Source organism: Lotus japonicus, chromosome 6 (genome assembly GCF_012489685.1).
Source record: "Lotus japonicus ecotype B-129 chromosome 6, LjGifu_v1.2".
Lineage (NCBI taxonomy): Eukaryota > Viridiplantae > Streptophyta > Magnoliopsida > Fabales > Fabaceae > Lotus > Lotus japonicus.
Window position 1 is genome coordinate 2287775 of NC_080046.1, and position 121896 is coordinate 2409670.

At 36.2% G+C, this 121896-nt stretch overlaps 14 protein-coding genes across 21 annotated transcripts in view; 7 read left to right on the forward strand and 7 right to left on the reverse strand.

Annotated features, from left to right (window-relative positions):
• Positions 1–879, forward strand: part of LOC130726735 (uncharacterized) — a 7004-nt gene extending 6125 nt beyond the window's left edge. The window contains exons 11-13 of one of the 2 annotated variants that reach the window (XM_057578039.1): positions 1–28; positions 137–210; positions 373–879. The exon at positions 1–28 is cut by the window's left edge and continues 106 nt beyond it. In XM_057578039.1, the coding sequence (XP_057434022.1) occupies positions 1–28; positions 137–210; positions 373–464 (194 nt within the window). In that variant the 3' untranslated portion in view covers positions 465–879. The remainder of the gene's footprint in view (positions 29–136; positions 211–372) is intronic. The other variant, XM_057578038.1, reaches the window with a different exon arrangement.
• A 2937-nt stretch (positions 880–3816) lies between these two features.
• On the forward strand, positions 3817–6688 carry LOC130726036 (zinc finger CCCH domain-containing protein 17-like). Of its 2 annotated transcripts, XM_057577246.1 has the most exons (7): positions 3817–3963; positions 4212–4748; positions 5000–5185; positions 5280–5531; positions 5806–5985; positions 6117–6214; positions 6307–6688. In XM_057577246.1, the coding sequence occupies exons 2-7, from the start codon at positions 4260–4262 to the stop codon at positions 6452–6454; spliced, it is 1353 nt and encodes a 450-aa protein (XP_057433229.1). In that variant the 5' UTR covers positions 3817–3963; positions 4212–4259; the 3' UTR covers positions 6455–6688. The 2 variants fall into 2 exon arrangements, with proteins under 2 accessions (XP_057433229.1, XP_057433228.1); XM_057577245.1 differs by having other exon boundaries at positions 3828–4748.
• Positions 6689–7266: 578 nt separating this feature from the next.
• On the forward strand, positions 7267–8273 carry LOC130726916 (dirigent protein 16-like). The gene has a single exon (XM_057578238.1). The coding sequence runs from the start codon at positions 7327–7329 to the stop codon at positions 8065–8067; it is 741 nt and encodes a 246-aa protein (XP_057434221.1). The 5' UTR covers positions 7267–7326; the 3' UTR covers positions 8068–8273.
• Positions 8274–8979: 706 nt separating this feature from the next.
• Positions 8980–11298, forward strand: LOC130722889 (dirigent protein 16-like). The gene is made up of 2 exons (XM_057573760.1): positions 8980–8994; positions 10294–11298. The coding sequence occupies exons 1-2, from the start codon at positions 8980–8982 to the stop codon at positions 11113–11115; spliced, it is 837 nt and encodes a 278-aa protein (XP_057429743.1). The 3' UTR covers positions 11116–11298.
• On the reverse strand, positions 10810–13561 carry LOC130723710 (hydroxyethylthiazole kinase). Of its 2 annotated transcripts, XM_057574837.1 has the most exons (3): positions 13027–13561; positions 11930–12356; positions 10810–10947 (listed from the first exon to the last, which is right to left on the reverse strand). In XM_057574837.1, exons 1-2 carry the CDS (start codon positions 13471–13473, stop codon positions 11964–11966), a joined length of 840 nt encoding a protein of 279 aa, XP_057430820.1. In that variant the 5' UTR covers positions 13474–13561; the 3' UTR covers positions 10810–10947; positions 11930–11963. The 2 variants fall into 2 exon arrangements, with proteins under 2 accessions (XP_057430820.1, XP_057430819.1); XM_057574836.1 differs by lacking the exon at positions 10810–10947 and having other exon boundaries at positions 11645–12356; positions 13027–13560.
• A 6434-nt stretch (positions 13562–19995) lies between these two features.
• Positions 19996–22129, forward strand: LOC130722298 (probable pectinesterase/pectinesterase inhibitor 60). The gene is made up of 2 exons (XM_057572986.1): positions 19996–20895; positions 21068–22129. Exons 1-2 carry the CDS (start codon positions 20181–20183, stop codon positions 21130–21132), a joined length of 780 nt encoding a protein of 259 aa, XP_057428969.1. The 5' UTR covers positions 19996–20180; the 3' UTR covers positions 21133–22129.
• A 1616-nt stretch (positions 22130–23745) lies between these two features.
• LOC130722300 (uncharacterized) lies at positions 23746–24658 on the reverse strand. Its single transcript, XM_057572990.1, has 2 exons — positions 24483–24658; positions 23746–24262 (listed from the first exon to the last, which is right to left on the reverse strand). The coding sequence occupies exons 1-2, from the start codon at positions 24582–24584 to the stop codon at positions 23900–23902; spliced, it is 465 nt and encodes a 154-aa protein (XP_057428973.1). The 5' UTR covers positions 24585–24658; the 3' UTR covers positions 23746–23899.
• A 70-nt stretch (positions 24659–24728) lies between these two features.
• On the reverse strand, positions 24729–27418 carry LOC130722299 (protein IQ-DOMAIN 28-like). 3 transcript variants are annotated; one of them, XM_057572989.1, is made up of 5 exons: positions 27117–27417; positions 26266–26416; positions 25846–26127; positions 25246–25434; positions 24733–24873 (listed from the first exon to the last, which is right to left on the reverse strand). In XM_057572989.1, exons 2-5 carry the CDS (start codon positions 26365–26367, stop codon positions 24865–24867), a joined length of 582 nt encoding a protein of 193 aa, XP_057428972.1. In that variant the 5' UTR covers positions 26368–26416; positions 27117–27417; the 3' UTR covers positions 24733–24864. The 3 variants fall into 3 exon arrangements, with proteins under 3 accessions (XP_057428970.1, XP_057428972.1, XP_057428971.1); XM_057572987.1 differs by having other exon boundaries at positions 24729–25434; positions 27117–27418; XM_057572988.1 differs by lacking the exon at positions 27117–27417 and adding an exon at positions 26907–27050 and having other exon boundaries at positions 24733–25434.
• Positions 27419–62360: 34942 nt separating this feature from the next.
• Positions 62361–66244, reverse strand: LOC130722301 (uncharacterized). 2 transcript variants are annotated; one of them, XR_009013869.1, is made up of 3 exons: positions 64208–66244; positions 62807–63298; positions 62361–62718 (listed from the first exon to the last, which is right to left on the reverse strand). XR_009013869.1 is itself a non-coding variant. In XM_057572991.1 (3 exons), the coding sequence occupies exons 1-3, from the start codon at positions 63285–63287 to the stop codon at positions 62644–62646; spliced, it is 303 nt and encodes a 100-aa protein (XP_057428974.1). In that variant the 5' UTR covers positions 63288–64185; the 3' UTR covers positions 62361–62643. The 2 variants fall into 2 exon arrangements, 1 of the variants encoding a protein (XP_057428974.1); XM_057572991.1 differs by lacking the exon at positions 64208–66244 and having other exon boundaries at positions 62807–62937; positions 63191–64185.
• A 333-nt stretch (positions 66245–66577) lies between these two features.
• Positions 66578–71606, reverse strand: LOC130724674 (uncharacterized). Its single transcript, XM_057575953.1, has 5 exons — positions 71345–71606; positions 69122–69260; positions 68927–69008; positions 68721–68837; positions 66578–66928 (listed from the first exon to the last, which is right to left on the reverse strand). Exons 2-5 carry the CDS (start codon positions 69238–69240, stop codon positions 66878–66880), a joined length of 369 nt encoding a protein of 122 aa, XP_057431936.1. The 5' UTR covers positions 69241–69260; positions 71345–71606; the 3' UTR covers positions 66578–66877.
• A 2591-nt stretch (positions 71607–74197) lies between these two features.
• LOC130723859 (beta-glucuronosyltransferase GlcAT14A) lies at positions 74198–78468 on the forward strand. The gene is made up of 4 exons (XM_057575003.1): positions 74198–74893; positions 75003–75078; positions 75203–75318; positions 77504–78468. The coding sequence occupies exons 1-4, from the start codon at positions 74290–74292 to the stop codon at positions 78013–78015; spliced, it is 1308 nt and encodes a 435-aa protein (XP_057430986.1). The 5' UTR covers positions 74198–74289; the 3' UTR covers positions 78016–78468.
• A 3373-nt stretch (positions 78469–81841) lies between these two features.
• Positions 81842–102088, forward strand: LOC130722018 (wax ester synthase/diacylglycerol acyltransferase 11-like). The gene is made up of 7 exons (XM_057572604.1): positions 81842–82258; positions 99321–99890; positions 100004–100070; positions 100254–100360; positions 100887–101096; positions 101393–101530; positions 101830–102088. Exons 1-7 carry the CDS (start codon positions 82076–82078, stop codon positions 101989–101991), a joined length of 1437 nt encoding a protein of 478 aa, XP_057428587.1. The 5' UTR covers positions 81842–82075; the 3' UTR covers positions 101992–102088.
• Positions 102089–103544: 1456 nt separating this feature from the next.
• Positions 103545–106345, reverse strand: LOC130726340 (zinc finger CCCH domain-containing protein 48-like). 2 transcript variants are annotated; one of them, XM_057577594.1, is made up of 7 exons: positions 106197–106345; positions 105403–105948; positions 104964–105149; positions 104618–104869; positions 104163–104342; positions 103934–104031; positions 103545–103841 (listed from the first exon to the last, which is right to left on the reverse strand). In XM_057577594.1, the coding sequence occupies exons 2-7, from the start codon at positions 105901–105903 to the stop codon at positions 103694–103696; spliced, it is 1365 nt and encodes a 454-aa protein (XP_057433577.1). In that variant the 5' UTR covers positions 105904–105948; positions 106197–106345; the 3' UTR covers positions 103545–103693. The 2 variants fall into 2 exon arrangements, with proteins under 2 accessions (XP_057433577.1, XP_057433576.1); XM_057577593.1 differs by having other exon boundaries at positions 105403–106322.
• A 4173-nt stretch (positions 106346–110518) lies between these two features.
• LOC130722892 (putative F-box protein At3g29830) lies at positions 110519–116431 on the reverse strand. The gene is made up of 2 exons (XM_057573764.1): positions 115514–116431; positions 110519–110821 (listed from the first exon to the last, which is right to left on the reverse strand). The coding sequence occupies exons 1-2, from the start codon at positions 116429–116431 to the stop codon at positions 110519–110521; spliced, it is 1221 nt and encodes a 406-aa protein (XP_057429747.1).
• Positions 116432–121896: the final 5465 nt, after the last annotated feature.

Genomic DNA, 121896 nt, shown 5'->3' on the forward strand with positions numbered 1-121896 from the left:
GTTGGGATCTGAATAACTCAGCCAGGAAGTAAGGAACATAATGCATCATAGTGTATTTAAGTGCTTTAGACATTATGATTTTTTATGCCTTATATTGTCTTCCTTTGTATAAATCATGCACATTTCAAACCCCTAGGTGGAGCATTGATGTTGGTTGGCTAAGTACATGGGTGAAAGTTATCAATGAGTGGTTTGCAGCAACAATTTACAGTAAGTGAATGATTATTTGTTCCAGAAAAATATTTTTTTGTAGATAAATAACTTTGTTACTAATCTTGTTTGTATACTAATAATGCAATTGTTATTGCACCCATTTTTAACATATTTCCATTGCTTTGATTGTTTTTCCTTTTTTTTTATTGCTGTAAACAGTTTGGATTCTGATTTCCCCAGTTGTGAGACAGAATAAAGTTATAGGTGATGATAGAACTGTGCAGGAGATGACTGACTCAGTGATGGCATGACTGAAATTATCAATATTCTTTCCTTTTTTAATTTTTTATATTCCTTATATTCTTCAATTCAGTTAATCTCCAATGATTGAAACTTGAAAGGCAAAACCCACGAATGAATCAAAATAATAAAAGATTTTGCTTTGGGTTAAATAGAAGACTGAAATATGTTTTCCACGCTAGAAGCACCGGTTTTCATTTCTCATTTTATCCTTGTGACTAATGCACAAGCACTGACTTAATCTTGTATTATTATTGTTTTTATTTCAGCACTAACTTTGTCTTGTTTTTTTTATTAGCAACTTTGTCTTGTATTATTATCCTCTTGTAAAAATACTATAAAACAAAAGGCCCGCACACTTTCCTGCCTTTTATAGGCAATTGTAGTATTTAAGGCGTCTTTGAATGGTAGTCCTCTTTTATGTTGGACCCATATCTTAGTTTTGTTTTGTAAACAAACTTTTTTTTAGATGAAACGAAACATATATTAAGAATTCAAAGAACTCAATACATCCGTCTGAAGGAAGGAAACTAAATCCGGGGAACATTCTTCACCCAGTTTGCTACAAAATCAGCCGCCTGATTCCCCGTTCTCCTAATGAAACTTAATAGACATTTAATTTAGCTATTGCGATGTTCATAAGAGTGTTGGGTATTTGTTCTAACTTTCGAGCAAGATAAAAATCACATCAATATCAATTTGATGACGTAAAATGCACCTAAAATAATGAAACTATACACATTTCTCTTTTAAAAAAAAAAGGGAAAACTTACATACAGTACCATACCTACTGTTTGTACTGTTCTCAAATTAAAAAGTGACATATGGCTTATTTTTCCACATCATCACCCCTGCCATTTCCCCCTTAAACTTTCACACATTTAACTCTCCCTGTTCTCACTACCTCCGCTGCAAAACCTCATCTCTGTAAAATCTGTTTCATCGATCTCACGACATCGTTCAACCTCCAACACCACCCTTGTCACCACTGCTTACATTTTACCTGTTTGCGAAGGCGGTGAACACTGATTCGCTGGCTTTGGCATTTGGGGTACTACAATCCGATGGGTAATATAAATGAGGATGATCTTGACCCTGTATCTCTATTGTTGGCTTTGTGGGTGATGGCACCGTTGCATACCATCCCCTTTAAGGGAGATGTGAAAAACACAATGAATATATGAAGTGAGAAACTATGGTAATCGAGAGTTGATCGTGTGAAAGGTTAAGGGGAAAATGGCAGGAGTGAGGATGTGGAAAAAATAAGCCATATGTCACTTTTTAATTTGAGAACAGTACAATCAGTAGGTATGGTACTGTATGTAAGTTTTACCAAAAAAAAATTGTGCAACTCATCCAAATTTAATTCCCTTGAGAGGAATTTAAAAATAGAGAACAAAACTCACTCAAATAAGCTTATAATACACTTGAAGTCATTTCACACTTTCCATTTTTATTTCTTCTTTTTTTCCTTTTTTACATTTATGCTTATTTTCATTTTTTTATTTCATTAAAAAAAGGAAATTAAGAGACAAAATAAAAAATAAGAGTTAAAGTATGTTAGAACAGCAACACAAATTGTCTACCTTTGCGACTATAGAGCAGCTATAGTTCCGTTTATTGATTGTCTTCTAAATACAATAATTATGGTTACGATGTTACAAGCTTATATAGGGATACTAACGATCCAGTTTACAATAATACAATAATTATGGTCTGCTACGCAGACCCGAGCCCATTGCCCCAATGACACTGTCTTCCTTGGGGGAGACAGGGGAGCCCCTAGGCCGAGGAGCAAGACACCAAGAGATATCGACGCCACATCTTAACCCAAAACCTTAAGGCATTAGGTTTATGGGTCACATCTCTTATAAAGTCTTCTCATCACCCAAACTTAACCAATGTGGGACTCCAACTTCGCACTTGAATTCTCAACAAAGTAAATTTAAAATGAAGCTGAATAAAAATAAAAGAAGCTGAATAATTATTTTTTTGTAAATAGGAAAATTAAACAACAAAACTAAAGCACGCCTAAATCCCTAGCCAACAACAGCAGCACCAAGGAAGGGGGATCCTCAAGGTAAGTAACAACACACTGCAACTGAGCTCTCACTCCTGCTAGACAACCCGCATGCTCATTGGCCTCTCGAGGTATGTGGCGATTGCGAACTTTCCAATCCCTTGCAAGGAGAAGGTGAACATCCATAATAGCACTCCCATACTTGTGGAAGCTGGATCTATTCTTACCCAGAGCAGTAACAAGATCCTTATAATCAACTTCACAAACACTTTAAAAATAATGTCATTTTAAATGAATCTTATATTTTGGGTTAAGTAAAACTTAGGGTGAAGAGATGATGTCTCAGTCCAAGGCAGGAAGATATGTCAGACTTAAAGAGCACTTACATAAGACTTACATTTACATAATCTCAATTAGACTTATGAGAGATCAAACATGTGACCTATCAAGTATGAGGCTCTGTCATGCTCTACTAAACCAATCGTTTGAGGTCGATGAATCCTTATGCATGAAAGAGTTCATAAGATAAAAATATAACTCGTAATTTTTTAATTGAAATTTTCAACATCATATTTTAATGTTTTTAGTACTTCGGAAAACAATAAAAAGTAAAAACACTAAACAAAACTAGGGCACATATAAAAAAGTCTCTCAAAATGAGAGTCTCAAACTCGGATTAGGAACATATATAAGCCCAAACACCAAACGCAAGCAAATTTGCTCCCAAACAAGCTAGGTAGTTTGCAAGCTAGGAAGCTAGGGGCTTGGAGTGTTGTCATCCTGTAATAGATCACTAGTAGTTTATAGGGCGTAACACTCTCTATGAACATGTTTGAGAATTACCTTCCATTATTTCCTAAGGAGGTGGTTTATTTCTGTCAGCATATAGGAGGAACTTCCGGCTCTCAGAATCGTTTAAGTAGTCAATAAGTCCACAATCCACATCGCATATCACCTTTTTATAGCCATGGTTCCAGACCATAGATAGACCACTGCGTAAGCAAAGACCTTCAATATAACTACCCCAACCTTATACGCGTAACTTTTTTTATTGATATTTATTATTTCTTGTATTAAATGAGAAATTAATATTTAAATTTTTTTGACATCAATATTTAAAATCATAATATTAAATAAATAAATTTATTTTTAAGTGAAGTGAAAATTATCCAGTTTATTGACAGTTTTAGTTAGTGTGTAAAAAAATGAAAAATGTTAAAGATATTATTTGGAAATAGTAGAAAGAAGATAATATAATATCTGAAACGGGAAGATTTAATTTGATTTGATTTGATTTGATTTACCTAAATCGTGAAAGCGCGTTTCCGAGGGAACTTACGGAGTATAAATTGATTTGATACACAAGAAACAAACAAACAAACAGTAACACATTCAACATCACAAACATTCTCTGAGATTTCTTCTTCGGATCGTTTCTTGTTTTGTTTCTCTCTGATCGCGAGTTCCAGTTCCAATTCAAACTCATAAAGGTTTGCGAAAATCTCAGAATGAATCTCCATTTTAGTCTATCTTTTTCTCAATGGCGGGTCAATTGCCGATTTAGGGTTCCGATTTTATTATTAGGGTTTCTTTTATTAGGGTTTCTTTTGCCCGATTCATTTATGGGTTTTGCCCTCGATCATGTACTTCAACTTCTGCCCTAGTTTTCGTGGAATGTTATGGTCATGGATGGTGAAGTGGCTGATTTGGCTGCTATTGGGATGTTTCTGTTTTTTAGACTATCATCATCATCATCATCATCATCATCATCATCATCATCATCATCATGGATATAATGAGGGTGCCAAAGAGAAGATTGAGTGAGAGAACTCAACAACCACTGGCTCAGATATGCAAATTCTGGCTTCAGGGGAGATGCAACAGAAACCCTTGCACTTTCTGGCATGGACAAACACCGCCGCCGCCGCCACAATCTACTGGTTATCATCATACAAAGACGAACGCCCCTTACTGTAACTCCAAGGAAGTCTTGATTAGTAAGACCACAGCTGGATCCCGTATTGCCAAACCTCTAAGTAGATGCAATGCTAGGACTCCCCCTGAGAACACCCTCAAGCATAACTCCAAGTCCGTGTTGATTACAAAAACTGGAGAAGGGACATGTATTCCTCAAGCTTCTCAGAAGCCGTCACTCAGTATATGCAAATATTGGGTCACTGGCAATTGCACATATGGTGATCAGTGCCGGCATTTACATTCGTGGCACAATGGTGATGGGATATCTACATTAGCAAAGCTTCATGAACACAAGAAGGTACTTGGTTCTCTTGACAACTTTTAGTATTCAATTCGATAAAATGTAGTATAATCCGATTCTGTGTTTTAATTGATGTCATCTTTATTGAATACTCTACTAGTTGAATTAAATATGATGATCTATGACTGAAATTATTTTTGCCTGATATCTTACATATTTAGGAATTAGAATCTATATTTTGCTAGATTTTGTATTTCCCCCTTGTATGTTAAAGTTTTGGAGTAGTTAATTGAAACTTTTGACAACAGACTGTCACTGGGATTGCACTTCCAGCTGGATCAGACAAACTTTATTCTGGCAGCACAGATGGGACAGTTCGGACATGGGACTGCAATACTGGTCAATGTGCTAATGTAACAAACCTTGGAGCTGAAGTTACATCTTTAATCTGTGAGGGCCCATGGATTTTTGTTGGCCTGCTGAATGCGGTCAAGGTAAGCTCTTCTTATGTGGATCTTTGTCTTGCTTCATTTTGTGCTCATATGTATACATGTTAGCTGATTATATATGGTGTTGGCTGTTGTGAAGGCTTGGCATATTCCTACTGCTTCAGAGTTTACTCTTGTTGGACCTAAGGGGAGAGTCCTTGCCATGATTGTTGGCAATGACACACTTTTTGCTGCAGCAGAGGATGGTGTAATCTCTGCATGGAAAGGAAGCTCTGATGCCAACTCCCCTTTTCAACTGGTTGCATCACTAAGTGGCCACACTAAAGCTGTGTCTTGCCTGACTGTTGGTCTCAATAGGCTTTACTCAGGGTCGATGGACCAAAGCATAAAGGTATGTCTAATGTCTGTCTGTGAAAGTTTCTGCTCTTACTTTTTTTTAAATGTGTGTATTGCTGCACGTGGAGTTCTTCAAAGGCAGGATTTTATAGGATTAAAGATAGATTTCAAATTCTGATTGTTAGTTCTTCATAGTTCATACTGATGTAGACTTCATTAAATTCTTCCTTGTCTTTTTGTTGAGTTAACATTAAAATTGTTTTATGTTCTTTTGTCATTATAAAATTTGGGTGATTTATCGTTTTCCTATTTGTTACTGTGTTATTCAGGTTTGGGACCTTGATACTTTAGAGTGTTTAATGACACTCAATGGTCATACTGGGGAAGTTACATCACTTATATGTTGGAGCGATTTTCTGTTATCTGGCGCATCTGACTGCACTATTAAGATCTGGGTTGCCACAGAAGAGGGACCTTTGAAGGTGACATATACGCACACTCTAGAAAATGTAAGCTACTTAACCACTATAAACAACATCTGTGCTTAGTCTTTAATTTTTTTACAAGTATATTTGCTTTTTATAATGGTTGTGGAGTTAGTTGATTCAACCAATTGATTTTATTTTAACTTTTGATGCAGGGTGTTGTTGCACTTAATGGGATGACTGATGCAGAAGGCAAGCATGTATTGTGTTGCTCGTCCAGAGACAATTCTGTTCGCTTGTATGAATTGCCATCGTATGTAAAACTTAAAACTTGCTCTGCATCCATGTTTTTTCTGTAACTTGAGTTATAAATTGTTCACTAACCTTGTGTTCTTTTATCTACAGATTTTCAGAGAGGGGTCGATTATTTTCAAGAAAAGAAATTCGATCAATTGAGGTTGGTCCTGGTGGGCTCTTCTTCACTGGTGATGGAACTGGTTTAGTGACAGTGTGGAAATGGTTGGAAGATACCAAGGTGGCAGCATGTTCTTGAGAAATGCCCCTTTTTTCCATGTTTGTCAAAAGAAGTGTATATATTAATTGAGAAATCCAATTCCATGTTTTTCTTTCTTTGTCAGTTCTAGTCCATTCTTACTGACAGATGTATTTCTTACCAACTCTGATAAATTTTGTGTTGATACTTATAACGTATCTAGCAAGAATTGTAACCACACTTTAGCATTGATGTAACTCTTCTTCTCAATGGAATAAGAAATTCATTCTTTTATGTTCCAATTTTATCCTGAGTTTATCTAGATACTAGTTAATTTACACCGTATTGTATGTGATTGTTGTATATACGCGAACATATGTAAATTGAAGAATTTAATCTGAATTCATATATTAGATGCAATAATTTTTTTCTGTGCCCTTCAAACCAAACAACACCATTGAAGGTAATCAGTAAATTAACCAGAAGAAGAATTTTTATTTTTGAAATTTGGAACACGTTATTTTTAATCTTTTGTTATCTGAATCAATTTTGTAACTAATAGAATCTATAAGATTATTAGATTAATTGGGTAATCAAATGTATTCACTAGGGTGGTTTTGATACATTGAAGAACAAAACTAGCTTGGGTGGCTTTGATACAATACTACGAACATAGTAGTAATAAAAAGCCTCAGTGCAAGGTTCCTTTCCACCTAAAAAAAGTCACCAAAAATAGAATTGGCTCATCTAAGGAACAACTAATCTACTACTCCATTTCCTTTAATTTGAACAACTTCATTCGCACTCATGTCTCTCCCAACCACTCCAGCACTCACTGCAATTTTATTGATCTATATATGACCAAGACTTGAAAATTCTATTTCACTCATCCAAACAAACTATTCTCTTCTCAATCACCAAGCAAAAGAAACATGTCTCTTGCAGTGTTGCTTGCTTTTGCAATGATAGCAATGCCATTGAGGATATCAGCAATTGACCCTCTTGCAGCCACTGGAAAAGAACCCATCATTGAGCTATACATGCATGACATTCTTGGAGGGAGTAACCCAACAGCTAGACCAGTAACAGGTTTGCTAGGAAACATATACAGTGGTCAAGTCCCCTTTGCAATGCCAGTAGGATTCAATATCCCAAGTGGTGGGATTCCAATCCCCAATTCCAATGGTGCTGTTCCCACTGTCAATGGTGTTACTGGTATCCCTCTTGGAACTGGTTTGGCTGGTACTACCTTTGCACCAAACTCAGGCAACAACAACCAAAATAATGTTCAGTTGCAGTTAGGACCTGATGGATTGGGACTAGGGTTTGGTACAATCACTTGTATTGATGATATACTGACATCTCAACCTGAATTGGGTTCCCAAATAGTTGGGAGGGCTCAGGGGGTTTATGTGGCGAGTTCCGCCGATGGGAGTAGGCAGATGATGGTATTCACAGCTTTGTTTGAAGGAGGGGAATATGGGGATAGTTTGAACTTCTATGGTTTGTTCAAGATAGGAAGCACCATGTCACAGTTATCTGTGGTAGGGGGAACAGGGAAGTTCAAGAATGCAAAGGGGTTTGCTGAAGTGAGACCTCTTATCCCAGCAGGACAGATTGCCACTGATGGTGCTGAGACATTGCTGAGGATCATTGTAAATTTGAAATACTGAAAGAAAAAAAACTCTTGTTTATGTGTAGATGATGTGTGAAAGCAAGGGTATATTGTTGGATTGCTGATGATTCATGAGATTGGTCTTGTATTTTGTCAGTTTGATTGCAGATTGTGTTTGAAATCATAGTTGTAATCCAGTGAATTGTTCTTTTTTAAGTTTGGAGTTGTGGTCTAGGTTAATGATGGATTGTTCTTTCTGTTTCACTGCTATAGAATGCTTTCATCAACGCACATTTCATTTCTTGTAAACCATCAAACTTAAGAGCTCACGAAAGAGGTTTTGAACCAAGTCTCAAATTGTTCTTTAAATGCATTTGTTGCATGTGTAAAAATCACAAACAGAAAACAAAATCATTCTATACAAATTGAAATGCTAATCAAGTAATAGAAAGTGCAGAGATGATCTTGGGAGACTGCAGCTAAATTTATGTTTGTTAACAGCTAGGATACCTATTAAGTATTAGGTTAAGTTTGATATAAGTAACTGAATTTTTTTTTTTTTTTTTTTTTTGAAAGTTGATATAAGTAACTGATAAATTCGTTGAAAGTTAATACGGTAAGTTAGAAGCTGAAAAATTATTTTTTAGGTGAAAGTTGTTAAACTAATTAATTAAATTAGAAGTGTATAGTAAAAAACTTGAAAAGATTGCAGGCACTGAATGACCATTATAGCACGTTAGCGTGTAAGAGATATCACATCATATTGAGATTAAAATTTCATAGTTTGAAGGGAAAAAAAGGTTGGGAAGAAGAAGAACTTTAATTTTTAGAAGGACATAAATCAAAACTAGCATATATTAAACATGTAATTTAGCCAAAAAAATTAAATAACTTAGGGTGTGTTTGGAAACACAACCCTACCAGCGTTAACGTGAATTGAACAAAGAGATGCGGCTTCCCAAAAGTTAAAATGTCAAAGGAGAGTGTGAGTTTTGTTAACTTTCAACTGAAGCTAATTTGCCAATTTGAAGACACAAATATTGGGAAAAATTTATTTTCGGATTTCGTAAGAAAAATTATTATGCAATATTGGGATTTAACTTTTTAAATTTGAACTTTCAGTACTCTTCCCTTCCGCAAGCAATTTTTTTTTTCAGTTCTTGGAGTTCCGAATTGTAATCATATGTTAAAAAATCTCATCCTCGATAACAAGTGTAAATCAAAACAAAAACAAATGAATGACTAGATATGAACAATATCATATTTGGATAACAAACAAGTCATAACCAAGGGAATGCTCTCACATGCGATGGAGAAAATAGGTAGATTATTTTTTTCTCTTTAACAGATATAAATTTGTTCGGGAAACTGTAGAAATCCATATCTAAGCTCTAATAGAGGGTTTTCCAGGTTCAAACTTGTATCATTATCATTAAAGGATCTAGTTTATCTTTTTTTTGGGGGTACATAGTTTATCAACTATTAAACCAACACCACCTTGTTGATTTTTAAAAAAAAAAAACCAACACCTTGTTGGTAAATGACTATCTTTAAAATAAGTTTTAAACAAAAATATGATGCATTTTAAAGTATAGAACAATTAAGAAATGAACAAGGCCAATTAACGTTAACTGTTTTATGTGATCAGACTTCACCGGATGATTTAAGAATGGCTTGTATTATTGTGTTTATGTATATATATATATATATATATATATATATATATATATATACACACACATTATCATAGTGTAATTTGTCCAAGTTGAAATATAAGGAGGAAAATTCTAAACTGAATAAAATTGAAACTTGGTTGAAACTTGAAACCCTTGAATTTGATTAACAGAAGATAATGATGACCTGGAACAAATAAAGAATATTTGAAAATACTACCCCAATTCTCGCACTTTGAAATCTACTCTCCCCTTATTAGAGGGTCAACTAGCAATTGACTTTAGATTTTGGTTTAGTTGTACTTGTACCCACATCATGCTTCTGACTTATAACAGGTCTGCCACAACCAAAGCATAGAGAAAAGAAAGGATTTCTACATAGAACCTAGTGCGGTTACTTTCTACCATTACATCACAACAATGCCACTAAACAGAAATGTTAGCTCATTTATTAGGGTATAGGTTAAGGCACAACTAATCAACTTTCTTGTTACTTTCAACACCTTCAGCATCATCCATGTCTAGCAAGTCACAACCACTCCAACACACTCAGCATTCCTCCTCCTATATAATACCAATACTTGCATGCCATTACACTCATCCAAACAAAGATTCATTACCAAATAGAAGAAGCAGCATCCACATTTGAAACACTTGGGAACAAGATGGTTAAGGGATCATTAGCTCTAGCTGCTTTTTACAATTTTGCGATGTTGGTGGCCTTCACACATTTGGCAACAACTATAGCAGCAATTGACCCTCTTGCAGCCACAGGGAAAGAACCTATCATTGAGCTTTACATGCATGACATTCTTGGCGGAAGTAACCCAACAGCTCGACCGGTAACTGGGTTGCTTGGGAACATATACAGTGGCCAAGTACCCTTTGCAACCCCAGTAGGATTCAACCTACCACAAGGTGGCATTCCCATCCCCAATGCCAATGGTGCTGTTCCCACTGTCAATGGGGTTACTGGTATCCCACTAGGAACTGGTTTGGCTGGTACTACCTTTGCACCAAACTCAGGCAACAACAACCAAAACAATGCTCAGCTGCAGTTAGGACCTGATGGACTGGGCCTAGGTTTCGGGACAATCACAGTAATCGATGATATACTTACCTCTCAACCTGAGTTGGGTTCCCAAATAGTTGGTAAGGCTCAAGGAGTGTATGTGGCGAGTTCCGCAGATGGGACCAGACAGATGATGGCGTTCACAGCCCTGTTCGAAGGAGGGGAATATGGGGATAGCTTGAACTTCTATGGCCTGTACAAGATAGGAAGCACCATGTCACAATTATCAGTAATAGGGGGAACAGGAAAGTTCAAGAATGCAAGAGGGTTTGCAGAACTGAGATCTCTTATCCCACCAGGACAGATTGCTACAGATGGTGCTGAGACATTGCTGAGGATGACTATCCATTTGAAGTACTAAAACTGTTATGTGGAAATGTAAAAAAAACCAGGTACTGTTTCATTACTGATGATTTATGAGATTGATATTGTTTGTTTTCATGTTTGATTGCAAAGTGTATTTCGAATTTTAGTTGTAATCCCATGAAACCATATGGTGATTTGTAATTTTTGTGATAATTTTGGAACTTAAGTATTGGTGGTATTCTACTGCTTATGTAGTGACATGAGTCAATGTTAAGAGGGATTTTAAACACAAGCAGAAGCTACAAATGCATCAGATTATGACGGGTTACATGTGAAAAAAGAAAAAGCAAATCATTCACAGGCCATTATAAGTGCTGAAACATTAGCTATGGTGTTGACATGAACAAGAACGAAAAAATAGAGGATGAAAAATAATCAAGAAAAAAATTAAAAGGAAAAAAGCAAACTAATTAAGGAAGTTACTGCATATGAAGCATGACATGTGAGAAAATGTTATTCTTTCGCTCATATATACTCAACTCTATATATCATCCGATTCCGAATGATTATCGATGCCTCAGCAGTTCATGAACAACTTTCACCAAACCAATTCATATAAATCAACAGAAATTATGAAGAGTTAACTCTCAAAAAACAAAACTACAAGGGAAAGGTGGAACCATGAGATATTTGGAACTATACGAACATCCTGCAATTACTAGAGATAGCTTCTAGTGATTATAGACAAAAGTTGTAGAAGGATCTCTACTGCGACTGTGTCAATCAAACTAGTAATCCATCTTCATGTTCAATTGATGGATCATCATTAGATAGACAACTACAATAGGTATACATATAAATATTATTACCAGTTTGCATGTGGCACATGTGGATCTTCACATTTCAACACAAACTAGTGATATTAACATGAGATTTCAAAGCAGCTTCATCAAGCCCATAGAGTGCATCTATCAAGTGCATTCGCAATGATGCAGGACCTTTAGCTTCCTTCATTCCTAGCTCGCCGGCAACACCAAATACAGCTAATGCTGATACTGTTGCATCTAAAGCATGGCTCTTATCAACGGCAACAAAGGCAGCAATCAGTGCAGTAACAGAACACCCGGTTGCTGTTATTTTCTGCATCAACGCCACCCCATTGCGAGCACCAACGACTTGATTTCCATCCGTGACAATGTCTGTGGCTCCTGTAACTGCAACTATGGCACCAGTTCGTTGAGCCAGCAACTTCGCAGCTTCAACTGCATCCGTTGACTCGTGAGTACTGTCCGCACCCTTTACAATAGAGCTAAATTACAAAGTGCAATGACAAAAGTTCTCAGATTAAATCATACAAATTAATTTTAGTAAAACTTTCGATGAGTGCCCAATTCTCATCTTTTCTTCTTTACTTCTTGAGGGTCAGCAATCACAAATCACAATACATCACCAAGCAAATCCACATCTTCTCCACTTTATTTTTCTCCTACTATATCTTTCCCTTCTCTATGTTTTCTTCCTATTTGGGGTGTATACAACCATCGAATGTCGTCAACAAATATATAATTTTATTAACTTAATCCTAAAATCCCTCAATAAAAAGATTCAATCATCCCAGAATCCATTCTCATCTCAAAAAAGCCATTTCTAGTAGCTTCTCCCAGAATCACTTTTACATCAAACGTGTGAGTTTTTCTCCTAGCAACTCCACAATCTTCTCCACTTCATTTTTCTCCTACTATATCATTTAAAGTTTTATTAATTATTTATGCCAGTATGGGATGCCACGTCAATTAATGAGTCCAAATCAGCAACTTCCGTTTAGATTGACGGAAGGATCAAAATCATTCACCCAAAAACAAGTAGGATCAAAAGCGCTCGTTTTAAATGAAGGACCAGTTTTGTACTATCATACTAGACTAGGGACCAAAAGTGAAAATAAATTATAATCTAAAAAGAAAATGACCTTGGTGGAATCGGTGGTGGAGTGTTGAGGCATGGAGAGGGCAATGATCTCGGAGGCATTTCCCCTAATAACGGCGGGTTTGAAGCGAAGCAGTTCGAGGCAAGCGTTGAATCGGAAAGGCGAGGCGGAAACAGCGACGGGGTCGAGGACCCAGGGCGTGCCGAGCGAGTGGCAGAGCTCAGCGGCGGAGTTGAAGGAGGGGAGCCAGGAGGGGGAGAGCGTGCCGAGGTTGATGAGAAGTGCGTCGGCGCGTGGAGTGAAGTGGGGGATTTCAGGGAGGGAATGGAGCATGGCGGGGGAGGCTCCGGCGGATAAGAGGGTGTTGGCCATGAGGTCCATGGAGACGAAGTTGGTTATGCATTGAATCAATGGTGATTGGGTTCGAACTTGGGTTAGGAATTCCCATGCGGTTTTCCCCCATTCTTCTTCGTTGTTCTTCGGCTCCATGGGTTTCAGAATGGGAACTGGGAAGGAATATGTGTCTTGTTCACTTCAGTTCACGAGAGAGAAGTGGCAACACTACACAACAACAACACACAACGTGGAAACAATTTGTTAGAAAAGGTCAAAACATTTCTTTCACAGTTTCACTTATTAGAAAAGTTTATTAATTTTCTAAAAACTAGTTTTTTTTTTTTCCGTGCAACATGTTTATCGTTTTTGAGACGTCAATTAATACCTTTATTAAAATATATTAAATAACAGATGAAATAGAAAAGTCTGAAATGTTAAGCAAAGTTGATCAAAATATTTCTCTTTTAAGTCTGATTTACTTGTAAGTAACCAAAATGCACAAATCATAGGTATAAAGAATTACCAACATATTAAATAACATGAGAAATATAAGTGTCTGAAATGTTAAGCAAAGTGGTCTAAAAGTATAAAATTGAAACCCTTGTTACATAGATTGAAATTCGTGCAATTGATTAACTAATAAAAAGATTGGTTAACGAAATCTCAAATTCTACAAAACATATAAGGGGGTGGTTTAATGGTGGCTAATAAACAATAGCTAAGTTAACCTACAATGAACGCGATTATGCGCGTTCGTTTACACTCATACGTTCTCAAAAACTTCTTGGTAGACAACATTGTGCGTGGAGTTTCAAACTACCCCTTGTTCATCCACAATAAGCACCTCAAACCTTTTTCTAGATTTCACCCTTGAGAGAGCGACATACAGCTGTCCATGAGTAAACACAGGCCTCGGAAGGTACAAACCCACATGAGAAAGGGGCTGACCCTGACTCTTGTTTATCGTCATCGCGAAGCATAAAGTCACCAGGAATTGCCTTCGAGATAATTTGAAGGGAAGACCAGAGTCAGAAGGCGTTAAGGTTATCCTCGGAATGTACTCTGTTTTACCCAGCCCGATTCCTCATAAAACAGTTGCAACAATTATATATTGAGTAAGATGAGTGACTCTCAACCTGGTTCCATCACACAAACCAGCCGCTTGGTCTATGTTTTGAATAAGCATGATCAGAACTCCGACTTTCAATATCAGTCTGTGGTTTGGAATTCTCGAGCACTGAACGTCGTTTAAAAACTCAAAGGTGAACCACTCTGCGCCAACCTCAGAATCTTCATCCGATCTACACGGGGTATCATAGCTCAAGTACTCTCTCTCAACACCAGGAAGCTTTGACAACATGTAGTTGTTGACTTGCTCGACACTCTCGAGGGTCGAGGCGAGAATCGCTCTTTCTTGGAAGTACGAACATTTTCCAAGTTCGCGACTAAGTCCGGATAAGCAAATTTAACCAATTCAAGAAGAGGATCGGGACATTGTCCAATCAACAAATCTGACGGAATCTCAACTGTGGTTTCAGCCTCGTCGATGGTGTCAACTGTTTCGTCGCCGACCTTAAGAATTCACTCCGCAAACTCTCTTATTTCTGCAGCAGACGCTGAGGATGAGACACTCTGTAATCTCATGTTCACTGTCACTTTCATTACCTTGCAATATTTTCATAAGTAGGACGAAGTGACGATCGACCCCACAGTATCAGCTCAACTTCCTTTTGAAATAACCGGAATGATTTGCCTGAAGTCCATTGATATACTCCCGATCATCTTCCATTGACCCCAGAGCTTCACATGCATCGTAGAATGTGGGATAGACAATTCCTTTAACGGTCCTTATGCTTTCAAAGCTATCACAACCTCTTTAAAGCGTCAACAGAACCCTCATGTAATACACCTCTCCCATGCCAGGAGCAATATATTGCACTCGTCCAAGCGAGAGACTTTTTTTCTAGGAACCCATTCATGTCGCCTTCCCTATATACAAATTTAGATGGAAACTCTCCTTAAGTTAGATTCCTCCCCGCCTGGTATCGCTTATTGGCTTTCATCCATGCCAAAAATTTGGTTGCCTTCCTTGAGCATTTGTCAACAACATCTTCATCCGTGTAAATAAGTATCAATGTAACTAATGAAAAATTAAATTTTAATACATGTCAGTACTTCTGAATAATTATGTAAATAATTTTATGAGCGAATATATTTATGAAATTTGATAATTATTTATCTTAATTTCTAACAACCTCATAATGAGTAGAATTTAATATTTTTCAATAGTTAGATAAATATTAAGTGTTTTAAAACTTTTCATCAAATTTATTTTCAACTAACACATTTTAATATGAATATGAAATTTATTTTCACCATTAGAATCTCATGACTCATGATGTAATTTTGTTTTTCTTTATTATAGAGGAATTGCCAATATGAAATGAAGTATCTAAACATCTAAAAGAGGTTAAGAGCCAACTACTTTCGTGTAGTAACACTGACAAAAAGAAAAGACTAATACAGTAATACCAAAGACACGTAATCTACAAATATAATTTTTTTTATAACATTTAGAATAAACCCTACAAAATTTCATTTGTTATTTTATTTTTGATTTATTTTTAAAGTATTAATTAAATTTTATGGTATTTTTATTGAATTTTCGGATTTTTATTCAATTCAGGATTTTATGAGTTTTTATTGTGATTTGCTAGATTTTGGTAGTTTTTATCTATCTTTAATTAGTACCTTTTTTAAATTTTAGATTTGATTATGACTTAGGTTTTTTATTTCTTGATTTTATCTTGGGGCTTTATTTTTTTATTTTTTTGAAAGTATTAATTAATTTTTATGGTATTTTTATTGAATTTTCGGATTTTTATATAATTCATGATTTTATGAGTTTTTATTGAGATTTGCTAGATTTTTGTAGTTTTTATCTATTTTTAATTAATACATTTTTAAATTTTAGATTTGATTAGGATTTAGGTTGTTTATTTCTTGATTTTATCTTGGGTCTTTTATTTTATTTTTTATTTATTTTGTGAGTATTAATTAATTTTTATGGAATTTTTATTAAATTTTTGGATTTTTATTTAATTCATGATTTTTTGAGTTTTTATTGTGATTTGCTAGATTTTGGTAGTTTTTATCTATCATTAATTAGTACATTTTTAAATTTTAGATTTGATTACTATTTAGGTTGTTTAATTCTTGATTTTATCTTGGGTCTTTTATTTTATTTTATATTTATTTTGAGAGTATTAATTAATTTTTAAGATGTTTTTATTGAATTTTCGGATTTTTATTCAATTCATGATTTTTTGAATTTTTATTGTGATTTGTTAGATTTTGGTAGTTTTTATCTATCATTAATTAGTACATTTTTTAATTTTAGATTTGATTAGGATTTAGGTTGTTTAATTCTTGATTTTTCCTTAAAAATAAAAGGTGTAATATTGATATTAATTGATGATGTGGAAATTTTTTAATGAGAATAAACCTACAAATTGACACGTGGAATTTTCTTTCTGACAAATTGACACGTGGAATAGATTTTTATTTAGTTCAAGATTTTATGAATTATTATTGTGATTTGCTAGATTTTGGTAGTTTTCATCTATCTTTAATTAGTACCTTTTTTTAATTATAGATTTGATTATGACTTAGGTTTTTTATTTCTTGATTTTATCTTTGGGCTTTATTTTTTTTGAAAGTATTAATTAATTTTTATGGTATTTTTATTGAATTTTTGGATTTTTATTTACTTCATGATTTTATGAGTTTTTATTGTGATTTGCTAGATTTTTGTAGTTTTTATCTATTTTTAATTAGTACATTTTTTGATTTTAGATTTGATTTGTATTTAAGTTGTTTATTTATTGATTTTATCTTGGGTCTTTTATTTTATTTTGTATTTATTTTGAGAGTATTAATTAATTTTTATGGTATTTTTATTGAATTTTTGGATTTTTATTTAATTCATGATTTTTTGAGTTTTTATTGTGATTTGCTAGATTTCGGTAGTTTTTATCTATCATTAATTAATACATTTTTAAATTTTAGATTTGATTAGTATTTAGGTTGTTTATTTATTAATTTTATCTTGGGTCTTTTATTTTATTTTATATATATTTTGAGAGTATTAATTAATTTTTATGGTATTTTTATTGAATTTTCGGATTTTTATTTAATTCATGATTTTTTTAGTTTTTATTGTGATTTGCTAGATTTTGGTAGTTTTTATCTATCATTAATTAGTACATTTTTAAATTTAGATTTGATTAGGATTTAGGTTGTTTAATTCTTGATTTTTTCTTAAGAATAAAAGGAGAAATATTGATATTAATTGATGATGTGGAAATTTCTTAATGAGAATAAACCTACAAATTGACACGTGGAATTTGCTTTCTGACAAATTGACACGTGGAATAGAATTAATCTAGTGCTGACACGTCATGCTAGAAGTTCTTCTTTTCTAATATATATTTATATTTATATTGATGATGATTGATATTGATATTGATATTTATGATATTGATATTGATTCAATCAGTCACATTCAAAAATTTTGTTTCATTAAACTCAAACAAAAAAAAATACACACACCAATTTGGAGAATTATTATTCAGGTCCTCTCACATGTATTCTTACCTCATAAAATAAGTGCGATGTAAAAAAGGGTTGTCTAAATCACCCATGTGAAAGTTTGGATTAAATAACCCATCATCCAATCACATTAGAGATAAATGAGTTGGAAATAAATTAATAAATAAAATATAGAAATTCCAACTCATCTATCTTCAATGTGATTGGATGATGAGTTATTTAACCCAAACTTCACAAGGGTCATTTAAACAACCCCTGTAAAAAATGACCTTAATGAAGAAAATTGTTAAAACCACCTATCCATCTTACATTCTCTCACCTCTTTCCTCTTCAACATCCTTCACCACACATCACTCATACCCGTACTCATTTCCATAACCATCTTCATTCACCTTCACCACCCACACTTCCCATTTGCTATCCTCTCTCCTCCTTCTCCAGCCACCGGCACCGCCGCAATCACCGTAGCAGTCACCCCTCTTTCCCCAGCAACTGTTAACGTCGAAGGTATTGTACCATCTTGTCGATATTTTCTGCAGTTTCACGCACTCTAAAAGTGTGTTTCTCACGCAGTCTAAAGTGCGTCACTTCTACACTTTAAAGCGCGTTAATGTCGCACTTTCAGTGTGCGTCACTATCGCACTTTAAGAGTGCACAACTATCGCACTTTAAGGTGCGTTAGCGTCGCACTTTAAGAGTGCCAGATGCAGCTTTCAAAACAGTTTGTTTTTTCCATTGTAGAAGCGATTACAATGAGTCCAGTTAAGTCATATGAGGTTGACATGCCTAGACAATTAGTCAAAGTAGATGATGTGTTAAATGTGCCAATTTCGGTGGCTACACACAGAACTTCACCACATATAAGGTATCTTTTTGTTTGTTTACCACGACTCTTAAGAATTTCTGAACTTGTAATGACCAACATATGTGACTGTGTAGGTTTTTGCAACTCGGGATAAGGGTATTTATAGGATGAGTTTTTTTTTAACCAATAAAAAAAAAACTTTTATGGGACCCCACAATGCTCATGGTCATAGAACTTGTATATTCATACTAACTTTCTCATTTAACACAATTTTGCCTCATTTTTTTTATACATCTCTTATTTTTCTATCACATCACATAGCATATCTTTTAATTTTGTGATGTAAGTGAAAGGTGGAGTGGATAGTACACTTATGGTTTTTTAAAGTAGGAATAATTTGTGGCTTTTAAGAGTTTTATTTCTCTTTTTATTTTGTCTCACTACTAATGAAATAATAACGAAAAATATACTTAAATCCGGTAATATTTGGTAATAGTTGCGACACATTTATTATTTATTTTCGTTGCGCTATTTTGTCCTCACAAAAGTGAAAGGTAAAAAATAAGTTTTACTTTCTACATTGGGGCGGTAAAAAAAATACCATAAAAGTGGATGTCTAATGTATCTCGATGTTACAAGGACATAATAATGACTTAATTTTGACTTTTTGCTCTTTTACAATGATAATTATATTAGAGTCCACCATCCTGATATGCTTGGACAAGACTCATACGCGTATAAGCTTACCAGGTGATGAAAATGGATGCTACATTCAGAGGAACCGTTCCTTCCCCTATCATTGAAGAAGTCAGCTAAAAGGAAGGACAATATAAACAATTTTCTTTTGCAGCAATATTCATGCATGTGAAACAAAGCACACAACTTCGGGAAAACTCAACCTTTTTCCTCAAAATCTTTGTTCAGTTGTATGTTCAATTTTATAGTTAGCCATCACAAGTGCATTGATAATCAAGGAAGCTTCAGATAATGTTGCTCTATGATGACCACAAACACTTGTTGTTCTTGCAATTAAGATTAATTAGACTTTCACAGCCACTATCTGAGCTAGTAAGCAAAAACAAATTCAAGCAATCAATAAGTAATATTATTTTTTCTACCTGATAAGATTTTATTCCTCTTTTATTATTTCTTCCAACTGCATTCATGTCTTATATCTTTGTTGTTCTTCATTATCATTTTATATATATAGCTGCTCAGTCAGCACACAAAACCAGTTAACAAAAAAAATCAAACATTGGTGGTCCAACTCAACTCTTATTATTGTTTCTTAATATAGCAATCATGGGCAAGATGTTCCTCACACTCTTATTGTTATCTTCAGTTTTCTCAATAGCCTCATCAAGAACAGGACCTTCCTCCTGAGCCATGCAAACACTACATTAGTCACCATTCCAAAATCAAACACAAAACTGAATTCCGGGGAATGCTTATTCAATTGGCCTTAAAACAAGCACTTTTGCTGCAAAGAGATCATGCACATGATTCTCAACAAAACTTTGTGACAGAGAAATACAGAACCGTACATGGCGATTGTTTGAAGCTGTACGAAAACACTGTCTTTCATCTCAATCGTACCCTTGAAAGCCTTGATCTGAAAAAGGGATTCTCAGCGGTTGATACACAAACTTGGCTCACAACAGCTCTCACAAATATCAGAACATGTAGAACCGGGGCTATAGAACTCAATGCTCATGATATCATGGTGCCAACAGAGAGCAGCAACAATATCACTGAGATGATGATAAGGAACAGTTTAGCCATCAATGTGGATTTCCTGAAACAAAACTCTTCTAACAATAATCAAACATCAGAAACAGAAGAAGGTGCGTTTCCAAGCTGGTTTTCTTGGCATGAGAGGAAACTGGTGCAGTCTTCTTTGGTAAAGGCAAATTTTGTGGTAGCGAAAGATGGTTCAGGAAACTTCAGGACAGTCCAAGATGCTCTGAGTGCAGCGGCAAAGAGAAGATATAAAACGAGGTTTGTGATACATGTGAAGAAAGGAGTGTATAGAGAGAATGTTGAGGTTGCTGTGAAGAATGATAACATTATGCTGGTTGGTGATGGGATGAAAAACACCATAATCACAAGTGGCAGAAGTGTTCATGCAGGTTTTACCACCTATAGCTCTGCAACAGCAGGTGAGTGATGATCATGTTCCAACTCCTTTCTCTTTCATTTTCCATAAGAGTTTAATCATGATGCAATTTTTTTGATTTGGCGGAAATCAATTGGATCCTTTATGCCTTACAAGAAATATATACTTGCATAACGCACTAAATGATTAACTCTTGAATGATTCAAAAATTGCAGGCATAGATGGCATGCATTCACTTCATTGCACGCGATATTACCTTCCAAAATACCGCAGGTCCTAACAAGGGCCAAGCCGTGGCGCTCCGATCAGCCTCAGATCTCTCGGTCTTCTATCAATGCGCCATATTAGGTTACCAAGACACCCTCATAATAGTGCTTATAAAAAAAAAAATACAATCTCATAATAGATGCCTTGAAAATGGATCACTATTTTTATGGTAAGTTCATTAAAGTTTAGCCTTCAAAGAAGGTAGTTGAAACAGTTGCTGGAAAGCTAAAACTGATAAATCTTTAGTTATTAATCTTAGACAGCACAGTTAAATAACTAAAAGAAAAGGCTATGCCATAACTTCTAAATGGACCCATAAAACTAAGTTTTTAAGCAATGCAGAAGTTTTTAATTCATCATTTTCTCCCATGAAGAACAACCCAACCTTCCAAACTTTTAAAGCCTGTAAGGAAGTCAATTGTTCACTTCAACTTCACTCTACAAAAGCGTTACTCAGTGCAGGTGAATATTTTCCAAATCCATCGTTTCAGGGGAGAGTGGGGTGTTCTAATGGGCTTTTTTAAAAAGGGAAAAACTTTGGGCTTAACAGAGAATATATAAGCGTGTGGTCGTTCGTTTATGTTGATTATTCTGCCATAATTCCATTCTTCCGAACCGCCACAACAGCCCCTGATGGCGATGCTTCCCGTCTCCGATTCCAGTCCCCTCGCGCTCCGCAAAGACCACGATTCAGGTACAAACCATCGTAAACCAGTGCACGATACGCAGCACAACCTCTAATTTTTTACAAAATTAATTAATTATTGCAATGTTTGTTTTCTTTTGATTAGTTGAGAATAAGAAGGATTTTGCAAAATTGAAAGTTGACAAGGATTTAGTAGGAGAAGAAGAACACAACACTGATTCCGGTACAAATGTCCCTAAATCATACTCCCTCCGTTCCTATATATAAGTCACAAATGACTAATTCTCTTAGATTAAGAAAAGTAGTTACTAGTAATAAATTTGTAAAAAAAATGATTTACTTTCTTAGATTACCCATATTTACTTTCCTATGATTTTCTCTCTCCATGTTAATACTTTTAAAGTTTATCATCTCTTTCATATTAAATATGAGGGTGAACTTGGAAAAAATTATTTAATGCTTCCTAGATATTATAAAGTGACTTATATTTTGTAACAATTTTTTTTCAAAAAATGTGACTTATAATAGGGAACGGAGGGAGTATCATATATTTTTAATTAATTTCATGTTTTCTTTCTTTCTTATATGTCTTGGCTGGTTTGTTTCATTCTTGTTTGTTACCGTTCCAACAAGATTCCGATCCTAAGGGCCTGTTTGGTGACCAGGACAGGATAGGATAAGACAGGATAATAACCATATCCTGTTGTTATCTGTTGTTTGTTGCGCCAGCAAGATATGATAACACTATCCTGTCTCCTATCCTATCCTGTCAGTTATGTGTAAAAGTTATCCTGATGGGGGAGCTAGGATAGAGCAGGATAGGATACCAGTTATATATTTTCTTTCAGTATCCTAACTCCAAATTAATTTATTTTATTATTATATAATTTATAATTTATAATAATATTAATTATTAAATATAAAAATATTAATTTAACTAAAATAAAAAATAAATAAAATTATTATTCATAAATAGTAAAATAGACTACTCACTTACAAATATTGATTTATTAATAATAATAGACTAATTTAATATTTTCATCTCCTATTATTTAAAAATTATTTATCTACTTATATAAAAATTTAAATATAAAGTATTTTTAAAATAATAATATTTTTAATTTAGTTAATTTTTATTGTTTATCACGTGTCACAACTAAGTGAAAAACATTGATTATAAATATTGATTTTTTTAATAGTAAAAGATTAATTTTTTATTTTCATCTCCTATTATTTAAAACTACTTATCTACTTATATAATAATTTATAATTCAAATATAAAGTACTTTTGAAATAATAATATTCTTAATTAAGTTAACTTTTATTGTTAATTATCACGTCTCACAACTAAGTGAAAACCAATCGGTTAACTGCATAATTTTATTTGAAATATAGGGTATCTTCAAAACAATAAAATAGGCTAATTATTAAAATTTAAATTAATTTAATTTATAATAAAATATACTCATTCATGAAAATGTAAAGAAATTAAATTTAATAGAATGATCAATTTTAAATGTATTTTTTATTCAAATATAAATCTGATACCACTACCAGAAAACAGTCAATTAGCGACGGACCAAATCGGTCGCTAAATGGGCTAAATCGGTCGCTAAAACCGTTAGCGACCGATTTTGCGACTGATTTTTGCTGGTTGGTATTTCACTTGTTGCTAAATGTTGCGACCGATTTAGCGACCGATTTAGCGACGGACTTGTAGCAACCGATGTAGTGACGGAATTTAGCGACGGAATTAGCGACAGAATTTAGCGACTGCATTAGCGACGGAATTTAGCAATTTAGCGACGGAATTAGCGACGGTTTCAGCTATAATATAGCGACGGAATTAGCGACAGATTTAAAAAGTTAGCGATGAGTTCAGTGACGGTAATAAATATAAAATTAACAAAAATAATCAGTTTTGTGACAGATTTTTTTAGTGTTAAAAATATGAATATAACCATAATCAACATTGAATCATCACAAAACACACAATCTTAACATATCCACCTAAATTCATCACTGAATCATCACAAAAAGTATACCATGAACTACTTAAACTAGTCTAGTAGATTACTATTACATTAAACATAGTCTATTACATTAAATATAGAAACAAAGCTTGACAAAGTTTTCATGGAAAAGCACCAAGATCCTCCTCATTCTCTGACTCATCAGTTTCTAACTCCTCTTGATTTGGGGTTGGCATTGGTGGTTGTTGCATCCTTTCTTCCATCATTTGTTTTACCATTCTTTGAGTCTCCTCCATAATAGTGTTTCTCAATTGATCAAATTCTGATCTTCTTACCCATTCAGATGATGAAGAACATGAGCCATGATATTGTTTATTGATAACAGTGGACTCCAATCCCAACCCATATATTCTACCCTTTTTCATGCCAGCCACATCACGCCACACATCTAGCTCATTTGGCGGAGGAAGATTTTGCTCAGATGCTCTTTGCGTCCTATCTTCCATTTCACGCACATATGCACCCTGTTAGCAAGAATTAATTACAATAAAATCAACCATGAATTCTCTTTTACAATACCTAACCTACATTTACCATAATTTCAAGCACAACCTTGTATGAGAAACAAAGACAAAAACACTAAAAATGTCACAAGAGCCCAACCAATCCATAAATATTTGTCCTATAGACCAGTCCAATGCAATTCATGTATACTAAATTAAAGAAGAGTTTAGCATATCATACATCTACATGCTCTGATTTCTTGTCCACAAATGTACCATCCTTGCGTTGATGTGTAGAGCGAAACAAGTCTAGTGGAGAAGGGTTGAATCCATTTTTCTTCATCTAAAACAAGTACCAAAAAATTAGGACAATATCATTTATATCTAAATTAAGAGAATACACTACAAGAGAAGAATCTTAACCAAATTGTCTCTATGTTGAGATGTTGTGATAGAGCCACCAATGTGAAGGGTCCCTCTAAATCCTTCACGATCAGATGCCCGATTTGCCTTTGCTTTGACACTTTTCTCCTTGAACTTCGGAGTTTCCCAATGCTCACATAGCCCATTCCATACATGATCTCCAAGCCACCTTGGCTTCTTCTTATCTCTATGAGCCTTACTCAATCAAGCTAAGAAGAAAAATATTACCATAGTTATAAGACAAGTGAAGTGATGGTTTACCAGATCGAATATTGGGCAGCAAACAACCAACAAGAAGTAAAATTAATGCTAAAAAGATGAGAGTGTTGTCATGGATATGTGCGCACACAAGATAAGATTGGATTAACAATAAATTTATTAAAGCTGAGTTGGGGTAGCAACTATTGTAGAAAAGATGATAGAATATGGAGCATAGTTTTCCTATAGGGCCAAAACATTAAGAAGGCCAAAACATGATTTATTATAGGGTACTTTATTTTATCCAGATCATTAAGAAGGCCAAAACATTAAGAATAATGCCCAGATCATTGTACTTGCTGAATTAATCTAATTACTTTTACCTTTCGAATTTTCAGGACTGCAAGCCCAACATCAGAACGCCTAACATTGTAACCGCGAGCCAATGCTTGAAATTTAACAATTCCTTTCACACAATATAATGCAGAAACAGCTTGCCTTCTAACCAGGTGGCCACGGATAAGAGCTTGCAGTTGTGTGATAGCTCTGAGTGTTTGAAATGCTCGACGAGCCTTCAATGAAAAACAGCAAGAATCACTTTAAGCGTTTATTAATTATATATAGAGAAACTTCCTCATAAATAACCAATGCTTAGGAAGTTTGCATGTGATAGCTTACACACTGAGAATCAATGGGTACAGCAATTCTTGATCAAATAAATAATGATACAATATGATTTCAAACAAAAATGCATAAACTGGACAGATTAAAGCTATAACAGTAAACGAAATACCCACATTTTCATTCTATTCTATTACTGAATATTTAAAACATTGAAAGTAAGATAACTGTGGTTGTATAACACATCGGTATCTATTAACATTTCCAGTGCATTGATATATGGAATGCCAATGATGTCTTCCAAATAATTATAACCAAGTTATATCAGCTGGTATAGCAGAATTGTATCAGGGAGTAATTACCTGATAGCCTCTGCAGGCAGCCTGAAGTTTTATAGCTGCTTCTGTAAGCTGGAGTTTCTCGATAGTTTCCACATTAGCAATAGGCTGAGCATGAGCCTCTTTATCTCCATTTGAAAGAACATCCCTGTCATTCGATGGCCTGCTAACTATTTCCTTTTCTGAAACCACTCCTTGAGTAGCATTAGTTCCAGATAGAGGTGCGGATATGATCAAAGAATCCACAGTTTGAGCCGACACAGACACCTCAGAAGACCCCAGCACATCCTTGTTACTTGAAGGTTTCTATGTACATCAATAAATTAAAACAAAAAAAGTTACAACTTGTCTAAGTGCTCACAACCTAAAGGCAACAGCATTGATATTATCTCAGCCTTTAACAAATCATTAACACAAATAGGTACTAAACATGAAAAAACTTACAAAAATATCATCATTCTTTGATGAATTAGACTTTGATGATGATTTCTTCTTCCCCAAAAGTAAGTTCTTGAACCATTTCCCAGGACTTCGTCCTTTCCCCATAACAGCAAAGATCAATGTTTTGGAAAGCACAAAACTCAAGCATCAAAATCTGCAAAAAAAAGAATATACAATTGACCCTCAAATTACAAGCTAATTAGAAGTTAAACTAAATTAAACAACCGAACATAAAACTTAATTTAAGAAAACCCATAAAGTAACAGCCCAACATATATTCATTCTCAAGTAAAATAATGGACATCATGTGGGCAAGTCATGCAGAGAAAAATACCATAAAAGAGTTGAAGACTCAAAAACCAAAACCATACCCCACTACTCACTACCTAATTTCCAATAGGGACAGACAAGAACAAGAACAAAAACTAGAAGTCAAAAGAGTGAACAGGAAGCCCTAGAATTCCAAAGGGAAGTGTCCCCGTACTGCATTAACCCAATAGGAATCAAACCCAATACTGTCAGTTTGAAGCTAAAAAACCAAAAACAAAACAAAAAATAGATTAGTTAATCTAGCAACAAACTGTCTATTTGAAGTTAAATCTAAAAGAAATTATGGTAAAATCCAATAAAACTTATGGCCTTACAAACTTTGGAACGCCCATAAAAACGTGACCAAACCATCCTGTAACAACACCAGCAATGGAACAAAACCAGAATTCCTCCTCCACATACCATTCATAAAAAGAGAAAATTGCAGTGTTCAGAAAAAATCAGAGGCTTCCATAGCAATTAAAAGAAAAAACATAGCACAGAAGATGGAAAATTGCAGGAAAAATATCGGTTACAAACCAAACCTTGATAATGGCAGCGGAAGGTGCGGCGCGCCGTGGGATGCAGTCGCGCTGGAGCGGACGGGCTCGGTGAAGAAGAAGCAGAACCCACACGAGCTTGAGTGATGGAAGCGATGGTGAAGACGAAGCAGCAGAAGGAAGGTGTGGTTTGATTGATTGAAGCACGGTGAGGTGAAAACGAAGCAGAGCAGAAGGAAGGTGTGGTTTGATGATGGAAGCACGGTGGTGAGGAACCCTAACGATGGAGGTGCGCGCCGTCGAGAAGAGAGTGAGCGAGAGAGAGTAGAGAAGCAGAGGGTATGATTTGGTAGATTGACACTTAGTTTTGATAACATTAGGGTTACGTTTTATTAATTAATATATATATTAAACGCAAACAAAACTAAGGAAGTTCAATAGCTCAACTGGCAAGTCAGTAACTATGATTGCTGTGGATCCGGTTCGAATCCCAATATATAACATTTTTTCAAAAGGATACTTTGTGAATTATATTTATTATACTTTTTAGCGACGGAAAATCCGGTCGCTAATTCGACCGTCGCTAAATCAGTCGCTAATAGCGACGGATATATCAGTCGCTAAATAATCAGTTGCTAATACCGTCGCTACTTTATTTATTATTTTTGCTATACTTTTTAGCGACAGTAAAGTCGGTTGCTAATACAACTGTCGCTAAATCGGTCGCTAATAGCGACGGATAGTTCGGTCGCTAACACAATCTGTCGCTAGTTCAGTCGCAACATCGCTTTATTATTTTTATTCTACAAATTTAGCGACAGAAATGTCGGTCGCTAAATATTCCGTCGCTAATTCAGTCGCTAATAAGTCAAACTTGAATTTTGACCAAAATATCATGGATTCCGTCGCAAACTCGGTCGCTATTTGTGACTGAAATATTTCGGTCGCTAAATCCGTCGCTAAACAACGATTTTCTGGTACATTTTTCCTTATCATATCCTGTCCTTATCATGTGCACCTCAAACACAGGATATGATAAGAGTCTATCCTGCTCTTATCCTATCCTGTTGATATCATGTTCACATATCATATCCTATCCTGACCACCAAACGGGCCCTAAATCATATTATTAGTTAAATTGATTAATTAATGTTTTTTTTCTTTCTTTCTTATATATTTTGGCTATTTTTGTTTCTTCTATGCTTAATTCTTGTTTATTTGTTGTAGTTGCTGCTGCAATTGATTTAGGAGGAGACAAGAGATACCACAAAATAACCCTCAGAGAAGGTTTCAATCTCTGGTGCAACATGTTTATGATGACATACTCTTCCCCAGGTTCAGTGTCTTCAAGGAAACTCTTGCACGGTCCGAGGACGTCCCTGCCTTAAGTCTGACGCAGACCGTCAATTGTCATGGTTTGGCTGATCAAACCCTAGAAGAATTGGAACTGACTCGCAGCAGCATGTGTTGAGACTATCTATGTTGGTTAGAACCCTCCTGTTGGTAGAATTGGAAAACAATCATGTTAATGAGATATGGTCGATGCTTTAGCTACAAGTAGACCCTTCTTGCATGCCTTGCTGAGCCTTTATGACAAATTAACAATAAGGTGGCTAATGCTTTTGAACTCTTTTTTGGGGACTAAAGGTTGTTCAAATCCTATTATCCCAGTCCCACTAGTTTTGTTTGATGTGAGACATGGAGTGGTGGCTTGGGGTGGTAGAGGGATGTTTATTTTTTATTTTTACTTTGAACATTATATTTGGAGTTTATGTTCTCCAAACTAAAATTGAATAATTAGTTCAGTGCATGGATGTTAATTCAATCATTTTTTGGTTTTTTTCATTTTTTTTTAATTTTGCACTAGTGTCAAGTGGCAACAGATATCCAAGCGTAACTATTGGAATTGAAATTGGCATCATACTTAAGTAGTGAACGTCAACCTATTAGTTTTTACCTTTTGTATAATGTATGATAAGATATCATAAGGCTTTCAATAAACACCACATAAGTGGTAAACATAGATCCTGTTCCGGTTGGCTAAAAATTATCCAACAAATGAAAAGTTGTAGGCTAGTCATTCCAAGTGTAAAGAGAACAGAGAGCACAAGTAAATTCTGTACTAGTTCTTATCGAAAAGTCACATTCATGAAACTTGATAAAAACAATTTTCCACGTTAATCAAATATAGATGGGTGCAATTCCTTGTTAAAGTAGACTTATTAAAATATCAAAACTGCCAGTGCATAAAGAGTTAAGAAAGTCTTGATTTAAGGTCCATGTTAGACCAAAGCAAGACCAAAGCACAATTGAACTCCACCGGAACTAGTTTATCCTTGTACAAACAACATTTCTCCGATAGGAGGCTAGTCCATGTAACATTTGAAATTAACCACAGCAACTGACCAATTTTACCATGAATGCTGAGTGCTAACAAGCAGTATTAAGGAAACCATTCTAAGTATGTTGGCTGGGATAGAACAGTTTTTTCTACATGCAAGCTAATACAAAACTTTCCACTTTCTTGAAAGATGTGGACTTGACTGCAGCTTCAGCAACTAATTCTACAAAAATGCTGACTGCTTCATCAATAGAACATAAAGATGATCAAAATCACCAGTTCTATATAACCGCCCACGATAATATTCTGAGCCTATGAGGTGAAGATTGTCAACCTATGTAATTACACGTAAAGGTTGGATGTGCCGAAATTCCGATGCTTGCCATCAGCTAGATTGCTTAATTGGAAACCTCAATTTGGAAGCTGGTTGATGAGTAGAGATTCAATTTGGCATGCCAGGCTTTTTCCCGGAGCTAGGAAATAGAGGAATGTTGCATCATGCATTCCTTCTTTTGATGGATGTGCTTGAACCCGGCCCTCCAAATCATCCGTCTGTTAACAGATCAACCCAAAAAGAATGAAATCAACTAAAATGACAAACATTCACAAAAGGGACAGTATACAATCATAATAGCGTACAAACAATTCCTGATCAATTAGAAGTTTTTATCATTATGCTGAAAGGCATGCCAGATAAAATGCAGGGGAAACATGACATGAAGAGATAGACACAATTCAGAACATTTTTTATGCCAGCTCCTAAGTCCTACCCCATAGAGGTAAAAAAGAAAGAGATAAAGGAAAATATTAGATAAACAGAAATAAGTCAATTAACTACAGAATATGAGCCAGAATAGGACTTCTGTTGATTCTTGGACAAATCAGTTCTCTATTTTATAAGGGTAAATTCTGTCAAGCTATTTTCAGGCTATCATGTGGCACTACTCAAAGTCAAAGATAAAAGAAAAAGATAACTACTTGACAATAAGAGAACATACAGAAAGTCGAGATGTACCTCTCCTATATAGAGTTTCTTATCTGGTCTGAGCATCACATAGACGCTTGACGAACCTATAGTAGATGGAGGTGGCCGCTCCCTTGTACCGATTAGGAAACACTTTATCTTGGTGAGCTCTGACGCAATCTTTTTCCTTTGGAGTTCCATTATAAGATCCTGGCATATTACAGTGATAGCACTCTCCACTTCCCTTCGTAAAACTTCAAATGGATTAGCTAAATTGATTCCCTCATTAGAAGCTCCAGATATATACTTCTTGGGATGAAGGTGTGTTCCGTTAAAATTATTAACATCCATGTAAGTAGAATTTTTTTCCTGTTTTGGGAAATTCTCTGCAGGATGCGGTTTATCAGCATAAACTGACAGATAAAGATCTTCAGCTCTTTTGATCACAATCTCAGGTATTCGTTCCCTCTTGGCAGTTTCAAAAGCAAGACTTTCTTTACAGACACCATCTGTTAGTTTCCACGTAGGCTTCGTTTGTCCATCAATGCACTCTGTGCCCATTGCTTTGTGCAGAGTGTTCTTGATGTTTAGTGGTAAAGCAAATATTCCATGCAAGTGAGTGGACACAATACCCAGACAGCCAACTCTATCAAGAGCTTCAATGATGCTGCCTGCAATACAAGTCCCTTTTGCGGTTTCTGTTCCACGGCATATTTCATCAACAAGCACAAGGCTCCTTTTGGTGGTTCCAGTAATAATGGATCGAAGTTCAGACATCTCTACCTGAGACATATATAAGAGGGATAAAATTATTAAGCTAATTATGAAAATGTAATTCCATAAAGCAACAGACAACTGTATATTTCTCAGATTATGTTGACTCCACTGGGGTTTGAAAATTATGTTGACTCTAGTATTTCACAATACAGAACTGTAACTCAGGCGCTATATTAGAGGGATTAAACCGAAAAAGATGTTACTGCAAGCACACGGATTCAAACACACAGAAGATTCAACCTAAGTCTCTCGTGTCTCTCACTCTCAACTCAACAAAAACTACCATAAAGAAGGAGAGTTATGGACATATCAATGACAATCAATATTGTATGTTATCTCACTATAGATGAACACAAGAGCAATATGAACGGAAACAAACCTGAAATGAACTTTTTTTTATCAGCTGGACTATCATATGACTTCATATGAAGCATGATGGAGTCAAAATATGGAATAGAGGCAGATTCAGCAGGAACCATAAGCCCACTTATCCCAAGTAGTGCAGCAGCACAAATTGACCGGAGCAAACTTGACTTACCACCACCATTTGGTCCTGTCAATAGAAACAATGATTGCATATCAACGGTATTACGCACAGCACCACCTTCTGCAATGTTGAACCAATATGGTAACAAACCAACGATGTTCATCCCATGGTTTTTGTCCAACAGCTTCACATCCTGCAACAAGAGTTTAACATAGTGCATTCATCACATTTTGAATCCATACAAGTTACTACTAAAGAAGCAATGGCGGAGCTTGACAACAAACTTTGGAGGGGCTAAACCAAAATTTTAATACTTGTGATAGACTAAAAACAAAGTACAAAATTAATATGAGATATTAAAATTTAGTTGCTGACATCTTTTGGAAGTTCAAAGCCTGGGTTGAAACTCAGAGCAAGTGCAAATTGCAGATGATCAGATCTGATAATGGATCTGAATATACCTCAGGAAAATTTAACAAGTTTTGTGAAGATGCAGGCATAGAACACCAGTTGACAGCACCTTACTCCCCCCAACAGAATGGTGTTGCAGAAAGAAAGAATAGGACAATTATGGAGATGGCTAGATGCTTACTTCATGACAAAGGGCTACCAAAGAAATTCTGGGCAGAAGCTGCAAATACTGCTGTATTTTTACAAAACAGGCTGCCAACAAAAGCTTTACAAAGAAGAACACCGTTTGAAGCATGGTATGGTTACAAACCTGAATTGCTTAATTTGAAGACATTTGGCTGCTTGTGTTTCTCTCACATTCCTCATGTAAAGAGAGACAAACTAGACAAGAAAGCAGAATCTGGGATTTTTGTAGGCTATAGCTTAACTTCAAAGGCCTACAAGATCTATTTTCCACATCAGAATAAAATAATTGTTAGTAGGGATGTTAAATTCATGGAGTTAGATAGCTGGAGTTGGGAAGATGAAAATAAATCTGAATTCCAGGAGGAGAATGAAGATGTGGATGATGAACCAGTCAGAGGAACAAGATTACTTTCTGAAGTTTATTAAAGGTGCAATCTTGCTGTCATGGAGCCTGCTGGATATGAAGAAGCTGCAACTGATCAAAAGTGGATAAATGCAATGATGGAGGAGCTGAAAATGATTGAAAAAAATCAGACATGGGAGTTGATGGACAGACCAAATCATAAGAAAGCCATTGGAGTCAAGTGGGTTTATAGAACCAAGCTTAATCCTGATGGTTCTGTGAACAAGCATAAGGCAAGACTTGTTGTCAAGGGTTATGCCCAAATGTTTGGGGTGGATTTCTCTGAAACATTTGCCCCAGTAGTTGCAAGGTTGGATACAATAAGGCTGCTGCTTGCACTTGCTGCACAAAATGATTGGATTGTACACCAATTGGATGTCAAATCAGCCTTTTTGAATGGATACTTGGAGGAAGAAATTTTTGTTGAACAACCAGAAGGATTTGTTCTTCAAGGACAAGAAGATAAGGTTTATCGATTAAAGAAGACATTGTATGGCTTAAAACAAGCACCAAGGTCTTGGTACAGCAGAATTGATACACATTTAGAAAGCTTAGGCTTCGTGAAAAGTCTAAGTGAGTCTACCTGATATGTTAAAAAGGTGGATGAAGATATACTTGTGTTATCTCTATATGTTGATGATCTATTCGTTACAGGAAGTAGCAAGAAGATGATTGACAAGTTTAAAAAAGAAATGGAAGATGTCTTTGAAATGACCGATCTTGGAAAGATGACATTCTTTCTTGGTATGCAAGTGCAGCAAAAGCAACATGAAATATTTGTGTGTCAGGAAAAGTATGCAAAGGAAGTCCTCAAGAAGTTCAACATGGAAGAGTGCCATCCAACAGCTACTCCAATGAATCAAAAGGAGAAGTTTTGCAAAAAAGATGGAGCTGAAAAGATTGATGAAAAGCTGTACAAAAGCGTAATAGGATGCTTGATGTATTTAACAAGTACCAGACCAGATATCATGCATTCAGTGAGTTTGCTATCAAGGTACATGCATTGTCCAAGTGAAATTCATTTTCAAGCAGCAAAAATAATTCTTAGGTATGTTAGAGGAACCACTGATTATGGAATAAGATACAGGCAAGTAAAAAGCTTCAGCTTTCATGGTTATTCTGATAGTGATTGGGCAGGATGTGTTGATGACATGAGAAGCACCTCTGGTTATTGTTTTACTCTTGGTTCTGGAGTTTTTTCATGGTGTTCTAAAAAGCAAGAAATTATAGCTCAGTCTACAGCGGAAGCCGAGTATGTAGCTGCTGCTGCTGCTGTGAATCAAACTCTTTGGATTAGGAAAATCATGGCAGATTTGCACATGGAACAACATGGTAGCACTCAGATTTTGGTGGACAATCAGGCTGCAATTGCAATCTCCAATGACCCAGTGTTTCATGGAAAAACAAAGCACTTCAAGATAAAGCTTTATTTTCTAAGAGAGGTTCAAAGGGAAGGAGAAGTGAAGCTAATCTACTGCAAGACAGAAAATCAAGTAGCTGATATCCTAACCAAGGCACTTCCAAAATCCAAATTTGAGTTCTTGAGGCAAAAGCTTGGAGTTTGCAGTTCCAAAGTCAAGGAGAAGTGTTGATTGATTGACTTTGAAATAAACAAACAGCAGAAGATTAATTTTTATGTTATTATTTAGGAAAATAACAGTCTTATTGACTGATAAGATAGAGCTGTTTCAGCTTCTATTTTTTAGGCTTTCATCTAGTAGTTGTTATGTTTTTGAATTTGAATTTTATGTTGGTGATTCTGCTGTATAAAACCAGTTGTTATGCTGCTGAATAAAAAAATGCTTTATGCTCCCAATTCTCTACTATCGTTCTTCTCTTCTACCCATACTATATTTTTAAAATAACCAATAGTTTTGCTGGTATGCGAGCCCCATGCACCACCTTTCCAACAATCATTCATCCTTGCATCTGTCCCAATCTACTCACTTACATCCCATCTTCCTGTTTCAGTCACTGACAACAGGTTAGACCACTCTTGTCGAAGTGGTCCTTCAACCATACTCTAAAGATCCACATTCAAATCTTAGTGCCTCACTATGTAAGAGGACAAGAAGGTCATTCCTATTCCTACTACACCACGTTACCCAAAAGATAAAATAGCCCTACACACTACCTATCAACTTAATTGCCAGAACTACCAGTGATAGGCTCAAGTTATCTCTACCAGTGTTGTGAAACTCGGCTCGAACCGGCCGGTTCGACCGGTTGAACCGGGAACCGGACCCTAGATCGGTTCGAGCCGAGCATCGGATCGGCCATGCAAGCCGCTCGGTGTGAACCGGTCAACTCGGCCGGTTTTTATGGTTGAACCGGAGACTCGGCCAATCTTGGTTGAACCGGCGAGTTTTTTTTTTTTATTTTCAGCATTTTTTTTTGAAAGTTCCCAGCATTTATTACTTGTGAAAAAAATTTAGAAAAGGGGCCTAGCTTGGATTCGAATACACTCTCTCAAGGTTAAATGTTATGGTCCTTACCACTAGGCTAGGCACTGTTTTGTTATCATGAATACATTTCATTATATATATAAAGAGAAATAATAAATTATTTGACAAGTACCATAAATAATACTAATAACTAATAAGCAACGAACAACTAATACTTCTAGCTACAGTATTTTTTTTTTTGGTTACATGCTAGCTACAGTATATATATTAGTGTCAAACATTAGTACCAACAAATATAATAATAACTTTTATATATTATATTTAACAGTAAATTATTTGTGTGTTTTTATTATGAAATTATTAATTAATATAAGTTAGTATTATTAATTCATATAATTTTTTTAATATAGAATGAGTTAAGTATTGTGAAGTTTTCTTGTCCTTTCTTTGAGGACAAATTAAAGAATATGAATACTAAGCTTTGGTGGTAAAAAATTGACAAATTGATAATCTTTTTAGTTAGCCTGAAGTGGAAACCAGATTATATACAAGTTGTTTCATGTGGATATATCATTTATTAGCTGATGGCGTAGCATTAGCAAAACCTTAATTATTGAATTATATTTTAAACTTGTTTATATGCTAATCCAAATTTTCACTACACCACTTTGCTTCTTGTTAGGAAGAATGCATATTATTTTATATATATGATATACTAAGGTTATATTTTAAATTATTATAATTTTTTAATATAAACCGAGTCAAACAATCGAACCAATAACCCAGTGGTTGAACCATTGACTCATTGACCCAGTGCCTCGACCGAGTCGATCACCGGTCCGAGTCTGATAACACTGATCTCTACCACATAGTCAGTTTGTCCTCAATAAACATATAAAAAAGTGTGACTTATCCCTTCTTTTCATATGAATAAAGTGAAATAAAAACAAATACAAATTTTGTAGCTCACCAAGGTTTTGAAATCAATTTCTAACCCAGTTGCCACCCATACTTCAACAGTGGACAAAACAACCATTTACATTTTCTACAACAGTAAACATATTATGAAAATACTTTAAGTAGAAGAAACAGTTTGTTGGCTTTTCTTAAACCCCTCTATCTTTGCTCACTGTGTTCCTCAACTGTAAATGGATGTTTTTAAAGCTTTTTGGGATAGGTGGAGCTCTTATTTCTTTCACATGTAATTTTTGGCACATTCTTAAGCTTCAAATCAAGTTTATTTGAGGGTCTTTGAAGGGAAGATTTGAAGCTGGGTATCCGTTTTTCTTTGGTTAAGTGCTGCTGTCCTATCTGTTAAATGATTACATAGAAACCTTCAAATGTTTTGTTGTGGATTTGTCAAAATATTCTGCATGGCTGGGTTCATATCTCTTTCAGTAAAAGTGTTTCATACAACTATTCACAAAATGACCCACACCCTGTACATATACAAATATAATATAAATGGTCATTTTAATCACTTGGCAATGTTGAGGAAGCTAACCTCTACACAAAGTTGAGAGGATTACTATTTCCCTATATGTATGTATGCACTTCCCATTTCCCTGCAGGCTGCAACTTGATAATATGTATGAGTTTCTTTCTAAGATGAATGGATAAATTTCTTTTATGGAAAATAATCAGCTAAAGTTTATTGTTATTAGTGATCAGAGGTAGTGCTTTCATTTGTGTGGTCCTTTATTTCCTATGCTTTGACACTGAAACTTTAATTTTGTGTTCATGTCAGGTATGTGGAAGAAATTTTGCGCACTGGAAAGAGTTCTTCAGCTCCTGGAATATGGCTTCTAACTCAATTGGCTGCTGCTAAGGTCATTGCCACAGCTCTTTGCAAGGGATCTGGGATGGTAGGCGGTCTCTATGCACCAAGTTTAATGATTGGTGCTGCAGTTGGTGCTGTATTTGGAGGCTTTGCTGCAGAAGTTATCAATTCAGCAATTCCTGAAAATGCTGCTATTGCCCAACCCCAGGCATATGCTTTAGTTGGAATGGCCGCTACATTAGCATCTGTTTGTTCTGTTCCTTTGACTTCAGTTCTATTTCTGTTTGAGCTGACAAAAGATTATACGATACTGCTTCCTCTGATGGGGGCTGTTGGTTTGGCAATATGGGTTCCCTCAGTGACAAACCAGACGAAGGAGAGCGATGCACTTGATACAAGAAACTTAGCAAAAGGATATTCTTCAATATCACATGCTGAAGATAATGATGAGGGTAACTGGAAACAAGGCAATGATGGGAATGGTTTAGAACTCCGTATTGTTGGAGATGCAGCTGATCTGGAAGAAATTGATGAGGAATTGCTTCTGGACAATCTTAAGGTTTCTCAGGCCATGTCAGTGCTGTATCTGAAGGTTTCATCATCTACACCGCTGAAAGATGCAATCAAATGCATGCATGTACAGGTTGCATTGAGATTATGGGATTTGCTATTAGTAAGTTTGTAGGAAAATCCTCTATCATTGCTTATTTTTTTTCTTTGCTCCCCTTTCAGGAGGATCTGACTGTTGTGGATGATTTTCTCCCCATCATTGCAAGTTCAAGTTATCTATTAAAGTTATAAAGTTTGTTCCTAAAGCATTTTTTATTTTTATACTTTTTAGTTATGTACCAAATCAAAAAGCACCGAAATAGAGATTGAATTAATATCCATCTAAGAGAAGCCAATTGTAAGTTGAGCCCTTTTCATTTTCTACTGGAGGCTTATTTATATAATGTACATTGTTGTTTGTTTAGAGAACATCATATTTTAGCTTTTTTAGGATTTCATTTTGAGGAGGGATCCATTGACATCGGGAGTCAATCAACAAGACTTACTCCGCTTAATAACTTGCAATAGGATCGGAGATGAATTTGACAAATCTAACCGTTGAATTATATAATATAATCATGATGATTATGTATACCAAACTTCAGTTAAATTGGAAAATTGTAGGTATATAATATATGTTTACCTATATTTCAAAACATGTATTATCCATCAAATTGAAGTTGTTTGATGAAGTGTCAAATTATTTTTAAATTTTATGAAATTTTGTATACTTGATCTACTCATTTGAAACCTTTAATCCAATGGTTAGGTTTGTCAAATTCATCTCCTATTACAAGTTATTAAGCGGAGTAGCTTTGATAAGATTAACTCCCGGTGTCAATGTATCCCTCCTCATTTATTTTTTTAATGTTTTGAGTAGATCAACTATGGAAGGGATTGGATTTGTACTGAGAATGATGCTAAAGATATCAAAGTATGTGGATAAATTGGACAGGCCATTGTTGCATCAACTTTAACTTGAGAATCTCCATAAGAAGTCAGTTCGGGCCGTAGGCACTGATAATTGGACTCATATGGATTTTGCGACTTGAGGACACTTATTATTCCTTCTAATGCACCGAAGGATAAAATATAATTTAATTGCTTCTTATGACAAGATATTTTCAAAATAATTTTTTTCATAGGAAATTGAAATTGCATTAAAATATCTTAATTATATGGAGTGCCAATCACAATAAGACTGCACAATTTGATGATAGAGGAAGACGATGAAGATCATGTGTGCGGATGATGAACAACAAAATGTTTCTGGGTTTTCTTATTTTATTACTAAACTTTTAGTTTAGTTGCAGTTTTGGTCCCCAAAACCGTTAATTCTTTGACTGAAATTTAAACAAGGACCGATACTATTAATGGAGTGTAATGTTGGGGACTAATTATGCTATTTTAAAGTTTAAGGACTCATATTGCACATTTCGAATTCGGGGGACCATTCTTTTAAGCCTTATCCTAAAAGTGAAACTAAAAATATAATTATTTCACTTTCATTAACCAAAAGTAGAACAACATAAAGAACAAAATGGTTAGGAAAATAAATATTTCTTGATTAAATAATTGTTTAAATGAAAAATAAATCCACCAATAAAATAACCAATATAATCTTTGTACAAATTACTAGGTAAAAATTTCCAATACTGAGACAAAAATTATAAAAATGTACATTTTCAAATAATTTTATGTCAAACGGAGATTAGAAAACATTATATATATAAAATTATTTTCTCTTATAAGTTGTATGCATGAGTGAGTGATAAATCATCTTCTTTCTTCTCTTAACTGCAGCAGTTACAACTCATACCAAAATAAAATCATTGATTAATTGAAAGGGTGATAGGGTGAAAATCTTGTGTGGAAAAAATGAAATCAAGAAAGCGATGAAAAAAAACTGAAAAGAAACATGATCAAAGTTTTAGCTGAGCCGACTCCAAGTTAATTGTCATATGCTGATGTGCTTCCCCTCACTTCTTAGGTCTGATCCCATATTGGTAGTTTAAAAAAGTTTTAATCTTTTTCTTTTGGGGGGGGGGGGAGGCCTCCGTGTCCCATGATGTTCGACCACTACTTACACAATCATTCTCTTATCTACTTTCATTTTATTTTCAGGGATTTTCAATCTACTACAAAATTGTGTATCAAGGATGAACCGGCCACTGCACAGTGATCATGTCAAACAATGTGAAATTCACAATGACGATGCTTTTGAAACATGTAGCAGAATGACCCTTTTTCTTTTAATTCATTAGTAGACTAAGAAAGCCAACATGGCGTTTTCTTACTTATAAATGTGCATTGGTTTCAATATAATGACATATTTGGAATTAAACTTTGGAACGTGACAATGTGCTTAGTTTGATCTATTATGGTGTCTTCTAATTTCAAGATCTTTGGATAATCCATGTGACACATTTTATATTTTATAGTATGTTTACAAATCAAGTTTGTCAAAGACGATACTCATATTTTAATGTACAAGGAATGATCCATTTACATTAACTTCTTAGATGTTGATAAGTGTATAATAATGTTTCCACTATTTTAGTGAAACTTGCATTGTTGTATACAGTTTATAAAATTTAATTTATAATTTATAAACCATATTAAATGATTACTGATATATACCAAATGTCACCCGTGAATGCACGGGTATAAAACTAGTGTGATAGAAATTTAAAGTTGACATTCAAAATTTTTCCATAAATATTTTCCTTAAATTCATTCACCATAAATGTTGACATTCAAAGTATTTTCAAGTGGAAACGGTTAATAACATTATTAAGATACCAGCTATCTTTACTTTTTTATTTTTTCCACACGTTTTCATTTATTACTTGAATTTTATTAGTTACACGTTTTTTCACCCTGGATTGCTCCTGAAATTAACTAATGTTTTACTTACACGTTTTTTCCAACGCAAAGCAGTCTGATCAACCTGGCCTTATCGACATGCTGCTCATGAATGCTAAATTTTGTTTGAGAAAATTCATATTTATTTTGAAAATAAATATTTTTGTAATTAATTAGATGTGAATTTTAAACCAATATCGGGAATAAAAAAATTATTTACTAAATAGATAAAAAAATTATTTTCCATCATTGATTTTTTTTATTTTGAATTTTTTGAAATTTATACAAATTAAAAATATTTTTATTTTAGACCCAAACCCTAACTAATTTTTTACCATTTATAATTGAAATTGATAACGGGTATGTTATTTGCTACAGTTGTAAAAATGTTAATGATGAATTCAATCTCAAAACCTAATGATGTTTGGGACGCATGCTGACTTCTTCTATTAGAAGGCATTCTACACCATAAAAGAAAAATATTTCATGATCCATGTATGTAGGTTTTCAAGTTATATTATTAAGATTTGAAATGTTGCTATAATAATATAATTATTTCTTGAGATTTAATTTAAATGAAATTCAAAAGTTTAGAAAATCACGTTGCGCATGATAATTATGCAAAATGTGTGAACATCATTAGTTATATTCGATACACTTAAACAACATTAGTTAATCTTCCTTCTCGACTGTTGGACTACAAATCGCAGATGCTGATTTGAAAAATTTATGTATCATTGAGATTGAGAAGTTGCTCCAAAGAAATGGTAGATCATTAAATGATTACCCATCTTTGTCATCTCCAGAATATGATGAAGTGCTGCAATTGAATAATAGATTTATTGTCAATGAACTAAACTATGACAAAGATGCATTAAAGGTACAATATGAATGTACCAAAAAAAAGGTACGATATGAAGAGTTGCTTAGTATGCTTACACCTAAACAAAAGTCTGTATATTATAAGGTTGTCACATCTGTGTTGTCAAACTCAGGAGGCTTCTACTTTTTATATGGCTATGGTGGAACCGAAAAGACTTTTGTTTGAAACACTTTATCTGCGTCACTTAGATCTAGAGGACTAATTGTTTTTAATGTTGCTTCCAACGGCATAACATCATTACTCTTGCCAGCAGGCAGAACAACTCATTCTAAATTTTTCATTCTATTAGATGCTACAGAGACCTCAATATGTAATATAAAGCAGTAAAGCCTACGAGCAAAGCTTCTGCTTGAAATAAGTCTTATTATATGGGATGAAGCTCCAATGTTGAAAAAGTTTTGTTTTGAAGTTCTTTGACGTTACACTCCGAGATTTAATGAGGTTGAAAAATGAAGACAACATACATAAACCTTTTAGAGAAACAAAAATAGTAATACTTGGAGGTGATTTTAGACAAATACTACCTGTAATAACTAGAGGAAGCAAACAGGAAGTTGTGGAAGTTACTGTAAACTCTTCATCATTGTGGAAGCATTTTAAAGTTATGAAATTGTCTAAGAACATGTGTCTAACCGCAGCTGAGATGGCTGATGAAGCAAAAGAAATCAAAGAGTTTGCAGATTGGATTCTTAAAATTGGAAATGACGATCATCCTGATTCCAGAGCATGAAAGTATGATGTTCAAATCTCGCCAGATCTGCTCATCCCAATTAGTCCCGACCCATTAATGGAATTGATTAAATATACATATCTTGACTTTCCACAAAATGAAAGACCTGCGATTCTTTCAAGACAGAGCAATATTGACCCCTACACTAGAGACAATTGAAATGATAAACACTTACACTAGAGACAATTGAAATCATTACCCTCTCTTAGGGTATGATTCAGAACAACGTGCCAAGAGCGACTCATCAAATCCTTGATGTCCCACACCAGAGAAGTATATGCACGTCGTGGAGTAGGAATAGAGCTCACAAGGTTGACTGCGTCCAAGGAATCCGATTGGCATTCCACCACACGAGCACCCCGATTCCAGGCCAAGGACAAACCATGGTAAATGGCCAAAAGCTCCATATGGAGGATGTGATAATCATCACAAAAACCAAAGAATCCACCGTGCCATTTCCCTAGATCACTCCGGAGATACCCACCATAGCCACCTCTCCTCGGGTTGTCCCTCACGCTTCCATCGACATTCACCACCAAACAGTTTGTGAGGGTAGGCAGCCACCTAACCAAACGCGGAGCAGGAGCTGGGCTACTCAGGGGACCACCAAAAGCACTCGCGATGTCAGACGACATAACGCGAATGGATACTTCTAGCTGTTGGGGAGGCATCACAGTATTCTCCATGCATTTGATGTTCCTGGTGTGCCAAACCCACCACACCGTCGACGCTGCAACAGGGTTAGAATCCTCTAACGTTGCATAAGCTTTGATAACAAAGATTGGTTTTTAAAAAATTAAAAAAAAAGCTTTAAACGTTACTCTCTGATGCTTCAACGATCACCTTTTTATTTACTAAAAAAAAAAACGATCACCTTTTTAAATTTTTTTTTGAAACACACCTTTTTAAATTGGTTTCAGGAATTTATTTTATTAAGCTTTTGAATTGAAAATCATGGAGCGTTGCAAAGCATGTTTATAGGGACGTGATTTACCAGGATAAAGGGATGTGAATGAGTGTTTACGAGAATAAAATTTCAGGCTACATGAACGTTGTGAACGGAAACTATTTCAACCCGTAGAAACCAAGCATGAAAATTCATGTATATATCAAGCATTGCATTGTTACAAATTGAAACAAGAGGACGCGACTTTTGCTTTTCCATGGCTGAACGAAAATGTTTTAAAATACTGTTAACAACGGTCTTATTTCATGGTGTCTTTCTACGCTCTATACCATGTTTATGTTTTGAATTTGCAACAACTTTCAGATTTAGAAAGAGTTGAAATGCTGTCAAATTTTATAAACCAGAAAATTATGAGCCTTATGTGATACTGTGCTTGAAAGTGATTTTGGCAAGATTATATCTTTTACATTTGGTGTAGATTCCTAAGCCATTGTAAAAGCTTCTTCTTCTCTCAGAATCAGAGTGATTCTTGTTCCACCATAGTGTTTGGTGAAGGTCATCATAGTGTTTGGTGATAGTAGAAAATGTCATTTGAATCGGGGGTGATTCAGAGTCCACCATAGAGTTTAGTGTGTGCTATGTGTTGGTGATTTTAGAATCATCAATGTATTTTAGTAGTAATGTGATCTACTATAGGCTGATGCAATTACGCGTTAGGCTCGGAATCGAGTCAGGTTAGTGCGGAGTGCACGCTCGGTGAGCCAACGCATAATTGACCGCGAATACGAACCGGGGTCCAAGGGGCGGAGCCCCTGGCTGGGGTTTTTTTTCTGAACGTTGGTGACCCTAGTTTGAAATTGTGACTTTTCGGAACAATCGTGATCATTCGTGCAAACACAACCTTCTATATAAGGTTGCTTGCAGCCTAAGGAAAAAATACAGAAAACCAGAAACAGAATTCCGAAACAGAAATTCCGAAAACAGAACATCTCTACTTTCTTTATCTGTTCTCTTGTGCCAAGAAACAGATTGATTGTCAAGTATTATCCCAACAAAGATTTCGTGAACCCAGGCAATTATAGGGTCGAAATAATTTGTTCGGAAAGTGGACGCTCACGATTCTTGACTTTATCCAGGATTATCACAACCAGTTTTCTAACAAACGAACAAATTACTTTCTGATAATCATGGCTGGAGAAGGCGCTGTCAAGGAGATGACTACTAAGTTCGGGAAATTGGACAAGTTTCAAGGACAAGACTTCAGGCGTTGGCAGAAAAAGATGCATTTCTTGTTGACAACATTGAAGGTGGTATACGTCCTGTCTACACCGATTCCTGAACTTCTGGAGGAAGAAACTGTTGAAAATATAAGAAGCAGATCAAAGTGGGAGAATGACGACTACATATGCAGAGGACACATTCTTAACGGTATGTCTGATCCTTTATTCGATATTTATCAAAATGTGGAATCTGCAAAGGAATTGTGGGATTGTCTTGAAGCCAAGTACATGGCAGAGGACTCATCCAGTAAGAAGTTCTTGGTGACTGATTTCAACAATTACAAAATGGTTGAATAAAGGTCTGTCATGGAACAATACAATGAACTTCTACGAATTCTTGGACAATTCACACTGCACGGATTGAAGATGGATGAAACAATATCTGTTTCAAGTATCATAGACAAGTTGCCCCCTTCATGGAAGGATTTCAAACACAATTTGAAGCATGGAAAAGACGAACTGTCTTTGGTCCAACTTGGAAGTCACTTGCGCATAGAAGAATCTCTAAGAGCGCAGGAGAGTGATAAGGGAAAAGGAAAAGAAGTTGCTGGTCCCTCGGTTAATATGATCGAGGAGGGTAGTAAGAACAATAACAACAAAAACAAAGGAAAGAAGCGTGCTTTCAAGAACAACAAAGGAAGTTTCGGTTCTAACAAGAAACCGAAACTAGAATGCTGGAAGTGTGGTAAGACAGGCCACTTCAAGAGGGATTGTCGTTCTGGAAAGAAGCATGATAACGCGAATGCAAGTGGTTCGGGAAAGGGGTCTAAGGACCAATCCCAAGAACAAGGTCAGAAATCAATTCATAACTTGAATATTTTGATTAAACATTCAGTTTCATTAATTTCTGAAGCATTTTATGTGCAGGATGATGCTATTGCGTGGTGGATTGATTCTCCACAACACATGTTTGCAAGGATCGTTTCTGGTTCAAGACTTTTGTTCCAGTGGAAGATGGATCTGTCCTCTACATGGGAGATCATCACTTTGATCCTGTTGAAGGCAAAGGAAGCGTGGTGTTAGAATTCAGTTCTGGAAAAACTATTACTTTGTTTAATGTTTTGTATGTTCCTAAACTAAGTAAGAACTTAGTTTCTGGTCCTGTATTAAATAAGCTTGGATACAAGCAAGTGTATGAATCCGATAAATATGTTTTATCGAAGTCTGGTGTGTTTGTAGGATTTGGATATTATAATAATGGAATGTTTATGATGAATTTGAACGGTGTTCCTAAAGATTCTGGTTCTATATTTATGTCGTCTTTGAATGTTACCAATTCATCTTTATGGCATGCTCGTCTAGGACATGTACACTATAAAAGAATGCTTGAAATGTCTAAAGATGATTTAATTCCTGTTTTTGATGGAAATGTAGAAAAGTGTAAAACTTGCATGTTAACAAAGATCACTAGGCAACCTTTTAAAAGCATAACTAGGAAATCTGTCATACTTGAATTGATACATAGTGATTTATGTGATTTGCATGCTACTCCATCATTAGGACATAAAAAGTATCTTGTCACTTTCATAGATGATGCATCTAGATTCTGTTATGTTTATTTGTTGCATTCTAAAGATGAAGCCTTAGATAAATTTAGAGTTTATAAAACTGAAGTTGAATTGCAACAGAATGTGATGATTAAAACATTACGTACGGATAGAGGTGGTGAATAATATGATCCTGAATTCTTCCAATCCGTAGGAATCATTCATGAGACTACGACACCTTATACACCTCAACAAAATGGTGTGGCTGAAAGGAAGAATAGAGTTCTTAAAGAAATGGTGAACGCCATGTTATCCTATTCTGGTTTGAGTGAAGGGTTTTGGGGAGAAGCCATGTTAACAGCTTGCTATTTGTTAAATAGGGTTCCTAATAAAAGGAACAAGACTACCCCATATGAACTTTGGTATAAGAAACGACCCAACTTAACATTTCTACGTGTTTGGGGTTGTAGGGCCGTGGTCAGACTCCCGGATCCTAAAAGGAAAACTTTGGGTGAAAAGGATGTAGCTTGCATCTTCGTTGGATATGCTGAACATTCCAAAGCCTATAGGTTCTATGTTATAGAACCTAATGACTCGGTTTCTATTAACACAATTATAGAATCAAGAGATGCCATATTTGATGAGAATTGTTTCTCTTCTATACCCAGACCAAAGGACTTTATATCTAAGTCGGATGAACCTACAAGGATGATCATTCAACTGATGTACCAAGTGAGACACTCGAACCTCGGAAAAGCAAAAGAGCTAGAAAACCTAAATCTTATGGTTCGGATTTTCAATTATATTTTGTTGAGGGATCAAAGGATCAGATTGATAATCAATACTATTATTGCTATAGTATAGAGGAGGATCCAAGAACGTATGATGAAGCTGTGAAATCTCGAGATTCTGCTTTTTGGAAAGAAGTAATTGATGAAGAGATGAGTTCTATCATGGAAAATAATACTTGGGTATTATCTGATTTACCACCAGGTTGTAAACCATTGGGTTGCAAATGGATCTTCAAAAAGAAGATGAAAGTCGATGGTACAATTGACAAGTTTAAAGCTAGATTGGTAATCCAAGGCTTTAGACAGAAGGAAGGGATTGATTACTTCGATACCTATGCTCCAGTTGCTCGTATCACTACTATTAGATTGTTGATTGCTTTAGCGGCTATTCACAATCTAGCGATCCATCAAATGGATGTCAAAACAGCATTCCTGAATGGTGATTTGGAAGAAGAAGTGTATATGAAGCAACCGGAAGGATTTGTAATGCCTGGTAATGAGCATAAGGTGTGTAAGCTAGTTAAGTCGTTGTATGGGCTGAAACAAGCTCCGAAGCAATGGCATCAAAAATTTGATGAGGTTGTTTTGTCTAGTGGTCTTATAATAAAACCAAGCTGACAAATGTGTATATAGCAAATTTGATACATCCGGTAAAGGAGTTATTATTTGTCTATATGTGGATGACATGTTGATCTTTGGCACGGACCAAAATCAAGTTGATAAAACAAAGAATTTCTTGTCATCAAAGTTCTCCATGAAGGATATGGGAGAAGCGGATGTTATTCTTGGTATTAAGATTAAACGGGAGAATAAGGGGATTGTAATTACGCAATCTCATTACATTGAGAAAATACTCAAGAAGTTTAATCATGAAAGTTGTTCTCCGGTTAGTACTCCCATGGATCCGAGTGGAAAACTTATGCCAAATACAGGTAAACCTGTGGATCAGCTCGAATATTCAAAAGCTATAGGCTCTTTGATGTATGTTATGATTAGCACTAGACCGAATATTGCTTTTGCGGTTGGAAAGTTGAGCAGATTTACTAGTAATCCTAGTAGACATCATTGGCATGCGATAACTAGGGTATTCAAGTACTTGAAGGGTACTATGAATTATGGATTGTCATATGTGGGATTTCCTTCGGTATTAGAGGGTTATTCGGATGCTAGTTGGATAAATAATGTTGAAGACTCATCCTCTACAAGTGGTTGGGTGTTCTTGCTTGGGGGAGGTGCCATCTCGTGGGCTTCTAAGAAGCAAACATGTATAACTAGTTCTACAATGGAATCAGAGTTTGTAGCATTAGCTGCTGCTGGTAAAGAAGCGGAATGGCTAAGAAACTTGGTATATGAGATTCCATTATGGCCTAAACCGATATCACCAATTTCTATCCGTTGTGATAGTGCTGCCACATTGGCCAAGGCTTATAGTCAAATGTACAATGGAAAGTCTAGACACTTGGGTGTTAGACATAGTATGATTAGGGAATTAATCTTGAATGGGGTGATATCCATTGAGTTTGTTCGGTCGCAACAAAACTTAGCTGACCACTTGACGAAGGGGTTAGCTAGAGACTTAGTGAAGAAGTCGGTAATTGGAATGGGATTAAAGTCCATTTAAATCTACTAGCTATGTTATACCCAATTCCCTTCTAATACAACGTTAGAAGCTGAATTCAATGTGGAAAGATCATAGTTAGAGAATGGAGCACTTGTGTTTATATTCCCAAGGTATGTGCTCAGACCTGCAAGTGATGGCTAGGTTGAAGTATATCTTCTTAATGGTTCTTTTGGAAAATTGTAAATGCAGGTGCAAGATTAAAAGGATCACCTATGTAAGCATGAAGTTTTGCCGCTTCAAGAAGCTTGGACTTGGCTTCCTATATGCTTATTAATGGATAAGGACACATGACTTGTAAAGTGTCAAGTATGAATAGTAGAGTGTTGTAGAAACATATGTGTACAATATCTTTAGATATTCAAATGGGTTGACGGGTTCAATCTTTAAAGACACCCCGATTCTCGAATATTTGGAATGTGTATTTGTACTAAAGTGGAAATTCAATCGCAAGATATTTTCATTTATGCATTTGTTTGATCGTTATATCTGTGTGTTATAAATTTGTATATATTTTCTTATACAAATTGAGTAGATCAAGGATTACACTAAAATGGGGGGGATTTGTTGGTGATTTTAGAATCATCTATGTATTTTAGTAGTAATGTGATCTACTATAGGCTGATGCAATTACGCGTTAGGCTCGGAATCGAGTCAGGTTAGTGCGGAGTGCACGCTCGGTGAGCCAACGCATAATTGACCGCGAATACGAACCGGGGTCCAAGGGGCGGAGCCCCTGGCTGGGTTTTTTTTTCTGAACGTTGGTGACCCTAGTTTGAAATTGTGACTTTTCGGAACAATCGTGATCATTCGTGCAAACACAACCTTCTATATAAGGTTGCTTGCAGCCTAAGGAAAAAATACAGAAAACCAGAAACAGAATTCCGAAAACAGAACATCTCTACTTTCTTTATCTGTTCTCTTGTGCCAAGAAACAGATTGATTGTCAAGTATTATCCCAACAAAGATTTCGTGAACCCAGGCAATTATAGGGTCGAAATAATTTGTTCGGAAAGTGGACGCTCACGATTCTTGACTTTATCCAGGATTATCACAACCAGTTTTCTAACACTATGTAAACAAGGAAGTGATGTGCTTTCTTGAGGGTGTTCTTGATAGTCTAAGTGTGAGGCGACGTAGTGTTCTGTGGTTGAAGGTGAACCAGGATACATTTGTGATCTTCTTCTTATCCCTTATCTCTTTACTTTTTAGAATTTCAGTTTGTTATTATACTTTGATTGCATTATAATTTTCAATTTATGCTTCCGTTACGTTTGTACTTTTAGTTTGCATTTTTAAATTGACTACTTTGTTGAAAACCTAATTCACCGCAGGTTGCTATCTAGTGTTTACAACTAGCACTTATACCCTTGCAAATGCACAGGTTGATTAAGCATGATTTGGTGAGTATGGATGAATGTTGCTAAGTAAAAACAAAAAATATATTTCTTTTCATAATTAATTGATTATTCAAACAATTCATTCATAATGAAGTACACCCTCCGGTCACATATATAAGCAAAAATCAACATTTTAGGTTCATTCAATAAATGTATGTATCTAGCCATTAATAATGACTAGATACATGCATTTATGGAATGAACCTAAAATGTTGTTTTTTGCTTATATATGTGACCGGAGGGTGTAGTATTTAAGCTACGATTTATTGAATAGAAGTATTAGGGTACTTGAACTCAAAGTACACAAGAAATATTAATAGAAATTTACAGCAAAAAGGAATAAGACTTATATGAAAAATTGGGTAAATAGGGATTACCTAAGTCCTTCCAAGAATTAACATATGATACTCTTGATACATATCATTAGAAATTCCTCCTCTGTGACTATATATCTCCCCATCGAATTCCTTTTTCATCCATAGGATTCTAAAGAAGGGCTTGCAATACTATAATATCTACTATCAACCCCACCAACACATGATCACATAGTTATTAAAATCGGACCAAATTTGTTGGTCTGATTTGTTCAACTTTGAACTATACTTATAGTTTGTTCGTTTGTGATCCATCCTGCAGTTAAAGTGGTCAAACCTGTCATAAACTGGTCAAACTAGAGTTTATTGGGGAAAATCGAACGGGTTTAACCAGGTCACTATTGTCCAAATTGGAAAATGCATGCAATTTACTAAAAAATGGTGCCATGTATAATTGACCCTTGAAACTCTTTGTTGTAAGGAAGTACAGCTATCACTAACTAACAAAGCTTGTTTTTTGAGATAAGTTACACACAAAATATATATGTTTTATGAGTACATGTGAAGTAAAAAAAAATTAATTTTATTATTCAATATATTTCTTACTTTTATAAATATTATAATTAATTAATCGGTTGAACCCGATTCAACCTGGTTGAACCAATAACTCATTGACCGAGTACCTAGATTGAGTTGATGAGCGGTTATAGTTTTATAACACTTGATGATGAACCACATAGACATAGGCACATATTAAAGATGCCAAGTGCATATCCTCCCCATGACCATTGTCTCTAACAGATTCAAGTTCCCAATATCTAACATTATTGGGTTAAATTCATTGTTTAAGCCTTCAATGTCATTGTTAACCGTAAGCTAGCGGCTCACTGAATTATTAATTAAAATTTTATGCACTAAAAACAACTTGTGTTATGTGAAAAGAACAAAAAGCTTCAAAAATCAATGTGTTTGAAATTAATAGATAGCTCTCGCAGAAACAATTGTAACAGAAGATATCTTAGATAGATCTTTGTCTATTATTCCACTATTATTTTCATCCATATTATCCTCAATTACACTTCTCAGTTCGCAACAAATAACGTAATTAGCTAAGGATCAACTCCAAAGAAAAAATGTCAGTCTTGTGCACAAAGCTCCAGCATGAACGGGATCCAAGAAGGGGTTCAGCATAATTCCTAAATGCAAGAATGGTAATGAGAATAAGACAATTGGGATCAATTGATCCTGAAATTAATTTTGATATTCTATTGCTTTGATGAGATTTTTTATGGCACCTGTTAGCATAGTAAACGGGCATGTATATTTAAAAAGAGACATGTTGACCTTGCAACTTGAGTAGTTAATCATCACCTAAGTAGCTTGGTCATGTGGCTTAATATTGATCCTTGTAACATCAGCAGCAACTAAAGAAGCCCAGCAACATATTAAAACCTTGTACTTTTTACTCAAGAGCCTCTATATGTATTCTCTTCATGAATCAAACAAACACAGGGTCATATTTTATGATTGCTAATCATAAATAATTAGTTAAAATGTGATCATCTATAGAAAGGAAACAAACAGGTGTACAAAACGACTGAAGGAAAAAATCATAACATGATAGTTAACATGATATGGACTTTCTTTCTTTGTGAAGTGAATTTATTTATGATCAAAAGTCATAGAACTTTGTTAATGAACCCAGAAAAAAAAATCCTACAATTAGAACTTTTTTTCATTTTATGTTCTGACTTGCAACTTGCAAGTTGCATCAGGGAGAATGGATGTTGTGACTTGTTAACTTGCATCAGGGATGGTGTTGGGAAAAATTCAAACACAAAAATTAATCATAGCCTACCATTAAGAATCAAAATGACTTAAATAAAAAATATATATTCTCACCCTTTACAGCTTTTTATGTTTTCTGTTTTTTTTCTTCTTCTTATTCTTCTCCCTTTTGAGCCATTCTTTAGGATTCTGCTTCTGTTGCATTTTTTGTTATCTATGGACAGCAACAATAACAATAATAAAGAAAAACACCTATACACATGGTTGTCAATCCCTAGAGATTACCCAATCTCGTGGAGGGGAGGTAATCTCGTAACGTAATATCGTAAGAGATTACCTCGTGCAAAAATAATAATTTTAAGACTAATAATGATTAAGTCTAAAAATTATCCAAATTATCCAAATTATAGCTTTCCATGAGGAATGAACTCCCATAACATCTGATTTCTTGTTCTCAAAAGTAGTGATTTCAGTAGAAGACTCATCAAAATCCATCATTTTATTACTAGCCTCGCATAAAAATTCCAACTTCTTCCGAGGAGTCCAGAAGAATGGGTGTGATAGAAGCGATAATGCATCTGGCCTATTGACAAAGACAAAAAAAAAATTAATTTCAAACATCAGTGACAACAACCAAAGAGCAAGGGTGAGAATAATGACATATCTTTTTCCCGGGACATGGTTTAACAATGAAGTGATGAGATTTTTAACTTCTGGTTTTAAGTGGCTGTTAATACACATTATATCGTCATCAATTTTCCTTTCACAAAGATGTAGCATTTTGATATCTCCAAAGGCATGCTCTCCCCCGGTAACGCAAAAATAAATTATCAATCCAAGTGCAAATAAATCTAGTTCTATTGTTTCGGATGCTTCATTTATTTGCTCACGGGGCCTCCAATCGCGAGTGCCACCACCAACTACAAAGAATATAATTAAAAAAAAAAACAAGAGTTCATATATGTTAAACAAAAAAGGAGATAACATTATTACTCACCAGTAGAGCTGGGTACGCGGGTGGCCCGCCCCGCGTAGGCCCGCCCCGCACAAGCCCGCCCCGCGTAGACTCGCCTCGCGTAGGCCCGCATTTTAGCGGTCCTCTATTTTCCGGGTTATATTCCGCACTAGTCCGCGGTTTCGCGGGCCGGTCCGCGGACTTTGGCCTCTCTTACCCCTTTTTTGCCTTTGTAGGCCTGCCCCGCATTGACCCGCCCCGCGTAGGCCCGCATTTTAGCGGTCCTCTATTTTTCAGGCTATAGCCCGCACTAGTCCGCGGTTTCGCGGGCAGGCTCGCGGACTTCGACCTGCTTGCCCAGCTCTACTCACCAGGCTCATCATGGGATGAAGGAGACGTAGGAGACCGATAACATGAACTGAAATTTGATACTTTGGCACACAAGCTTTGCTGCCAACTCTCCTCAAGAATTAAAATATTTTCAGGCTTGAGATTTCTATGCCTCACTTGGTTTTTCTGAAGATAGTTCACGGCATGAATGATATTCCTGTTTTTAAAACATGAAATTAATACAGTGGAACAATTTTGCGCTTAACAAAATATACTAAAATAAACTAAATAAAGGATTAATTACATTACCTTATTAATTTAATTAATAAGGGAGATGGGACACAATAACCATGCCACAGACCAAACTTCTTAGGTGCCTTTTTCAAAAACTCTGCACGTTTTCCCTTCTGAGGGAAAGAGCCGCCTTTTCTTTTTTTATCTTTTTTAAAGGATTGGATCAGTTCATACAAGTTGCAATTGGCTTCTTGTAGCATGACATAACAAAAATCCTCATCTTCAGTTTCATCATGGCAACGCAGAATGTTTGGGCCACTATCATATTGCTTGTAAGCTTGTATTTCATGCACAGCCTTTTCCTTATGTATGAGCGGGATGCACTTGACTGCTACCTTGCGAGTTATCCAGGTCCCTTCACATACTTTGATTCCAGTGCTCGAGGTCCCATCACATACTTTGATTCCATTACTCCCGCTAGCAATCTTGTTAGTAATCTTAAGCCTGTCCTTGTCAGCCATCTCCCCAGAAGGTATGCACTGTAAAAGAAAAGAGGCAAATTTTGAGCAAGCAATACTGAAGCGTAACCGATACTCTTAAAATTATACTAATACAAGTAAAACTTAGTTACAACATCAGCATAGAAGGTTTTGTTACCTTATCACATAGTGACAGAGAAACACCAAACACTAAAAAAAAGAAGGAGAAACAAAACAGAGATTTTGGGAGAAAATAGGTAAAAAAAAAAAAGAACAGAGTATACAAGTTAGAGACGAGAAGATTAGGGGTTCAAGAGAAAAAGAGGGTTGTGTGAACAGAGGAGAAGGATAGGGGAGCAAAAACAGTAGAAAAATGGAAATAAAAAGCACAAGAATGGTACCTAAGAGAAGCAAAAAGCGCAGTTCGCCGGAGCCAGCGGTGGTCGCGTGGTGGCACGGCCGGCAGTAAGCTGGGTGGTCGCAGAGTGCGTTGCGCAATGGAGTGGTGATGAGGTTTAGGGTGGAGGGTTTAAGTAGGAGCATCGGAAATCTAGAGGCAAAGTATTGATACACTTCAAACCGCGTCGATCCAATCAGTCCCTAATCAACAAAAAAATTAATTATATAAAATTAGGCCCTATCAAATTCATTTAAAAAAACTACAAATATAGTAAAAAAAATACCTTAACTTCATCAAGGTGTTGAACCGAGTTCCTCACAAGCCTAAGTAACGATCTTAGCTTCAAAGGATTATAATTACGACCATTTTGCACGTGGTACTTGATGACCCGGATTTAGTAGTGTTTTTAGGGTCATTTCTTTGTAGGTTTTGAGTCTTTTCCTTGTGTCTCATGTAGTGTTTCATGCATTCTCATGCATTTTTGCCTTTCTTTGTGTTTTTACTTTGTTTTGGTAATTTCATAGTCTTATAGGGATTTTTCTTGCATTTTAAGTAAGTTTAGGACTTGCATAATTTTCCTATTTTATTTGAGGGGTCTTTTGTGCTAATAATCTCTTGGAGTTCCTAGATATATTTCCTTGCTTTGTTCCTAAGTAATCAGGTCTGAAACTGCTGAAGAAAAAAGGTCAAAAGGCTTGGAAAATTGAAGAAGGCTTAAAGGGGAGTTAAGAAGAAGGTCAAGAGGCTTTCTAGCATGTCGAGAGCGCTCAGGCGCTCGTGTTGAGCGCCTGAGCGCCAATTGGATCGTTGTGCACATCATGCTAGAGAGTAATTGGCGCCTGAGCGCTCCTGTTGAGCGCCTAGGCGCCAATTACCTTCTAGAGGCTCAGTTTCAGCATGGAATTGGCGCTCAGGCGCTCTGAATTGGCGCCTGAGCGCTAGGAACAGCCCAGACTCGTGATTTTTGCCTATAAATAGGATTCTAGTCATTTTCTCTTGTATCTTTTGATACTTTGTAAAATTCAGAGGTAGAGGATCATCTAGGAGAGTGAGAGAGGTCTTCCAAGCTTGTAATTCAGGTTCTTAGCCATGCTTGGCTAATCTCTCTTCTTATGCTTTGGTTTTCATGTAAGACTTTTCATCTTTAAGTTATAATCTTAAGTTTTTTCCCACATGTTCTTCTTCTTTCCTTGAATCCCATTTTCTGAACATCAATCTAAGCTTGTATGCATGCTTGCTTTTTGCTTTTGTATAATCAGAACGGAAGTTTGTTATAGATTAGGGAACCGATTTGGGATTACCCCTTCTATGCTTGCTACTAGGAATAGAGGAAGGGTTGGGGTTTGTAGGCCCGCATTTTAGCGGTCCTCTATTTTTCAGGCTATAGCCCGAACTAGTCCGCGGTTTCGCGGGCAGGCCCGCGGACTTCGACCTGCTTGCCCAGCTCTACTCACCAGGCTCATCATGGGATGAAGGAGACGTAGGAGACCGATAACATGAACTGAAATTTGATACTTTGGCACACAAGCTTTGCTGCCAACTCTCCTCAAGAATTAAAATATTTTCAGGCTTGAGATTTCTATGCCTCACTTGGTTTTTCTGAAGATAGTTCACGGCATGAATGATATTCCTGTTTTTAAAACATGAAATTAATACAGTGGAACAATTTTGCGCTTAACAAAATATACTAAAATAAACTAAATAAAGGATTAATTTCATTACCTTATTAATTTAATTAATAAAGGAGATGGGACACAATAACCATGCCACAGACCAAACTTCTTAGGTGCCTTTTTCAAAAACTCTGCACGTTTTCCCTACTGAGGGAAAGAGCCGCCTTTTTTTTTTATCTTTTTTAAAGGATTGGATCAGTTCATACAAGTTGCAATTGGCTTCTTGTAGCATGACATAACAAAAATCCTCATCTTCAGTTTCATCATGGCAACGCAGAATGTTTGGGCCACTATCATATTGCTTGTAAGCTTGTATTTCATGCACAGCCTTTTCCTTATGTATGAGCGGGATGCACTTGACTGCTACCTTGCGAGTGCTCGAGGTCCCTTCACATACTTTGATTCCAGTGCTCGAGGTCCCTTCACATACTTTGATTCCATTTCTCCCGCTAGCAATCTTGTTAGTAATCTTAAGCCTGTCCTTGTCAGCCATTTCCCCAGAAGGTATGCACTGTAAAAGAAAAGAGGCAAATTTTGAGCAAGCAATACTGAAGCGTAACCGATACTCTTAAAATTATACTAATACAAGTAAAACTTAGTTACAGCATCAGCATAGAAGGTTTTGTTACCTTATCACATAGTGACAGAGAAACACCAAACACTAAAAAAAGAAGGAGAAACAAAACAGAGATTTTGGGAGAAAATAGGTAAAAAAAAAAAAAAAAAACAGAGGATACAAGTTAGAGACGAGAAGATTAGGGGTTCAAGAGAAAAAGAGGGTTGTGTAAACAGAGGAGAAGGATAGGGGAGCAAAAACAGTAGAAAAATGGAAATAAAAAGCACAGGAATGGTACCTAAGAGAAGCAAAATGCGCAGTTCACCGGAGCCAGCGGTGGACGCGTGGTGGCACGGCCGGCAGTAAGCTGGGTGGTCGCAGAGTGCGTTGCGCAATGGAGTGGTGATGAGGTTTAGGGTGGAGGGTTTAAGTATGAGCATCGGAAATCTAGAGGCAAAGTATTGATACACTTCAAACCGCGTCGATCCAATCAGTCCCTAATCAACAAAAAAATTAATAATATAAAATTAGGCCCTATCAAATTCATTTAAAAAAATAAAAATATAGTAAAAAAAATACCTTAACTTCTTCAAGGTGTTGAACCGAGTTCCTCACAAGCCTAAGTAACGATCTTAGCTTCAAAGGATTATAATTACGACCATTTTGCACGTGGTACTTGATGACCCGGATTTAGTAGTGTTTTTAGGGTCATTTCTTTGTAGGTTTTGAGTCTTTTCCTTGTGTCTCATGTAGTGTTTCATGCATTCTCATGCATTTTTGCCTTTCTTTGTGTTTTTACTTTGTTTTGGTAATTTCATAGTCTTATAGGGATTTTTCTTGCATTTTAAGTAAGTTTAGGACTTGCATAATTTTCCTATTTTATTTGAGGGGTCTTTTGTGCTAATAATCTCTTGGAGTTCCTAGATATATTTCCTTGCTTTGTTCCTAAGTAATCAGGTCTGAAACTGCTGAAGAAAAAAGGTCAAAAGGCTTGGAAAATTGAAGAAGACTTAAAGGGGAGTTAAGAAGAAGGTCAAGAGGCTTTCTAGCATGTCGAGAGCGCTCAGGCGCTCGTGTTGAGCGCCTGAGCGCCAATTGGATCGTTGTGCACATCATGCTAGAGAGTAATTGGCGCCTGAGCGCTCCTGTTGAGCGCCTAGGCGCCAATTACCTTCTAGAGGCTCAGTTTCAGCATGGAATTGGCGCTAAGGCGCTCTGAATTGGCGCCTGAGCGCTAGGAACAGCTCAGACTCGTGATTTTTGCCTATAAATAGGATTGTAGTCATTTTCTCTTGTATCTTTTAATACTTTGTAAAATTCAGAGGTAGAGGATCATCTAAGAGAGTGAGAGAGGTCTTCCAAGCTTGTAATTTAGGTTCTTAGCCATGCTTGGCTAATCTCACTTCTTATGCTTTGGTTTTCATGTAAGACTTTTCATCTTTAAGTTATAATCTTAAGTTCTTTCCCACATGTTCTTCTTCTTTCCTTGAATCCCATTTTCTGAACATCAATCTAAGCTTGTATGCATGCTTGCTTTTTGCTTTTGTATAATCAGAACGGAAGTTTGTTATAGATTAGGGAACCGATTTGGGATTACCCCTTCTATGCTTGCTACTAGGAATAGAGGAAGGGTTGGGGTTTGTAGGCCCGCATTTTGCATGATCTAAAACCTCATATAAATGACTAAGTACACAAGGAATTGGGCTTAGCTTTTAGTATGAGAGAATTGCTTATGTGAGGAATCAATAAGTGAGTAACTAGGCTATATCATCCAGGAGAGATCCATGAGAACATGTGCTTAGAATGATGTACTTGAATTGACTAGTTGAGCAAGAACCCAAAGCATGTTCTTTTCTGAGTTTTTGTTCTTTGCTACTTCGACATATCTTTGATTCAATAAAACAAACCTTCAAACTCACGGCTTAAGCTGAATTTAGTCACTCACAATCCATGTGGTTCGATAATTAAAACCGAATGGATTCGTACACTTGCGGATTTACCAACAATACTTCCAGAGATCAGGTCTGATTATAGCTTTCCATGAGGAATGAACTCCCATAACATCTGATTTCTTGTTCTCAAAAGTAGTGATTTCAGTAGAAGACTCATCAAAATCCATCATTTTATTACTAGCCTCGCATAAAAATTCCAACTTCTTCCGAGGAGTCCATAAGAATGGGTGTGATAGAAGCGATAATGCATCTGGCCTATTGACAAAGACAAAAAAAAATTAATTTCAAACATCAGTGACAACAACCAAAGAGCAAGGGTGAGAATAATGACATACCTTTTTCCCGGGACAGGGTTTAACAATGAAGTGATGAGATTTTTAACTTCTGGTTTTAAGTGGCTGTTAATTCACATTATATCGTCATCAATTTTCCTTTCACAAAGATGTAGCATTTTGATATCTCCAAAGGCATGCTCTCCCCCGGTAACGCAAAAATAAATTATCAATCCAAGTGCAAATAAATCTAGTTCTATTGTTTCGGATGCTTCATTTATTTGCTCACAGGGCCTCCAACCGCGAGTGCCACCACCAACTACAAAGAATATAATTAAAAAAAAAAAACAAGAGTTCATATATGTTAAACAAAAAAGGAGATAACATTATTACTCACCAGTAGAGCTGGGTACGCGGGTGGCCCGCCCCACGTAGGCCCGCCCCGCACAAGCCCGCCTCGCGTAGACTCGTCTCGCGTAGGCCCGCATTTTAGCGGTCCTCTATTTTCCGGGCTATGGCCCGCACTAGTCCGTGGTTTCGCGGGCCGGTCCGCGGACTTTGGCCTCTCTTGTAGCATGACATAACAAAAATCCTCATCTTCAGTTTCATCATGGCAACGCAGAATGTTTGGGCCACTATCATATTGCTTGTAAGCTTGTATTTCATGCACATCCTTTTCTTTATGTATGAGCGGGATGCATTTGACTGCTACCTTGCGAGTTATCCAGGTCCTTCACATACTTTGATTCCATTGCTCCTGCTAGCAATCTTGTTAGTAATCTTAAGCATATCCTTGTCAGTCATCTCCCCAGAAGGTATGCACTGTAAAAGAAAAGAGGCAAATTTTGAGCAAGCAATACTGAAGCGTAACCGATACTCTTAAAATTATACTAATACAAGTAAAACTTAGTTACAGCATCAGCATAGAAGGTTTTGTTACCTTATCACATAGTGACAGAGAAACACCAAACACTAAAAAAAGAAGGAGAAACAAAACAGAGATTTTGGGAGAAAATAGGTAAAAAAAAAAAAAAAACCAGAGGATACAAGTTAGAGACGAGAAGATTAGGGGTTCAAGAGAAAAAGAGGGTTGTGTAAACAGAGGAGAAGGATAGGGGAGCAAAAACAGTAGAAAAATGGAAATAAAAAGCACAGGAATGGTACCTAAGAGAAGCAAAAAGCGCAGTTCGCCGGAGCCAGCGGTGGTCGCGTGGTGGCACGGCCGGCAGTAAGCTGGGTGGTCGCAGAGTGCGTTGCGCAATGGAGTGGTGATGAGGTTTAGGGTGGAGGGTTTAAATGTTCAATTGGGGGAGGGTTGGATGTGAGAAACTTTAAATTTCCTCTTCTGCTTCGTTACACAAAAAAAAAACTACCAGGACCCAATTTATTTATACTCTTTTTTTTTTGAAACACATTTTATTTATACTCATGCGAAAGGATTTTTGTGAAACATATACCTCATAGTTTGATTATTATATTTAATTTTTTCTCATCAAATATTATCTTATTTAAATCATCTTTAATTTTTGAGACAAAATAAACTCTGAAATTTTTTTATTTTTTATTAAAAGTTCACCTTTCATTCTGATGAAAAAGCCGCATCTACGAACAGAGCATTGGGTACACAACTAGGAGGGTCATCCTACCAAACATGAGATTGTACACTAGAGGCCTTTGATGCTAAAACATGTGCAACCTCTTTTGCTCCCCTCCTAACATGTGATATCAAAATTACATTAAAAACAGAGGCCAAAGCCTTGCAATCGCCTATGACTTGAGCTATTTCGTGAGGACTGACTGCAATGTTCATGGATTGAATAACCACTGCTGCATTCGATTCAACTATAACATTTTTAATAAAATTATCATTTAAAGTGTTTGATAAATTAGCTTACTTTTTAGTAGTTTATAGCTTTTTTAGTAAGTTACTTGAGGTAGCTTATAGCTTATTTAATTTATTTTCATGTACATGCTTATCATTTTAATAAAAATCTATTAATACCATTTTTATATTATTAAAAGTACTAAAACTAGTGGAATTACCCGTACCCTGCACATGTGACTTTTGTTTAGTAAAATTGTAAATCTAAATATTGTGTCACACTATTTTTTTTTTTATCTTTTGAGTAAATACATCTTAACCATTGTTTTAAATATATATGTTTTGTTGTTAAAATAAAAATATATATATATATATGTGTGTGTTTTGAACATTTTGTTTTTTTTTTAAAGAAGTACAATGTGTTTTAATCTACCGTTGTTATGAATATTTGGATGCCCATCAGAATTAGGAGTCCATGTCCAGGCTCACATGTATACTTGTTCAACACTCCAAACTTAATATTATAAATACAAGGGAGTCTGCACCTAGCAGAGCAGCACAATCAGACTACTTCTCTGTCTCTCATTTTCTCTTCTTCTTTCTCTCTTACTTGCTTACACTTTATTCACAACACGTTATCAGCACGATAGTCTCTCCATAATTCTTATGTTCTTTCACTTCTCTTTCAAGCAAGTAAGTATGACAACCTTGATAGTTCTCATCTCAATGATCTGTCAATATTCATCAAGCCAGTAAGTATCACATCTACATGAAAGGTTATAATTTTATATAATTTATTTTTTTTCTTCTTTGAATCCTTTATTTTCTTCTTCTCCTTCTTCTTCGAATCATTTATCTATGGTACAGAAGTACCATTGAATTTTATTTTTTTGTGAATCCTAACGATTCATAGCCTACGTGTCCAGAAGTACCATAGTAGAATTTTTAAAATATGAATCATGAAGATTCATATCATACGAAATCCATACGAATTGTATTGAGATATATTCTCTTTGAGCTATGAGTCCAAAAGTACCATAGCAAGAATACACAAAGAAAAGTCTCGAAAGAACAAGAAACTTATATGAATACTAGTACTTTTTACCCGATATTCACTTTCTTTTTTTTTTCTAAATTTTTTAAAATCTGTGTTTTTTTAAAAAAAATATTTTATGGATTAAAGGAACAAAATTTAGTTTAGATATTAGGAATGATAAATTTGTTAGTTTTTTTCTTCTTCTGTACAGTGTTTTTTTAGTTGCACCAACTTAGGTTGGCACAACTGCCTTTAGATTCCGAATTTAGCTCTCACCTTCCAAAGGTCGAGAGTTCGAATCCCCCTGGGGTCAGTAAAATCTCAATTGGTGGGCAACTCTCCTCGGGGAGATCCCCCGGCTCTCCATCTAGGAATGGGCCTTTGCTGGCCTCCCAGCATGCCAATGACACCCTGCCCAGTAGTCTGGTGGTGCTTTCTCTCCGTTAAAAAAAATGTTTTTTAGTTGCTTTTTTTAATCTTTTGTTGTTTTCCTAAATGCTCAGCTGATGGTTTTCTTTATATCTATTGAATAGTTTATTAAAGGGAGTTCAAATACTATGTCTGTGATAAAAGTAGACACTGAATTATTTTATTTCCTTTTTTCAATTGCAATAATTACATTGAAAATAAAATTGAGAATGTATTGTTAAACATTTTCTGTAATGTAACCAAAAAATAAACATTTTCTATAAAAAAATCTTGGTATGACATTACAAAAGATTTTTTTTAAACTACATTTCAACTTTGAAGTACTTTAACTGAACCAATTAAAGAACATTTAAGATTTATAACTTGGACATGTATATATATATATATATTTTTTGACAGTCAACTTGGACATGTATATTAAAGCTGAATTCATTTGTAATTAAATGTTTTAAGAATAAGTTCTTCATCTGTTAATTAAAATTTAATTCAGAACTTTTGGAATAAAGCTAAAGAATACAATTGATTTAACCAAGTGAATTTAAAAATGCACTGCTGTGAAATTTATTAAAAAATGGAGAATAGATGCACCCAAAAATATATAAATTTTATGCGAAGTAAAAATCTTCAATTTTATTTTGAAAATATTTCTTACTTTTATAAATATTATAATTATTATAAATTCTATTGAGCCCCATTGAACCAATGAATGATTGACTTCATACCTTAACCGGCTTGAGTTCTATAATACTATTAAAAAAGTAACAACTTTAAATGAAAATGGAAATATATCATTTATAGATAGAAAATGCACAACAGAACTCAAGGAAAAAACAGAGCCTGATAAGGGTATCCATTACAGTAAAATAACATGATTTTTCAATCTAAATCATAGAAAAGAGTCTTCTCTAAAAGATCAACCCTCCACTATCATGATACTCTTCAAGTTCTTTGGGCTGTTACTGTCACCAACACTTTCATGATCCTTATCTTGCTTTCTCTTCAGAAGGGGTGAGATTCACTTCTTCGTATCCAAAATCCAAGAATGCTTTATCCACAAATTGATCGCCTTCACCCTATTAGCAACAGAAAATTGATTGTGGCAATTTGATTGTGACTCGAACAATAAACTCGGAACCTGGCAATCTGTAAAAAATGAATTAAAGAAATAGATAATCAACAATCATATTCACGGTAAAGAAAACGCATTGCAAAATTGAATATTGTGCCATACCTCATTAAACTCCTTAAGCTCCTCTAGTTTTCGGTTGCAGCATGATACAAAAATCCTCCTCCAATGTGAACAGATTAGGTTCAATAAGATGACTAAGTCCCTAGGAAGAAGAAGGAGAACTATGTGTATCACTGCAAGTGTAATTCATAGGTAAGCATGTCATAAAGAGTAAATACATGACCACAGTTCATGATGATCTAAACAGTGTCATTTTCTGATTCTCCTGCCAAGGGCACAACTATTGAGGCCTTGAAAACATTCTTGCAACACATAAACAGTTCTTATTGTAGTTTTTTCTATAACAAAAATCTTAACTAATTACTTTCATGATGAAAAAATGGAAAGTCTCAATTTTTCAGTGGAAATATGAGAGGAAGAAGGAACCTGAAATCATCATCCTTATCCACCTCTTAATTGGCCATTTGGATAAGATGACATTTAGATATTCTGAAGCCCAACTCTCAGCAAACACATATTTCATCCCCAAGGCACCTGCCAAATCAGAATGTGGCTGAAAAACAATCTACCAAAATATAGCTCTTAGTTCTAAAGTATCATATTTTGGAAAAAAAAAGTGAGTATGCCAAGAGTTTAAACTACATGAAATGAAGACTTAGTACAAACAAAATTTCATATGCGAAAGAAAAAGTGAATATGCCAAAAGCTTAAACTTGTCCACCAAAAGTTTAACGATCTTTCAGCAATTTTTCTGAACACGTCCACCACTTTTGTACTTGCCCACCACTTCTTTTCATGTGTGGACAGCAAGTCATGAAGTTATAGTGGCTCAGACTTAGTCAATATATCAGTCAACATAAGGGTATAAATAATTGAACATAAAACTATCACATTTTAAAGGATTATAAACATCATAGATTTGAAGAATCAGAATAGAGACCAAAAACTAAAAGAAATGAGGGCCTTTAGAATAGAGCAATCAATCTCTCCTGCCCTCATCTCTGCTACTATATGATCAATCTCAATCGCCCCCTCCACAGATTGAATCGCTTCCAAAGGTCCAAAGGTCCCATGTCATCTTTGATTTGGAAAGGGTTTTGAGACCCAGACATCAAGTGAGCAACGACCCCTACAATCACTTCCGAGAGACTCCCTAGGACCTTCTGACAAATGACCAAAATTATAAATTATAAACATGTATCTGATTAAATAATTATTGAGGTTGCCTATGGTCCTTATTTATTGAAGATACTCCTAGTTTCAGTATTCGAGAATAAAAAGAAAACCATAGTCCTGCAATGTGAAATCAAAAGAAAAAAAAAATGATGCTATTCGACATAGTTTAATTGACTCTTAAAACCCATTTGATTTTAATCTGCAGAAGAGATGAGGGGAAATCAGAATGGGGAATTCAAAAGATGAAAGAAGGCAAAAAAAAAGTACCGTTCTTAAAGGATGGAAGATGGCGATTCAACTTTGAGCATCCAACTTAGCAATCTGCCCAAAGGGTTTTTAAATGACAATACCTTTAGTGTTAAAGAATCACAAATTTAATGGAATTTTACTAATAAATGGCAATAACACAAAAAAATGATCAATGTAGTTCCAGATCCAATTGAGCAACAGAGGGGAAAGACAACTTTTAGCAGTTAAATGCCTAAGAGCAAAACTTAAAGCAGAATCAAGCATTTAATATGACTACAAAAGAATTTCATTTGCACAACAAAATTAGGTATATAGTCCACATAAGTGTCACCAGACACTTCAGAATCCATGCACAAAATTGATTAAGGATCTTCATGCATAAGATAACAATGTGTGGTTAGTCCATGAGCATACATGATATTTCTGATAAGGATTATATCCTTCTTGCATCATGGGAATTTATGTCTGCCTTGTGATTCTAAAGGAAACATCTAGAGGATAACTTGTATTTACTGGCCTTGCATATTAGGATAACTACTATGACTCTATGTTAGCAAATTCTGATGCATCATTCCAGGCAAATTAAAACTATATGAGTGAAGAGTATAAGTAAGCACAATAAAAATCACCCATGTGAGCAAAAAGAGGGGAGAATAATAAAATCTCTAACCCCAGAATCACAAATTGCACAGAGGAAAATCAACTACCACTGTAGATCCAAGTCAATGGTGCAAAGCTAACTAAGGCAGGCCTAGGAAGTAATAAAAACAAATTCAACTAAAGGGTCATTTAATAGGCAGGAAATACTAATTGTGCAGAATACCCACACCTATTGTGCCAGTTTTCACAACTTTCATGTTCATCTTCTTCTAAGATAAAATATAAAATACATAAACAAAGCAAACCAATTATATAACTGGATTTTTTCGAAACACATGAAATAAACTGCTAATACAGTTTAATCAGGGGGAAAAATAAATCAAAGACAACAAAACTGTGTAGCCCTCTTAAACATTTATAATCCACTCTTGTCTCTAAAAATTGTAAGTTAGTATGAAAAGTACCAAATCATGAATCTAAAAATTCTATTGTGCGCTTTTTTATATGTTGTTTTACTGTTGTTTCTATCACTTTTGGCTGTGATTCTGAGTTTGGTCCACAAAAAATCTTAGCTAAATTGAATATCATTTATCAGGACCCACATAATTTACGCATCAATATTGTAGAACAAAAGATACATACTCATATTAACTTTCAAACATAATAACATTGATCATGTAGTGTAGCAATCAGAATGAATTAAAAAATGCTGACTGGTTTCTACTTATTTCTAATCACTTGCACTGTTAGCTCAACAAATTTGAAAATAATCAATTGTTAGAGAAGAGAAAATGAAAAAGGAGAGGACAACAGATAATTGAGAAGGCAGCCAACGAAGAAAGGGAGGGAACATAAGCAGAGTTACGATATCATCCCCAACTACGATTTCAAACCGATTCGACCATAGCTCGTGCGTCCATGGATTTCTCACTTGAATGATTACATAAAACGACTCAAACAAAAGTCCAGACCCAGCAAGAGTAAAGGAGAAAAATGGTAACACACGACGCATGGTTGCGGTTCTTGGTGATGAGATCAACGCCAATTTTACAGACAATGCCATATCTACGACTTCATCTTTGGCAACGCCGCAGTAGTTTTTCAGAATTGCAAGAAAACCATTAGATGGGCAAGCAAACTTTCATGGACACCCGTTGGGATGGTCTTCATGGGATGATACTGATTTTGCTCTTGACACTTTGTTTTATGGAGAGTATGAGAACTCTGGGCCTGGTTCATCCGTGACAAACAGAGTGCAATGGCCTGGGTTTCATGTGATAACAAGCCCAGCTGAAGCATCACGGTTCACCGTTAATGGACTTCTTACTGGCTCCATGTGGTTACCAGAAACAACTGTGCCATTTACCTCTGCTCTTTGATCTCTGAGTTATAACTACTGTCACACAAAAAAAGATCTACCACTTTACTTTACTATGTTAATTAGATTTCATTATTTGAAATTGTTTTTGTTCTAGTTATTGTAAAAAAAATTGTGCAATATTCTTTTCTTTTGTACATAGCAGAGTGTCAATATCCATGTCTTTGTGTCTATAATGTGTGTATTGCAAAAGAAACAACATTCAAGTTTGAAATGATTAATTTTACTTGTTTAGGAAATGCTGCTACAAAGTGTCCATCCTCCTACAACTATTACTATAGCAGCACAAAACAAAAACAAAACACTTCATAGGTATGTTACATACAGTTGGCCATAACAGGATATAAATTGAGCGATGCTGAGATTCATATCACCCATACTTCCAAGTATCATTTGATTGCTCAAAAAAATTAAAGGTTATGATTTGATTGGCTCAAATAAATTGATAGTTGGACCATAGTCAAATTAACATACAGATAATTGGAATAGAAACATAACTAATCCATAATCTGAGTAATTGGCCAACGGATTTGTTTCGTTTCCCGTATGTATATGGTTTATAAACAACTCAACCAAAATATAAAATGACAGCATTACTCATATCAGATGCAGTGAATCACAGCCTCTCATCATACAAGTACTCAAACCTCAATCTCCCCCCCATTTGGCCTTACAAGTCTTCAAATACAACGAGAATTTCCATTTATTCATTAACCACTTCCATCAATTTGTCCATGAGAAAGGAGATGCGCCATGTATTGCTGTAAAAAGTACAAGACATCGTAGTTATAACAAAATATGATGGTGTAACATCCAACATTTAATGCTCATGTAACATCATATTTGATTGCACGTTTGGAATCCACGTTTAACCTCAAAATCAAGTTAATGTATAAGCTAGAATATGGAGTTTCTCCGCTAACATGCTTTAAAGTGTCCAACTCAAATCCAAACATGACTTGATTTCGAGACATCATGTCACATACTAGCTTTGTAAAAAGGGTTAAAAGTCTTTTTTCCTTTGGACATATTGTCGACATCATTACAACTGCTTTCATAATTTCTAAGACCCAAAATAAATAGAACCAATGTATTAAAATTCAACAAAAGCATGGTTCAAATTATGGTTAAAAGATTTTTTCAAAATAAAAAAAAAATGGCAAAAAGTACACAGCTTGAGTTTGATCAAGTCAATGAATCGATTTAGCTTCCAGCAAGAACAAGTAAAAAGAAAAATATTAACATCGCATCTGCCATAGCTGTTTTTTGTTAGTTGGAAAAGAACAGAAAAAAAAACTCCTAACAAACAAAGGCAAATATATTTCTAGAAATAAGAGCTCCAATCATAAGCACACCTGACTGATGTTTCTAACATTATGCTTTCTTTGAATTTGACCCCTCAAAGATAACCAGGTCCCAAAAGCATTCTTTTTTTTTTTTTTTGCTTTGTCTTTTGTTTTAATCAATGCCTATGTTTGGATGATAGCGTAAATGGACAAGGTAAAAACCAGTTATTACCGCCTCCATTACAGAAAGAGCCCCTTTTATTTTCTGCTAGATGAAAATGAAAATAAGAAACTAAGTGGGATTTGTTTAAGGTATATGATTACATTTAAAACTTCAAAAATTCCTCTAATTCAAGAAAAAATAAACAAAACAAAACAAAACAGAATTTGGTAGAAGGAAATCGGGGTGGAAGTTATAGTTGCATGTGTTTCAAAAATAACTTCCATTTCTATAGGAAAGTTAGGACAGTTTGGTTTGCGACAATGTTTTCTGATTTCATTTCTTGTTTCCACTTTTCATTATACAATGCCACCATAATTTCATTTTGCTTTTTTTTTTCAAATATTAGTGTAGGAAAAGCAAAATCAATTTGCAGTTTTGTATAAATATTTGAAAATAGGAAACGGAATAAAACAAGGTGGTATTTTGATAATTGAAAGAGAAAAACAATAAATGAATTCAGAAAATGTTTTTTCAAACCAAACAATGTAGCATTTTGGCATGCTATATCCTAGGAATCAATATCTAATCTGTCGGGTAATATTTTTTTCAAAAACTTGTATCAAGCATGAGAATATCGTAGTTCCAACTCCCAACTCCAAGTTCATTTTTTCTGGAGAAATTCTACAAACCTTGAACCAGACACACACAAACAACATGAGCCATTGCCTTAATTCAAATTTCAAATCCCGACACACCCTCACCCAAGATAAAACGACACTAACAATTTCTAGATAACAGAAAAGTTCCTCCCTGGAAAATTGAAAGTTGACGCTATTTATAGCACAGTAGGCAATTTACCACTACCTCTAGCTTTAAAGGAATATATCATACGTACTTTAGCATGTTGCTAAAAGTTAAAACTCAAAGCATCAAATTTTCATGAGGTTGGAGAACAAATTCACAAAGCAGTGTGCATAGGGATTAATAACAAATGGAAAAACAGGTCTTATTCTTGACATATAGAAGATAAAGAAAAATATGAAGAAATTCAACGTAATGGGTTGAGAAAGACAAAGCAGAGTCAAATGTATACATATAACTCACCGCATGATATGCATATGGTGCCTTCCCTTGACGCTCAAAATGTTTTGCCATAACGCAGAACTCAAATGGACCCCACTCTTCAACTTCAAAGCAGTTTCCAAGAGCAGCTTTGTATAACTAATAACAAACTTAAAACATTACAATCATATTTAAAACTAAAAAGATATCAGATATAAGCAGTTCCCAGATTATATAATGGCAAAGACCTTGGTAGTGTCTGTTAAAAGCTCAGTTCCAGCCGGGTACGATGCATAGAATTGATCAGCTCTAGAGTACCCAGCCCTAGTTCTGCAAGACAAAAATCACACATCAACACACAATAGATTAGCATGAGAACCAATAGACAAAGTCCATACTCTGGTTTGAGCACAATGACAAGGTTTTAACAGTAAGTAACGCACGTATTGCTAACATAAGCATAGCTGATAAGCGTAGCGAAGCAGTAGAACCCAGTATAAGACACAATTCTTCGAAACTTCTGAATCTTTAATATCTCTGTAAATTGATCATAGAGCCTCATGGGAAGTGATAGGAGTTACCCTAATAACCAACGGGAGAAAATCATCAGTGAAACCAATAATCAAGCAAATGGTGTGCGCAGTGCAATGCAAAACACCATCCAATACGGTCATTTGAGTTTTCCTCACTCTAGTTTGTAGAAAAAAAATGAAGTTGGCATCACCCCACATGTGACTGAATAGGAACAATGTAAATAAACAAAAGAAGACCAACTAGGGAAGAAAGCATGCTGGATATATCAGGAAACAAACCAAATGAACAAGAACAAGACACAAATTGTATTTAATATTATATTATTTATTCTTCAAAATTGTATCTCATGTTGCTTATATCATGATGAGGAGCCCCCAATCTTTATCGAACCAAAATCAACCACATAAAATTTAAGTTATACATGAATCAGGGTAATTTTATAGTTATCGTGTTGCGTCCATGTCTCCATTCCACAAGTCAGCAACGTTGTTGGACCTAAATAAACCCAACCAATAGAGAAAAGCAGCTTAACGAGATAGCTATTTATACTGAACTTAGGCAATTAATAGTTGATAGTTGAGAATTGTGGCCAGCTGATGGAGAAGGGAAAACAACAGCAGTAGCTGACCAGGGTTACAAGGTGGAGTGGAGTGTGTGGGTGTTGGGGTGAAACCATAAGAGGTGGTGGTGGTCTTGCAGTGAAATGTTGAAATCAAATCAGAATCAGGGGATTTTTGTTTTTGAATCTTGTAGGTCAGTTCCGGTTTGTTGATTTTAATTTATATGAACCCGAGACCAGAACAAGAACCTTTTTTTCCTAACCTGACTCAAATTTCTCCAAAAATAAATATTCCCAATTGTTGATTTAACTAAGTCTAACTTTTGCATTTCATCCGGGTAAGATTAACCAGGTTTGCAGATCAAATCTGCTGGAAGTTTTTATTGAAATATGATGTTAACTACTGAACTGCCAAAGATATTAAAAAGTAAGTGCAAGTAAACTCAACCAGTAACCAGAAAGAAATAATATATCCTCAATTATATATATGTATTGACATGATCAGTTTTAATTTTCTTCAGTTGTAACTTCCAAATTATTTCCATACAAGTGAGTTTGTTATTAATAATTTCAGTCATATACTTACAATCCACTTTCTAACTTATCAAGATGGGGCACTTATTTCTTACCTAAACATAAGCCACATCCTACTTCTTCTAAAAAAGAGAGTCAACCGGGAAACTAACTGAAGAAAACTTGCAATCACAATCTATTAAAACCATTACATCAAACACCTAAGGTTTCATGATTGATTACATATAAGAGGCACTGATGCTTTAGCAATGTCTGACTCACTTTCTGATTAACCAACAATTGCAAGAGATTCAGAAAAGAATGAGGAATTTCAACACACAGGAATGTTAACGGAACTAACTAATAAATCATTATGAGCAATGTTTTAAATATCCATATTTGACTTTAAACTCAATTGACGCATTGGATTTTTCTAAAATCTTCAATTTTCCTTAAAAGAAGCCTGTTGCTAAATAAAAGTGCATCACTGCTTATTTGAAGTCTTTAGGACCAGTGTTAAATAAACTGAACAGAACCAACTGATCCATCATTAATTTGGTTCCAATTCAACAAGTTTGGATGTTGTCAAAATTTATGAAGTTACAAGAGTAAGGATGAAACTAATCCTATTCGCTGCGTGAATGTCTTTAACCAAGGTTGTCAAAACTCGAGAGTTTACACAAACTCGAATTGTAAACTTGTAAGAGTTCACCTCACGCCAAAAAAAAAAAAAGTGTAAAACTTCATAATAATGATGAACACATCCTAATAAAATTAAAAACTAACCAATCATTCAATAATAGCTACAAGAACAAGTTAAACCCATGCATAAAATCACCAAATATCCAAATTTTAGGTTAATAAGTCATATACTTCTAATTATCAGTGCTGCACATCATCATATACCTCTAATTATCAATCAAGAATTTATATAGCAGAGCAGTGCAATACCAGTAGGCAGTAGAAATGATGCAAAGGGGCAATGACATTTATCACTATCAATCAGAATATCAGAGGATTAAAAGCAAATAAGACTGTTCATGGTAAGATAAAGACAGACCAGGTCGCCGGAGAAAGGGATTGGAGCGGGATCAGGTCGCCGGAAACAGAGCACGTCGCGGGGACCACCGGAGACTCGCCGGCCGGACGATGAAGGAGAAGGGAGCAGCCGTTCGAGCGCTTCCTTTTCTGTTCCGATTGCGGTTTGTGCACTGCAGGGTATTTGCTAGCTCATAAACCCTCTAAGGACATGTTTGGTTGTGAAATGAGAATGAGAGGAAAGGAAGTGTGGGGAAAGAAAGAGAAAGGGGAGGAAATGAAACAACTCAAATAAAACCTTCTGAGATTCCAATCAAATCAAAGTGTGCAGGGGTAATATTGGCATTATGAACACTAATAATGCTTCCATTCGTTTCGATCCATTTTTAGCGGATTATATTATAAGGTGAAATTTATAAAATATTTTTCTCTACTGTTGAATGTGAGACGATGAATTGAGAGAGACGATATTGGGATTTGTTCATTCAGTTAATTACTCCTTTTTTTTAAAGACGAAGAAATAAATTCTATTTTCTTTACTCTACTATTTAGTATGGCGACGTAGAATCAAATTATCACTATATTTCTTCCTTTTTCTACTTCTTCTTCCAAGTGCAGGATAACCCAACGAGTTATGGGTTTTTTTTCTACCATGGGGCCATCCCTTCACCCCCACCATGGGGTGGTCGACAAGGTTCATAACTACTCCTCTTACATTCACCATTCAACTTGAATCTTCTTAAGAACATCTGTTTTCCACTTAGAAGACGTACCTACAAAAAAATCAAAGTAGATTGTAGTGTGAAAACTTAAGTTGTAACAAATATACCATAAAAGACAAAGAATAACTAAAGATCTTGAAACTGCCCAGAATGCTACATGACAAAAGACTCAATTTCATAGTGTTTTAAACCTACCCAAAACACTAATGAGTCTCAAACGGTTATTTATAGAGACAACTCACACCTGATTACAACAATTATTATCCTTTCATGAAGTTTACCACGTTCTCAAGGCACTAAGAACGTAAACGAACATTTAGGATCATGACACCTTATCACATCCTTCAAAAACCATCATATCGGCTAGTGGGTTTCTCTACCCAAGTTGATAAACTGGCTTCACTTCCTCCATTTGACATGAAGCTCCTATATTTGTGGCAAGTAAGTCCATTCTGTATTTTTCTTTAAGTATTAAACGAAAATATCACTTGAAGATTAATTAATTATTGTATAACTCTCAATATATATGTAGAATATTCACTCCTTAAAAGTAGAGATTTGTTGTTATCAATTGAAAAATGCATTATCTCTTTTAACACGTGTTTATCTAGGAATTTTACTCAAGTAACGAATTTCGGCTAACAACTCTCCACATTTCACGGTTCAAATCACCTGACCAATTCAAAAGTCCGAAACAACTGATTAGCAGTCGCTCAAACGACAAATAATTGACTAGTCATCGTTCATAAGTTGAGAGCTGACCCAAGATAACAAAGACAACTGCCTAACTCAGAAAGTCCAAATTAGATGACTATCAACCAATCCATCAGCTAACGACTGGTTGACAGTCGATCCATCAGCTAAAAATTGATTGGCAATCAATTTTTTGGCTGAGAACTGATTATTAATCAATTCGTCAGTTAACAATTATTTCAATTAGCACCTTGTAACTCAGCTAAATAAAATTATCTGTCATATCATATAGTCAAAATCAAATAATTAACATGCAATTAGCTAAATTTCCTCAATCGATACATGGTTGATACACACTTGTTGAATATATAAAATTGCTTCTATATGATTTTCTAGGGTGTGTGTTAATTCACTTGGTGTATTTCTTTTAGTATGACTACTTGATTTTATTGACTGAATAACTTAACTCAACGAGTTGTTAAGTTTTTTGGAGCGGGTTGAGACACTTCTAGTGCTCTCTATTAATTTATTTTGCTTACAGAAAAACCACATCTCATCTTTTATTTTTATCGCTTTTCTTCGCTTCATTTACATTAAAAATGGGATATGAACAAAACTTTTTCCAAAATAGTCTTAACATCGTATAGATACCATAATATTTTATTATTTTATCTCATCGCATTACATTATATATCATATCTAATCATGTGTCTATTCCCCCTCTCCAAAATGTGTCGTTTTTACTTTCACCTATTTTTGAAAAATGATTTTTTTTTCAGAAATTTAAAACTATTTATCTCATATTATTCAATATATATTCTCCTTTGATATTATCTCTCATTTATAACCTTATATTTTCACCTATTATAATTCTCATCAATTCCTTAACCAATGATTATCGTTATCTCTATTTAATAGTATAAATCAATTTTAAATAAGTGTTTTTATCAAATTATACATCAATTAATAAACTCTTAAAACTACTTGCATGGCCATAAACAAAACTGTTTTTGGAGGGAGCAATTATTCTTGATTAATGATTTATTCCTATTTTATTTTTTCTTCATTTCATTTTCATGGTCTTCTCTTCTTATTTCTCTCTTCTATTCTTATCAACTCATCTATTATATCTTTAATTTGTCTCTTATCTTCCATATATCTCCTAAATGGAGGTGTGTTTGGTGGTGAACAAAACATTAATTCTTAATTATTTCTTCATTGAATAACTAACATAACACAATTGATATATAGTTAAATTTTTTAAGCATTATAACCCACAATTCGATCATTGAAAGTATAAAGAACCATTTGTTGGAAAATGCATACCCACTTTACGTAATTTTAGAGTCTCGAGAATTAGTCTTATGACTACCGGAGGTGAGAATATATGAAAAAGCACAAATTTTCTTCATTGGATAAAAGTAAACAAATAAAAAAAAAATCCAAAAGGACAAGAAGAGAGACACATGGAAAACAAACCCACCAGACACCATAGGTAGTGCCATGAGATTCTACTAGAGAAGAAAGCAGAAATCAGAGGGAAGCATCCAAAATGCAAAATCCAGATTCACCACCACCACCACCACCAAACCATTGGCCTTCACTTTCAAGTTTCAATCTCAGAGATTCAAAACCAAAACCCATCCTCCTCCTCCTTTACACCTTCCTTGTCATCTCCCTTCTCTCCCTCACTTTCATCCTCTCTCTCTCCTCCTCCTCTTCTTCATCATCTTCCCCACATTCCCAACCCGACCCGTTTCTCCACCCGACCCACCGCATCATCTACGACCAGGACAAAGCCACCCCTCCTCCTCCCTCCATCGCCTACCTCATTTCCGGGTCACAAGGCGATTCGGGTCGGATCCTCCGGTTACTCTCCGCCGTCTACCACCCATTGAACCACTACCTCCTCCACCTCGACCCTTCTGCTCCTCACACCGATCGTGAAAAGCTGGCCCTCACTGTTCAGTCCAACCCCATTTTCAAAGCTGCCCAGAATGTCCATGTCATGGGAAAACCCGATTTTGCATACCCGAAAGGCTCTTCACCCGTTTCCTTCACCCTTCATGCTGCTTCCATTCTGCTTCGGTTGTCCCTCAAATGGGATTGGTTTGTTACTCTCAGTGCTGATGCTTACCCTCTCGTTACCCAAGATGGTATGGTATGGTCAATTTTTGCTTCCATTTCTTTCTTTTTTTGGTTTCACCTTTCAATTATGTGTATCTGAATGTGTTTTTTATGCTGAATCTTTTCTGGGTGTGCCAGATCTTCTCCACATTATGTCATTTCTGCCTAAAGATATGAACTTTGTGAACCATTCAAGCTATATTGGATGGAAAGAGTAAGCTAATATTCCTGTTTTTTTAATAGTCATTAAGGTTTTGCATAGGGAATCAGGGTGTTAAAGTTGTATGTATGGACTATGGAGATGATACTTATTTCCATATCTTGTGATGATGCTTTAGGTTGAGGAAGTTGAAACCCATTATTGTTGATCCTGGTCTATATCTTTCTGAAGGGACTGAAATGTTTTATGCTACACAGAAGAGGGAACTCCCCAGTGCTTACCGTTTGTTTACAGGTATGCATGACTTTACTTGTATGTATCTAGTCTGTGCAGAGTTTTGGTTTTGTGGTTTATTTGATTAGAGAGTGAAAAATAGGTCTAGCTGTGATGATAGTGTTGTGGTAGATGACGGGGCATTCATAGAAAACAATGATAAGGTCAAGATAGAATGATTTTAGGATACAATTGGAGTAGCGTATAATGCGGAGATGATGGCAGCAATTTACGTAAGGTGGGCTGGACATGTGAGGAGTATACCAACAGAGGCTCCACTCAGAAATGTGGATCAGATTGAAAACGTCCAATTAAAAGAGGCAGAGTGACTGAAGAAAACCTGAAGAGAAATCATTAAAGGAAAGACCTTGCTTTGAAATTTGAATGGATTTATTTGAAGTTTGGTTTTAATAAAGGATAAAGACATCAATTTATCTGTTTGTAGCTGAAGATATTTTAGTTTTGATAACATTGTTGACCCAAGACAAGTGAGAGAACCTTAGTTGGATGAACTATTTTCCATTCTTAGGTTTTGAATTTACTCAGAACAAAGGACTTGTTTGTGGTGCATCTAGTTGGCATTAGTTTTGAAGGCCTGAAATTGCTGAGAGCCCGAGACTTCATTCAGATGTTCCTTAGTGCCCTAGGATGTCATGGATGCTATGGGGTGTTTTGATACCACGAGATAGAGTACTGCTGCAAATCCTTTCAAGTTACGTAGTTACTAAAGGCAATTTACGTGCAGCTATTTTCACCATATGAACTAATGTCTTTGGTAATTTGCTTAGGAAAATCTGGTTACTTGAGGCATTGGACCATGTATGGCAAATCGGCATATCTATAGTTAACTAGATTTTAAATTGGAAGGTAATTAATGGGGCGGTCAAATACTAAATAAGGGTTTGAATTTGTTCTGCACCTTCGCTGAGATTTCTGGACTGCATTGCTAAGAAAGTTTTAGGCTTAGTTCATTATATAAGCAGCATCAATAGTCATAAATATTTAGTTGATTCAGTAGCAAATGGATAAGTTGCACTAAACAGTAAACAAGAAAGTTGCACATAATAGTAGTAGCTAAAGCTTTTAACTTGCAATAGTTGCTTTTAATGGTTTTTAAACACATGGCAGATAGCCACATATAGCTATTTTATCATTGTACTACCATTAAATCCAAATTTAACTATCATACTCTTTAAAATCTAAACAAATACTGTACAACTACAACAAAGCCTTATTCCCACAAAGAGGAGTTGGCAACCTGGATTATTGTTTCCCTGATAGGGAAAACCCCCCATGGGTCCATGTCTACTGCAGTTAAGAGAAGTTAGTGGATCAGAAGCTGTTGGGGTAGTTATTGGGTTAGTTATTATTAGTTATTTACATCAGTTTATGTTAGTTATGTTCTATCAAAACTGCCAAGGGGTGGTTATTAAATAGGAGTTGTGGCTGTTAGTTTAGACATTCAGAAATTCAGAAGTGATTTAGTAGGGAGAGAACTGGCTCTCGAATTCCAGAACTAGGAGAGGCTGGCTCTCGAAAACCACTGCGTGTATATTTTTATTCAGTAATTCCAATCAGTTCTTATCATTCCCATTGTATTCATAACTGTGACAGAGATTCACAGGGCCTGCATGTACCCTTTATTCTTCATAATGGGGTCCAACTAAGTTGTTTTTAGTAACTCTACCATCTTTGAGTGACATTGTCTGTAATTGCCTTGTTGTGCAGTTTCTCAAAAAATTTCCTCTACAGGAACCACTCTGACCAGCTTCCTGAAGCTCCCATTCCTAATCATATCTATCCTGACATGCCCACTCATCTATTGCAACATCGTCATTTATGAGACCTTCATCTTTGTTTGGAGGGTCTAACAGTGGTTTAATAAGGCTTCCCCTTCAGTTTTATAGGCAGTCTATGCTCACGCAAAATACCTATCATGCATATTAGGGTATACATTATGTTTTTGCTTCTAAATGTTTTGCTTGTGATTACTTTAAAGGAGTTACTATTTTGGATATGCCAAAAGACGTGGCAGCCTTGTTGCATTATTGAGTTTTTCTTTATGTTACTTTTTTGTTCTATTTTCTCTGTTTCGGATGATATTTAATATGCTCTGTTTTTACTTGCCTCTATTCTCACCAATAAAATTTCTTTTCCTGTCAATGGAAAAATTTAAATATATCTTACTTAATATTTTCTTGTGCAGGTTCATCTTTTTTTATCTTAACTCGCAGTTTCATGGAGTTCTGCATCTTGGGAACAGACAACCTCCCAAGGACTCTACTGATGTATTTTGCAAACACTCCTTCTTCACTGTCCAGCTACTTCCCTACAGTTATCTGCAACTCGCGCCAGTTCAACAGGACAGTGATGAATCATAACTTATTACATGCTATTTATGAAACCCGCAGAAACTATCTTCGGCCACTCAATTCCACTGATTTTGATGACATGATTCGCAGCGGAGCTGCCTTTGCTCAGAAGTTCCAGCCAGATGATCCTGTGCTTGATCTCATCGACCTAAAAATCTTGGGCCGAAGTCCTAGATCTGTTGTTCCTGGTGGATGGTGCTTAGGTGAGCCTGGAAACAGCACATGTTTAACATGGGGTGATGCTAAGATCTTGAGACCTGGCACAGGCTCTCAACGTCTCGAGAAAGCCATTGTTGAATTTCTATCAAACGGCACTTTTCGATCTCATCAATGTACATATGAATGATGATTGATTTGACTCTAGCAACATGTCACACAATGTAACAGAAACACACCGTGAAAGAAACTCGAAGGGCCTGGTGGGAGAACTTTAAGAACCAACAGCTTGGCATTTGCCTTATCTATTGGAAACTCTGTATATGGGATTTTTTTGGGTGGTGAGTATTGATTCTGTTAACAAAATTAATAGTATGTTTGAATTATAGCTTCTTTTTCATCAGAACCAATTCTGGTACCTAGAAGCTACTTAGAGAAGCTTCTTCTGAATTTTGATTTTGGCTCTAATATCAGTTGTACGATTTCCAAACATGCACTTAGTTTTGCGAATTCTGATTGGCTGTGGAAGTTAGTGTAACTTGTATGTTCAAATTTGGTGCTATCTGTTGCCTTAGAGATGTTTACTTCATCCTTGTATGCTGAAAAGTGAATCAAACATAATCTAGGTGGGAATTCTTTCTAATCCTCCTCTTGAATGTGCCAAGATGTTAATTGCTTTAAGCAGGTGTTTGGTATGTAGAGTTTATCCCATTCTTAGAATCATGTTTTTGTTATTTAGAGTGTATTTTGGATAACAACTTAATAATTAAAACGCTTATTGGTAATAAGCACTTATTGCATAAGCGTTTATTCATAAGCTATTTTGAGAAAGTTATTGAAATAAGCTTAAAATAGGTTATAACTTATAAGTTTCTTATTCATATGCTAAACTTAACAACTTTGAAAATAAATTCAAAATTACTTATAAATAAGCTATAAGCTATTTACATGAACTCTTCCAAACATTTACATAAATGTTTATGCTAAAAAAATAGGCTCAAAATAAGCTCTTTTAAATGGGTCTTATTTGTTTTAGTTAAGTTTATAACTCTGTTGCATGGGTACGGCTGTTTTGGCCGCGTACCCGTACCGGGTACGTACCCGGTACGCATACGCTGTGAGTACGTACCCGGTACCTACCCGTTCCAAAAAAAAAAAGATTCCTGGGCTCAAAACGACGACGTTTTGCCTTTTTTTTTCCTGGCTCAAAACGACGTCGTTTTGGCTTTTATATTTTTTTTTCCTAACTCAAAACGACGACGTTTTGCCTTTTTTTTGCATAATTTATTTATATTTAAATATTATGTATATTTTATCATATATTATATTTAAAAAAATATACATATATCTAACGTACCCGTACCCCTGTTTTTAAAAAAATCGTGTACCGCGTACCCAATACCGTACCCGTACCGGGTACCGTACCCGTACCCGTGCAACACAGGTTTATAATATTCATGCAAATGTTGATAATATTTATGGGAAATTCTTCTGTCCATGTATGATCTAAGTACAACTTTCTTAACAGCATTGATACTTTCTCACAAATATATTTGTCAAATTAATTCTATATGCTTTTTAACTATGTTTGACATATCATTTTATCTAGCTTATAACTTACTTGATTAGTTGAAAACTTATTTGACTAGTTTAAAAACTTTTTAGAAGTGTTTGGTAAACGAGTTTATTTCAGTAGCCCTAACCGCTTTGATTCGTCCTTCTTCTCACCATCAGATGAGGAGATCGGCGTTCAAAGCCCATGCCTAGGCGTCTCTCAGTGATGACCCAGGCATCAAATTTATAATTTCCCTCTATTTTAGTTTTACAGGCTGGATCATGATTTTCAAGTTGTTGCTGTTGGTGACAGTCACCACAGTCATAAATGGAAGTTTGACGAAGCAATCATATAGCAGCAAGCGAGCTCTCTCCGGCGAGTTTTGATTTCGATCGAAAGCCCTACCTCTGAAACCTTTTCTATTCCCCTGGCTGGCTTCAATCTTTCAATATTGTCGATCTTTCTTAGTTTGTTGGGAGGAAGAAGATGAAGGTTGAAGGATGTTGGTGTTGGTGGAAGAGGGTTTGGGGGGGTTTAGGTGGTGGTGGTAGTGGCGACATTTGGTGAGAGGGGGTTTGGTGGTGTCGTGGTGGTGGTGTTGGGGAGCTTCAGTAGCGTTGGGTTTCTAATGGGTTGGGAGGAAGAAGATAGAAGGTTGAGGAAGGAGGAGAAAGAAAATAATGTTAGGTTTAATTTTGTTTTGATTTAATTAAGTTAGTAAATAAAATTATTTTGGGTTTATTAAAAGAAAATAAATAATAGAAAAGAAAAGAATTACATGTGATGGCAAGTAAAAAGGTTGTTGTGTAATCTTGAAAAAAACAAAAAAACTTAAGCTTGGTAGAGGCCTCCGAATGTACCACTACATTCCATATTTCCACGATATTTTCAGTTATCCCTCAACTAAAGCCCAAAATAAAAGTTTTCTATTTTACAACAAAATAAATTATTTATTGAGCAATTAAGTTTGGGAACAACCCTTCCAAATGAGTTCATAACTCAGACAGCTACAGGTAACCTGTTTTATCTCAAAACCAATCACACCCACCCACCAAAATTCCATCCCGTGAACACAACAGATAACAAAACTTATATTACAAGAGATAACCCACATTTATCATCTGTAAAGGACCCACATATAACATAACATATAGAGTAAATGTCTTCTAATATTTATTTTATATGAACATTAAATAAAATATTTATTTCATCTTCAAAATGACGTATAATTGATATTAGAAAATTAAAAATATATAATGTCGATAGAATTACAAATAAAAATGTCACTTTCAAAACAATAAAATACAAATAAAAATATTTATTACACCAATCATCATCCAAGAATTTATTTTTATATAATGGACGAATGTGGATATCTACTGGCACCGTGACGAGATCCTTGCTGGGCGAGCGTTGCTAGCACGACAATAGAGCGTTCAGGTTATTCATGTCGCCTGGGATAGGAACATGGTGCAGATGCGATGGCGAAGATTGCAGTCACTGAGAATTGGGATTGGAAGGAATGAAAGATCCCACCCTCAGTTGTGGTTCCCTTGCTTTGCCAGGATGTAGTTGCTTAGCTTATTTTTGTTTAACAGAAACTCTGTTATAGCCATTTCTGTATATTCAATGTACTCTACGGATAGAGGAATACATAGAGTTTAAGATAGTAAAATAAGAAATTGTTTGTTTGGAAATTTCCCGAAAAGCTAATCATAGATTCTTCTCTCCATCGGAACAATATAACCACAATGCTCATTACTAAACTTGTTGAAGAGATAAAATAGAACCAAGATATATCTTTTTGATCAGATGTTGAATCGATCATCAGAAGAAGAATTAGACAAAAAATTAGGATATATTCTGGGAAAATAAAACTTCCATCGAAGATTCTTATTTCCAATTGTTACCATATATATATATATATATATATATTATATATATATATATATATTACTTCATCTGTTCCTTTTTATTAGAACCATGTGAGGGATATAGCTTGATACTTTTTGTAAGAACAAATCTAGATTTTATAGTGCATTAATTATATTTTGACAACAATATCCTTATTTAATTGAGTTTTTTCTCTCTCTCTCTCCACTATACAACTCATTAACGATGAATAGAAATTAATAAAAATAACTTGGGGGTAATTTTGGGAAGTTAACATAAATTTATAATAAATTTAATGTTTCCAACTACTTTTTTATATAAGGGGTGTGCAATAGTGGTTTGGTTCTTATAATAAGGAACATAGGAAGTATTTCTTAAGGAATGTGATCATGGACGTTTTTTAGTATATTAGAAAGATAAATTACACCCTCCAAAAATTGATTTATGAACCTCCCCAACCCATCACATGTAACTCTTACCAAGCTATTATTCCGTGACGAGAACGTAGACTTTAAAATAAGAGGGGAGATATTTTTATTTAAAATTCACACAAGTGAGGAAAGTGCATATCTTTAAAATAAGATAGGTGGAGAGGGTGAGAGATCGAGACCATAATTTAGTAGTGAATTGGCAAAGCTTTTTATCTAGTGCCATGCCAGCACATGGTCTGAAGTCACTGTATTAATTAGGAGATGTTTTGGCAATTGGCTCTCTTTTAAGTCTCCTATCCCATGTTCTGTTTTTCAACGCTCTTCACAAAACAAAGTGGGTAGATCAGAGTCGAGAGGGTGAGCAAACATATATGGCATCGTCAAGAGGCGGTGGTGAACCGCTGAGTCCGGCGGCACAATTGTTCCTCGCTCCATCCTTCAATTGTTATGTGATTGCTATGATGGGTTGCAAAACAAAGATCAATCCTCAAGTCATAAAAGAAGGTTTATGTCAAACTCTTCTTAAGCATCCTAGATTCACCAGCAAGCTCGAGGTAAGTCACTCTAAATTAAATCCCCAAATTCAAAGAATTTCAACTTTTCTGATATTCTTGAGAATATTTGTTTCGCATGGTCATTTTTAGTAAATACTTATAAGAATAGTAAGATAAACTGATTAGTGATTACATAGCTAGGGAGAGAGAGTTGGTGGGTGGGATTGAGTTTAGAATATTATTTGTTCTGTACTAGGGCAAGCTTACGTAAAAGAGTGACAGAAAGTAAACCCTAGCAGAGCACTAAAATAGCAAAACTACCATAAAAGGAATATTCTCATTAATGCTGAAAAAGTTGGTTTCGTACAAGTGGATGACCTCCCCTTTTATAGAGGGGGTGATCATGATATGGACTTTTCCTATATTTGGGCCTGACAATCAGGGCCCAAATCCCTGTACATATAAGACAAATCCAAAGGAATCTTCCAGCTGGCTTGTGGGTCCATCATCTAAGGGAGGGCAATGAAGCTCGTTGTGTTGCACTTCCCGCCATGGCTATCTTCAATGGTTTATTGTTCATTTTGGGCGGGACATAATCTTCTTTATGTCCCGCCCAGTCCACATGCCCCCAAGACATGAAACTCGAGTAGAGTCGAAATGTCTTCATCATGTTACCTAGTAGTTCGCCTCTATTGTTTATTCGTTCCTCGCCATTTTACTTTCGTTGTTACATCGCCATTTTCACGCTTCGCCACCTTTGTTGCCGTTTCAAAGATATGTCGCCATTAATCATAACCGTCAACCACGTCTTTTCAACTGACGCACGTATCCTTATTTTCCGGGATTTCGTCATCATTTGTTATAAATGCAATCGTCAGTTGTGCGTCTCGAGGAGTAATGTCTTTTCGCTTCCTACCTTTTCAAATTTCAAATCCCACGATCCCACGATCTTCCCCCACTCATTCTCTCTCTTCCTTTCTCTCTATAAAATCCCCTTTTCACCTTTCATTTTTCACTTTCTTAAAACTTTTGTTCTGAAAACCCTTTTCACCGCAGCTTTCATTCTCTTCTTTGAACTCCGGTGAACCTTTTCTTCCTCCGGCCGTCGTCATTGCGCGGTGCTCCCCTATCGCCGACGTTCTCCTTTCTCAAATTCACAGTTCTCCCTCTGGTTAGTTTTTCTCTTTCTTGAGATTCTTCGTTTACTTCTTTTTTCTCTGACTCTGTTCATCTTCTTTCTTCTTTTGACTCTGTTCATCTTCTTTTTACTTTTAGTTTGTTCATCTTCTTTCTTCTTTTTATGAAACTGTCTCGCATGTCTTTACCAAACGCTAGCCTTTCTTCCCTAGAACTTTCTTCACCCTCCACGGAGGAAGTTGTCGCCCCCTCTATAATTGAAATTCACTCCTCGCCTTCTACCCATGATGATTCTGGTCCCGCCGGTTCTGTAGACTCAATTCTCTCCTCTAATGGAGATTTGTCTTCACCTGAATGGCGCTCTGACGTGCATTCAGTTGAAGATAAATGTCTGTTGCATTCTGTCTGGAGCAGTGTTGGGAGCATTAATTCGCTTCGAATATCTGCTCAAGGTTTCACGAAGATAAATCCCGCCACCTCGAATAATGAAGATCATCTGTTGAATGTCCTCCCATGTGGCGACGATGACTGTGTTCTGTTGCGCAAAGAACCAGCCGATGAATCGCCCGATTTCTTCTTTGTTTATGGCTATTTCTTCTTAGACTTGAACATCAAACTTCCTTTCTCGCCATTTATATGCCACGTTCTTTCTTTTCTGAATGTGGCGCCTTGCCAACTCCAGCCCAACGCCTGGGGTTTTCTCCGCTGCTTTGAAATTCTTTGTGAACACCTGAGTTTCACTCCAACCTATCCTTTGTTCTTCCTTTTCTATAAAACAGTCACCACTAAACCTACTTCTGTGAAATGGGTTCCACTTTTAGCCCGTAAGAACATGAGTCGGTTCACCGCCCTTAAAAGCCATTACAAAGTATGGCAGAAAAAATACTTTAAAGTTGTGGAGTCGCCCGAAATAAAGAACTTGTTCCGAGATTCCGACAATAACCCTCTCTTCCCTTTTTACTGGACCAAGAACCCTCGCCGAAAAATATCCGTTTTATACGACGCCTTGGATGAATCTGAACAAGGCGTCGCTGATTACCTCCGCACACTACCGGTAATTTCCGGTCACGACTTGATTGAGGCGTCGAAATCCGGCACTTTAAATCAATTTTTTAGTAAGTTTATAATCTTTGCACATGTTTCTCTTTTTGTTCATGTATCTTGTCTAATTGGTGTTTTCCATACAGATACAATGGGAAAAAGCAAGGTTGACGCGAACCCTATCAAGATGAAGGAATACCTCACCCAATCTGCCGCGGCGGCGAAGAAGAGGGCCGCCGAGACTGAGCAGAAGAAGAAGAATGAAGGTACTTCGGGTTCTGACAACGTCAGGGACCCTAAACGTCAAAAAACTTCAAGTGCTGCTGGTGGTAAGCCTCTCCACCAATCGACTCTTGATCCAAAAAGTCATCCAGCTGAGAAAAAGAAGGGACATGATAATGTCCCGCCCCCTCAACAAGATTCAAGCGCGCTGATCAACCGCCCACCAACTCCATTTGGCCAGGCTGGCCCTAGTTCAGCCATTGGTGGCGAGGCTCCTCCCCCTTTGCTAAGTTTGAATGATCCTCACTTCAACGGGCTGGAATTCATGACCCGTACTTTTGACAACCGGATTCACAAGGACATTTCCGGTCAAGGCCCCCCCAACATTGCTTCCTTGGCGATCCATCACGCGCTTTCCGCCGCCAGTACTGTGGCGGGAATGGCTCAGTGCGTGAAGGAGTTGATCTCAGCCAAGAACTGTTTTGAGAAGAAGGCAGCTGATTACAAGACAGCCTATGAGCGGGCTAAAACTGATGCTGAGACTGCCAACAAAAAGCTGAAATCTGCTGAGGAGAAGTATGCTAAGTTAACTGAAGACTTGGCTGCTTCGGACCTGCTTCTTCAAAAGAGCAAGTCTCTTAAAGAAGCCATAAATGACAAGCACACTGCCATTCAAGCCAAATACCAAAAGTTGGAAAAGAAATATGATCGCCTGAATGCTTCCATCATAGGGCGTGCTTCTCTCCAATATGCTCAAGGCTTTCTGGCGGCTAAAGAGCAGATCAGTGTAGTTGAGCCGGGCTTTGATCTTACCCGCATTGGGTGGCTGAAGGAGATCAAGGATGGTCAAGTGGTTGGTGATGATGACATTAGCCTCGACCTCCTTCCCCAATTCGATGATGAGAGTGAGCCCGAAGAAGATGGCGAGGATGGGAATGAGCAGCACAGGAGTGAGGGTCAAGAGAAGGAAGATCCTCAAGCTGGGACAAGCCAGGGCAACAACGCCAACAACGAGAACCTGGCTTGAATTTGTTTTTATTTTATGTTGAAATTTTTCTTTGGGCATTGCCCTGTCTTTTATTTTCATTCCGAATCATGTATGGGCGTCGCCCCCTTTTCTCTACTTTAAATGAATCATTTTAAGTTCATTCGTTGTTTTAGTTGTTTCCCACTTTCGTTGTTACTTTGGTTTACGTACCTTAGCCGATTTTTCGACGAGGCTTGGTTTCTAGTGGCCACTAGAATTGCCAAGGCTTTTAACTTTTGAAGGCGATACTCTCTTATTCCGAAAGGTTTACTCGCGGTATTGCATACCTTGATACGATTTGCATTGCATGAACTCGTAATATAAATTAAAAAATATATGCGATTCTGTTGAAATGAACTTTTTCATTAATTTTCTTTTGTATGGGAACAATTGTCCCTTCATTACAAATGTCGCCTCATTAAAAACCTTTCCAAAGAAAGGGAAAAAGAGTGCGACTTCATTTACATTTGTTGTTTCTATTAACTAAAATACTGCTTTAGATGGGAGGCGTTCCATGTTCGTGGAACCTTTTGACCATTTAGTTGTTCCAACTTATAAGCTCCTCCTCCAACATCGCCAACAATCCTGTAAGGCCCGCCCCAGTTGGGTGAAAGTTTGTTGTGTTTATCGGGTATTGTATTTTTTCGGAGTACTAAGTCTCCTACCCTCATTTTTCTTGGCACTACTTTCGTTGAGAATTTTCTTGCCACCTTCACTTTTCCCGCCTCATTTCTTATGTGAGCCTCTCGTTGTTCCTCGGGCAGCATGATTAGATTTGCTATTAAGTTTTCTCCATTGTCATTCTCATTAAACCGAGCCACTCGCCAACTTTGGTTTTCAATTTCCACTGGGAGCATGGCGTCAGTTCCATAAGTTAAACGATACGGGGTTTCCTTTGTGCTTGACTGTTCCGTGGTGTTGTATGCCCAAAGAACGCCTGGCAGTTCCTCCGCCCAAAGCCCTTTTGCTTCATCCAGTTTCTTCTTTAACCCTTTCAGGATAACCTTGTTAGCCGATTCAGCCTGCCCATTGGTTTGTGGATGCTCTACAGAGGCAAATCGCATCTCGATTCTCATTTCTGCACAGAATTCCCGGGTAACACTACTTGTGAATTGGGTTCCATTATCCATTACTAACGCCATGGGGACCCCAAATCTACAAAGGATCCTTCGCCACAGGAAGTTCCTAACCTTGGCAGCTGTGATAGTCGCCACCGCCTCGGCTTCTATCCACTTAGTGAAGTAATCAACCGCCACGATGATGTACTTCATTTGTGCCTTCGCTACAGGGAATGGTCCTAAGATATCAGTCCCCCACATGGCGAACGGCCAAGGCGCCATCATAGTTGTTAATTCTTCCGGTGGAGCCTTGTGCAAGTCAGAAAAGACTTGACATTTTTCACATTTCTTAACATACTCCAAACAATCCTTCTTCATGGTTGGCCAATAGAATCCTGCTCTTATCACTTTTGTTGCCAATGATCGCCCGCCGATATGACTAGAACATACACCTTCGTGGACTTCCGCCATTATTCCGAGGGCGTCCTTGGTATCAACACATTTGAGCATAGGAGACATGATTCCTCGCCGATACAACTCACCATCCACCAGTGTGTAGAAACTGGCTTCCCTGCGTTTTGTTCTCGTGTTCAAATCATCCTCCTTTGGTGGATTCTCTAAGAAGGTCTTAATCGCTTCCATCCAAGGTAACTCGCCCTCACTGACCGCCTTTACAGCTTTCAACTTTATTTCTACCAAATCAATGCTCGGGCGAGGTAGGGTTTCTTGAATGACTGTTTGGTAGTTGCCCAATCTCCCTGTGCTTGCCAACTTCGCCAACACATCAGCCCTCTCATTTTGTCCCCTCGGGACATGTTCTATTTTGATTTCTTTGACCTCCATCATCAATCTGCGCACCACTTCCAAATATTTGGACAGTTGCGGATCCTTCACCTGGTACTCGCCTTTCACTTGTTTGACCACTAACTGCGAATCTCCTTTAATAAATAACTTCTGGACTCCCAACTCGATGGCCAACCTTAAGCCGGCAATCAGAGCCTCGTACTCAGATTGATTATTGCTCGCCTTGAACTCGAACTTGAGAGACTGTTCAATGATCATTTTATCTGGACTTTCAATTGTTATTCCCGCCCCACTTCCAGCGTTATTAGAGGATCCATCCACAGACAGGACCCATTCTCCTTGAGTCTTCTCTCCTTCAGTGGGTGTTAATTCCGCCACGAAGTCAATTAAACTCTGGACTGTGACTTGGCCCCTTGGCTCATATTGTATGTCATATTCTGATAACTCCACTGACCAGCTAACCAATCGCCCTGATAAATCAGGCTTCTGAAGTACTTGCCTTAAGGGAACATCAGTTTTAACTTTGACTTGGAAACTTTGGAAGTAAGGTCTGAGGCGCCTTGCAGTTTTCAGAATCGCCAAAGCCGCCTTTTCAATTTTTTGGTACCGCAATTCTGCCCCCTGTAAAGTATGGCTCACAAAATATATAACTTTCTGCTTTTTTCCTTCTTCCTGGAGCAACACCGTACTTACCGCCTTGTCAGTAACCGCTAAATAGAGCACTAAAGGAACGCCTGGTGTTGGCTTGGAGAGTACTGGTAGTGTGGCCAATGTTTCTTTCAATTTGGTAAAAGCTTGTTCGCATTCCTCTGTCCACTGAAACTTTGAATTCTTTTTTAAACATGTGAAGAACGGGGCCGCTTTGTCACCCGCCATTGGCAAGAAACGTGACAAAGTGGCCATTCGCCCTGTCAAACGCTGAACCTCCTTTATACTTGTTGGGCTTTTCATCTCCAAGATCGCCCTTCCCTTATCAGGGTTCACTTCTATTCCTCTTGATGTTAACATAAATCCCAAGAACTTTCCTCCCTGGATCCCAAAAGAACACTTCTCAGGATTCAACTTCATTTGATATGTTCTTAACTGGGTAAACGCTTCTTTGAGATCACCCCCATGATCACTAGCCCTGGCGGACTTTACGATCATGTCGTCCACATACACCTCCATATTCCTGCCTACTTGTTTTGAAAAAATTTTATCCATAAGCCGTTGGTACGTAGCTCCAGCATTCTTCAAACCAAAAGGCATTGTCTTGTAACAATAGTTCGCCTGATTGGTCATAAATGCTGTACTTTCTTCATCCGAGGGGTGCATCATAATCTGATTATAGCCCGAATAAGCGTCCATGAGACTTAAAAGTTCATTCCCTGAAGCTCCATCCACAAGTTTGTCAACATTGGGAAGTGGGTACGAATCTTTGGGACACACTTTGTTCAGGCTTGTGTAATCCGTGCACATTCGCCATTTCCCATTGGCCTTCTTGACCATTACAACATTGGCGAGCCACGTTGGGTACTGTACCTCACGGATGAAGCGGGCCTTGATCAATTTTTCAGTCTCTAATTGTACAGCCTTGTTCTTTTCTTCACTCATTCGTCGCCTTGGTTGGATGACTGGGGTCGCCCCTGGTCGTATGGCTAGTTTGTGAGTGATCACCTTGGGATCGATCCCTGGTACATCATTGATGGTCCATGCGAAGAGATCTAGATTATCACCCAGAAGGGTGACTAGTCTTTCCTCTTGTTCTGCTGTCAAACTACTGCCAATCTTTAGAAGCTTGTCCTTGACTTGCACCTGCTTGGTTTCTTCCAGAGGTTGTGGGCGAAAATCATCAGCATCGTCTCTTGGGTCCAAGCTAAATCCTTCTTGTGGGAAGATTTCTGTAATTCGATGGCTCTCCTTAGCCGCCTTTCGCCCATAGAGCGCCACGCTTCTCAAATAGCACTCCCTTGCTGCATTCTGGTCTACACGCAATATCCCGACCTTCCCGTTGCAGGCGGGATATTTAACAGTTAAATGAGCAGTTGAGATGACCGCGCAGACCTTGTTGAGGGTGTCTCGCCCCAAGAGTACATTGTAATTGGCTCTACACGCCAATACTAAGTACTTTACTAGAAATTTCTTGACAAACTCTCCTTCTCCAAAGGCAGTCGGAAGTTCGACGTATCCCCGTACACTGACACGGTCCCCCGTGAATCCCACCAAAGTTCCCTTGTATGGTTTCAAATCTGATTCCTTTAGTCCCAAGCGATCAAAGGCGTCTCCATAGATGATATCCGCCGAAGATCCCTGGTCTAAGAATACTTTCTTTGTCATATAATTGTTAACCCTGATTGTCACCACAATTGGATCGTTGTCATGAGGAATTACATGCGCGAAATCCTGAGGGGTAAATATAATAGGGGAATGATTCACCCAACACTCGCCTTCGTACGACTCCTGTACTGAGTGTACTGCCGCCACATAGCGTTTTCTAGCCTTACTTGAAATTGCACCCCCGCCAAATCCTCCAGCAATAGATGAGCATTCCCCAACAGGATCGCCCAACTCTTCAACTATCTCTTTACCTTTGCCTTTGTCCCCCTGAGTGATCTTAGCTACCTCTGGCGTTGCCGTGTCTTTAACAAAGTTTGCCAAATGACCAGCTTTAATCAGACGATCAATTTCCCGCCTTAAATTCCAACAATTATCTGTCGTATGCCCCAACGCCTTGTGGTACTCGCACCACCTATTGGTGTCCACGTTAGCTTGCGGCCGCCGTGGTGGTGGAGGATACTGCACAACGTTGGTCTGCCCAACTGCCCTTAAAATGGTACTTAAGGGTGCATTCAACTTAGTAAGTGGGACTGGCGTTGGCGAAGCACCAGGCTGACCAGCTGTGGCAGCAGTGGGACCTTGTGAATTTCTGTGCCATGTATTTTGAAAACCAGGTTTAGAATTTTGGTATGGTCCCGGTCTTGGTAAACGGGGGGTTTGCGCTACCCTGGTTTCCTTCCCCGCCTTGGATTTTTCCTGTGAAACACCGCCGGTCTGAGACTGTTTGCGTCCTTCCTCTCTTTCTTGTTTCTTCTGATCATCTTGCTCGATTAATATGAACTCTTGAACACGAGCGCGAAGATCCATCATATCCTTTGCCGGTCGCCTTGTTAAGTCTCTATTCAAATCTCCCGCCCGAAGGCCATTTTTGAATGACGCCAAACAGACGTCTGGATTTTCATCCTCCAACTGCACCGCCATCTTGCTGAAGCGTGCCATGTAGGTTTTTAATTTCTCACCTGGTTGCTGATGTATGCTGATAAGATCAAACATTGTTGCCTTTGTGGTTTTATTGGCGGAGAATTGAGTCAGAAATTTCGTGGACAGATCAGTGAAATTATCAATGGAGAAGGGCGGTTGTCGAATGAACCACTGCATCGCCATGCCTTTGAACGTGGAGGGCAATAATCTACATTTTATCGCATCCGTCGCCCCGCCGATCACCATTTTAGTATTGAAATATCTGAGGTGCTCCATAGGATCAGATTCGCCCGAGAAGGCGTCTAATGTCATGGTTTGCAGGTGCTTTGGAATGTCCACTCTAGTTATGGCTGGAACAAAAGGTTGAAATTCAACTACATCCTCCGCCTCCAGACGTTGTTCTTGCTTAAAATCCTGCCGCTGAGTAAGATACTCAACTTGGGCTTGCAACTGCTCGTTTTGGGACTGCACCTTCTGCAAGGTATCTAACATTTGTTGCAAAGCCGCAGGCGTGATACCTGTCACTGCCTCTTGCGCTCTCCGTGGAGCAGTGGTTTTAAGATCTTCCAAGTTTACATATTCAGGCGGCGTTGAACGCCGCCGAACACCTGGATCTGATTTAGCGATCAGATCTGAAGGTCTTCCCGGAGCTGCATGCACCAATGACGCTGGCGACGGCGCCACTGAGTGGACCCCCTCCGAGGAAGCTTCCTGCTCTTGCTCGTCCAGTACGGGACGGTTGTTGTTTCGTCCGCCGCCGCGACCGCCGTGTCGACCACCACCGCGCCGACGGTGATCGCGTCGTCCCCCGCCGCATGAACGAGTTTCCATGGCTCGCAATTCCTCCTTTTGTCACCGGAAGAGCTAAGTCAGAGCCACAGACGGCGCCAATGTTCTGTACTAGGGCAAGCTTACGTAAAAGAGTGACAGAAAGTAAACCCTAGCAGAGCACTAAAATAGCAAAACTACCATAAAAGGAATATTCTCATTAATGCTGAAAAAGTTGGTTTCGTACAAGTGGATGACCTCCCCTTTTATAGAGGGGGTGGTCATGATATGGACTTTTCCTATATTTGGGCCTGACAATCAGGGCCCAAATCCCTGTACATATAAGACAAATCCAAAGGAATCTTCCAGCTGGCTTGTGGGTCCATCATCTAAGGGAGGGCAATGAAGCTCGTTGTGTTGCACTTCCCGCCATGGCTATCTTCAATGGTTTATTGTTCATTTTGGGCGGGACATAATCTTCTTTATGTCCCGCCCAATCCATTATTTAATTTCCTTCACACCAACCAAACGCACTCACACACATAAAAGATATGAAGTGAATTCACATAAATTGAGAGATATGATAAATAATTTAATAAAAACACAAGAACATTATATTACAAGAAAATTATATTACAAGAAAATAAGTGTAAATAAGATAAAAGAGTATTCTTGAGTAAGTTTAGTATATATGCTGATCTCTTTCCCTTTAAAAAGGGCAATTTTGTTTTCAAAATGAAAATCAACAAAAGAAGCTCCCATAAAAATGGTTATCATCTTTGCGTGTTCTTATCAACTTCCATCAATAAAGACTTTTTCTTTTGTCCATAGGTGAAGACTTGATGAAGGCCATATTTCCTTCTCTATTTTTTTTAAAAATTCAAATATACATAGTAACAAAGGAAATAATAAAAATAAAAATCTTCATACATCCACAGGAAAATCCAACTTCCTAACCACAACAAAAACCACTGTAAACAAGGGGAAAAACCATAAGGAAGTACGTTTGATTATGTTTGACATGACATTTAGCTAGTTTAAAGCTTATTTGGCTAGCTTTAAACTTATTTGACTAGCTCGAAAACTATTTAAAAATGTTTGTAAATGAGTTTATTTCAGTAACTTAAAGATTCTTTAATAGCTTATAGTTTAAGGTTTATTGAAATAGTTATGATTCGTATTCTTGTCATTTTATTAAAACTTCATCATTACCCTTTTTATATTTATAAAATCACTAAACTTAACTATTTTTATTTTTGAAATAATTACTATTCAATGTTTCATATAAAATTCTAAAAAATATTTTTTTTTAATTTATCAAATTTTAATATAAATTTATTTTTCATTAAAAATATGTAAATGAAAATAAATTTAAAATATTGAATAAAAGTAGTTAAAAAAGACACATTTACCTAATTCTAAGTCACATTCACCTAATTCTCTAGGATTAAGAAAAAAGGTGGTTGTTAGGGTGCAAGTGCATTCTAGGTCTTGCACCATGCAAGAGGTAAAATTACCTACAATAGAGGGTTAAGTGACCTGCTAATAAAAAAGTTAAAAAATCAAGATAACAAAATTACCCTTTTCATTCAAACTTCTCTCAACCTCCCCTCCCCCTTTCTTTCTCTACCTCTCCATTGTCCCTTCTATGTCAACCACCGGCACCGCCAGCAAACCACCGACGAATGTTGTTGGTCCAGCGAGAGCACTTCACCCCCGCTTGTAGATGCAGCTCGTGACAGAGATGTGGTGGAAGATTGGGTGCTGGGTTTTGGGGGTGCTTCATCTTGCCCAGATCTGATTGAAAATCTTCTTCTTGCCCAGACCTCCATTTCCGATCTGAGTTGTCCCTTGATGAAGGTATTTCTCGGAATCTGGGCAATCTATACTATGAGTTTTGGTGGCTCTTCACTGGCTTCCTCTCCTGCGAAGGTGCGCTCCACCACTGCCATTGTCGAGGAAATGAAGCATCACGATTCTCTTCTGAATCTTGGGCGAAACATATGAATTAATAAGCGATTATTAAGAATCATGTGCGATTCTCTGTTTGATTTCAGCAAATCTGTCGTTTGGGAAAAGAAAATTAGTGGCTGATTTGGTGGTGGTGAAGACATATGGTCATGGGGTTTTTTCCTAAGATTATAATGGGTCTTGGACGATGAGGTTCCAGACGGCGGAGGCGGCAGTTGGTGGTGGTTGTGGAGGTCGAGAATGTGTTGCCGTCCTTCCTGGGGCTTCCGGAGTACAGAGGTGGAAAAGGGAAGAGGGAAGGGGAAAAGATGAGGGTATTAGAGTCAAAGTGTAAAAAAATTAAAATAAATTACAAATACAATACTACCATTTTACCAAGTTCTCCATAAGGCATCTTTATATCATATTCCATTTCTGTGGCTGATAATATGTCATGCACTGGTGCATGACCTAAGACATATTGCACCTTAGACAACACCTCTTAATAGTTATTTGCAATAAATTTGTAAATTTTCTTATTAACTTTCCTAAATTATCCATGAATTTCTCTCTCCAATTTAAGAATATTTCAAAATCACACTATCTCTTTTATATTAAATATGAGGGTAAGTTTGAAAAAATGTATTAAATGAGACAAAAAAACTCTTAACATGTGAGTTATAAATGAGGACGGAGAGAATATTTGATATGTTGAACTAAATTAAAATATTTAAAGTGTTAATCATTTTAGTATTATATAAGTATTGATTTGTAAATAAAATAATGTTAAATATAGAAAGAGTTATATAAATATGACATTTTATGTCGTTTTACAATTTCAACATGTTTAACATATAGTTTTACCAAACAATTTCTTTTCAATTAGGTAGTTTTTCAACTTTCAGTTAGCTTTTCAACTTTCAACTAACTTACCAGTCAAACGTATCAAAAATTGCCATAAAGTCAAAAACCTACACTAAAACTAATACTTAAAGCCAAGAAAGGCCTCGATATTCTCGGCCACCCCACATTAAATTTTTGCCTTTTCTTATAAAAGAATCTTTAAACCAATAATTAAAAACCACTTTGAGGCATTTTAAAGTTTATACTTTGTGCTCTTTGGTACTTCCTCCGCTCCTTATTACCTATCCACTTTGAAGAAATTTTTTGTTCGTAGTCCACTTAGAGTTTCAAGACAACATTAATTAATGTTTTTCCAAGAAATATCCTTACAAAAACAATAAATGAAGAAAGATAAAATACATTCTAAAGAGTGATATAGGAAAACAAATACTCCATCTGTTCCTATTTATCTGTCTACTATGAGAAAAATAATTTGTTCCTATTTAACTGTCCATTTAGCATTTCAAGAGAACATTAAATGATGTTTTTACAACTAATACCCTTATCAGAACAATAAATGAAGAAAGATAAAATGCAATCTAAAGGGTAAAAATGAAAAACAAATACTACTTTTATGAAAACCAACAAAATTAATTGCACTCCTTAATATGTGTGTTTCTTCTCTTCCCGGACAGTTAAATAGGAACGGAGGGAGTAATACTTTTATGAAAATCAACACAATTAATTGATTTCCTTAATTTGTGTGAACCTTCTATTCCTTGACAGATAAATAGGAATAGAGGGAGTAGTATTTTGTAGACAAGTGGGAAAGATATGAAACAGGACAAATGAGTTTCACTCAGTGTTTATCGTATTTTTAGGATGGAACAGATTATGATATAAGACTCTTGGAGTGAGACACTTGGATTTTGTAGAAATGGGTGGAATAGAACGAAACACCCTCTTAAAAATTTTACATGGTAAGAAATGCCCTTAATTCATAGTTGAAATCTTTTGTATTCAAGCAGTTTAAATCACTTCTTAAAGTGCAAATTATTTATTCAATTTGTTGACAAACATATATAGATTTTCACTTTTCAAAAAAATCACTTAAAATAAAATAAATTATATTTTCAAAAGTAGTATTACTTTTATAAGAAATGACAAACGAGCCAATTAGAGATGTGTGTTTAAGCTTATTTTTAGAAAAAAAAAACTCACTTTTTTTCCGAATAAAAAATCTTTGTTATGTTTATTTCATCTTTCTAAATAAACTATTATTTTAAAAAGGGTTGAAAACAAATTATTTGGAAAAAAAATAGTTTAGAGTGCATTTGTTTCAATTTATTTTTAGAAAAAAAATCACATTTTCTAAAAGTTTAAGATTTTTGTTTCAGCTTTTAAAAAATCATTATTTTAAAAGAAGTTGAAAATAAATTATTTGAAAAATGCACTTTAATTACCTTATAAGGAAAGAAAGAGAGAAGATAAAAAAAAGTGATTTTAATTTGAGTAGCAGAAAACCAAGTCTGCTAATGCTTTTTCTCAAAATGTCTCAAAATTAATGGGTGAACAGCCAAGTTGGTCTCTGAAAGTCTCAAGCGTAGTCAAGCTGTTCCTTAAACTTAAATCTAGCCCGTTGTCCCTGAATGTAGCAAACGTCAATCAAGATATAAGTCATATCAACAAAGGATCCCAAAATCCCACAAAAGGGAAAACCTAGCTAGGCCTCTGCTAAAACAAAATGATACAAACCAAAGTAACCAAACCATTCAACAGAGAGAAACCCAAGAGTCAACCTCTTCTTGAACAAAAAGCACAAAAACCCAGATCTCAACCACTGAGAAATGCCTCCATTTGGGTACCACATGCGGTGAGAGATTCAATCAAAATGAGAACCTATAAGGGCACAACAGAAGCCCCAAAGAACAAAGACTCTTCCCAACGAAGAAAACCTGCAAGCTCAACAACCTAACACTGACAAAGAGCTAAACAAAAACCGAATCCAAGTTAACCAAAGTAAAAAACAAAAACACACACCCCTCTCATAGAGACCTTCTCAGGCGGACCTCTTTTTCTCCCTATAAAAAAAATGTGTCTTTAGATGGCTCCTTCTCCATATAAAGAGACTGGGAAGAAATTCATCCTTATAATCTAGAAGGGGATTATCTAAACAATTCAAACCGTTGAGAGAGATAGATAAGGTCACCTATCTCAATATTGCTCCAAGGCAAGCACACTAAACCATGGAGTTTTTATGAGTTGGGCTCCAGAAAAGAAGATGCATTTTGTTGTTATGAGTAGTACCAATCAAATCATTTATGCCCTCCTCAACAGTATAGTCTCATACATATACAGTCTCGGAATACCTCTTGTTCGGGTGCAGGATCAGTTCATTCATGTGCCCCTCCACCTAGAAGCCTGCCAGGAGTCGCTCCTTGTTCGTGCCTCACTGCACCGGCGATCACTCCCCGCCCTCGTCGGCCCCGGGTGTCACAGCGGGGACCCTTCGAAGGAACAAGATGGTACGACGATTGTCGTTGGTTGAGCACAACCCCCAGTCATCTAGAATAGCCGCATAAAAATTGACTTTTCCACAAACTAGATCAAGACTTGGGACAGGAACGATAGCACCACATGATCATGCAACTAATAAAACCTACACTCATATGCCATGGTTTGTAACGAGTAAGTTGTCTCAATTCCTTCCCTACGACGGCGTGATTTTATTTATATATGAAATCCAAGCGTTCTTTGGATGCGACAAGCTAAACTAAGGAAGACCTCGTGAATGAAATTCATCCTTATAATCTAGAAGGGGATTATCTAAACAATTCAAACCGAAATCAAATTGAACTCATTGATTTTTCAGCTAACCAGACAGTTGTTCTATTAGGTTCTCAAGAAACATGACAACATTGGATTATGATCATCTCATGTAAAAGTTCTCTTACGTTTCCTCACTTGATATTTTTCGCATCTCTCTCTTCATGACAACATGACAAGGGTTTGAACATTTCATGCTCTATTTATAAGCCCTCATGGGATGTACTCCCAAGGTGGCTAGCCTTAATTCTATTATAATGCCTATCTAGCTCATCCAATGAACCAAGTCGAGTTTATCTCATAAATTGGATCCAATAACGCAATATAATACATTCTGTCATAACTATGCATGTGACCCTATATGTATTTCTTGCATATTTAGGATGTAATAATTAAATACAATAATATTAGGCTACTAGTGCATAATCCAACAATAATTTCAATGTGTAAGGTGATCTCGAAGTCTAGAGTTGTACTAATACCAATAGATATTGATTAATGTGATGATGTATAAATGTGTGGGGGCATTTAGTGTTTGGTGGGGCAGTGTTATAAAACTCGAACCGGACCGGCCGGTTCGACCGGGAACCGGACCCTTGACCGGTCCGAGCCATTAAATGGATCGGCCATGCAATTCAACCGATATGAACCGGTTTGGACCGTCCGGTTCAGTTCAGGGAATAAACCGGCGACTCGACCGGTCTTAATGGACCGGTCTGTTTTTTTTTTGTCAAAACTGTTTTTAATGTTCAAACTGTAATTAATTTACATTCAATGTTAATTATTTGGTCAAATGATATTCAATTGAGAGTTATTTAAAAAAATTGTCATAGCTAGGACTTGAACACAGGACCTAGAGGAAGGAAAGCTAATCCAAATTGCCACTACACCACTTTGCTTCTTGTTAAGAATAATGCATATTATTTTATATATATGATATACTAAGATTATATTTTAAATTATTATAATTTTTTCATATAAACCGAGTCAAGCAATCGAACCAATGACCCAGTGGTTGAACCATTGACTCATTGACCCAGTGTCTCGACTGAGTCGATCACCGGTCCGAGTCTGATAACACTGCTTTAAGGTTGTTGCACAAATATTAAGAAATAGCAATTAATGTTCTTGTTTTATTAAAATTACAGCCTAACTTCCTACTGTACCCTTTATCTCTCATATTAATTCTAACTTTTCTACCACCAATAAATGAATGGTACAATTGGTAAAGTATAATTAAGCTCTCTTGAACTTTGTAAAGTGGCAGATAATTAGGAACAAAATTCAACTAGAAATAATGTCAGTTATTTAGGAACGGAGGGAGTATATATTAGTCTAGAGTTGTACTAATACCAATAAATATTGATTAATGTGATGATGTATATGAAAATGTTGTGGGGGGGCAAAAATGAAAATGTTGTGGGGGAAGTTCCCCTCTTGTATAACATAGATCCTTCTTTGGGAAAATGCATTAATTAAGAACTCAAAGCTGAATTACATGTGTCAAAAGAACTAATATAACTGATAAGGTCTAAGCAAATTAAAATTGGTAGATTGTTGGACTTCTTAAACATCTACTAGTAGTTGAGAGTTCGATTCCTGAGTGATGTGTACAAAAAAAAATTGGAAAGAGACTTATCTACTTAACGTGATCTCAGAGCCTTCAGGAAGATTAATGTCATTGCTGCCAGTTGTGAGATATTTTGGTAGAAAAAAAAACTAAAACAAGCCTATGCGAGAAATTATCCCACGAAGAAAAATTAGGATACTCTCAAGCTATATAGATCAAGATAAGAGATGAGCAACCTTATTTCCCCCATGAGCTAACCCAATAGAGGAGAAATATGAGCATTAAGATCTACAATCCAAGATAATAGAATCTAAAGATGATATGCTACGATTGTGCCAGAAACAAGTGTATACCTCAAGCGAATCAGTTTCAAAAACCACCACCCACCTTCGTTTCCAGTTGATGTTCCATATATACATTGCCTAGCGAAAATATTATGTATGTAATAACTAATAAGTAACTGTGATTCTGTGAATAAACTGTTCCTAGATTATCATCCCGCACCACCATGTCCAATGTTTTAAAAATATTTTTTTCGTAAATTGTTTTTTATGATTTTTAATTAAGAAATCCAAAATGACACACATCATTTGTTCCTTTAATTTTATTTTTCCAAATTTGTTTTTAATATTCTTACAGGTGAGGAAGGGAAGGAATACCGGATGGACGTTAACAACAGTTAACTTAGATGACCATGTCATAGTTCCTGAAATAGATTCTGTAATAGATTTCCCAGATAGGTTTGTTGAAGACTACGTATCCAATCTCACTAAAACTCCACTGGACTTGTCCAAACCACTTTGGGAACTACACATCCTCAACATCAAAACCACAGATGCTGAGGCAGTTAGCATTTTTCGGATCCATCATTCCATGGGGGATGGTGCCTCTCTCATATCGCTCCTCCTTGCTATTACTCGTAAAACCTCTGACCCTGACGCGTTACCAACGATCCCAACCCATAAGAGAGCTAGCTCAATTTCACAATCCAACTCTTTCTTGTGGTTCTTCATGGCAGTCTGGTGGGGTTTGGGCCTTATTTGGTACACTGTGGTGGATATGGTTCTTTTTGTTTTAACCATTTTCTTCATCAAAGACACCCAAACTCCTCTAAAAGGTGCACCTGGAGTCGAACTCAATACTAAGCGGTTCGTGTATCGCACGGTTAGTATGGATGACATCAAGCTTGTGAAGAATGAGATGAAAACGGTAACTTACTACCCTATTTTACTTTACTCTATTAAATTGGTATACAACCTTTAGCGTACATATATAACAATGTGTTTTAATTAACGTGCTTATACTAAATCATGTTTAATTAGACCATCAATGACGTTTTGTTAGCTGTAACACAAGCTGGTCTTGCTCGCTACTTAAATCGAGAATATTGTAAGTTTCTATATTTGTTATGATCTAATTTGCCATTTTATCACTACAAAAATACCATAATGTTAAAAATCATTAGAATTATCATTTTTTATAAAAAAAATCATTTGTATTTAAAATGAAAAGAACTCAAACAATTGACTTTCAATATATAATGCTTTGTTACTCATGTAATCCTCCAAACAGGTGCAGGTGCTAATGGGGCTGCAGAATGGAATTCAAGTAGTATCCTTAAGAAAATTCGCCTTAGGGCAGCAATTCTTGTCAATATTAGACCTGTAGCTGGAATCCAGGTAAATTTAGTTTGCAAATTATTATTGTCGTGGAGATATTACAGGATAATTTGATATATTATAAACTACTAAATCAAAATGAATTCTTCATCTCGTAACAAAAAAAAAGAATGAATTTGCCCGTAGTACAAAAGGGTTTTTATAACACAATGTATGTTTGTCATGAAGCATTTATTTTAAAAGCAAACAAAATGAATTATTATATAAATAAAATACAAGATGTACCTAAGATAGTGTACAATATCATGTTAAAAGGAACATATTAAAATAATTTGCTGTTACATGCCTATTGTCACTTGTCTTCAACTAACCTTCCAACATTAGAAACCTACTTTCTTGTTACATAATTGTTACTCCATTTTACGATCATTTATATATATCATATACATGCAAATATTTATAATTTGTTGCATATTCCCATTAGATTTTGTTTTAATTTTGCTTTCTACATAGCGAAAAAGTTATAATAAGTATATATTGAGTCATTGCCAATGATTAATTAATAAACTTATACAATATTCATTAGGATATGGCAGATATGATGGCTGAGAAATCAAAAGCCAAATGGGGTAATAGGATGGGATACGTAATCCTCCCGTTTTCCATGAGTTTACATGAAGATCCATTAGAATATGTTCGCCAAGCTAAGGCCACAATTGACCGGAAGAAGCACTCATTGGAAGCTGTTTGCACTTATGTTTGCGCAAAATTGTTACTCAATTTATTTGGGGTAAAGGTATGAATTGAATTTCTATGTTTTTTTTTTCTATAGACAAATGTTAGTTGTTAGTAATGTTAGTAAATTAGTCATTCTCAAGATTCGAACTATGGACCATTCACCCTTCATTCCACCCAACCTTATGTAACTTTGTAACTTAATCTTCAAGCTAAAAAATGATAGACGTTAAAACAAAGAATTATCTTCACGGTAAACTACTTATTTTAAGAAATCAATAATATTCAAGTATGGCCTTAGTTATTGTATTTTTCATCTTTTATAAAATATTCTTACATTTTAGGACTTGCCTGCAGGTTGCTGCTTCCATAGCACGAAGAGTTCTCTTTAACACCACTGTGGCCTTCTCAAACGTGCCAGGTCCGGTTGAAGAGATTAGCTTCTATGGCCATCCTTTGGCATACATTGCTCCTAGTGTGTACGGACATCCTCATGTAAGTGTTCAAATATTCACAATTATATTATACTAGCATAGAGGATCATGCTTCGGGTGGTAATCTATGTGACTTAATTCATCCCTTGACAAATATTGCTCCTAGTGTGTACGGATATAGGTCTTAAAAGTGAGGTTATATTAGATAAATATATGATACTTTGATTTGAAAAGTAAGCTTAATAGTATAATCCCAAACATAGTTAAACTTTCTAAGCCAATGGTTTTTAGGGGAAATAAAAGTTACCCTAATTAGCCGAGGTCATAAACTAATGCATTTCCTTTTGATTTCTTTTATAGGCACTCACTATCCATTACCAAAGTTATGCTAATAAGATGACAATTTCTCTCTCAGTGGACCCGATTGTCATTACAGATCCCTACCTCTTGTGTGATGATTTACAGGAATCACTCAAACTCATTTGTGATGTTTTTCGGGGAAGGCATATTGACAATGTATAAGCTTGACAATAGATAATCTAGTTGAGCATTTTTTAAATGAAAATGATTTATGGAGATACAGATTTTTGCCACATCTATCTGATATACCATTTAGTAAGGGTTTAATCGTAAAAAACATTAGCAGCGGTTAATAACCGTCACTAAATGAAATGTCAGAAAGATGTCACGATATTTTGTATGTCGGTCTATAAGAGCTCTTTATAAAACTTTAAAAAATTTAAATTTTTTTTTTATCATTGATCAATTGGAAATTTAAATAATGTTCATAACTTGTGCCAATACAACACTTGTAATTTGTAAACTTTGATTTGTAACGGTGTGAAATAAAGTTTGTACCTTAGCTCTCAAGTTCTTATTTTATTGGTAAAATATGTATACATTCTTCTCTAAACTCACTAGCAAGAGCCTTCTCCTTGCTTCGTTTGGTTGAGGTTTCGGGTGAGGGTGGGGTGGGGTTGAGGTTGTAGATCAGGGTTGGGGTTTGGGTTGAGGGTGGGGGGTGGAGGTTTCAGTTGCAAGTGGGAGTGGGGTTGGGGTTCCTATTCCGGTTGCAGGTGAGGGTTGGGGTTTGGGGTGGAGTTTCGGTTTGGGGGTGGGGGTGGAGGTTGAGGTTGCATGTGGGGGTGAATGCTGCTGGGTTTGGAATTGGGGTTGTTGTTGAAGATGAGAATGATGAATATGAAGGTGTTGAAGATTAGACATAGAATGGTTAGAAATTTTTTTTTTATCATTTTTGTAATTAAAATTTTAATTATTTTAATTAACAATTTTATATGTGGAATTAAATTTTAATTAAAAATGACGTGGATAAAGCCATGTCGGCTCTGGTGTGCCACTCAGCATGCTCGTCGGAGCTCCGCCTTCTGGCGAAGACCAAAGATGAACATGCTGCAATCGTGGGGACAAGAATCACAATATTTTCCGACAAAAGACTAAACACAAACAACCTTACAAAGACATGGATCAATTTAATGATTAATCCTAAAACAAATCATAATGAAGAATACATCAAAACTATTAAAAAAGTATAAAAGAAACCCATGAATTGCAAGGGGCTACTTATGTTTTTGAAATGGAATTGCAGGACTACTTACTAGTACCAAAAATGGGATTGATATTTTAGTCACAATAAAAAAAATAGTCAAAATACATCTTTATTCATATGATGTCATATGATAGTACAAAAAGGGTAAATATATTATGTATCAACCAAATCTAGTGAATATATTTGTTATACCCAATTACTAGACAATCTTAGTTTAAAAATTATATTCAATCATTTAGTCAAGCTAATATTAAGATAACGTAATTTTACAATTGATACTTTTTTTTTTGAAACTACAATTAAAACTTATTTTAAAAAATAAAAATTTCTTCTTCTAATCAGTTCATTCATGCATTACCTTTCAGTGGTATTTTGTTTGAGATGTACAGAAAATAACACTATCCAATATATTCATATCAGAACATAACATTCATTTCATGTATGGTCCCGGGATACTACAAGGTGTTAATGAACTAGTATCTACATAAACTAAGGAACAATTGGAATATAAGAAAATAAAATTCTGATTTCATTGACAAAAAGAGTTACATAAATGTAAAAGTGTGGAGACAAATACATCTCTGTTAGTAAGAATGATCGCACTTCTCAACTAATATATACACTTCTTTTGACAAACATGGAAAAAAGGGGGATTTCTCAAGAACATGCTGCCACCTTGGTCTCTTCCAACCATTTCCACACTTTCACTAAACCAGTATCATCACCAGTGAAGAAGAGCCCACCAGGACCAACCTCAATTGATCGAATTTCCTTTCTTGAAAATAAACGACCCCTCTCTGAAAATCTGTAGATAAAAGAACACAAGGTTAGTGAACAATTTATAACTCATGTTACAGAAAAAACATGGATGCAGAGCAAGTTTTAAGTTTTACATACGATGGCAATTCATACAAGCGAACAGAATTGTCTCTGGACGAGCAACACAATACATGCTTGCCTTCTGCATCAGTCATCCCATTAAGTGCAACAACACCCTGCATCAAAAGTTAAAATAAAACCAATTGGTTGAATCAACTAACTCCAAAACCATTATAAAAAGCAAATATACTTGTCAAAAAATTAAAGCCTAAGCACAGATGTTGTTTATAGTGGTTAAGTAGCTTACATTTTCTAGAGTGTGCGTATATGTCACCTTCAAAGGTCCCTCTTCTGTGGCAACCCAGATCTTAATAGTGCAGTCAGATGCGCCAGATAACAGAAAATCGCTCCAACATATAAGTGATGTAACTTCCCCAGTATGACCATTGAGTGTCATTAAACACTCTAAAGTATCAGGGTCCCAAACCTGAATAACACAGTAACAAATAGGAAAACGATAAATCACCTAAGATTTATAATGACAAAAGAACATAAAGCAATTTTAATGTTAACTCAACAAAAAGACAAGGAAGATTTTAATGAAGTCTACATCAGTATGAACTATGAAGAACTAACAATCAGAATTTGAAATCTATCTTTAATCCTATAAAATCCTGCCTTTGAAGAACTCCACGTGCAGCAATACACACATTTAAAAAAAAGTAAGAGCTAGAAACTTTCACAGACAGACATTAGACATACCTTTATGCTTTGGTCCATCGACCCTGAGTAAAGCCTATTGAGACCAACAGTCAGGCAAGATACAGCTTTAGTGTGGCCACTTAGTGACGCAACCAGTTGAAAAGGGGAGTTGGCATCAGAGCTTCCTTTCCATGCAGAGATTACACCATCCTCTGCTGCAGCAAAAAGTGTGTCATTGCCAACAATCATGGCAAGGACTCTCCCCTTAGGTCCAACAAGAGTAAACTCTGAAGCAGTAGGAATATGCCAAGCCTTCACAACAGCCAACACCATATATAATCAGCTAACATGTATACATATGAGCACAACATGAAGCAAGACAAAGATCTACATAAGAAGAGCTTACCTTGACCGCATTCAGCAGGCCAACAAAAATCCATGGGCCCTCACAGATTAAAGAGGTAACTTCAGCTCCAAGGTTTGTTACATTAGCACATTGACCAGTATTGCAGTCCCATGTCCGAACTGTCCCATCTGTGCTGCCAGAATAAAGTTTGTCTGATCCAGCTGGAAATGCAATCCCAGTGACAACCTGTTGTCAAAAGTTTCAATTAACTACTCCAAAACTTTTAACATACAAGGGGGAAATACTAAATCTAGCAACATATAGATTCTAATTCCTGAATATGTAAGATATCAGGGAAAAATAATTTCAGTCATAGATCATCATATTTAATTCAACTAGTAGAGTATTCAATAAAGATGACATCAATTAAAACACAGAATCGGATAATACTACATTTTATCAGAATTGAATGCTAAAAGTTGTTGAGAGAACCAAGTACCTTCTTGTGTTCATGAAGCTTTGCTAATGTAGATATCCCATCACCATTGTGCCACGAATGTAAATGCCGGCACTGATCACCATATGTGCAGTTGCCAGTGACCCAATATTTGCATATACTGAGTGACGGCTTCTGAGAAGCTTGAGGAATACATGTCCCTTCTCCAGTTTTTGTAATCAGCACGGCCTTGGAGTTATGGTTAGGGGTGTTCTCAGGGGGAGTCCTAGCATTGCATCTACTTAGTGACGGCTTCTGAACTGGTTCAGCGATACGGGATCCAGCTGTGGTCTTACTAATCAAGACTTCCTTGGAGTTACAGTAAGGGGTGTTCGTCTTTGTATGACGATAACCAGCAGATTGCGGCAGCGGCGGTGTTTGTCCATGCCAGAAAGTGCAAGGGTTTCTGTTGCATCTCCCCTGCAGCCAGAATTTGCATATCTGAGCCAGTGGTTGTTGAGTTCTCTCATTCAATCTTCTCTTTGGCACCCTCATTATATCCATGATGATGATGATGATGATGATGATGATGATGATGATGATGATAGTCTAAAAAACAGAAACATCCCAATAGCAGCCAAATCAGCCACTTCACCATCCATGACCATAACATTCCACGAAAACTAGGGCAGAAGTTGAAGTACATGATCGAGGGCAAAACCCATAAATGAATCGGGCAAAAGAAACCCTAATAAAAGAAACCCTAATAATAAAATCGGAACCCTAAATCGGCAATTGACCCGCCATTGAGAAAAAGATAGACTAAAATGGAGATTCATTCTGAGATTTTCGCAAACCTTTATGAGTTTGAATTGGAACTGGAACTCGCGATCAGAGAGAAACAAAACAAGAAACGATCCGAAGAAGAAATCTCAGAGAATGTTTGTGATGTTGAATGTGTTACTGTTTGTTTGTTTGTTTCTTGTGTATCAAATCAATTTATACTCCGTAAGTTCCCTCTGAAACGCGCTTTCACGATTTAGGTAAATCAAATCAAATCTTCCCGTTTCAGATATTATCTTCTTTCTACTATTTCCAAATAATATCTTTAACATTTTTCATTTTTTTACACACTAAGTGAATAAAGTGGATAATTTTCAGTTCACTTAAAAAAAAATTATTTATTTATTTAATGATCATTTTCTATTGCAATTACGACATATTACGATTTTAAATATTGATCTAAAAAAAATTTAAATATTAATTTCATTTGCTTATAAAAATACAAGAAATAATAAATATTAATAAAAAAAGTTACGCGTATAAGGTTGGGTAGTTATATTGGAGGTTTTTGAGCAATGAACTATTTAGGCTAAAAAGCATTTTTGGCCCCTGATGTTTTAAGTTTGTGCAAATTATGCCCCTACTCTATTTTTGTCAATGTTTATACCACTGACGTTTTCAAACAGTGCACCGTCTACCCCTCCGTCAGTCAGGCTTTCTCAGGAGAGGTTCCTGAGTAGATTGGAGAGATGAAGAAGAGTATATGAAGTTGATGATAATCAATGAAATGATATAAATTAAATTTTCTTGACGTATATATCAATTATGTATGTAACTGAACAGGTTAAATGCATGTTTTGCTACTTACAAGTCTTGAGTTTGAATCTCTCATACCCATTTTTTCCAATTTCACTTGTAATTTTCAAGTGGCAGATCCAAAAAATATATAAAAAAAAAGTCAAATCAGCTCATTCCGTTAGTTTTTTAACGTCTGACTGATACAGGGGTAGACGGTGCACTGTTTGAAAACATCAAGGGTAGAAAGATCGACAAAAATATAGTAGGGGCAGAATTTGCACAAACTAGAAACATCAGGGGCTAAAAGTGCTTTTTAGCCAACTATTTATGGTCTGAACCAGAGCTATAAAAAAATTAAAATAATGAATATTTTAATCTAGGGCTCTCTTCCACAACTCACCATTTTCAACCACACAACCATTCCAGCCATCGTCGTTAACCTCCCTTCCAACACAATCACCCACCGTCACTCATCCTTCACACAAAAAATGACCCAACCCAGCTGGCCTCTGTCCAACAACGCATGCCTCTCTAGTCTCTACATCAGCTGAGCTTCTTCTTCCACTATTCATGTTGGAGAGCCCATTTTGTCATGTTCCTCATTATCATCACCATCATCACTCTTAAAACAGAGGGTCTAGTGCATGCTTCCCACCTCCTACTTATTTGCATGTTCATTGCCATATGTCACTTTGCTTCACTCTTAAGTACGTGATTGGAGCCTATAACTATGGTAGCAACGTGAATGGCAGAAGCAATTGAAACACGCACAAAAATCACAATACACTACTTGGTGAGAATCTTGTTCCATTTGAGAGAGTGTTAAAGGAAAATATTAAGAGAAAATATTGCTCTTTGTCCTTATTACTATAAGAGGATTTATTATACTCTTTCTTTAACATAGTATAACTTTATTGGTGATTGTCCGTGTTTTTTACGTTTCACGTTGAGTGGGATTTTCCACATAAATCTTGTGTGTTTTTTTTCTTGCTAATTTACTCGCTTCTCTTTTAAATATCAATTGTTTCAATCATGTGCTTCCGCATTGCGCTATTACCCTAATAAGTGGTATCAGAGCTCTTATTGAGGATTTCAAAATGTCTACTATATTAGGCATCGAGAAGTTTGATGGTAAAATTAGCTTTTCTATTTGGCGAGTCCAAATGAGAGTCATTCTTACCCGGAACGAATTAAAGAAATTTTTTGGTGGAAAGACGAAGAAACCAACTTCTATGACTGACGATCTGTGCGACGAGTTGGATGACAAGGCTTGTTAAGGAATCCAACTTTGCTTGTCTAAGAATGTTCTCCGTGAAATAGCCAGTGAAGCGACCACTGCAGCTTTATGGCTAAAGTTAGAAACTTTATAAATGACAAAGAGTCTCTCAATCAAGCTTCGTCTCAAAGAACGCTTATATATCATCTGAATAATCGAAGATACTCCTATTCAATATCATCTTGGGTGCTTGCTAGGATACCACAACACTTAGTTGGGGTATGGTACAAGACGTGACGTGGACCAATAACATTAATTTAAGTGGATGTTTCTTCTTTTTCCCATATATGTTTTAAAATGAAACAAAAATTCAAATAAACTGTCAAATGTCAGTTTTCTATTGGTACATGTCAAATCGCGTCAGTCGTGTACCATACAATGAGGGTATGGTAGAATTCACATCATCTTGATGAATTTAACTCTGTCATTATGGACCTGCAAAATATTGATATTAAAATTGACGATGAAGATAAAGTTATTTTGTTGGTTGTCTCTTTACCTTCTACCTACAAACACTTCAAAGAAATCATGTTGTATGGAAATAATGATACCTTATCCTTTGAAGATGTTAAATCTAATTTATTATCTAAAGAAAAGTTTGATTTTGAAGTTCATTTTGTGGACAAGGGTGAGGGGTTAAGTGTTAGAGGTAGAACTCAAAAAAGGGAGAGTGCCAGTTACAAAAAGTTCAAATCCAAATCAAGGGGACGCAAATCCAACCAATTCTGTCACTATTGCAAGAAAGCAGAGCACGAGATTTCTAATTGTTTTCTCTTGTAGAAAAAGCAAGAAAAATGGAAAACTCTACAGTCTCCTGAAGTTGTCAATATAGAGGTTGATTCTGACGGTGACATTACTTTATGTGTTGTTTCTTCTAATAAAATGAGTAAAACATAATGGATTCTTGATACTGGATGTACTTTTCATATGTATTCTTATAAGGATTTATTTACCACTTTTGAATTTGTTGATTGTGGTGCTGTCTTGATGGATCATGATACCAATACAATGTTGTAGGAGTAGGTACTATTCAGATCAAGACTCATGATGGTGTTGTGAGAATTTTATGATATGGATTGAAGAGGCTTGTATATCAAAAAGAGGTTTTTCTGTCACTTAATTTTTGCTTGGTCTTTTTGGTGTAATTGGTTTTTTTTTTTCCTTTGACTTGTTAAGATGGTGTTTTTGGTGCTATCTAGAGAAATCTGTTATTGAAGGTCTATTCAAGTGGGTGTTTTCTTGACACCTGTTTGATAAGAAATTTTTTTTATGTCTCTTATTGCATTCAATAAAATATTTAACTTTTGAAAAAAAAAAGTATAATGTCATTTGCATTTATATTTTTATAATTGATTTCTAATTAAAATAGGAGTTTAAATAAAGAAACAAAATATTGTAATTATGATTTAATTGTTACACAAGGTGGATTAATAAATTTGTGATTATGACTTATTAGTTACTAAAATATTGATAGTAAAAATATGATTTATGAAAAGATGAAAATGTTTTAAAATATTAATAAATTAGGAAGTGATACTAAACAAAATACTTGGCATGCGAAAATACTATGAAAAAAAAAAGAATTGAGGTGACAATGCTAAAAATCGTGTTTTAGAATTAATTTATCATACCGGATCTTAGTATCATTCGCATTTATACTTTTATAATTGAGTTATAATTAAGATATGATTATAAGATTGACTTATGAACACTAATCTATATTTGTAATTATGATTTCATTGTTTCTAAAACATTGAATTTTAACTAAAATAGAAGTTATCCTAAAATGAAAGGGTTTTAAAATACTAACAACTGGGAACAGATACCTAAGAAAAATAGGTCGGACCTTAGCTTCTCTTTTCTAGGAAAAAAAAACTAAGAAAAGGCGGCATTAAAAAAACTATAGAAAAATGATTGAGTTTTATTTTATTATTTCATAGTGTACACCCACCCACTAGGTGAAAGATTTATCTCTCGGGATAGTTAGGCATCAAAGTGAGATCCCTCCCAACATTGTTTTTTCATAAATATGGATACATCAATCAAACCCAGGATCACATAATTGATTGAAGTGACAACACTACAAATCATGTTTTATAATTAATATATTATAATAGATTAGAACAACTTTTAAACAATCATAGTACTCTAAAATATAAAATTTATAATGGTAAATCAATCATCACGATTTAAACACCCAAAGTATCATCAATCACCTCTCATTCACCTTACTCTTGATTCTACATCTCACTTATTTTCATTTACCTCTTTCATATTATATTGAGGTTTATATACCCTCACGATTTCTACACATATTTTCCCTTAACAAATTGAAATCTCAAGATCTCTTGAAGGCCTTTGACTCATTAACTTTTCTTTCAAGTCACAGTGGTAATAATCCAACCTCTCATCTTGATCTGCAACATCATCCTTCAATACATTGATAGTCACCTTCCTCAAGACTTTCCCAATAGTAATGAAGTAGGTAAGCACATGAATCTCATTCATTGATCCTTTAAAGCCCTTAATTTCAACTTCTCTAAGAGTATATAGCATGCATGTATAAGCCTGTGCATGATCAGTCCAAAACCTCTCAGGATTAAAGTTGTCTGATAACTCATAATCCTGCAAGATAAAAAAAAACACTTAGCTACAAAAACACCCACACAAAACAAGTCATTTAAACACAAAAGGGGGAAGTCCCTTCCCTATGAGATTTTTTAATGGAATAGTATTCAATATATTATATTGTTTAATTAGACATTATTTATTTGACTCAATATATTATATTTTGGCACCAACTCATGCATACACAAAGGAAAACAAATTCTAAGTACGAAATACTCACCAAAAATATTTTTGGGAGACTTAATTCAATTGTGAGAAGCTCTAATTCATGGCATCTATTAAGCAAAAACGTAATTCCTAAAAGCTCATTTTGATCCATAGATGTCTTTATTGTTAAACTCCTCACATTCAAGCTACGTGGCATTTGGAGTAGGCAACCTCCGGTAGGAATAACCTTCATATCCAATTAATCCAAAATGTTAAACAATGAGTATATAGTGCGTGTATATATATATATATATATATATATATATATATAGATGTTCTTATATGAGAGCATAAAAATAAATCATTACCGTTAGATCAAATCATGGATGGTCACGATTAAAAGGTGAAGTCATGTGACATTTTAAAAAAGTCATATGACATTTTTAAGTTGTCATGTGACCATTAATTGGTTTTAATCTTGATCATCCATAATTAGATCTAACGGTCCGATATATATATATATATATATATATATATATATATATATATATATATATATATATCGGTTTTAGTAAAGCCAAAGAAAAAGTAGGTATATATAAAACAAAGATAAAACATACCTGAAGACAGTAATTATGCACAGTTAAATTGTAACACCCCGATTTCGGTGGCGTCACTTTAGTAACCAAAAAGAAATTAAAGCGGAAAAACGTGAATATATTTTTTTTTTGTCGTTAACATAGACAAGACTGAAATAAATAAAACCCAAATGCGAAGAACAACAGAACTAATATACAATATATATAACAGCCCCCGCTGTAGTAGCAACCTCGTCATGAGTAACCTCCAGTGACGGAAATAAGAAAAGTAACGCCCGTAGGCAATATGTACAAACCATATATAAAGGTGAAGTGTCTGCAACACCATCCCTCAAAACTGAGAATAAGCTGGCCCATCGGCCTGAAACAAGACCTCCTAAGTCCAACCAACTCTCTGTGATTCCCGTAAAGAAACCACACAAAAAGCTATAGGCGGGAAACTACCCTGTCCCTAAAAAGAAAACATTACGGTCAGAGCTAAGACTCTACTCCTACACTAATCCTGTTTCGAGGAGCTCACACTAACACTCAATCCTAGATGCTAGCGTGATCGTCGTCCGAATCTGAATCCAGAACGACCATGTCTATGTACACCATCCGTCCTCCTCTCGCTACCGCGATGCGCTCCTGTTCCGGCATCTCGAACCTAGTTCCCCCCCCCCCCGAAGGGTGAACCATCGTGAATCAGTCCGCCATGGACATCTGACAAAGGGCGTAGTCCGCCAAAGCACACACAGAAGACGCGAGGGTCAACTCCAAAGAATTATGTAAATAATAAATCCAATAGGTAAAGATAAGGAGTAGCCACTTAGGCTTATAAGTTAGAGATAGCATCCTAGGGTTGCATATTCCACAATGAATGTAACGACAATGATAACAATAGCATGCATCAAATAGAATTAAAAATTATCAATCACACTCAGCAACTAAGTCAGTATGCATGTTGCATGAAATGATATGACGGTTAACCCAGTTAACCAATGCATTCCGGAAAGGGATGGACATCAACGGATCAATCCTAGCACCAGCAACGGTGGGACCATTTCTGCCCGCGTGCCTCTTACACCAACAACAACGGTATGGACATCAACGAGTCAATCCTAGCACCAGCAACGGTGGGACCATTTCCGCTCGTGTGCCTCTGGGATGGGCATCAACGGGTCAATCCTAGCACCAGCAACGGTGAGACCATTTCTGCCCGCGTGCCTCTTACTCCAACAACAACGGTAGTCAGATCAGCAGTAAACCCGAAGGTCTGCCATTTCAGTCTGCTACAAGAGTCGTCTACAAACGCTCTTACACGGCATTCCGGGTCTTATGACCATTTTGGAAACCGACGAGGTCCAGAGTACGTCCTGTGTTAATACCTCATTAATGTTGCATGAATGCAGGATGATTAGTCAAACAACGTCTCCGAATCTCACTCGACACGTCGCCACGTGTTCTAGCTAAATTAAAGTCTCTAAAAGCTTACCCTAAGGTAACAGTCGATTCTGCGACAAAAGACACATCTTCATAACAACACATAACTCATGATGATCTCCAAATCATCCGACTCATCTCAATCCGATGGTCAAAACTGCTCAACGAGCAAGAGTATCAACATACTCGGAAACTATCAATTTCCCGGGCTTATCCCCCGGATAGCCCAACAACACAGCTGCTCCAACAGCACAAGAGCATCAACATACTCAATACTTCTCAACTTCCTCAATACTTCTCAACTTCCTCAACACTTGGATCCGACGACACTTCTCGTTTTCCAAAAACTAAGATTTGCATCCTAAGCTTCCTTTCGAGTTTGTTATCATTATTTGAAGATTTAGAGGTTGTTTAATGTCTTATGAGTTTTCTTTACAAAATAATATCCTTTTAGTCTTATCGCAAAATCTTATAAGTTCTCGGGATCTCCTAATCCCCAACTGACTCCAGAGAATGTCTCGATCCATAAAACACCATAACAAGGCCCGAATCTCACTCGTCCTATCAAACTTTCTCAAAACTCTCAAAATAAAATCGGCATGACCTGCCCGCTATTCTCACTACTCAGAATCTCAGATTTCATTGCAAAAGCATAATTAACTCAACACAATCAACCAACATGTCATATATCAACATATTATGCAATAACCACGTAGCACTTAGCATATAAAGCATGCATCACACATCCTAAATTACCCACATAGCACATAGCATGTAATTCACTCTCAAAAATATTCAGTAGATGAATCATCTACATTGTCAGCCGAAGCCTCAGAAAACATTTTTCCAATCAAACACAAACAAGTGCATAAACAGTAAACAATGTCGAAAGCATCAACCCTAAGCATTAACTAGAGATTCAGTGAGTAGCCCTCGCCTGAAAATTCTCCAGGATGATCTTCTAACACTTCTTCACAATCAAAGCCTTGTTCCTCTGGGAATTCCTCAAAATCACCTTTAGAGAAAAACCACAGAAATACTATCAGAATCTATCGGAAACTAAGCTATCAATACTTACTAAGGTTACACGAAGTAGTACATACTCCGAGGTACGATAATCTAGCGCGAAAGGACAAGTTTTCGAAAAAGGAATTTTCCTCCCTCCCCCCTGAGGGTGCTCGGCCACTTTTGGTAATTGTAGGGTTCGATTTTTCTTCGATCAAACTTGGTTCCTATGCTATCATTAGCCGTAACTAAGGGTATTTTAAACTCGGAAAAATTATCGGATCAAAAACTGTCGCAAGGGTATTTTGGTCAATATTTTTAGCTCAGAAATTCAAAACTGAAATTTCGAAAAGCAAATTGGATGGGGACGTCACCAACGACGTTTATGACAACTAATCATACTAGCACTAAGCTAAGGCAATAGTTTTCAGCCCAAAGGACGAAGCTTTGCCCCAAAATGGGTATTTGATGCCAAAATTGATTCCGGCGGAATTTCGGCGACATAACGGAAAAACTAATCCGGCAGAAGTGCTCTTGGGCACGTAGGGAAGATGTTTAGAATAAAAAATGAGATATTCAGGATAGTTTTGCAAAAACCTCAAAACTATGAGCACAGAAAGACATAGAGAAAAGCTATAGAAAAAGCGATCAGAGGTAAGGATTAGCGACTATACCTCGAAACCTTGAAGTAGCAACTGTTTAATCGATGATCAAGCAAGAAATGAAGAAAATCTCTTCTTCCTCTTCCTTCTATGGAGCTCGCGGCCTTGGAGAGAAAATGGAGGAGTTTTTGTGATTTTTCTCACCTTTCTTGCTATATATAGAGGTTGGCAAAACGCGGGAAAATGAAAGTTTCGCGAATCTGATTTTTCCGGCTTCATTCTCCGTGAATTCTAAGATATGTTTTGGCGAAAGAATTCCAAAACTAAAATGTTGTCTCCTTGTATTTTTGGTAACTAATGCAAAGTCGGTGTAAAACTATTTTACCCGATAAGTTGCTTTTTGCATCGGATGTCGGAATAGAAAACTTCCTTCTGAAGAAAGATTGAAATCATCGAGAGAAATGGGTGTACGCGTGTAGAATCTTCATTTCAAGCTCTGAATAGAAAAAAGTCTTCATTGTCGGTTGATTCTAGGGTTTTGAAATACCAGGGTTTCGGTTTCGGCAAACTTCCGATGATTGGAATCGGACGTTCGTAGATCCTAGAGTTTCGCCTCGAAACGATTGTTATATATGGAAAAAGAGAAGTTCTAACATTTCTCTGAAGATTTTTGGAAGAAATTCCTACAGTGTTCCAAGGGTGGAACATAGTCTTTTCCTAAGGTTCTTGTCCTAGGTTTAAGCGAATCGATCGTGCTATACCTTTTATCGATTCGGATACAATCCTTAGACTTTTCCTGAACTTTCTCCTTCATAAATTTATTTCATTTGGTAACTCTAGTTCAGGTTTCCCTTCACGATACATCAACCCTAATCGTGAATAGGATTTTATTTACTTGACATAAGCTTAAAAACTTGGGTCTTACATAAATCACTAACACCGGAGATATTTTCAACCAACTTGTAGAGAAAAAGAGCATGTCCTTCAAACTCAATGCAAAAGTCAAGAACGACTTCTTCCATCATAAGGGAACGTACGTCTATGATCAAAAAGTTATTATTCAACCCCGAATAATAGAAATATCTTAAGTTTGGAGCATTGACTGTAAAATAAGTACTATTAGATCTAAACATGCATCTGTCCACGACCAACTTTCTCAACTTTAGGTGTTCCTCCCCTAAATCAAAGTCATCTGAATTCCAACACCTCTTGAGACTTAAACTCTCAAGCGCCTCGCAATTTGACAACAATGTCTTAATAGTATTGAGTTTCACTTCCATCCAACCCAAAGAAATTTCTTTGAGTGCATGAAAGTTAAGCAATTCAGCCTCAAGAAAGCTACATGAAAACAATGTCAAAGATTCGAGGCAAGTATGACCATAAACATGTGCTGGCAATTCAAACAAGGCCTCCTGATTAATATAATTAGTGGTAAAATAATAATCCAACGTTGGATCACAAAAGTCCAGCTCCAACTCCTTCACCTCGTGTTTTGTGGCGAAGGAAATACATTTCCTCACAAACTTCTTAGCTTTTCCAGGCATTGATAATCTCAAAGAGAACTTATCCACGATAGTTCCTGTATGATTAGCAATCCAAAGTATCACAAACTCCATAAAAATCTTTCTTTGAGCTTGTCTAATTCGATAAGTTTGATCATCTTTCACAAAAGCTAGTTCATCAAATTCTATGTTGGACGTAGACTTGAAAATATCTATCCAACTTTTAGAGAGGATTGAGGTTCTTACCGTTTCCTTAAAAGGTATTAAGGAAACAATTGTGGAAAGTAGAGAGTGAGGTAATAAGCTAAATCTATCTATGCCAGGTGCCATGACTATAGTATTGGAATTGCAATAAGGATTTCCTATGGGATTATTCTTGTTGTAATATTTACTCAAGTAGTAATAATTACATAGTGTTCCAAAATGACAAATGTGTTGCATTGAATGGATTTGAATGAAGTCCCACATAGAAAGTGGAGCAACGACACTTGAGGCACTTTAGCACGACACATCGACGGCGACGGCAACGCGGTTGCCGTAACGTCCGTTTGTTTTTTGCTCGTTTTGAATTTGAACTTTGCGACTGTTGGGAACAGACATATCTGTTGGTAACAGACACAATATATGAAGGGTCGCAACCTTATATATTGTTCTATTTTTTGCTTATAAATACAGTGCATGTTCAGAATTCCATACACAATATATCCTCTGTTTTCCAGAAAACCACTTCCCTTCATTTCGAGTTTTCATTAGTCTTGTGCGAACTCGAAGCAAGGCTGATTATCCTGGGTATTCTTGCATCCAAACTCTAAGACGAATTCAGGGAGTGCTTGAAATACTTTAAGGAAAGTGATTTCATCACGATCAAGCCTATTCTATTTCTCTAACAATCTTAAAGTAATTTCAAATGGCTACCGATGCTTCTGTCTCCAGTATCAAAGTTATGAACCAGGATCTTGTCAAACTTGATCACTTCGATGGAACGAATTTCACTCGCTGGCAAGACAAGATGATTTTTCTTCTGACTGCACTGAAGATATATTATGTGTTAGACCCTGATCTAACACCAATTGCTGAACCAAAAGATGATGATTCTGATGAACTCAAGACCGAAAGAAAGAAGCGCAGAGAGGATGAGTTGTTGTGCCGTGGACACATTCTGAACACTCTCTCCGACCGCCTCTATGATCTGTACACAGATACTCAGTCCGCAGTGGAAATATGGAAAGCATTGGAATTCAAATTCAAGGCTGAGGAAGAAGGTACCAAAAAGTTCTTAATATCTAAATATTTCGATTTCAAAATGTTAGATACAAAACCTATTCTGCAACAAGTGCACGAGTTACAGGTTCTCGTAAACAAGATAAAGGCAGTGAAAATAGATATCCCTAAAGCCTTTCAAGTTGGTGCAATCATTGCAAAATTGCCACCTTCATGGAATGGTTACAGGAAGAAACTGCTGCACAATTCTGAAGACTTCTCTTTGGAGAAAATTCAGAAACACCTTCGAATCGAGGAGGAATCGAAGGTCAGAGACAAGGCTGAGTCTTCTGGTTTCTCTAAGGCAAATACTGTAACTGCAAAAGGCAAGAAAAAATATGATGGCAAACAGCAACATCTCGGACCAAAGAAAGAACATAATAAGTTCAAAAACAACAATGGAACAAAAGGTCCAAAGGGTGGCTGCTATGTTTGCGGAAAGCCTGGCCACTTTGCTAGAGACTGCAGACAAAACAAGGCTAAAAAGGAAGTGAATGCTGTCCAAGTTGATGATGAAATAATCGCTACTGTGAGCGAAGTTATGGCTGTAAAGGGTAAAGTTGCAGGGTGGTGGTATGATACATGTGCCTCTGTTCATGTATCATATGACAAAGCATCATTCAAGACTTACTCTAAATCAACTGATGATCAAGAAGTGCAGATGGGAAATGAAGTTCGATCAAAGGTTGTCGGAACTGGAACTGTCGAACTCAATTTCACTTCCGGAAAGAAAGTTACTCTTGTTAATGTGCTGCATGTTCCAGAGATGAGTAGGAACCTTGTTAGTGGGGACTTGTTGGGAAAACCAGGAATCAAATCTGTGTATGAATCCGGGAAACTCATATTAACTCGTAATGGGGTGTTTGTAGGAAAAGGATATTCCGCTGAGGGAATGATCAAATTATGTACTATTGATAACATTATTAATAAAGTTTCCAATTCTGCTTATATGATTGATTCTGTTTCCTTATGGCATTCTAGATTAGCACATATTGGTATTAGTACTATGAATAGACTAATTAAGTCCAAATTAATCTCATGTAACATTCATGAATTTGAAAAATGCGAAATATGTGTTAAATCTAAAATGATCAAAAAACCTTTCAAAAGTGTTGAAAGAAAGTCTAATTTACTTGATCTTGTACATTCTGACTTATGTGAATTTAATGGCATGCTAACCCGTGGGGGAAATAGATATTTCATAACATTCATAGACGATTGTTCTAGGTACACTCATGTTTACCTATTGAAGCATAAATATGATGCTTTCAATGCCTTTAAATCATACAAAGCAGAAGTAGAAAATCAATTAAATAAAACTATCAAAGTTTTGAGAAGTGATAGAGGTGGAGAATATTTCTCTACAGATTTTGATTCTTTTTGTGAAGAACATGACATTATACATGAATGTTCTGCACCGCGTACACCACAACAAAATGGTCTTGCTGAAAGAAAGAATCGAACCTATCAAGAAATGATAAATTGCATGCTAATGCACTCTGAATTATCATTTAATTTATGGGGCGAGGCACTTTTATCCGCATGTCATATAATGAACAGGATACCCCTAAAAATGACTGGAATATCTCCATATGAAATATGGAAGGGTAGATCACCCAATATTGGTTATTTTAGAGTGTGGGGGTGCGTAGCATATTACAAAAATATGGATCCAAAGAGAACAAAATTGGGTCCCCGTGGAATTAGATGTGCGTTTGTCGGATATGCCACAAACAGTAAGGCATATAGACTTCTAAATCTTGAGTCTAATGTCATAGTCGAATCCAGAGATGTGGAATTCTTTGAAAATCTTATAACAAAGAATAAAGACTATGAAACGCACACTAATGAGGAATCTCGAGATATAGATTCTCAAGAAGTTGTAGAAATACAACCTGAACCTAGAAAAGGTAAGAGAATTCGAAAGACTAAAAACTTAGGTTCAGATGAAATCGATTCTCAACTCATTTCCTTTTACCTTGTTGAAGGTAATTGTAAGAATGATGTGCATAAAATTCATATTATTCTACAATTAGAGGATGATCCTAAAATATATAAGGAAGCCATGGCTTCAAGGGATTCCTCTTTTTGGAAAGATGCAATCCGAGATGAAATGGATTCAATCTTGTCTAATCAAACCTGGGAACTAGTTGATCTTCCAAAAGGTTCAAGACGTATTGGATGTAAATGGGTGTTTAGGAAAAAGTTTCATACTGATGGAACATTAAACACCTATAAGGCTAGATTAGTAGCCAAAGGATTTAGACAAAAATAAGGTATTGATTACTTTGACACATATGCACCAGTTGTAAGAACAACCACAATTAGAGTATTGTTTGCATTAGCCTCAATAAATGATATTGCAGTACATCAAATGGATGTTAAAACTGCATTTTTAAATGGAGATCTAGATGAGGAAATTTACATGGAACAACCAGAGGGTTACATACTTCCTGGAAATGAACAGAAAGTGTGCAAACTAGTAAAATCTCTATATGGCCTAAAACAGGCGCCAAAACAGTGGCATCAGAAATTTGACTCGGTCATAATTTCAAATGGATTCATTCCGAATTCTTGCGACAAATGTCTATACACAAAGGTGCAAAACGATACTGCAATATTTCTTTGTCTTTATGTGGATGATATGTTGATCATGAGCAATACCATGGATGGAATTCTAGAAACAAAGAATTTTCTAAAGTCCTTTTTCAAGATGAAAGATCTTGGACAAGTTGATACCAATTTAGGGATTAAAGTTAAAAGAAATAGTGGGGGTTATGAACTTAGTCAAACACATCACATTGAGAAAATGTTAGATAAGTTCAAACACCTACTATTTAAGGAAGTAAATACTCCCTTTGATCCTAGCGTCAAACTTGAAAAGAATAAAGGAAGGGCAGTGGCCCAGTTGGAATATGCAAGTGCTATTGGATGTCTAATGTATCTAATGCAATGCACAAGACCTGACATTGCATTCTTTGTTGGTAAGATGAGTAGATACACTAGCAATCCAAATGGTGAGCATTGGAATGCAGTTACAAGGATATTTGGTTATCTTTCAAAAACCAAAGATCTTGGACTTCATTATGATAGGTTTCCAGCAATACTAGAAGGATATACCGATGCTAGTTGGATATCGAGTGCTGGAGATCATAAATCCACCACTGGGTGGATATCCACATTGGCTGGATGAGCAATTTCTTGGAAGAGCAAGAAATAGATGTGTATTACCCTCTCCACCATAAAATCAGAATACGTGGCTCTAGCTTCTGCAGGACAAGAAGCTGAATGGCTAAGAGATCTCCTATTGGAAATTTCATTGGCTAAAGAAAATGTTTCAAAAGTGTTGATACATTGTGATAGCCAAGCCACCCTAGCCAAAGCATACAGTGAAGTATATAATGGGAAATCTAGACACATAGGTCTGAGACATTCTCTTGTGAGAAAGATGATTGAAGATGGAATTATCTCACTGACTTATATACGAACAAGCTATAATCTAGCAGATCCTTTTACTAAGCCACTGGCCAGAGACTTAGTAAAGAATACCTCGAGAGGTATGGGATTAAAACTCCTTGAGTAAGAGTTCCAACAACGGTAGCAACCCAATCTGAAGTTAAGAAAACCTTAACCTAAGATTCAATGGGTAACAACAAATCGTTGATTTGGATGACAATGCAACATTAAGCAACAATGTTGACTATTAGATATTGAGGGTTGAGTATCAATATACTCCTAATGAACTTCATGATCGAAATATGTTGTTTTGCGAAAATCACATACGATATGAACTTCACCTATATGAATTTCGAGATGGTGCCGTCTCAAATGAGAGTTGGAGTTTCTCTCATAAAAATTCACGAAAACAGGAAAGCACATGGCCATAAAAAGTGCTAGGCGAGGAAAATGTAGGCGAAGGACCACAAACGAGTGTGTGTAATTTTATGCCGGTATGATCATTAGGAATATGGGTTCAAAGCACAGCTACCTAATATTTCGATTATACTTTGCACAATATTTACTAAGGTTTAGTTCAAACCGAAAGATACTAAACTGTATTAACACTCAGGTGTTTCTATTTCTGGAATTGGCATTATCATTTATGGAACAAGTGGGGGATTGTTGTAATAATTACTCAAGTAGTAATAATTACATAGTGTTCCAAAATGACAAATGTGTTGCATTGAATGGATTTGAATGAAGTCTCACATAGAAAGTGGAGCAACGACACTTGAGGCACTTTAGCACGACACATCGACGGCGACGGCAACGCGGTTGCCGTAACGTCCGTTTGTTTTTTGCTCGTTTTGAATTTGAACTTTGCGACTGTTGGGAACAGACATATCTGTTGGTAACAGACACAATATATGAAGGGTCGCAACCTTATATATTGTTCTATTTTTTGCTTATAAATACAGTGCATGTTCAGAATTCCATACACAATCATATCCTCTGTTTTCCAGAAAACCACTTCCCTTCATTTCGAGTTTTCATTAGTCTTGGGCAAACTCAAAGCAAGGCTGATTATCCTGGGC

Excerpts from the sequence above, each read along its gene's own strand:
- LOC130722301 (XM_057572991.1), bottom strand. The coding sequence starts at position 63,287 with ATGAAATATGTGTTTGCTGAGAGTTGGGCTTCAGAATATCTAAATGTC. Across the intron at positions 62,938-63,190 it reads GATAAGGATGATGATTTCAG|TGATACACATAGTTCTCCTT; the intron begins GTTCCTTCTTCC and ends TTACACTTGCAG. Across the intron at positions 62,719-62,806 it reads AGCTTAAGGAGTTTAATGAG|ATTGCCAGGTTCCGAGTTTA; the intron begins GTATGGCACAAT and ends CATTTTTTACAG.
- LOC130726340 (XM_057577594.1), bottom strand. The coding sequence starts at position 105,903 with ATGGATATAATGAGGGTGCCAAAGAGAAGATTGAATGAGAGAACTCAA. Across the intron at positions 104,870-104,963 it reads GCCTGCTGAATGCGGTCAAG|GCTTGGCATATTCCTACTGC; the intron begins GTAAGCTCTTCT and ends GCTGTTGTGAAG. Across the intron at positions 104,343-104,617 it reads CGATGGACCAAAGCATAAAG|GTTTGGGACCCTGATACTTT; the intron begins GTATGTCTAATG and ends TGTGTTATTCAG.
- LOC130724674 (XM_057575953.1), bottom strand. The coding sequence starts at position 69,240 with ATGAGGCTCTATGATCAATTTACAGAGATATTAAAGATTCAGAAGTTT. Across the intron at positions 69,009-69,121 it reads TATGCTTATGTTAGCAATAC|AACTAGGGCTGGGTACTCTA; the intron begins GTGCGTTACTTA and ends TTTGTCTTGCAG. Across the intron at positions 66,929-68,720 it reads CACCATATGCATATCATGCG|CAATACATGGCGCATCTCCT; the intron begins GTGAGTTATATG and ends TACTTTTTACAG.
- LOC130722300 (XM_057572990.1), bottom strand. The coding sequence starts at position 24,584 with ATGAAGAAAAATGGATTCAACCCTTCTCCACTAGACTTGTTTCGCTCT. Across the intron at positions 24,263-24,482 it reads AGAAATCAGAGCATGTAGAT|GGTGCATATGTGCGTGAAAT; the intron begins GTATGATATGCT and ends TCTTGCTAACAG.
- LOC130726036 (XM_057577246.1), top strand. The coding sequence starts at position 4,260 with ATGGATATAATGAGGGTGCCAAAGAGAAGATTGAGTGAGAGAACTCAA. Across the intron at positions 4,749-4,999 it reads AGCTTCATGAACACAAGAAG|ACTGTCACTGGGATTGCACT; the intron begins GTACTTGGTTCT and ends TTTTGACAACAG. Across the intron at positions 5,186-5,279 it reads GCCTGCTGAATGCGGTCAAG|GCTTGGCATATTCCTACTGC; the intron begins GTAAGCTCTTCT and ends GCTGTTGTGAAG.
- LOC130722299 (XM_057572987.1), bottom strand. The coding sequence starts at position 26,367 with ATGGGGAAAGGACGAAGTCCTGGGAAATGGTTCAAGAACTTACTTTTG. Across the intron at positions 26,128-26,265 it reads CAAAGAATGATGATATTTTT|AAACCTTCAAGTAACAAGGA; the intron begins GTAAGTTTTTTC and ends TGATGTACATAG. Across the intron at positions 25,435-25,845 it reads CTGCCTGCAGAGGCTATCAG|GCTCGTCGAGCATTTCAAAC; the intron begins GTAATTACTCCC and ends TTTTCATTGAAG.
- LOC130726916 (XM_057578238.1), top strand. The coding sequence starts at position 7,327 with ATGTCTCTTGCAGTGTTGCTTGCTTTTGCAATGATAGCAATGCCATTG.
- LOC130723859 (XM_057575003.1), top strand. The coding sequence starts at position 74,290 with ATGCAAAATCCAGATTCACCACCACCACCACCACCAAACCATTGGCCT. Across the intron at positions 74,894-75,002 it reads CCCTCTCGTTACCCAAGATG|ATCTTCTCCACATTATGTCA; the intron begins GTATGGTATGGT and ends TGGGTGTGCCAG. Across the intron at positions 75,079-75,202 it reads AGCTATATTGGATGGAAAGA|GTTGAGGAAGTTGAAACCCA; the intron begins GTAAGCTAATAT and ends ATGATGCTTTAG.
- LOC130723710 (XM_057574837.1), bottom strand. The coding sequence starts at position 13,473 with ATGGAGCCGAAGAACAACGAAGAAGAATGGGGGAAAACCGCATGGGAA. Across the intron at positions 12,357-13,026 it reads CCACCACCGATTCCACCAAG|GGTGCGGACAGTACTCACGA; the intron begins GTCATTTTCTTT and ends TCTATTGTAAAG.
- LOC130722298 (XM_057572986.1), top strand. The coding sequence starts at position 20,181 with ATGCTTATTCAATTGGCCTTAAAACAAGCACTTTTGCTGCAAAGAGAT. Across the intron at positions 20,896-21,067 it reads CTATAGCTCTGCAACAGCAG|GCATAGATGGCATGCATTCA; the intron begins GTGAGTGATGAT and ends CAAAAATTGCAG.
- LOC130722892 (XM_057573764.1), bottom strand. The coding sequence starts at position 116,431 with ATGGCACCTGGCATAGATAGATTTAGCTTATTACCTCACTCTCTACTT. Across the intron at positions 110,822-115,513 it reads GTGATTTATGTAAGACCCAA|GATTATGAGTTATCAGACAA; the intron begins GTTTTTAAGCTT and ends TTTATCTTGCAG.
- LOC130722018 (XM_057572604.1), top strand. The coding sequence starts at position 82,076 with ATGGCATCGTCAAGAGGCGGTGGTGAACCGCTGAGTCCGGCGGCACAA. Across the intron at positions 100,361-100,886 it reads GACCTGTAGCTGGAATCCAG|GATATGGCAGATATGATGGC; the intron begins GTAAATTTAGTT and ends AATATTCATTAG. Across the intron at positions 101,097-101,392 it reads TCAATTTATTTGGGGTAAAG|GTTGCTGCTTCCATAGCACG; the intron begins GTATGAATTGAA and ends ACTTGCCTGCAG.